We start from the raw sequence: 143742 nt of genomic DNA, 5'->3' as shown, positions 1-143742 counted from the left end.
CACACATGCCCTCCCCCCCCAGAGTTTTGCGTCCATTGTTTATGCTTATATGTATGCATACAAGTCCTTCGTTTGATTTCATAACTCCCCCACCTTTCCCAAACTTTCCCCCTGTAATTTGAAAGTCTGTTTGATGCTTTACTGTCTCTGTATCTATCTTTTTGTTCACCACTTTATAATGTTCTTTACTATCCCTAAATGAGTGAGATCATGTGGTATTTTTCTTTCATTGACTGGCTTATTTCACTTAGCATAATGTTCTCCAATTCCATCCAGGTTGCTGCAAATGATGAGAATTCCTTCTTTTTTATGGCAGCATAGTATTCCATTGTGTAGATGTACCACAGTTTTCCGATCCAGTCATCTGCTGATGGGCACCTAGGCTGTTTCCAAATCTTAGCTATTGTAAATTGTGCTGCTATGAACATAGTGGTGCATATATCCTTTCTGATTGGTGTTTCTAGTTTCTTCGGATATATTCCCAGGAGTGGGATTACTGGGTCAAATGGGAGTTCCATTTTCAGTTTTTTGAGGAAACTCCATACTGTTCTCCACAGTGGCTGCACCAGTCTGCATTCCCACCAGCAGTGCACGAGGGTTCCTTTTTCTCCGCATCCTCGCCAACACTTGTTGTTTGTTGATTTGTTGATGATAGCCATTCTGACAGGTGTGAGATGGTACCTCATTGTTGTTTTGATTTGCATCTCTCGGATGATAAGTGACTTTGAACATGTTTTCATGTGTCTGTTGGCCTTCCTTCTGTCTTCTTTTGAAAATATTCTGTTTAGGTCTGTTGCCCATTTTTTTATTGGATCATTTATCTTCCTCTTATTAAGTTGCATAAGCTGCCTGTAGATGTTGGAGATTAAACCTTTATCAGTGATAGCATTTGCAAATATGTTTTCCCATGCAGTGGGCTTTCTTGTTGTTTTGTTGATGGTTTCTTTTGCTGTAAAAAAGCTTTTTATTTTGATGTAGTCCCATTTGTTAATTTTCTCTTTAGCTTCCATTGCCCTAGGGGCAGTGTCAGTGAAGAAGTTCTTGTGGCATATGTCTGAGATTTTGTTGCCTGTGGATTCCTCTAGTATTTTTATGGTTTCCCGTCTTATGTTTAAGTCCTGTATCCATTTTGAGTTTATTTTTGTGTATGGTGTAAGTTGGTGATCTAGTTTCATTTTTTTGCATGTATCTGTCCAGTTTTCCCAACACCATTTATTGAAGAGACTGTCTTGACTCCATTGTATGTTCATGCCTCCTTTGTCAAATATTAATTGAGCATAGTGGTTTGGGTCGATATCTGGGTTCTCTATTCTGTTCCATTGATCAATATGTCTGTTCTTGTGCCAGTACCAGGCTGTTTTGAGAACAGTGGCTTTGTAATACAGCTTGAAATCTGGTATTGAGATCCCACCTACTTTATTCTTCTTTCTGAGGATTGCTGAGGCTAGTCGGGGTCTTTTTTTATTCCAGATGAATTTTTGGAGAGTTCTTTCTAGGTCTGTGAAATATGCTGTTGGTATTTTGATGGGGAGTGCATTGAATCTGTATATTGCTTTGGGTAGTATGGACATTTTAATGATGTTGATTCTACCAATCCAGGAACATGGTATGTTCTTCCATCTGTTTACGTCTTCCTCTATCTCTTTTTTCAGTGTCCTGTAGTTTTCTGCGTATAGGTCTTTTACCTCCTTAGTTAAGTTTATTCCTAGGTATCTTAATTTTTTTGGTGCGATGGTAAATGGGATTGCTTTTTTAGTCTCTCTTTCTGTAAGTTCATTATTGGTGTATAGAAAAGCCATAGATTTCTTGGCGTTAATTTTGTATCCCGCTACATTGCCGAATTCATTTATTAAGTCTATTAGTTTTTTGATGGAATCTTTTGGGTTTTTTATGTACAATATCATGTCATCTGCAAATAAGGACAGCTTCACTTCTTCTTTTCCAATTTGGATGCCTCTTATTTCTTCTTCTTGCCTAATTGCGATAGCTAATACTTCCAGTACTATGTCAAACAGGAGTGGTGAGAGTGGGCATCCCTGTCTTGTTCCTGTTCTTAGGGGAAATGGTTTTAGTTTTTGCCCATTGAGTATGATGTTTGCTGTGGGTTTATCATAAATAGCTTTTATTATGTTGAGGTATGAGCCTTCTATTCCCACCTTGTTGAGAGTTTTTATCAAGAAAGGGTGTTGGATTTTGTCAAATGCTTTTTCTGCATCTATTGATATGACTATGTGATTTTTATCTCTCAATTTGTTTATGTGATGTATCACGTTTATTGATTTGCGGATATTGTACCATCCTTGCATTCCTGGAATAAATCCTACTTGGTCATGGTGTATGATCTTTCTGATGTACTGCTGGAGCCGATTTGCTAGAATTTTGTTGAGGATTTTGGCATCAATGTTCATGAGGGATATTGGCCTGTAATTCTCTTTCATTGAGTTGTCTTTATCTGGTTTTGGTATTAGGGTGATGCTGGCTTCATAGAAGGAGCCTGGTAGTGTTCCTTCCTCTTGAATTTTTTGGAATAGTCTGAGGAGGATAGGTTTTAGTTCTTCCTTGAAAGTTTGATAAAACTCTCCTGTGAAGCCATCTGGCCCCGGGCTTTTGTTTGCCGGAAGCTTTTTGATGACTGCTTCAATTTCTTCCATAGTTACTGGCATGTTGAGCTGTTTAGAATCTTCCTGATTGAGTTTTGGAAGGTTGTATTTTTCTAGGAATATGTCGATTTCCTCTAGGTTGTCCAGTTTGTTGGAATAGAGTTGTTCATAGTATTTTGTAACAATCCTTTGTATTTCGTCGGGATCTGTTGTTATTTCACCTCTTTCATTTCTGATTTTGTTTATTTGGGTCCTCTCTCTTTGCTTCTTGGTGAGCCTGGCTAGAGGTCCATCAATCTTGTTTATCCTTTCAAAGAACCAGCTCTTGGTTTTGTTGATCTTTTGTATTGTTTCTTTGGTCTCTATGTCGTTTATCTCCGCTCTGATCTTTATTATTTCTTTCCTTCTGCTTACACTGGGCTTATCTTGTTGCTCTCTCTCTAACTCTTTGAGTTGTTGGGTTAGGTAATTTATTACCATTGTTTCTTGTTTTTTGCAGTAGGCTTGTAGAGCTATGAACTTCCCTCTCAGGACTGCTTTCGCTGTGTCCCATAGATTTTGGATTGTTGTGTTTTCATTGTCGTTTGTTGCCATGATGTTTTTTATTTCTTCCTTGATGTCTTTGGTAACCCAGTCATGGTTTAATAGCATGCTGTTTAGTCTCCAAGTGTTTGATTTCTTTGGGTTGTTTTTATTGTAGTTGATTTCCAGTTTTATGCCACTGTGATCTGAGAAGATACTTGATATGATTTCTATCTTCTTGAATTTGGAGAGACTTTGCCTATGTCCTAACATATGGTCTATCTTTGAAAATGACCCATGTGCACTTGAGAAGAATGTATATTCTGTGGCTTTGGGGTGAAATGTTCTGAAGATGTCGATTAATTCCATCTGTTCTAGTGAGTCATTTAGGATTGATGTTTCTTTGCTGATTTTTTGTTTAGAGGATTTGTCCAATGGTGATAGTGGGGTATTGAAGTCTCCTACTATGATTGTATTACTGTCAATCTCTCCTTTGATATCTTCCAGGAGTTTTTTAATGTATCTTGGTGCTCCTGTATTGGGTGCATATATGTTTACCAGAGTTATTTCTTCTTGTTGGATTTCTCCCTTTAGTATTATGAAGTGGCCTTCATTATCTCTTGTTATGTCCTTCACTTTGAGATCTAATTTGTCAGATATAAGTATTGCAACCCCAGCTTTTTTTTCATTTCCATTTGCCTGGAAAACCTTTTTCCATCCCTTTACTCTCAGTCTGTATGCATCCATTTTTTTGAGGTGGGTTTCCTGTAGACAGCAGATATCTGGGTTTTGTTTTCTTATCCAGTCTGTTACCCTGTGTCTTTTGATTGGGGCATTCAATCCATTTACATTTAAAGTTATTATTGATAGGTACTTATTTGACGCCATTTTTATTCTATACCCCTGTGTACCTTCTTTGCTTCCTATTTCTTTCTTTTCTTTTTTTTTTTTTTTTTTTTTTTTTACAGCAGACCCTTTAGCATTTCTTTCATTGCTGGTTTGGTGGTGATAAACTCCCTTAGTCCTTTTTTGTCTGTGAAGCTCCTGATTTCACCTTCAATTTTGATTGATAGCCTTGCTGGGTACAGTATTCTTGGATTTAGACCCTTCCTTTGCATGACTTGGTATATTTCATTCCATTCCCTTCTGGCCTGATGAGTTTCTGTTGAGAAATCAGTTGCTAGTCTGATGGGGGTTCCTTTGTATGTAACTGTCTGTCTCTCTCTGGCCGCTTGTAAGATTCTTACTTTGTCGTTGGTGTTTGCCAACTTAACTATAATGTGCCTTGGCGTCGGTCTTTTGGGGTTCATTTTGCTTGGAACTCTGTGAGCTTCTTGGATTTGTGTGGGTTTTTTCTTCCCTATATCAGGGAAGTTTTCTGTTATTATTTCTTAAAATAGGTTTTCTATTCCTTGCTCAGTTTCCTTTCCTTCTGGCACCCCTATTATCCTGATGTTGTTTTGTTTTGTATTGTCCCGAAGTTCCCTTATGCTCTCCTCAATCTTTCTAATTTTTGTTTCTAGAAGCTGTTGTAATTGGGTATTTTTTTCCATCTTGTCTTCTAGCTCACTTATGCGGTCCTCTGCTTCATCTAGTCTACTCTTGATGCTTTCTATTGAGTTCTTTACAGCAGCGATGTCATTTTTCATTTCTTCTTGGTTCTTCTTCATTTCTTCTTGGTTCTTACTCATATTGTCGAATTTGTCTTCCATCCTTTTCAGCCACTTTATGACCATTTCTCTGAATTCTTTCTCTGATAGGTTGTTTGCCTCTAAGTCGTTTACTTCCTTTTCTGGTGATGCCTGCTTCTCTTTCCTGTGGGGGCTGTTTCTTTGTCTCCTCATGGTCTCTCTTCTCCGGATGTCTGGTTATATAGATTTCTCTCTCTGGCGTTGATTTAAAGGTATAAAATACAACACAACCAGGCACAACAGACAAGGCACTGAACAGAACTGTATTCACGATATTAATAACCTCCAATAAAGGTAACCACCAGAGAAAGACAAATTAGGGAATAGGAGTGGAAGAGGGAGAGTAAAAAGAAAGAACAACAACGAAAAAAGAAAAAGAAAAAAAAAAAAACACAAAGAGTGTGAATCTGAACTTGGGAAAAGAGAAGAAAGAAAGAAAAGAAAAAGAAATAACAGAAAAGAAAAAGAAAAGAAAAAAAAAGTAAGAGAGACAAGAATGATACTAAGAGAGAAAAGGGGAACAAACTATATATATGGGGAGTAAACTCCACTAGAACAACCACTATTCCCAGCAAATTCCAGCAACACGAGCCTGGAGATTAATACAAACTGCAACAGCAGCTAATATCAAGTGAGGCAAGGGAAAACAAAAGTAAAAAACAAACAAAAACAAAGCAAACAAAAGAACCAACCAAACCAACAAAAAGAATAATCAAAACAATCTCATAAAAAAGCATAAAAATTCAATCTAATCAACATTCAAGCAAACAACAACAAAAGGCCCGAGAGAAAAATAATTTTTTTAAGGTAGCGTAGAGAGAGGTTTGTATGGATTTGGAGCAGGGGGTTGGGAATTAGATATATAAGTAGGGTGAAGTTTTAGCAGGGAGTAAACTGAAAAAGTAGGGAAAATCTAAAGCCAGAAAGGGTTAAGATAAACTGGGGACCAAAAGGGGAAAGGTTAGGAGGAGAGTGATGGCATAATGTTAGCTTTGAGATAGGGTAAAGCGATTGTAAGGGAAAGATGCAAATCGAATGTAGGACACTAATCCAAAAATAAAAGAAAGAGAAAATCAAATGACATTAAAAAAAAAAAAAAGTAAAATAATAGTAATAATAGTGCTGATTGAAAATAAAAATGTGATAATTAAAAAGGTGAAAATCGAGTGAGGAAAAAGAAAAAAAATTAGTTTCTTAAGTAAAAGATGCAAAAAATGAAAATAAAAAAATATGAGAATAAAAAATTTAAAAAATTTAAAAAAGAATTGAAAATTAAAAAATAGGAAGACTAAAATGTGCAGTAGCGGCTGTCATTCACTTCCTCTATTATTCTGTTTGGTACGCCTTTTTCCCAGTCTGGGCGGTATTTCAGTTCAGCTTCATTCCAGGGCTCCTCAGTGTTGGAAGCCAGTCCTGCTTTTTAAGCCAGCCGTGTCTTAATTTCTCGTATTTATTTTTTATTACACCAGAGACAATTAGCGTTTCAGCCCCTGGGTGGCAGTGTTTCTGAATTGACTTCCGGGCCTCTCTAGCTCTTTTTTTTTTTTTTTTTTTTTTTTTTTTCCCCCCTCTATGGCACTCACTACAGGTTTGTGGAGGTGTGCGCCTCAGAGCTGCCTCTCTGATGGTCACACGCAGCTCTGGTCCCCAGGTTCCGAAAAAACACCTTCCCCCTGCAGTCTTTCAGGGTTTCCACCTGGGTTTTTCTATGTGTTGGGCTTAGCAATCAGAGTCGGAAAGAGCCCAGGTGTGCGGACCGTGGGTCTGTGTGCCAGACCAAGGAGCCTGCACTCCTTTGAAAACTCCTAGTCTGACCCTCCTCGTCAGATTAAAATGAGTTGCTTTCAAGAGGTCACTTCTGTTAGCAGCTCAGAAGACCCCCCTCCTCATTCACGGATCACGGCAGTTCCAACTGCCGCCGACTTTTCTAGGCATAGACCTCCCGGCTCCTGCAGGTCCTGCGGCTGCCGCGCTTCCCTCACCCAGCGCCTCCCTCACCCACCGCGGGGATTAGAAACCGCAGCTTATTTCAGACGAAATCTGACCTTTCCGTGGTGCAGTGAAGAGTTTCTTTGAATCCGAATGTTTGCCCTGATACAGGACCGGTGGTCTGGTGCTCCCAGCAGCTCAGTGTTTGCAGTTGTCGCAGAAAGTCAGGTTTCCACTAAAATCCTCCTTTCCTTGCAAGATGGCGAGGCGCCCGGCGAGCCCGCAGCTCCAGGAGGGGACCCAGCCCCTGTGGGTGCTGCGCGGTCAGAGGAACACTGCCCAGCACTCCCCCGCCTTCTCCTGGAGTTTAGCTGTCCCTTGGCTTGCCCACATACACTCCCTCTGCGAGCCTCTGCTGCTCCGACTCTCCGCCCCAGGAACAGACTCCAAACCCGACTCTATTCCGTCGCCATTTTCCTGATTCCCCACACTTATAAATTTCTTATTGGCCATTTGTTTTTCATAGAGTTTTCAAATACCCTTTTTAAGACAAACTATGATAATCACAGAAGCCTATTTTCAAGTACTATTACTAAAACCTCAGAAATAATACTTTTTGCAAAATCTGTTTTCTATTTCCTTTCAAACCTGTAGCTGGGTAACAGGAGCATTTGGCTTTAACTCCCAATAGCTTTTCACTATTTAATTGATGGGATGGAAAACTCTCATGGACATCTGAGACTAAGTAACAGAGCCTTTGTTATCTTCTCCTGAATGCTGTTTTCTAGGCAGTCTTCATTGCAGTTCATTGAAAGGCTAAGTTGAATGGACTCTATATTGTCTATTTTACTACTACATATGATTAGGAGCCACCGCTTTCTTCATGAAATAAGACATTGGACATTGAAAGTATTGACTATAATTCATTTTCAAACAAGGCAGTGGGTATATTTATTTTCCCAAGGCTAGTGGGAGGAAGAGTAGGGAATTGTAGGAATTTCAAACAGAAATCATGCTACTTAGAGACCACAAAAATTGCTAGTGACAACCTCTTTGATTGCCCAAATTTCTCTTCTTCTGTGAGCTCTTTTCCCCTCTTCTAACCCCTGAAGTTTACCTAAATTATCACCAACAGATTGGTTCTGCAGTGGACAACTGTCCAAAACTGGGCCATTCCCAGTCCTTGGGAATTGGAAAACTCTCTCACCAGGTGGCTGGACCTGTAGGCTAATAAAAATTTGAGATGTTTTGGAAGCCAGGTTTTCTGCAATATGAAAACAGAGAAAGCTGGTCAGCACATAAAGATGGCAAATGAGAAATTGTACAAACTATTTCCTTGGTTCATTAGGATGCTACAGGCTCTAGTTCCAGTCCACTGCCTTGTATCCCTGTTATATCTTTATAATAATACACTAGAGGCTCAGTGCATGAATTCATGTACCGGTGGGGTCCCTCAGCCTGGCCTGAGGAGATTTGGCTGAAACTGGCTCTCCAACATCCCCCGAGGGGTCCTGGATACCGAGAGGGCGGTTCTCAGGTGACGCACCCTGGAATCAGACTCCCTCCTCTCTGGTTCCAGGTGCATCACCTGAGAACTGCACCTGCCAGGTCACCACAGTTCGGCAGTTCCTGCACTGAGCACCTGCCCCCTGGTGTTCAGTGCATGTCATAGTTACCGGTTGGCCGGTCAAACGGTTGGCCAGTCGCTTAGGCTTTTATATATATATAGATTCTCTCTCTCTCTCTCTCTCTCTCTCCCCCTCGCTATCCCTTTTCCCCTATCTTTATCTCCATCTCTCTTCTTAGTTCAACTAGGGTTGGTGTCTACTGCTTGCAGACAAGAGAATTCTAAATAATATAACCCAAATTTCCTTTCTACCACTCTAACTGAAAATACAGAACATGCTAATTATTTTAAACTGGTGAAGAAAGGATATGTTTTCCCCCTTCTGCCCTTATCCCATCTGCTTGCTTTTGTTTAGTAGAGCAAAATACTTGTAACTTATTAGCACAGTGTTCTTATAAATGTAATCAGTTTAATTGTGAATTTGATCAATTCAATTAGTAGATATAATCAATTTTATTGTAGGGAAGTATTATTGTGTGATTGCCTTGAATATTCCTCTTATTCAAAAGAATTCTAAATCTTCTAAAGGGCATCCCAACTAATTATTTTTCTAGGCACAGTCTTATGAGGAAAAGGAGGCATATTCTCTAAGGCATACTCTTTTTTAAAAATATATATTTTTATTGATTTCGGAGAGGGAGAGAGAGACAGAAACATCAATGATGAAAGAGAATCATTGATCGGCTGCCTCTCACACACCCCACACTGGGGACCAAGCCCACAACCCAGGCATGTGCCCCGACCAGGAATCGAACTATGACCTTCTAGCTTATAGGTCAATGCTCAACCACTGTGCCACCCTGGCCAGGCTCTGAGATATAATGTTGAAAATTTTTCCTATTTAAAGATATTTTCCCATTTAGGATAATGAAAACATTCTGTAAAAATTTGATAGGGGTGATAGTTGTACAACCTTATAAATATATTTTTTAAAACCACTGAATTATACACTTTATTTTTTTTAATTAAAACTTTGTTGTTGAAAGTATTTCATATGTTCCCCTTATTCCCCCATTGACTCCCTTCTAGCCTGCCAACCACCCCCCACACCAGACCTTTACCACCCTATTGTCTGTGTCCATGGGTTATGCATACATGCATGTAAGTTCTTTGGTTGATCTCTTCCACCCACCCACCCTCCTCTGCCTTCCCTCTGAGATTCCACAGTTTGTTCTATGCTTCTATGTCTCTGGATCTATATTATTCATCCGTTTATTTTGTTCATTAGATTCCACATATGAGTGAGATCATGTGAATTATACACTTTAAATAGTGAACTTAATGATATGTGAATTAAATTTCAATTAAAAAAAGCAACAACAACAAGACTAGTCACAGTGAGTAATACATGTTTAATTTAGAACATAATGTAATAAAATTAAATTTCTTGGTACAATACAGGAAAAAACATCTCTCCCCAACTACTATGCCAAAATTCCTCTAATTCCATTATTAGAGAAATTGGTCCTTTAATTATGGCATTGTCACTTCTGGACAACCTTAGTAATAAGAAAATACATATTACAGGGGTATATTAGGAAACCAGTATTGGCCATTCACTACATTAGTGAAGTTAGGCATTGAGTAGCAGGCACTTATCAGGACCTGGTGGAGATATAATATGGTGTAAAAGAATAAGTTATTTTCAGCGTGGACAGTTGATGCGGAAGGAATTGTGGTGAGGAGGTGGGCAATGTTCAAATAATGGACTATGTGATGCTAGATTCTGAGCAACTAGAAGCCAGCATTAGTATTTGGGGTCCTGATAGAATAATGGGGTATCAGATTGAGGAGTAGGTAGAAGGAAGGGGAGGAAAGAGTGGTGTAAAAAAGGACAGAAGTTCTCAGAAGGGCATACAAAAATACTTAAGCCACACTTCACCTCCCTTATAACTGGCCTGGAATGGATCTAGCCTGTTACCCACCTTCCCAGAATTCGGCACTTTCCATGGAAATTGATGTCAAAGAAAAATCTTAGAACAAAACTCAATTATTAATGGCCCCTGTAACAAAATGGACTTTTTATCTCTCTGGCAACACCCTGGTTCTCTTTTGCTTGTTAACAGCTGATCACACAGCTTACATTTCCCTTGGTTCTCCAAGTGGTACAGGGACTTTTTGAATTCTTGCCATATTACAGAAGGACAGGATGGAGTTTCCTAAATGAGGTGTGATGGGTAAGTCTTAGTTACACATGCAGCCCAGCACTGGAAAACACAATAAAAAATAATTTTAAAAATATATATTTTATTGATTTCTCACAGAGAGGAAGGGGGAAGGATAGAGAGCTAGAAACATCGATAAGAGAGAAACACCAACCAGCTGCCTCCCGCACACCCCCGATTGAAGACATGCCCACAACATGGTTAGATACTGAGAATTGTTATAATAATAACAGCTAAAATTTACTAAGTACTTACTGTGCACCAAGGTTTGCTCCAAGCATTTTACACATTCTAACTCATTCAAAGACTTATCACAACCCTGTGAGACAGGACTATTAGTATCTCCATTTACAAAATGAGAAAACTAAGGTTCCAAATTTAAAGTAAAATTCAAGGAAGCAAATAGGTTTGTTTAGTTATCCCTAGAAATTCTCCTTTCAATGTTACTAGTAAAATTTGGAGGTTCTGGGTTTTGTCCCATCATATCAATTCTAAGGCATGTTACCTTAAATGCCTTGTCCAAATGCCCGAGGACCATCATGATTCTGCATGAATTCTGTGGGTATAGATTTAGTCTCCCAGACTAAAGTGAACTCTGATACTTTGCTCTTGTGACATAAATGCCATGGAAAGGGCTTCTGACTTTATTCAGAGTGAGGTGGCAAATCATTTGAACAGAGAGGAGTGTCATGACTTTATTTTTGCTTTTCACAGATCACTCTAGTTAATGTGTAGAAAATAGACTGGGATGAGGACAAGGATTGAAACAGAGAAACCAATTAGAAAGCCATTGAACAGTCCAGGTGAGAAGAAATAATGGTCTAGATTAGGAAGGTGGTAGAGGATGTAATGGGAAACAGATATTTTAAAATATGCCCGGCCAGTGTTGTTCAATGGTTGAGCATAGACCTATGAACCAGAAGGTCATGTTTGATTCCTAATCAGGGCACGTGCCCAGGTTGCCGGATCCATTCCTAATAGGGGGTGTGCATAAGGCAGCCACCAATGATTCTCTCTCATCATTGATGTTTCTATCTCTCCCTTTCTCTTTCTCTCTGAAGTCAATAAAAATATATAATCAATATATATATATATTTCACAACTAGAACCATTAGGTTTTGCTGATGGCTTTATTGTGGGTTATCAGCCAAGTTTCTTGGCCTTTGGGACTGGTTGAAAGGTAGTTTTTTTCATTCAATAATATGGAGAAATACATGAAAAGAAAGGCAGGAAATCAAGTTCTTTCTGTGGATATTTTAAGTTTGACATGCCCTTTAGACATTAAGTGGAAATATGAAGTAGACATTTAAATATATGAGTCAGTAATTTTCAGGAAAAGCAACTTGGTTTTTTCTTCCTCCTCCCACCATGTTCTCAGGCAAAGATTTAACTCATATTGAACTACAAATTATGGTGGCTATTTTATATATCCTCCCACTAGAAATAGATTAACTTCAATAAAGGACAAAATGTTATGCCATTTTCTGGTGGCAAAATTTCAGACATTCACATTACTCCAATGTAGAGTGAATAAAAAGGGCATCTAAGTGCTGCTTGGGTCATACCTCATAAGTAAGTATTTATAGTGCTTTATAGTCAGTCCTCATGATAATCTCAACGTTCAAGAAGTAGACACGCTGCCCTAGCCATTTTGACTCAGTGAATAGAGCATCGGACTGTGGACTGAAGGGTCCCAGGTTCTATTCCGGTCAAAGACAAAAGCCTGGTTTGGGGATCGATCCAGTAGGGGGCATGCAGGAGGCAGTGGATCAATGATTCTCTCTCATCATTGATGTTTCTATCTTTCTTTGCCTCTCCCTTCCTCTCTGAAATCAATAAAAATATATTTAAAAAAAAAGAAGTAGACATCCTTATAGAAATGTCAACGAATACCTTGACATTTACCAGTTTGCGAAGAAATTTCTTGGATTAAATATGTTCTCAGATTAAACAGATAGTTGGTAAAACTCATGCTTAAAATAAACTCACTTCCTTTTGTTCATTGAATGACATTAATTATTCAGCATGGATGAAGGAAAGAGGTAGTTATTATTTTCACAGGCTGAAACTTTATCAGGAAATATATAAAGACACAAAAATCACAGCACCATATCAGAATGTGTGGGAAAAATACAGTAAATAAAAAGTGTTTTTAAGTCAGATTTCTTTACAATGTAAAAATGCCACAAGTTTTCTTTGTAAACTTAAAGTTAAATTTCTGTAATTAGGCTTATAACTAGAAAAAAAGGGAACTTTCTCCAAAATGTTCCAACAGAAAACTGCTAGAAACACTCTCTTTTTAAAAGTGATTCCTTTTTTAAAAAAATGTTTTTATTGATTTTTTTTTTTTTAGAAAAAAGGAAAGGGAGCCCTAGCTGGTTTGGCTCAGTGGATAGAGTGTTGGTCTATGGACTAAAGGGTCCTGGGTTCAATTATGGTCAAGGGCACAATTATGGTCTCTGGCCCAGGTTGCGGTCTTGATCCCCAGTAGGGGGCATGCAGGAGGCAGCAGATCAATGATTCTCTCTCATCATTAATGTTTCTATCTCTCTCTCACTATCTCTAAAATCAATAAAAAATATATATATATTTATATTTTAAAAAAAAAAAGAAGAGGGAGAGAGACTGAAACATTGATCAGTTGCCTCCAATGGGAAACTGAACCTGCAGTCTGGGTACGTCCTCTGAGAATCGACCGGCGACCCTTTGGTGCACAGGACGATGCTCAACCAACTGAGTCACACTGGCCAGGGCTAAAACAACTCTTATTTTATTTTTATGTCATTGTTTATTATTCCCAAATGTCCTTCAAAATAAAAACCTTATTATGTCTTGCACTAAATTTAGTGTCGTGTTTAACATATCTAAGATAATACTTTACAAAATATCCCACACTGTATTTATTTAGTTGGCCTCTACAACAACCTTTTGGAATAAGTGTTATTAATATCCCCATTTGCAAATGAGAAAATTTAAGGCTCAAAAAAGTTAAACAATATACTTAAAATTATATAATCAATTGATGTTTTTAAACTAGTCTAGTTCTTCAGATTCCATATCATGTTGCTTCTCTGCATTTTTCCTCCTCTCAACCCACAACGCCCACTCAAATTTGACCTATTTTTCTCTGGCTTGAAACGTTAACTTTTCTATAAATAGAAGCTTTTTCAAGAACATACTGCCCTACAACTGTGAGAATGGCTATCATCAACAAATCAACAAACGACAAGTGCTGGTGAGGATGAGGAGAAAAAGGAACCCTCTTGCACTGCTGGTGGGAATGCGGACTGGTGCGGCCACTGTGGAGAACAGTATGGAGTTTCCTCAAAAAACTAAAAATGGAACTCCCATTTGACCCAGTGATCCCACTTCTAGGAATATATCCCAAGAAACTAAAAACACCAATCAGAAAGAATATATGCACCCCTATGTTCATAACAGCACAATTCACCATAGCTAAGATTTGGAAACAGCCTAAGTGCCCATCAGCAAATGAGTGGATTAAAAAACTGTGCTACATCAACACAATGGAATACTATGCTGTGTTTAAAAAGAAGAAGAAGAAGAAGAAGAAGAAGAAGAAGAAGAAGAAGAAGAAGAAGAAGAAGAAGAAGAAGGAGAAGAAGAAGAAGAAGAAGAAGAAGAAGAAGAAGAAGAAGAAGAAGAAGAAGAAGAAGAAGAAGAAGAAGAAGAAGAAGAAATTCTTACCATAAGCAACAGCTTGGCTGAACTGGAGAGCATTATGCTAAGTCAGTGGTCAGCAAACTCATTAGTCAACAGAGCCAAATATCAACAGTACAACGATTGAAATTTCTTTTGAGAGCCAAAATTTTTAAACTTAAACTTCTTCTAACGCCACTTCTTCAAAATAGACTCACCCAGGCCATGGTATTTTGTGGGAGAGCCACACTCAAGGGGCCAAAGAGCCATGGTTTGCCGACCACTGTGCTAAGTGAAATAAGCCAGTCAGTGAAAGATAAATATCACACGATCTCACTCATTTGTGGAATATAATGAACAACATAAACTGATGAACAAAGACAGACCCAGAGACATAGAAGCATCGATCAGACCGTCAAACCTCAGAGGGAAGGTAGGGGAGGGTGGGGGTAGGGGGAGAGATCAACCAAAGGACTTGTGTGCATGCATATAATCCTAACCAATGGGCACAGACAACAGGGGGGTGAGGGCATGAGTGTGTGTTGGGGGGGAGCAATGGGAGGATAAGGACACATATTTAGTACCTTCATCAATAAAGAAATTTTTTAAAAAAAGAACATACTGCCCTCGCCAATATATTTATCCTTGACAAGGGTGAAAGGACAACAAAATGCTCTCTGGCAGAGAAAAGGGAAGAACTTGTCTGTATGTCATGTGTCCCTCTTCCTCCCTTATTTTCTTCTGCTACCTACAAATCTTAATCCAGTTCTCTGTTTTGAGCATATTTTCATTTATCTCATTGAACATAGTTATTATAACTGCTTTAAAGTCTTTTTAATTCCAACGTCTGGGTCATCTCAGGGTTAACCTCTGTTGATGGTCTTTCCCTTGGGAATAGCTCTATTTTCCTGTTTTGTTTTGGGTTTTTTTGTTTGTTTGGTTTGGTTATCCTGGACATTGTGGATGTTACATTGTAGAAACTCTGGATTCTATTATATCTCTCTGAAGAATGTTGGCAGTTTTGTTTTAGTGCACAGTCAACTTGATTAAACTCAATGCACACTTTATCTCTCCTGTGGTGGGCGGCAGCTCAAATCTCAGTCCTTTAGTTTTATCGTTAGCTTCACTGCTTGCAGTCTGACACCATGCATACATACATAGTTCACGAGTCAGCTAGCATCTTGGACAAGCTTTACACACTAGATTTTTTGCTCCCGTCTCTATCTTTCCTCTCTGGGATTCCTCTGTCATGCTCTGGCTGCCCCTACTTGTAACCTAGCTTGTTCTTCAGATCAGAAAGATAGCTAGCTTGCTATTGGAGTTTTAGCTTCTCTGTGCCCTGCTGTGACTGTGGTCTGCACTCAGGAAAAGCTGAAAATAATTAGGAAAGTCACCTTGTCATAGTCCCTTCTTCAAAGTTTGAGCTCTTCTCCAGAAACTTACTGCTTTTGTCCAGTCTTCTTGGCCCTCAGGTAGTTGTTTCCTCCCCACCCCCTGCGTCCCCAAGTTTATAATTGTTATCTGCAGGAAGCTAATCTGTTAGCCAAACCTGAGATATAACTGGGTGGTTCTTCTCCATGCATGTTGGATGCTGCCATCTGGAGGCTTGAATGAGACTGAAAATACAAAATAGCTTCACTCCTATGCCTCATACTATTCCTCTCATCCCTCCTCCTCCTTCCATATCTCTCCTTCTAACCTTTTTGATCGTATTTATCCCACTTCCCACCTTCCATTAGTATCTTATTTTTACACATTTAAGTTTGACTGAGTTCAATTTGACCACCATTTGTTGCATGCTCAGTTCTGGGCTGTGTGTGATGGATTACATCTTAGAATGTCTGAGGTTTAGTTGGGGAGGATAACCCATAACCTGGAAACTTCTGAAGCAAAATAGAACATTTGCAATACCTATCTATATTAATAAAAGGGTAATATGCTAATTAGACTGGGAGACCAGACATCTTCCTACTGTCTGACTTCCTTTAGAACAAAGCCACAGTGGTGGTGGCTGAGGCAGAGGCATTTAGGGCAATCAGGCCAGCAGGGGAGGGCAGTTGGGGGCCAGGAGGCTGGCAGGGGAGCAGTTAGGTGGTGGTCAAGCTGGTAGGCAGGCAAGTGGTTAGGAGCCAGCGGTCCCGGATTGTGAGAGGGATGTCCCAGATTGGAGAGGGTGCAGGCCGGGCTGAGAGACACCCCTCCCCCCATGCATGAATTTCATGCACCAGGCCTCTAGTATTCTATATAAACATTGCTTCTGATTGATTTCATCACTCTTATTTAGTTAATGGAGCTAAGTACTTGAAATAGTCACCAAAATTGTTAAGGATGTCTGCAATACCTATCAAATACCCACAAATTCTTAAGGCATCCAGACTTAGCATGAAACAATGGCAGAGAATAAAATATCCTATCCTGATCAGTGTGGATCAGTTCAGTGTCAACCTATGAACCAGGAGGTCAGGTTCGACTCCAATCAGGGTACATGTCTGGTTGCAGGCTTGATCCCCAGTGTGGGGTAAACAGTAGGCAGCAAATCAATGATTCCCTCTCATCATTGATGTTTCTCTCTCCCTCCCTTCATCTCCATTCCTTATTGAAATCAATAAAAATATATATTTTTTAAAAACAGGAGCTGAAACCCCCCAATGTCCTAGGTTTAAAAAATCTATTCTAATAATCATCAGTCAGCTTCTCTTGTAGGAAACAACTTTTGTTCTCTTCTTAAACTTCTCCTTCTTGATAAACTTAAGACAACCTGATGCAGAGATCCAAAAGTAATGATTCCTCTATCCTCATTACACTGCTATGTTAGTATGTAAAGGTCATTTACTCTCTCCCTAGAGAAAAATAAATAAAAAACAAAACACAATGAACCTCCCTAAGATTTACAGAGTCCATTTAAATATGATACCTGCTTGAGAATTAGAAGAATGAACTGGAACTGAAAATCTGCAATGAAACAGTTTTATATGTTTTGCACTTAGTTTAAAATCCTCAATCATCTAAGAATTCTATAAAAGTCATACGGAAGAAAATAGTTTTTAAAAAAGAATTAATGGGCAACATTGATTTCTAGACAACCTCGAAACCTTACTCAAGTTTCCTAATCTTGCAATTTTAAAATAATTTCAGAAAACTGAAAATATTCTCTCCCATCAGAAACATCTTCATTTCCCTTTGTTGTTGTTGTTTTGTGTGTGCGCACATGAGAATCATGAGTCTGGTGTCACATATACTTGAGTTTACACCTTGGTGTGCTGTGCGACTTTGGTCAAGTTATCTGGCTTACCTGAGCCTTGGTTTTCTTTTCTGTAAAATGAACATACTGTCACATACCTCAGAAGATTATGTGATTTAATGAAATAAGTTTACTGTCCATACAGTGGGCACTTAATAAATATTAATCTCCTTTTCCCGCTCTCCTCCTTGAGAAGGGGAAAATAAAGACTCAATGTCTCTTCTCAAACTCACTGTGAAAGAATTTTGGTTGTTATCTGGCTTCACATTCCTGCCACCTGCACAGAGGCGTATTCAGGTAAATAGCGAAAGCTTAATGGAGTACTCAAGAGTCTGACCTTAGCAAGGACAATGATAATTGTGATGATGATGATAACTGAGGCACACATTTTAAGGTTTCACATTTTTAAATTCTGTCTTTAGATATTCAGGTATGTCAACCTCCTAGCATAATGCCTGAGCTATTCAAATCATAGCCCACTTACTTAGTATCCAGGTCACTAATGCTTAGCCAGAAACACTAAATACTTGTCCTTTTTGATGAGAAAGATGATACCTCTGAGTCCAAAGTCTCCATCTTACTGATAGAGGAACAGCACTGCTCAGTGGGCTACATAAGAACTGCACCTCCAAATGCAAGTGTGGTTTGGGGGAACTTAAAACCAATTGTTTAGCTTTTATGAAACAAGTCAGTTCCTTAAAGCTTTGGGATAGCCTGCAGTCCCAAAAGCATTGGGATGGGCACTCCATCTCGCCCAAAACTCATTGCTTGCTCCTAGGGAACAGCAGCCAGTGTGGTGTAGGGGGCGTGGTGTGGATGTGAAATAGGAAGAGGTGATGAGGTGGAGATTTCCTAGGGACATTTCTGAGTTTGTTTGGAAAAAATGCTTTCATAAGCATCTTGGGAAGGAGAGTGAGATATCAGGGCCTGCTCAAGCAACAAAAGATGTAAGCTGAATGGATATGCATGAAGGAAGGAGAAGTTTTTCGTTGTTGTTGTTTTATCCTAAGAAGGAGGGGGAAAAGCAGAGGAGAGGAAAAGGGCTGAGTCAGTAGGGCAACAGAAAGCCTACACTCCCCCCCAAACCTCAGAAAATCCAACAGAATTCACAAACACTTGGTATAAATGGGCTTTTTGTAGAACTCAGTGAAAGGAGAAAGACAAAGAGATCCCAACCAACACCTGAGTTTCTGCTGAAAGCCTCATCTCTATTGCTGGCCCTCTCTTCTTCTGGAGGGGTGGGTGACAATAACAAGTGACAAATCTCTTTTTTAAAAAAACACACATATTTTTATTGATTACAGAGAAGAAAGGAGAGGCAGAGAGATAGAAACACCAACGATGACAGAGAATTATAGGGAGCCGCCTGCATGTCCCTACTGGGGATCAGGCCCAAAACCTGGGCATATGCCCTTGATGGGAATTGAACCCAGAACCTTGCAGTCCACAGGCCGATGTTCTATCCACTGAGCCAAACCAGCTAGGGCACAAGTGGCAAATCTTTTCATCAGTTTCTTTGACTAGCCCCTAGCTTCTCAATCTTTTTGCCTCTCTGTTAGACAACTATGCTACTGACTAAAAAGCAGGCCCTCAAAGTCTAGACATCTGACTGTCCAACGGCATAGGAGCAAAATTGTGAGTTAGGTGTGGGAATCATCATTCCGTCTTTGGGAGAAATGGAGTATCATTATGTGATTTTCCAAAACAACACTCTGAATTTAGCATTGGTGCCATCTGAATTTCTGCCAAGGCAAAACATCTAATCAGGGTGATTGAGCAAAGTGCCTTTCGCCTGCTATGATAATGCTGAACATAATCAAAAAGCAGTTATTAAGTACTTAATTACATGCAGTGCTGTGCTGGATGCTGCATGCCCATGGAGAGAACTCTGTGTACCTGGCCCCTCCTCGCTAGCTGACTACAATGGAGAGAAGGGGGGCGGGGAGGGGACCCACCAAGAAGGAAGCTAAAATTTCACAATTTTATATGAGTTCCTCATGTGTGCCAAGTCCCCTGTAGGGATTCGACGTGTGCTTTAATACTTACGGTCACCTTAGGAGGTATCATTTTATAGGTAAGAATAATGCGGCTCAGCCCTAGCCCATTTGGCTCTGTGGATAGAGCGTCAGCCTGCAGACTGACGTTGCAAGCTTGATCCCTGGCCCTGGTCAGTGTACCTGGGGGAGGCAACCAATCAATGTGTCTCTATCAGCTGTCGGTCTCTCCCTCTCCCTTCCACTCTCTCTAAAAATCAATGGAAAAATATCCTCGGGTGAGGATTAACAAAATAAATAAAGGAATCTTATTTTTTTAAAAAGAAAAAGAATAGTAAGGCTCAGAGGGGTAAGTTGTAGAACTGGAATGTTGGAGCTGAGTTTTCTGACTCCAAGGCTCTTTCCCCTGCACCACCTTGCCTCTGGGAGGCCCGGTGGACAGGGGAAAAGGTTCTTCAAATAAAAGAACTACGTAACAATAAGATGGCTACCATTTGGGGATGGGAGGCAGCGATAAAATAAGTCGGGTAACTTGGGGTCAAAGAAAGAATGTCTTGTAGACATTCTGAAAAAGACTTTTAAATTCTTACCCTACGTTTTTATGTAAAACACTTTGTTTATTGCCCTAACCGGTTTGGCTCAGTGGATAGAGGGTCGGCCTTCGGACTGAAAGGTCCCAGGTTCAATTCCGGTCAAGGGCATGTACCTTGGTTGCAGGCACATCCCCAGTGGGAGGTGTGCAGGAGGCAGCTGATCGATGTTTCTTTCTCATCAACGTTTCTAACTCTCTATCCCTCTCCCTTTCCTCTGTGTAAAAAATCAATAAAATATTTTTTAAAAAAACACCATTTTGCTTATTAGCTTAGGCTTGAAGTGCGCCTTAAAGCAGAGGCCTGAGGAGCAGTTGCCCCTTTCTCCCCCACTTCTTTCCTCATTTGGAGATGCTGCTGAGATGCCCTTGGCCTTTAAAGCTTGTACTTCAGACAATGAATCTGCCCCAGACCCAGGGGCATTCTGGGAGTAAAGCTGCAAGTTTATGGCAGGTTCCACAGCAAACCTACCCAACGAGAAATCTGCTCAAATGAAATGCCCACTGCTGTTAGCGGCCTGGCAGTGTGCTGAGGAGCCAGCTGAGGGTCCTGTCCCCATGTAGCCATTTGCTCGGTGCCTGGGAGAGGTCTGTCTCACTGCCAGCCGGTAATGTTTGTGTGCCTGGTGCCTCCCCTGCCCTGCCTCAGGCACTTTATGTTACTTATCTCCCTGTGCCCCCTACCAGCCCTGTTGGTGTTTCACCTACATCTAATTAATACAAAGCACGTGTGACTGCCTAGTCCAGTGCCCCTCAGCTCCCATACCTTTACAAGGGCTGCATTTCTGTCATCTCTCCTCTTCCTTCCCATCTGTCTCCTTCCACCACATCCTTCTTGCTCTGTTCATCTCACCTCCCACCTTCCATTAGTATTTTATTTTTATACCTTTCCTCTCATTTCTCTTTGACTGGGTTCGATTCAATGACCATTTGCTGCATGTGCACTTCTGGGCTGTGTGTGATGGATTACACCCTAGTGAGTGTCTGAAGTTTAGTTGGGGGAATAAGGAATAACCATGAAACTCTTATTGATGACAGGAAATAATTAGTATTGGGAGTCAATTAGAAAAATGGTGTGAACCAGAATCTAAATAGGTGAGGAAGGCTTTTGTCTCCTTATAACCTTCTAAACTCTGAATACTTGGATTAACCTTTGCTAATTTATCACTTACTAAAGGATAAAGGTCAATTGAATGTGAATTATATGAGAAAAAGAAATCTTTTTTAAATATTCAGGGTTGTTACAGCCTAGGCCAAGTAGCTTAATTGGTTAGAGTGTCGTCCCACTATGCTAAAGTTGCAGTTTGATCCCCAGGCAGGTCACCTACAAAAATCACCCTATGAATGCAGTATATATAAATCCATGCATATGGATCTACCCCTAGGCTTTTAATGTCAACTTCCATTGATACAATATTTTATTTAACTAGTCCCCCATTGACAAATATTTAGGTTATTACTGTTTTTAATAAAGAGGAAGTTTTAGAAATAATGTTGCAACAATATCTTTCTCACATTTTTTTAGTACAACTGCAGAAAAAAAAATCTACAGTCAAAAGATAAATAAGTATTTAAAACCTGGGTAAATGTTTATTAGGTAGGTTTGGCAAATTGTCCTCAAAATGTTGCAGTAATTCACACTGCTTCTAATAATGCATGAATGTTTCCCACACTCTCATTAATACTTTTGTCTTCAGCAATCTGATAGGTAAAATGGCATCTTTTGTTGTTTTATTTTGCATTTTTAAGATTGTGAGATTAAACATATGTTTCTTATTCTGTTTGCCTTTTTATTTCTGTGAACTACTTGCTTTTATCATTTGCTCTTTAAAAAATGTTTTTAAACATTGATTTGAAGTGCTCTTTGCATAATAAAAATTACCTCTTTATCTTGCAAGTTAGAGTTAGGATCATGCTATGATTCACAATTACATGATAAGCAGTTTTGTGTGTATTCCAAATTTTTTAAAAAATTCTGTTTTTATTCTGATAAGATATTTATAACATATTTTCCATGTTGACTATTTTTTGAATCCTCACCCAAGGATATATTTATTGATTTAGAGAGAGAGGAAGGGGGAAAGGGAGAGAGAGAAGGGGAGAGAACATGGATAGGTTGCCTCCCATACACACTGGGACTGGGAATTGAACTACATCCTATTTGGTGTATGGGACAACACTCCAACCAACTGAGTCACCCAGCAAGAGCCATCAAGTATAAGATTCAGTGGCATTAATTGCATTTATAATACTGTGCAATAATCACCACTACTTATTTCCTCCAATTTTCATTAACTCAAACAGAAATCTTTTATTTTTTTAAACAGAAATCTTTACCCATTCAACAATAATCTCTCACTTCCATCTTTCCCAGCCCTTGGTAACATCTATCTACTTCCCATCTCTAAGAACTTGTCTATTCTAGATATTTCATATAAGTGGAATTACATAATATTTCTCCTTTTGTATCTGGTTTATTTCATTTAGCATAATAATTTCAAGGTTTACCTGTGTTGTAGCAAGTATCAGAACTTTGTTCCCTTTTATGACTGGATAGTATATTACATTTTTAAAAATCTATTTGTCTATTGATGGACATGAATTGTTTCCACCTTTTGGCTCTTGTAAACAAGTCTGTAATGGACATTGGCAATACAAGTGTCTGCTTTCAATTCCTTTGAATATATACCTAGGATTGGAATTGCTGGGTCTTATGGTAATTCTATGTTTAGCTTTTTGAAGAATTGCTAAACTCTTTATTAGCTCTAAGACTATTTTTGTGGATTCTTTAAGGTATTCTTTATATGCAACATCATGCCTTTTTTTGAATGATCTTACTTCTTTTTTTAAAATATATTTTATTGATTTTTTACAGAGAGGAAGAGAGAGGGATAGAGAGTTAGAAACATCGATCAGCTGCCTCTTGCACACCCCCCACTGGGGATGTGCCCGCAACCAAGGTACATGCCCTTGACCGGAATCGAACCTGGGACCCTTGAGTCCGCAGGCCGACGCTCTATCCACTGAGCCAAACCGGTTTCGGCTGATCTTACTTCTTTCTTTCCAATTTGATGATAAGCAGTTTTGTGTGTATTCCAAAATTTTTAGCCTAGACGGTGTTGCTCAGTGGTTGAGCTTTGACTTATGAATCAAGAGATCACAGTTCGATTCCCAGTCTGGGCACAAGCCGGGTTTCCAGCTCTCATTGGTGGGCTGCCTCCTGCGTGCCCCCTCCTGGGGAAGGACTCCCTCCTCCTGCCGACTCTATCACTGAGCCAAACCGCCAGGGCACACTTTTTTCTTTTGTTCCTCTGGGTTCCGGGTCATGCATGAATAGTCTTTACTGTAAAACTATGATTTTTTTTCTAGAACCTCTGTCGATTCACTTTTATGTTTAAATCTCTGAACTACAGTATTAGAAATTTACTTTGGCTTAAGGAATGTAGGAGTGAGCCAGCTTTATTTTCTTCCAAATGGCTATTTTCCCCAATACCATTCACTAAATAATCCATCAACTGGGGAATACTTATTTAAAAGAATATACAGCTCAAGTTGACAAAGGGTAAAACTGTTTACTCCTAGAAGTGTTAAGGAAAGACTCAGACTCTCCTGACACAGGGTAAAGTCTGCTCATTCAGAACTGAATCAGAGCCAGAAGAGGGAGCTACTGATGGGCAAAGCCTGTGAGACTGACCTCTAATTTGGTTTCTTTCTTTTTTTTTTTAAAAAATATATTTTATTTATTTTTTACAGAGAGGAAGAGAGAGGGATAGAGAGTTAGAAACATCTATGAGAGAGAAACATCCATCAACTGCCTCCTGCACACCCACTACTGGGGATGTGCCCGCAACCAAGGTACATGCCCCCTTGACCAGAATCGAACCTGGGACCCTTCAGTCCACAGGCTGACGCTCTATCCACTGAGCCAAACCGGGTAGGGCTAATTTGGTTTCTTTACTCATGCCCATTGGGGACATCTGTGAATATGGTCATAGGGATTAGAATCTTGATTCTGTTCGCGCCCCTCTACTGGTGTTTGAGCTAAAAATGGGAACTCTAAAATTCTGCTACTTGTTCTAATTACGCATGGAGCTATGCCTGCAAACAAAAACTAAGAATGAAAAGAGTAAACGTTTGAAAAAGAAGCAAGGAGCGGCCGAAAATATTTAAATTCTTGGTCTTGTAATACATCCTTTAATGCCCAAGCCTCTGGCCAATAGCGGACCTGAGCAGAGGAGGGAATCCCTAGGAACCGAGGTCACGCGGCAGCTGCGGCCCACGGGTCCGGTCTTCGGGGCGGGACACGCCCCTCCCCCTGCCTCGACCAATCGGAAGTGAGGAGGCGGGGCCCCGGGAGGACCGGAGGCGGGGCAGGCGCCCGAGCGGGTGTGTCTGGAGTGGGGGCGGGCAGGTCCCTGAAGGTGGCAATTTCCCGGGCCCACTGCGCCTGTGAACAGGTGGAGGGGCCGGGCTGGCCCGGGCTTCGGCCTCAAGCGTCGGGAAATGGCTGCGGGGGGCAGGCTGGAAGATGTGAGTGCACGAAAGTGGCGGGCGGCTGGCCCCGGAACCCCCTTCTTCCTGTACTGGGCGCGCTGGGCGGAGACAGCGCGGGGAAGCCACCCTCACCCCTGGCGTCCCCGGCGGGAGGCGGTGCTTCCTGCGCGGGGCTGGCCTGGGGCGCGGGGTTCTAGAAGGCGTCAAGGTGGGGTGGGGTCGGCGACCGGCCGGCCGCGGCCTTATTTTCCCGGGTCTCCGCCGGTGGTGGCTGCGCGGGTTCCGGGTCCCTGGCGGGTGCCCAGCCCACGTGCCTGGCGCATCTGTGATCCCGGAACTGAGAGCTTCACCTGACGCGCGCCTGGCCTGACAGCCGTGGCTCCGTGCGGGTCCGGGGCGCCCGGCCGCTGGGCCCCGCTCTATCCCCTGGGGCGCCTGGGGCGAATCTCCCCTCCTTGCGGGCCCCTCCCTTGTCTCTGAAGGGCTGTGGTGTGGACCTGGAGCGGCTGCAACAGGCAGGCCAGCCGCCCGCGTCCCACGGGCAGACCTGTCGCTATCATCAACAGAAAACCGACTTTGGAGAAAAACAATGGGATGTTTTGAATTTAGGCAGGTATGGTAGGAGCGAAAGGACTAATGAGTCTCCTTTAGATGGATCCAAACCAGATTACTAAAAAAAAAAAAAAAAGAAAAATCCCTATTTTACAGTGTATGGAGTGATAGCATAATTGCAAAAAGTATTTTCTGAAGTATATAAAAACATTTTTAGGGGAAACATATTTATGCCCAGAATTAACTGAGTTACCCTATGGGCACAGAATAAAATTATTGACTTTCAAAAATGCAAAGTTGACAGTTACATTAAAGCATTAATTTAGATTAGTAAATTAATAGAAATATTACTGCAATCCTATCACTGAATGAGGTCCATCAGGCAAGACATATGAAACACAGTTCCAGCCCTACAAGAGGTAAGATTCTTTGGTAAATAGTGACCATAGTTGTATTATCTTGACTAAATAATGACCAAACAGTTTCTAGTAAGACTAAAAATTCCTCCTTTTCCCCCAGCAGAGATAATGGAACACTAACTGTAAAACCTGGAAATAGATTTGAGACTCATATATTTAAAGAAAAAATGATTTTTTTCCTAAATTTTTAAGGACGGGATGTATGAACTGACAGTGTGTGAAAATAAAATGAATAAGTAAAATGAGAGACTTAGAAAAATGCATGCAGTAAATGCTTCTTGGCTGATGCTAAGCTACCCAGGGTTCTTGGATCTGTAGCTTTTAGCTTTAGAATGAGTACAATCCTAGAAATCTGTTTCACCAACAATTACATAGCTAGATCACTTTCAATCTGAGCAAGTTGCCTGCTTTGGTATTTTTGTGGATATGAATTCTATTCAGTAAAATGTTAAAAATTATCAGCCATGTCATAGGCTCAGACACTTCAATGCCTTAAAAGAGGGGAAGTTTTTTTTTTTAGTTAAGGTTAATTGATTGCAAACAGTGAAACCAACTCTGGCTAACTTAGGGAAAGTTGGGACTTCTCTGAAATAGGGTAGATGAACACCCGGGCCTCTGAAAGGACCCATATGGTGTGGGCAAAAACAAGAGATATCTTCTCCAGGGAGGAATGTAGTTATCAATAGTGAAAATGAAATTATTTGTATTCAGGAGGCATCTTCCCTCCACCTTTCACTTGCAGATGTGAATTAGAGAATGTTGGGGTGCTATTTGTATGGTTTTACTATATTTCCTGTTGGATCCATTGGACAGTGTATTTGATACAGACATCATGTATTTATTGAACATCAAATGAGACACAGAGTGAATACACTGTAGTGGGCTCCTTCAATGTAGTCAGGGAAAATAATATAAGGCAGCATAAGAAATATTCCAACTAAATATTAAGGGTAGTATGTTTTAAAGTAGAAAGAAAACACTGGTCTGGACAAGTTTTATAGAGAACATAAGTTTTGTTTGGCTGGGATTTTGAAAGATGAGTTGGATTCTGAAAAGAGAAAAGTGTGTATGTATTTGTGGGCATTCCAGAAAGCTCATTCAGGCTAGAGGAGAAGGAGCATGAAATGGAAGATGAATAGAGTACAATAGTTCCTCAGTTAGCATTGATGAGATGTCTTAGGAATTTAACTCTGGTTGATATCAATTAGCCTATGGTAAAATTGGTTTCATTATATTTCATTTTACTTAAAGTTACAAAACTTATCGACGATGTTAGGTGAGGTCTTACTGTAGATTCTTTTTTACAGTTAAGGTCTCAATTCTGGCTTTAGTTTAAGCTCCCAGGCCCCATCTTTCCAAGAAGTTGGGCTATAGTTTATTCATTCCACACACGCTTTAAGCTATATATCTGGTGCTAAAGTTACAAAGAACATAATACAGTACAGAGTTCTGTCCTTATGAAACACACTATTCCAACAACTTTAATGTCTTGTGCTCAGTATCATCTATATTATAAAAGGCCAGTGGCCGGAATGCTGGAACACTGGAACAACCTAATGACCAGTCACTAGGAAGTGCATGGAGCACCTCTCCGCCCCTCCCCCGGCCCGAGAGCCACTCACAGCAGCAGGGCGGGGCTCGTGGCTCTCTCGGCAGGTGGGACACGAGCCACTAGTGGCAGAGAGCTAAGAGCAGAGGAGGGCTACTAGCGGCAGAGGGTGGGGTGCAGGGTGCAAGCTATGCTACAGTCAGCAATCAGCTGAAGCAAGTAGCAGCAAGCTACTCATGTATGGAGTGTGGGTCCCACCAGTGCCGCCAGTCTGGGCCTCGTGTGACTTCAAGCAGGGCCTCTAGTCTATATATATATAAAAATCCAGCGACTGAAATGCCATAACGACCGGTCACTATGATGCCCACTGCAGCCAGCGAACCTCCTGCAGCCCCTCCCCGGAGCCGGCCAACCACCCATGGCTCCTACCCCAGGCCGCTGGTCCCTGATTGGCCCCCGACCCTATTCGGCTGGCCCCACCCACAATCAGCCCGCACCAACCCGATTAGCCTGTAGTCCCTCCCTGCAGCCAGCTCCGCCCCCCCACCCCAACTGGGGGCATAGCCCTCTGGCCAATCGCCCTCAGCCCCTTCCCCCAGCCATCCCGTTCCTGATTGGCTGATCAGGGTGGGCCAGTTGGCCAACCTCCCGCTGTCTCCTCCCGACAGACCCAGCCCCAATCTGCCCTGATTTGGGCTGGGCCAGCTGGACCCCTCCTGTGCACAAATTCATGCACTGGGCCTCTAGTAAGCTATAAAAGAAAGGTGTATAAGTCCATTGAAACTGATCCAGAAATGACATTCTCATGCTAGAAATAACAGACATTAAAAATTATAACTGTTTTCTTTGTGTTGTAAAGGTTTTAAAGACACATGGAAGATATAAAATAGAACCAAGTCAAACTTATAGATATGGAAACTACAATGTCAGGTGTAAAGGGCAGTAGGAACAGTGTTGAGGCATCAGAGAAGACAGCATTTTTGCTGGGACAGGTATTTGAAAGGTGGAGGCACAGCAGCTGGCATCAGGAGGGAGGGAGGAAGGTGGTGAGAGGAAAATCCTGGAAAGTAACTTGGGGATAGATTGTAAAGCACATAGCCAGACAAAGTGTTTGGACTTTGTGGATAATGGGAGGTACCCAAGGTTTGGGGGAGAGAAATGTGAATGTTTGTTTTGGAAGAACTCTGCAGTGAGAGAATTGCTAAGGTCTAGAGATTGGAAGGTATTAGCATAGGTCATGAAAAATGATGAGAGCCTTGACGGAGATATTGAGAATAGAGGAAAGAACCGATTTGGGAGTTAAAATGGTAATGAATATTGTATTATATGGCAATGCATATTATATAATGAATATTATATGGTAATGAATATTACATGGTAATGAATATTATCAATGGAAAAGCAAGAATTAGAGATAATAGTTGCTACATGCATATAAGCATAACCAATAGAGATAATAGTAGCTAATATTTATTGATTGCTTACTATGTATCTATCAGTGTTCTAAGGACTTTTATGTGTAGTTACTTATTTAATCTTCCCAACAAAACTACGAAGCAGGTGCTATAATTATTCTCCTTTTAGAGATCAGGAAACTGAAGCACAGAGGGATGAAGTAGCTTGTCCTTAGCGAGGAAGCAGTAGAACTTACATTTGAACCCAGGTAGTTTGTCTTAGGAGCCTGCCCTTAACCACAGCACTTACTGTTGATGGTCCCTACAGCTCTTGATAATCTCTCCTGATTATGATGATACCATAACTGAGTGAGGGAACACTGCCAGGACAGTTTGGAACGTTCATTCATTCATCATGTATTCCCTGAGTGCCGACCACAGGTACTAGCATTACAAAGACATAGGAAGTGGGGAGAAGTGGGTCTCATAAAGTCTATTGGGAAAGACATAATAGTAAGTAAGAAGACCATCACAGGATAGTATGCTAGAGGAGGTCAGCACCAAAGGTTTGGGAAGACTGGGCGGGGTGGCATGATCCAGATGCTTGGCTGCCGGGGAAGGCTACCCATGGGAATTGTCCCAACTGAGCCTGGAAGGCTACATGGACATTAGCTAAGGAAAGAGCTGTGGAAACTAGAACATCTGCTGACCGAGAAAGAGCCAGAGGCAAAGGAGTCTTGAAAAGAATAGAAGTAATCAGAATTGTACCATGAGTTTTGGCAAACAAAACAGGAAACTATCTAGGCATTGAATTTTAAAAATTGCAGACCAGTGGCGTGGCTGGGTGGCCCAGTTGGTTGGAGTGTGGTCTCATACACCAAAAGGTTATGGGTTCAATTCTCAGCCAGGACACATACTGAGATTGTGGGTTTGATCCCCAGTGGTCCTGGAGAGTTTGAGAGGCAACCATTTGTTTCTTACATTGATGTTTTTCTCTCTCTCTTTCCCTCTTTAAAACTAGTGGAAAGATATCTTGGGTGAGGATTTTAAAAATTGTGGAGCAGCATTGAATGCCTAAGATTGGAAATCAAAGCCCCACATTACTGAATTATCTATCTAATCCTAGTGACGAACATACCATCCTCTACCCCTTCCAAAGTAGAAAGCCCTTATCTTCTGTCTCCTAATTCTATTCTCCAGCTTCCCTTTTGCAAATTAAGACATGTAAACCTAAATTTGTTGCATTATCTGTGCTATTCATTTGCTAATTTATTACCCCCCTATAGTATCCTGTGCACTATATTCTATTGCATGTTGTTTAGTCCTGCATGCCTTTACCCTGGCCTCCCCAATGAAAATGTAATCTCCTTTTGACTGTGTCTTAAGTTTATATAACAATTTTCCCTAAGAATCTTTTTTTAAAATAAATTTTTATTGATTTCGGAGAAGGAGAGGGAGAGATAGAAACATCAATAATGAGAAAGAATAAACGATCGGCTGCCTCCTACGTGCCCCCCATTGGGGATTGAGCCTGCAACCTGGGCCTGTATCCTGACGGAACTGAACTGTGACCTCCTGGTTCATCGATCAGTGCTCAACCACTGGACCACACTGGCTAAGAATCTGACATTGAGAGATTGTTGTATGCATCAGAGACTGGACAGTACTGTTCTGTCAAGATGATACTGTTAAACATGATTAAGTAGGTTTTTAAAGTAGCAGCTGAACTTTTGCCAACTTCTTCAGTGACATTGCAAGTGGTTGTCCTCATTGAGAATCTGACATCTACAAACTGGTCTGTCAGGGTGCTCTGTTTCTGTTAGCACTCTAAAATATTTCTATCATAACTGAAAGTTTGTTCTGAGACCTCTGAATAAAGCCTTCACCTCGAAGTACTGAGGGCTTGAAGAAAATTATTGGCTTTAGTCTCATTATGTATTACCTTGTTTGAAGATAAATGAATTAAGACATCCTCTACCTGTTTTAATGATTGTTGTTTTTACCAATTTGTATACAGAAGTTACAGAGGCTTATGTATATTCAAAATTGGCTTTAGGTAGGGAGTGTGTTTTTTCCCCTCTAACTTGTATAATGCTTTTTAAAGTTTTATAATTCAGTAAATTTGTCTTAGATACATAGTAATCCACACAGTGGTAATTATAGCTTGCTTTCTCTTTCCTACACCCCAGGGTTCCTTGGATCCATCCCAAAGTGTTGAAGATGACCCCCTTTTGGACACCCAGCATCTTTCACATTATCCCTTACATGCTCATTTTAGACCCAGATTCCATCCTCTTCCTACGGTCATTATAGCACATCTTCTCCTGCTAATACATGTAAGTTCGCAGCGAGAAAGCGATCCATCTAGAGGTGATGTTCTTTTTTTTTTTTTCCCTAATTTATCTGTATTGTTGAAAGTATTACAAATGTCCCCTTTTTTCTCCTCATGCCTTCACTGCACTATTGTCTGTGTCCATGGGTTATATGTATATGCATATAAGTTCTTTGGTTAGTCTCTTCCTTCCCCCCCTCCCCCTCAACCCCCTGAAATTTTTCATTCTGTTGCATGCTTCAATGTCTCTGGATCTATTTTGTTTGGCAGCTTATTTTGTGCATTAGATTCCGTAAGTGAGATCATGTGATACTTGTCTTTCTCTGACTGGTTTATTTTGCTTAGTATAATACTCTCCACGTCCCTCCATGCTGTCTCAAAGGGTAAAAGATCCTTCTCCTTTTTTTAAGATCTGGAAACAGCCCAAGTGCCTGTCAATAGATTAGTGCAATGGTAGTCAACAGAGTGGCAAACTGCGTCTCACGAGCCACGTGTGGCTCATGAGCCGAAGTTTGCCGACCACTGGATTAGTGGATTAAAAAGATGTGATACAGCCCCAGTTTGTTTGGCTCTATAATAGCTATAGTGTCGGCCTGTGGACTGAAGGGTCCCAGGTTCGATTTCAGTCAAGAGCACATGCCCAGGTTGCAGGCTTGATCCCCAATGGGGTATGTGCAGGAGGCAGCAGATCAATGATTCTCTCTCATCATTGATATTTCTCTCTCCCTCTCTGAAATCAATAAAAATATATGTATATATATTTTTAAAAAGCATAGGCCTGCGGGACTGAAGGGTCCTTGGTTTGATTCTGGTCAGGTGCACATGCCTGGGTTTCGAGCTCGATCCCCAGTGGGGGCATGCAGTAGGCAGCCGATCAATTATTCTCTCTCATCATTGATATTTGTATCTCTCTCTCTCTCCCTTCCTCTCTGAAATCAATAAAAAAATATTTTTTAAAAGTTTGTAAAAATGCAGTTTTTTTAAACTTATTTTTAAAAATCGGATATCAGAAACAAACTTAGAGGCAGTGAAGGGATTGAGCGGAAAAGAAAATAAAAGAGAGAAATCATGGACTTGGACAACAGTGCAGTAATTGCAGTGGTGGAGGAGCATAGAGGGGCTAAAAGTTGCTGGAAAAATCAAATTAAATTTAAAAACAAAATGTCATAAGCATAAAGAGTATGTGGTGGGATGGTGATAATGTTTCTGAAATCTAAATATTGAATATTAAACCTACTGTTTTCCTTTCCATCAGGTTGTGTTTGTTATTTTAGCATTTTTAACAGGTGTGCTTTGTTCTTACCCTAATCCAAATGAGGACAAGTGCCCAGGAAACTACACCAACCCACTGAAAGTTCAAACAGTCATAATCCTTGGAAAAGTTACTTTGTGGATTCTGCATTTCCTTCTTGAGCGCTACATTCAGTATCACCACAGCAAAGCAAGAAACCGAGGCTATCACATGATCTACCGATCGACAAGGCATCTTAAAAGACTTGCATTAATGATACACTCCACTGGTAAGCCCAATTGTATCTCTCAGCTTGTTTTTGGCTTCACTGAGTAGCAAAAATTACAACAAAAAGAAAATCTGGTCCTAGCTGGTTTGGCTCAATAGATAGAGCGTCGGCCTGCGGACTGAGGGGTCCCAAGTTCGATTCCGGCCAAGGGCACATGCCTGGGTTGCGGGCTCAATCCCCAGTGGGGGGGTGTGCAGGAGGCAGCCAATCAATGATTCTCTCTCATCATTGATGTTTCTATCTCTCTCTCCCTCTCCCTTCCTCTCTAAAATCAATAAAATATATTAAAAAAATAAATGAGTAATCGTTAACATTAGATAATAAAACATTTAAGAAAAAAAGAAAATCTGAAGACTTGATTTTATAATCAAATACAGCAGGTCCTTGAATAATGTCATTTCATTCAAAATCATTTTGTTAAAATGTTGATGGGATGCCATAGGAACTTAACTCTTATTTATATCAATAGCCTATGGTCAGATTGGTTTCTTTATACGCTGTTTTACTTAATGTCACAGAAACCTATTCACAAAGTTAAGTGAGGACTTACTGTAGATTCTCCTTTTTGTGAGACTGATATGTGTTGTGGCCACTAAATTTTGGATCACCTAAATGTTTGAAGCTTTTCTTATAATATATACTAGCTTCATTTTCCTTTGAAATCTGTGTTGGTTATTATAGGGGAGGGAATATCATTTTTCCTCTACTTTTCAGTTAGTTGTCTGAGACCCCCACTGTAATAAAAGACAGATTAACAGGAGAAAAACAAACAAGTTTAATAACATGTATGCCTCCTATATATAGATACTCAGGATACTGTAACACCCCAAAATGGCCCAAGCCACTACCTTAAATACCATCTCCAACTAAAGACAAAAGAAGATACTGGGGTGGCATACATGTTATTAAACTTGTATAACAAGAGGCAGTTATGGGAGGTTACAGGAAAAGCAAAGAAAACAAGAATAAAGATTTTAAGCAGATTTAAGTAGATGCCTTCTCCATTGATAAGAATTTCTTGAGATTTAGAATCATCCTTCTCTTCCTGGTACAGAGAGGGAGACAGTCTTACAAATGGATAATTTCTGTTTTCAGAGCTTTTTCCCTGTGTCTGCTGTTCCTTAAAAATAATCCTTAAAGTGCCGAAACCGGTTTGGCTCAGTGGATAGAGCGTCGGTCTGCGGACTGAAGGGTCCCAGGTTCGATTCCGGTCAAGGGCATGTACCTTGGTTGCGGGCACGTCCCCAGTGGGGGATGTGCAGGAGGCAGCTGGTCGATGTATCTCTCTCATCGATGTTTCTAACTCTCTATCCTTCTCCCTTTCTCTCTGTAAAAAATCAATAAAATATATTAAAAAAAAAAAAAAAAAAAAAAATAATCCTTAAAGTAATCCTTATGCCAAAGAGTTACATTTCAGGTGGCATTTTCTGTTCTCCTTCATTATGAACATGGTATCCATGTATTGCTGTGACCATGTATTTGTATCTCCTTATTCATCTCAAGGAGATAGAAATGCTGCTGTGATTTGATACCTGTAAGATAAGAAGAGGGAATTGTTTTATTTTAAATGAAACTCGGTATTTTCCTTGAAGTAAGAAAGAAACTGTTACATAGTAAGATGCATTATCCAAAACGAAAAAAGAAAAGCAAATTATGCAGGCAATATCAGCATTTGGAATAATGAGTGCCTGCTTTTCTTTACTGTTGTGGACATTGCAAAGGCTTAATGGAATTAAACTGAGCTTCTTTAGGTAGGTAGTTTTGCCTTAATGTTATTATAAAGCTTCTATCATGTTAAAATACCTGTTTGATTGTGAGTCCAGAATAAATCTTTAAACCAGATTAGAAATGAATACTTCTTTGCCAGAAAAAAACAGCATTACATAATTTAATTTTTATTTTTATTCTGTGCTAGTGCATTTACTTAAGGGCAAACTGCAAACTGCAAGTTCATCCACTCGGTGACATTTTTAGTGAAGATGAGGGCCTGCTAGCAGAGAAAGCAGCAATTTATAGAGATGGCTGAATTGTGCTCATCCAGAAGGGGGATGACATTTACTGCTTGCTCCCTGAGGAAGAACTAGATTTTATGTTCGACTTTTGATGTGTAGTGCTCTCTCCTGGCCAGAAGGTGTCACTATCACCTTTGGGTGGAGAGGGCGGTCAAAAAACTTTTCAAAGTGTTTTAATTGATTTTAGAGAGGGAGGGAGGGAGGGAGGGAGAGGGAGAAAGAGAGAGAAATATCCGTCTGTTGCCTCTTGAAGGCACCCCAACAGAGGACTGAACCCAAAACCTGGGCATGTACCTACTGGGAATCAAACCTGCCACTTTTGATGCATGGGACCATGCTCAAAACAACTGACCCGCACTGGCCTGGGCAAAAATCTATTTTTTAATTACTGAAAGACCTTATATGCTCTATAACCAAAATAATGTTCCAACATAAGAGATTTTCTGGAAATAGTTATTTTGAGTCCACCAAAATGACTTTCAAATTATTGTTAAAAATGTGACCCTTAATCATAAAGTTTCTAAATAATTGGACCCTTAGTTTAATCGCAGATGGCATCACTTTTATGTTGCTCATATAAGAATTCAGAATATCAAAAAACCATTTCTTAGTTTTTAAGAAAGTTCATGTATTCACCTTGTTTCTGTTTTTCTTTAAGTATCTTTTTCTTACTTGAAGAAAAAGAGGTAAATCATAGAAGATACAGAAGCTCCAGCTAATCAGAAGAGTATAACCATTTTTAAAATCAGATGTGATAGTATTGTTGGATATATTTTTTAAAATCTTTATTGTTGAAAGGATTACATATGTCCTCTTTTTCCCCCTATTAACTTCTAGGCGCCCCACCCCCACCCCCAACTCCAGGCCTTCACCACCCTATTATCTGGGTGCATGGTTTATGCATATATGCATACAATTTCTTTGGTTGATCTCTTATCACCCACCCGCCCACCTCTGAGTATTGCTGGATATTGATTAGCTTCATCCTGATACCTTTTGTTATTCTCTAGAGAAGAAAATGTATTTATTTTACAAAGATTGGAGAAGGGGCTTTTCTTCTAAATAGGTTGAAAATATTTATCTAATTTATCTGTCCTCATTCCTTAGATTCAAATACATTTTAATGTCCAGCCTGTGTGGCTCAATGGTCGAGCATCACCCCATGAACCAATGGGTCACTTATTTGATTCCTGGTCAGACCACATGCCTGGATTGCTGGTTTGATCCCCAGTAGTGGGTATGCAGGAAGCAGCTGATAAAAGATGTTTATCTCTCATCGATGTTTCTATCTATCTATCTATCTATCTATCTATCTATCTATCTATCTATCATCTATCTCTATCTCCCTCTCACTCTCTCTAAAAATGAATAAAAACATTTTAAAATACATTTTAAACTCAGGGTTGTATGACAAGTATTATTTCCCCAAATTTAAATAGGAGGAGTCCAGGGTCAGAGTAAATTAATGGCTTTAGTTCATAAAAAGAACTAATAGAGCCCAGCTGGGTGGATCAGGGATTGAGTGTCAACCTATGAACCAGGGGTCACAGTTCAATTTCTGGTCAGGGCACATGCCTGGGTTTCAGGCTTGATCCTCCATGGAAGGCATGCATCAAGTAGCCAATCAATGATTTTCTCTCATCACTGATATTTCTCTCTCTCTCTCTCTCTCTTTCTCCCTTCCTCTCTGAAATCCATAAAAGTTTATTTTAAAAACTAATATAAAAGAAATATATCAAAAGAAATTTTTAAAAATGAAAAAGAAGACAGCCAGGCCGGCGTGGTTCAGTGGTTGAGCATTGACCTATGAATTATAAGGTCATAGTTCGATTCCCAGTTTTCGGGCTTGATCCCCAGTGTGGGGCATGCAGGAGGCAGCTGCTCAATGATTTTCTTTCATCATTGATGTTTCTGTCCTTCTCTCCCTCTCCCTCCCTCTCTAAAATAAATAATAAAAATATTTTTAAAAAATGAAAAACATGCCGAAACCGGTTTGGCTCAATGGATAGAGCGTCGGCCTGTGGACTGAAAGGTCCCAGGTTCGATTCTGGTCAAGGGCATGTACATTGGTTGCGGGCACATCCCCAGTAGGGGGTGTGCAGGAGGCAGTTGGTCGATGTTTCTCTCTCATCGATGTTTCTAGCTCTCTATCCCTCTCCCTTCCTCTCTGTAAAAAATCAATAAAATATATTTTTTAAAAAATGAAAAACAACAACAACAATATCACTGTGAGAAAGATAGTTATCCCCATTTTTCAGATGGGAAAGTCAAGGAGCAGAGGAAGTCAGGCATTTCTCCAAGGTTAGCAGTATGTCGGATTTTCATCCAAGTGTCTGGAGCATCGCAATGCTCCTAAAGGCGGTGTAGGTCTGCCATGAGCATAGGTGGTGGCCAGAATGGATACTAGGTTCCTCAAGTACCCATGAATCCGAAAGAACTGGGATAATGCAAATTTCTAAAAACCACAATGCACAAAGGATGACCCAAAGGAATGTCATTGTTAATAATTCTGTGAAGCAAAAAACCATTTCTTAGTTTTTAAGAAAGTTCAGTTTCTTATATATTGGTATTAGGAGACATCATTAACTCTTTGATGTTTCGTTTACCTTTATTCCTCCCTCAAAAGATGAGCAGATTTTTGGTTTTTATCCTCCAACTTCCTTCACTTCTCTGTATAAATGGGGTGTGGGTGTGGGCATGGCCTTGGGGTGTCACCTGGGCTCTGGCTAATACTGTGGTTATTTCCTCCTCCAGGCAACACTGCTCTCCTCCTCACACTGTGCATACAGCATTCCTTCCCAGAGCCCAGCAGGTTGTATCTTGACCTCATTCTGGCCATCCTGGCTCTGGAACTGATCTGTTCCCTGACATGTCTGCTCATCTACACAGGTGAGATCTATAGCTAGGCTGTTCTTACAAAGACCCGCTTGAAGCCCCTCTCATTTGAGAACAAGGAAGTTGTTCTCAAAGCTTTTCTATGTAGCTGAGAACCTGTTGAACACCCGTATCTCTTATTGCTGACATACAGACTTCTCTAATTTCAAATCCACAGGAAGATACCAGTGAGCCTCGTTTTTAGTTGTGTGTCATCCACAAGTTTCTGTCAATTAAAGTGAAGCCTTTCTAGTATAAAACAAAAAATTCCCAGAAGACCACCAATGTTTGATTCCTCAAAGGCAGCTGACATGTAAATCTTGCATTTACAACTAAAAGAAACAAACTACAAAATAAGTACATAAATAATGCATGCAAAATTGCTTAAGGCCAACGTTGCTTTGGGATAAATCATTTAAGAACTTTCTGTCACTTCTCTTTTAAAGCTCTCAGTTTATTGATAACCTTTGTAGGCTTTTTGTCTCACTCTATATGACCATTGCCTTGAATGTCTGACAACGAAACACACACAATAGAGCACTTGTTAACTTAACACTAGATATTTGAAACCTGTGCTAGTGCTCACTGAGTTATTTATAAAAGAAATATTTTTTAAAATACATTTTATTGATTTTTTACAGAGAGGAAGGGAAAGGGATAGAGAGTTAGAAACATCGATGAAAGAGAAACATTGATCAGCTGCCTCTTGCACACCCCCCACTGGGGATGTGCCCGCAACCAAGGTACATGCCCCTGTCCGAAATCGAACCTGGGACCTTTCAGTCCACAGGCCGACGCTCTATCCACTGAGCCAAACCGGCCTCGGCATAAAAGAAATATTTTTAGTTCAAGCTGATATGCAGTGAGTTTTTCTGGGTGGGCTAGTGGTATCCAAGCCCCTACTCTACTAAAAGTGTAATCTTGACTACCTCCTTTCAGACAGGAGATGGAAAATTTAGGACACTGAAATATTACCTTGTAAAATAGCTTGTTGGTTTTTTTGTTGTTGTTCCTAAAGCTATCTTGTTCTGTGTTAAAGCTAATCATCTCAATGTAACTTTTACTAGTATATACTTAATTAAAAAACACACACTCTCACACACATCCTCACTCAATCTTTCCCCTTCTCAGGATCCTAAGTATTTGTTCTGGATCTTTCCCCCCACTCCCCTCCCCCACCCCCCAAAAACCAAAAAAACACCTTCTCCAGTCTTTCGGGTTTCCTTCAAGGCTGAACTCAAGCCCTACCTTCTTCCTCCTCTCTGAACCTCCCCCCACCTGCACATCACTCCTGCTGAGTAAGGGGCTACTTTCCAGGGGTGTCCTAGCCCTGTGCAAGCTCTGCTTTATGGTCCTTTTAATCCTGTTCTGGAATGTATATTTGTATTTTTCTCTGGTTTGGTAGCTCTTATTATAGGATAGTGTCCTCAGTGGAGGCTTCAGAGCTCTGCTTCCCAGACTAGAGCCCTGGCTATTTGTCCAGCTTTCTTGGACTGCACTTGACTTGACTGTAGAAAATAAGGAGTAATAAAAGCACCCACCTAAGGGGGAGGTTCTGAGAACTGAATGAGTTCCAGTAAAATAGTTCTCCTGTGCCTTCTGTGCTTTTAGTCCACAAAGAAATAATCCCGGTTATTATAATCAATAATAGCAATGATCACTGTGTTCTCCCTGCTTAGTACAGGCTTGGCACATGATAAACTTTCAAATGTTTGAATACATCAAAAAAACGAACCTATTGCTTCTCTTTGTAAAGCATTTTTATGATATTACCTGACTTGAAAGCAGCCAATTCATGTAATTTGAATAAATGGAAATAGAAATATTTTTTATAATTAGGTAACCTGACAATAATGACTTTATTATTTTAGTGAAGGTTCGAAAATTTAATAAAGCCAAACCACAGCCTGATATACTTGAAGAAGAAAAAGTCCATGCTTACCCTAGCAATATTACTTCAGAGACTGGATTCAGGTAAGCTTTGAATGGGGAATAAAAGTTGAAAGAGAAATAATTTCCTCCCTCCCACCCCTCACCCCACCAATCTGGAAACCATTCTACTTGGAGATTATGACTCTGCATCTATGCCTTTAGATTAGGTTTGTGGATTTGTTGTTGTTGTTAATCCTCACCCAAGGATATTTTTTTTCATTGATTTTTAGGGAGAGTGGAAGGAAGGAAGGGAGGGAGAGGAAGGGAGAGGAAGGGAGGGAGGAAGAGGGAGAGAGAGAAACATCAATGTGAGAGAGACCCATGGATTGGGTGCCTTCCGCCTGTGCCTTGACCCAGGCCAGGGATGGAACCTGCAACCCAGGTACACAGCCCTTTACTGTGTGGCCTGAAGCTCTATTCACTGAGCAATATGGGCCAGAGCTAGAATTAGGTTTGATGCTACTTCCTTTCAGCTGTGGTGAAGCCCAGTTAAATGAAAAAAATCTCATTTTGGGATATTGCCCTGGCTTACAGTATCTACAAAAGGTAACAAATACAATATGCTGTACTTTCACCAGTTTTCAACTGGTTGGGACCCATTTGCAAAGAGACCAATGAGTATTGGTGAATATGTGTAACCCATTAATATTTTGATTCTTTGTAGGACTATTTCAAGTTTAGAAGAAATTATTGAAAAGCAAGGAGACATAATAGTATACCTGAAGAGACACAATGCACTGTTGAGTAAGCGGTTGTTGGCTTTCACTTCCTCGGACCTAGGCTCTCATTCAAATCGAATGTGAGAATTCAAGGTCAAGACAGCAATTGCAGAAGGATCCAGGCTAATACAAGACTGACCACCTGACAAACTGTCATAGAAAATTGCAGCTTTTGCTGAGTGACATTTTAGCACTCTTGTAGGGTACCTGAATTTGGTTCTCACCTTGTGGCTGTATAATATGTAGAGCTTGTGGATTATGTGATGGTGATTTGTCAAGCCTTGATATCTCATAATGTCTGTCTTACACATTTTGAAATTATTTAACTGCCTGGTTTATCCTAAGACCAAAGGTAGAGTTTAAACATCTCCTGCGCCAACACTTCTTCCACATGACATAATCCTATTGATAATTTGGCTACTTATAGAATTAGACTGGCATGCTAATGTATTTAAAACAGGGATTTGATCAAATGAGTTCTTCCCACTTTTAAACTGATGAGGGAAGACATTTCTTGTGTTAATGATTCCTCCAATGGCGCCTTCTCATATAGTTTATATGCTTGTGTAGTATTGGATGGCAGCTTGGCCCTTGTAGCATTTATAAAGAAGTTTCTCACTGTAGGATCAAATTTTCACTAGGTTATTTACTATGCAAACTCCTAGTTTTCCATTGTTCAGAAATAAGATATTAAGATTACTTGCATCAGTGTTATACTAACCAGTTGTCTGTTAACTCTTAACACCTTCTACTGGCAACACTTTGAACTTTCTATTTTTGCCCTCTTCAGGATGTTGCCATGCATTTCAGTATTGATTGTATAACTTCACTGGATCAGTATGTTCAGTGATAGCAAAGGGATCTTCAGTGGTTTTGTCTAAAAAGAAAGGACACCTCTTTTAGTCTTGGATCATACTTAAAAATAAAATGCCCTATTAACTTCTATACTGATATTAAACTTATGTAATTCTCCAGATAAATTGAGGTATTCTTAGCCTGGCTGGCATAGTTCAATGGTTGAGCGTCAACCTATGAACCAGGAGGTCACGGTTTAATTCCAGGTCAGGGCATGCCCAGGTTGTGGGCTTGATCCCGTGTGGGGGTGTAGGAGGCAACTGACCAATGATTCTCTTTCTCCTTTTCCCTTAAGTCAATAAAAATATTTTTTAAAAATAATGTGAACCATTTTAATGAATAAATGGCATTACTTCAGCAGTTTTCCTCTGTGCTCTTTATCAGTGTGCCCTCAGAGCCTTAACATGCTGCTTAGGAAGACTTAATTGAAAGCTTAACATGAGGGGGAGGGGATATCTGTGATAATGCCTACTAATTTTTTATTTACTCCTAATTTTGGGGGGGTATTTAGTGGAATAATACTTGGTGGGAAAATGCTTAACCTAGACACAAGTATCTGACAGGGGATGTAGTCATGATATCACAGTTATTTATGAAGGGCAAACACCTGTTTCTTTTAGATGCAGCCATTATGGGGGCATTCTAAGAGTTTTCTACTCAGCTAAAAGTGATGGTGTGTCACCTGCAGGCAATACCATTGAATCCCCAAAATGACAAGATCATAAACTAAAAAGCCAAATTTTATTGTGAAAATCCAGGGTGTCTCCAAGTTTTCTGTCCTCCCCTTCATATTCCCCCCCCCCTTTTTAAATATATTTTTATTGATTTCAGAGAGAAAGGGAGAGGGAGATAGTTCAATGTTGAGAAGAAATCATTGATCGGCTGCCTCCTGCACGCCCCCTCCTACTGGGGATTGAACCTGAAACCTGGGCATGTGCCCTTAACCGGAATCGAACCAGGGACCCTTCAGTTGGCAAGCCAAAGCTCTATCCACTGAGCCAAACCAGCTAGGGCTTGTCCTTCCTTTTTAGTATGTCTCAAACCATTGCCTTCTCTGAAAATCTGTCTCTGTTGAAAGAGTCTGTAAACTGCTGCCAGCTGATTTCTTTTTCAAAAGGAAAACACTGATGGTAGAGGGATTCTTATTTATTTTTAAATTCAATTTGGATCTAGTCCGTTTCTAATGTTTGTGGGATGAACTTAGGTTTACAGAGAAAATGTTGTAGTTACTGTTAGGATGCTCAGATTCTAATGTGTCAGCTAGGTGACCAGCAACACTTTTTAAACACAATAATGAACACAACAATAAAAAAAAATGAAACTAAGCACCAGAACTAGAAAAACAGAAAAACCACAAAACAATTTAAATGTTAAGCATGCTATTCAGCAGGCAAATACTGTGCTAGCACCATCTATACAAAAACTACTAAGACCCTGCTTTGTAGCTTACAGAGGACCAGGATTTTTGCCCTCTGGGCTCAGTGAAATAAGGCAGGGAGCCCAAAAGTACCATAGAAGTCCAGGTCAGAGAATACCCTGGAGGGGAAGGGGGATTTAGGAACCCCAGACCAATTCAAGAGTAAAGAAGCTAAGTAGTCAAAACCGGTTTGGCTCAGTGGATAGAGCATCGGACTGAAAGGTCCCAGGTTCGATTCCGGTCAAGGGCTTGTACCTTGGTTGCGGGCACATCCCCAGTGGGAGGTGTGCAGGAGGCAGCTGATCAATGTTTCTAACTCTCTATCCCTCTCTCTTCCTCTCTGTGAAAAATCAATATATATAAAAAGAAGCTAAGTAAACAGCTATAGAAGATCCCAAGCACTGGGTAGAGCTTGAACCAAGAGTGCGTTGGGACCTGGACAATCCTCAGATCTTGTACTGTGCTGTTGAAACAAAATGAAAGTCTCTTCCCGACGTAGGTGTTTAACAGGACCGCCTTTTACCAAATATTTCTCCCTTTCACCTTGCAGTGAAGGGGGATTAGATTTACTCTCATATTAATATGATACCTACTATTGTATTAATTCACACACACCTTGCATTTAAAAAAAATTTTATTAAACTGGTCCAGTCACTTAGAAAGTTTTCATTCAGTCTGTTCCTGTAGAGATCCTAAGAGGTTTTGAGTCAGGACCTACATAGAAATAAGGCCTAAGAGGTCGATTAAAAGTGTCAGTGAAAGTATAGATGTGCGATTTGTCAGTCATGTTATAAAATGAGATCTCCCCCATCTCATAGTCCAGGAAAATGCCGATGCCTGTGGGATTCACTTCAGACAAGAGAGGGATGGTACCAGCTCCCGGGGCATCATAGACATTCCCCTCCCGCCTTATCTGCCAGCATCCCTGACAGGCCGACGGGCTCGTCCTCAACCTGGTGGACAGAAAATCTTTGCAAACCCCTATCTCCCATTTGGGTTTGTCTCCCACTTCTACCTCCCAGAAATGCCTGCCAGAATTAAAGTATGGAAGCCCCAGGACAACTGTGTTGACTGTAAATCTTTTTGGAAAAATAGGAACGTCTTGCATTCTCTTTGTATATTGCACACATTTTTTATCCTCAGAGACAATCAGGTTAGGGTGTGCCGTTTCAGGGTCTAGAATGATATCAGCTCTAAATGTCCTTATAATTTTCTTTAAAGCAGAATACTGTAAAGGAAAACTGCAGCCTTCCGTCCGTAACTGCGCTGAAAACGTTGCTGGGAAGGGCACCTCAGAGTTCTTGTAGAAACTTTTGATTTGTAACAGCAATTCCACATCTGTCAGCACCGTGTACTCTGCTACCTGACTTAGCAGGCCTTGGAATGTGGAATTGTACTTTGAAAATTCGGCTATATTAGCGCCGAGTTCCTTTTCAACAGCCTTTTCTTCATCAGCTAATCTTGAAAGAACTGCTTCTCGATCCCGTTCTAAAAACTGCCTCAAGTGCTCAAATTCAGAGAGTAATTCCAGCCTTTGGGTCTCCACCTTCTCTCTCAGCTCTAAGGGTTTTTTGCTTTGGATGCTTATTGATTTCTGAAGGTCTGCAATCTGCTTCTTCAGGGGCTCAATGTAACTGCTGAGCCTTTGCCTGTGATGAGAGGCAGCCTCCTCCACGGGCCTCACCTGGTGGCCCTGGTGGTCAGGGGGCTGAGTGCACAGGGGACACAACAGCTCTAGGTCCTCCTCACAGAAGAGGGTCAGGGCCTGGTTGTGCTGCTCACACAAGCGCCTCTCTTTCTGCCTCTTCTTCTTGCTCCTGATGGACTGGAGAATCCTGGCCATGTCAACCATCTTTCCCAGCTGGGTGTTGCTCCTCAAGCACCTCTGTTGGCATGGGTGACGGCACACAGGGCAAGGGAACCTGTCCTGTAGATCAGCCCAGGACTGCTGGATGCAGGAGCGACAGAAGTTGTGCCCACATTCGATGGTGACAGGGTCTTGCAGGCTATCCAGACAGATGGGACAGTTGATTTCTGCCGGGAGTCTTGCCAGAGCAGCGTCAATCGCCATTGGGCCCTGAAAGAAGGACGGGACTGAGGTGGGTTTCTTCAAGAGGCTGGGCTCTGCAGTGAGAAATGGATGCACTGGAAATCTCAGTCCTCACTTGGCTGGTGGCCCGTGAGTCCTGCGAGTCCCCTGACCTTTTAATTCCAGCTGCCAAGAGAAGCCCTTCCCCCAGCCTGCAGCCAGTCACAGCTCAGCTGGACACCGCTCCTCCAGATTTGGAAGCTCAGAGAACATGCAGCCAACTAAGCAGCTTTCTTGGTCAGAAGAGCAGTCCTTACCTGAAATCATTAGTTGCTGTGTGAGAGAAGATACCCCTGGGTTTATCTCAAGTGGCCCCACCCACTACCACACTCCAGTCAACAGTCAAACACAGATTTCTGTCTCCTAATCCCAATCTTTCCTTCTCATGCTTTTATCATTAAGCCCATCTATTTCCACCCACCAGGCACCGCCATCCATGAATCCCATCTACTTTCCATTCACCCACCTGGGCTACGGGAAGGGCTCTAGGACAGATGGGAGTAACGCACCCAAATTACACCGCAGCCTTGGCCACCTATCCATGTAACTTGGGAGAATTTATTTGACATCCTGAAGGGGTTCAGAACATGTGACCTCAGAATATGCCATTTTGGATGGGGGTTATTTTGAGCTGATGGCAATCAAAACCCAATAAACTCAGGAAAAGCCCCAAGCTCTTCCTTCACTGCCACCCTCAAAGTATCAAATTCTGCATTTATGGGATAATCAGCAATTATACAGGAAATTTACATCAGAAAAGGGGCCTTTGTAGCTGGAAGAGAACTATTACCAGAGTTACCCTTTTCACCTGAGACTCACCTTTAACTGGACCACCTTTGCTTACCAAACATTTTTTCCTCTCACCTTCTATCGAATTGCCTCCCACAACCCCAGAAGCTCCAGACCCCTAGCCTTTCCTCACCTCCCGATGGTATAGAAGTCTCACTTCTCTGACCACCAGTTGAGTCTCCAATCTTTGTGAAAATCGTGCATATAAAAAATCTTAATTAAAATTTTTTTGTCTTTTTTTAAAATATATTTTATTGATTTTTTTACAGAGAGGAAGAGGGAGGGATAGAGAGTTAGAAACATTGATGAGAGAGAAACATCAATCAGCTGCCTCTTGCACACCCCCTACTGGGGATGTGCCCGCAACCAAGGTACATGCCCTTGACCGGAATCGAACCTGGGACCCTTGAGTCCACAGGCTGATGCTCTATCCACTGAGCCAAACCGGTTTCGGCAAATTTTTGTCTCTTGTTAACCTGTGTTAAACTGACCTCAGTGGAGCCAAGGACCAAGGGCCAGATACAGGTCACCAGGTGGTAAAGCCCAGGTGCCTAGCAAGGAACAATCAATTGTAGGATGGGACCCTTCCCCCAGGGTGACTTTTCCTCACCCAGCATATCCACACAGTTTGGACCCCTGATCTTTCCTCCCCAGGGATAACATGATAACATCTATTCCTCAGTATTATTTCAGCTCCAGGCCCAGATAAGCAATAAAATCAGCCTCAGGACCAGCTGCATTGCATTGAATAATGACCTCTAGCCCTGCTGCCTGCCAATCAATTAGTGGAGACCACAACCCTGAAAGGAAACAACGGGAAAACTGCTGAGTATTCTATTGAGCTCTTCCCCTGGAGCTCCCCTAAAACCTCCATCTCTTTTCCTTCACCCTTCCTCGCCCCCCCTCTCCACCCTCCCCCCAGGGAACTAAGCAGGTTACCATTAGTTTCCTCACTCCAAAACTCCAAGGGCCCTTCCTTTAATTTGTTTCCTAAGCCCATTTCTTCGAGGAATTACTATTTCTACCTCTGTGACTTAGCAAATAAATGTTCTCTTACAGTTTGAGGTCTTGGCTCTGAATTCTTTCCCAGCCAGAACCCAAGTACTGAGGCTGCTGAATCCAGGTTTGGTCTGACCCCACCAGTCAGACATCTGATGCTGTTTACCACCACCTACAACAAATCTATTTTATGTCAATTTAATTCTTAGACCAGCCACAGTACCTACAATGGTAGAAGGTAAATTTGTCCCTCCCATACAATCCCAAACTCTTAGACTCAGGTATATAAGAATAATAATATCACTATAATTTTTTGTCTCATGAGGATATAGAAGTTAAAGAAAGCCCTGGTCTTGAAACAGTATTTATGTCTCCCAATTCACATTTACTAAATTTAGTTTTCTTTTTTTCCCCATCCTTTCTCTTCTACAGTATATCGTATAAGGAAATACAACTGTCCCTCTACCATCTTCGGTATATACCATATTGTATAAGAAAATACAGTTGTCCCTCTACTATCTGAACTGAGACATCCCAGTAATAAAAAGACTAACAAGGGATAAACAAGTTTAATAACATGTACAACTTCTATACACCTGGGAGAGACCCAGGAACCCGGTAACTCCCCTAAAAGGTCTAAGCCATCACCTTAAATATTATCTTCAGGTAAAGATAAAATAAGGATGGTGGGGGTGGGGCAGTTATGGTGGGTACCAAGCAAAGTAGACTGAATAAGGGAAAGATCATTAGGTAGATTTCAATGGGTGGCTTCTCCATTGATAAAACAGTTTCTAGAGCTTCAGAGTCATGCTCTTCTTCCTGATACAGAAACACCCTTACAAATGGAGATTTCCCTTATAAATGTAAATCTCCCTCACAAAAGGGCAACCTCACCATTTCCAGATATTCTGCAGCATCAGCAGCCTTTTAAAAACCATCAGCCCCGCATATTTTAGGGTGGCATATTCTGTTCTCCTTCAACCGCTGTGTATGTGCCAAAAAGCCCCATTTGTGAAATGTGATCCAGGGAGGAACTAACATTTAAAACATGCAAATTGCCCTAGCCGGTTTTGCTCAGTGCTTAAGATGCCATAGAGTGTTGGCCTGCAGACTGAAGGGTCCCAGGTTCGATTCTGGTCAAGGGCACATGCCTGAGTTGCAGGCTCGATCCCAAGTAGGGGTATACAGGAGACAGCCAATCAATGATTCTCTTTCATTGATGTTTCCATCTCTCTCTCCCTCTCCCTTCCTCTCTAAAATCAATCAAAATTTATTAAACAAACAAACATGCAAATTGAGTATAAACACAACCAGGAAAAACATTTTCAGTATTTACTAGTAAAATATCATCTCTAAAGAATACCTACAAGACAAGAAAGTAAAAAACAAATAAACACAAAAACAACAAACATGTAGAAATAGGAGCAACAGTTATGGAAAAATGTAGGACCTTAGCCTATATCAGTGGTCGGCAAACTGTGGCTCGAGAGCCGCAGTTTGCTGCTCTGTTGACTAATGAGTTTGCCGACCATTGTCCTATATAATAAAAACCTAATATGTAAATTGACCCATCGTAGGAACTACAGGTCACTATGCTACGCACTGACCACCAGGGTGCAGACACTCAACACAGGAGCTGCCCCCTGGTGGTCAGTGTTCTCCCACAGGGGGAGTGCCACTCAGCCAGAAGCTGTGGCGTCGCAGGAACCTCTGCCACCTCTGGGGTCCCAGACTGCAAGAGGACACAGGCCGGGCTTGAAGGACCCTCTCCCCACAGTGCACAAATGTCATGCACCGGGCATCTAGTTAATAATATAAAAATTACATGCCTGCCCTGTTTATTATGCTTATTGTATTGGAAAGATTGAACAAATTGATAGTATCCAGTGTTGGCTTTGGGAGGTAGCTATTCCAGTGCTATAGACAGCTGGAGTAGAAACCTTTAAGAAAGCCACGTTGAACTATCCATCAACCATTGAAAAATCTTTGCTTTTCCCTTAAAATTCCCCTAATTCTAAAAAACCTGTTAATCGTCCATGGACACAGACAATGTGGCAGTGAGGGCCTGAGGTAGGGGCCGGGGCAGGCTGGAGAGGGCCAATGAGGATCAAAGGGGGACATATGTACTAATTTCAACAATAAAGAATTATTTAAAAATAAGAATTTAAAAAAAGATTGTTAAGCATTAAAAAACAGACCCAAACCCTGGACAGTGTGGCTCAGTTGGAGTACCGTCCCAGTTAATAAAAGGTGGCAGGTTCAATTCCAGGTCAGGGTACATACCCAGGTTTCGGGTTAGATTCCTGGTCCCAGGGTCAGGTGGTGAGCAGGAAGCAACTGACTGGTCTCTCTCGGTTTCTCTCTCTCTCTCTCCTTCTCTCTAAAACTAATAAAAATAAAAATCCCAAAGAAAGTACTTATGCTAAGCCCTATGCCATCAAACTAAAACTTAATTCAGCTTTCCTAGAAATTGAATCTTAAACCCATCAATCAGGAATCACCTGATCAGCACTACACTAGTTAGGTCAACGCCTGATGAGCCTTTGCTATCCCCAAAGGCAGGCGTCCTCAAATACGGCCCACGGGCCACATGCAGGTGTTTTTGCCATTTTGTTTTTCTACTTCAAAATAAGATATGTGCAGTGTGCATAGGAATTTGTTCATAGTTTTTTTTTAAAACTATAGTCCGGCCCTCCAATGGTCTGAGGGACAGTGAACTGGCCCCCTGTTTAAAAAGTTTGAGGACCTCTGCCCAAAGGAAAGTAAACTTGCAACAACTAACCCTGTTTTTCTGGCTCCCTTCTGCCTATAAAAGCATTTTATTTTGTAGTTTCTCAGAGCTTCTTTCTAGCTGCAAGATTAAATTCTGCCTATTGAGCCATTAAACAAAGCTAGTAAGATCTTTTTAAAATTTACTTAATTTGTGTTGAATATTGTTCTTTAACACACATACAGTTTAATCAAAATAATCAAAAATATGTACAAAAAAGAAGAGTAAAATAGATATATACAAAGATGTTCTCTTCAGCACAGGTTTAAACTTCATAAAAGCAGAAACATTGGAAATACCAAATGTCGGTATTGGCTGAATAAACCACATTACAAACGTGTAAAACACATTCTGTTCAAGAGACTGCAAGCTGATTTTAAAGAAAGATGGCAGTGCCAAATGTACTGATCTAGAAGGAGGCACACTAAACGGTGTAGATTGAAGAAAGCGGGTTAACTTCCCACTCCATTGCAGACCCAGGTGTTGTCTCAGACCACCGACAGCAATAACTGTATACAGAATTTTGTATTTTAGACCATGAATATGCTACGTAGATCATGTACTTTGTAAACATCCACAGAATGATCTGGGGAAACACTTCCTAATTAAACTCAATATATTTACGATAGAATGCACCTGTGTTCAAACCAAATGGGATAATCAAAGACGATCATGTCAGGTGATGTTTTGCCAAATATGTTTTGCACCAAGTTTATAAAAAAATGTGTTTTACAGCCCTAGTCGGTTTGGCTCAGTGGATTGAGCCTCGGCCTGCAGACCAAAGGGTCCCAGGTTCGATCTGGTGGCACGTACCTCTGTTTCAGGCTCCTCCCAACTCAGGCGCTAGTCAGGGCGCTTGCAGTTGGCAACCAATCAGATGTGTTTCTCTCCGATATTTCTTTGTCCTTCCCTCTCTCTCTCTAAAAAAAAAAAGGAAAAATATTCTTGGGTGAGGATTAAAAACAAAAAACCCCACAAACTTTAAAAACAAACTTGTTTTACAGCAGTTTGGGTTCCAGCCTGTGGGCTCTGTAGGATGACCCTGTGACCTGGGACTAGTGTCCACCAGGCCTCTGTTTACATAGATAGAGGCTAGAATGTGCCCCGGTTTCCCCAGATCCTTCTCAAGCTCACAAGGCTCAGGGTCTATCTCTTATCTGGCACCAAACTCACGCTAGGTGAGCTTCAGCCAGGTTTCTTCACTTTCTCCAGGCTGACCTAACTCTGGCTCCAAAGATACTTTTTGAGGGGGGAGTGATTGGAAATTCTTTATTTCAATTGTCCTTAAACATTTCTCTACACACAGTACAAAGTAGGTGTAACTCCCATTTACTGATGCAACCCTGTTCTCTCCAGGCAGCTTGCAAGTACTACCCCCCATTTTTTTGTCGGCCCCACAGAAGGCTTTATTCGTTCCTGGGAGCCGGTATTTACACGGGGTTTTCTTAATTGAGATACAATTGATCCCAGGGCATTTGAATACCAGCAAAGCTTACCGGCTATCAGACTCCTTCCTTAGCTCCTACTCTTCCTTCAGAGTTCACTCACCCCATCCCCAACATCCAATTTCAAGGTTCAGTATCACACACTTTCTATAAAACTTAATCATTGTAGTGATTTTCTTTGAGGTCCAGATCTGTCTTCCCCACTAACCACTAAAACACCAAGAAAGTATCCTTCTTCCTTATAATATCCAGCTCAGGGCCTGGCACCTAATAGGAAGTTGTATATCTATTGCATTGGATTCCTGGTGCTCCCTTATGAGTTCTGTGGCTAAACTACTGAACCTCTCTGAGCCTTAGTCAGCCCTCTATAAGAAGGTTGACTTTTTGGTTAAGGAAGATCAAAGCCACACAGGGCCTGAGGATCAGAGATATGGGCCCCATAGCTCTCATCCCTCCACTCCTCCAGTACACAAACCTCCCCTCACTGACACATTCACACTTGGCCACAGACCAGCACCTCGGCTTAATCACAGATATTGTTCCCCTTTAGGACAGGGTGGGACCTGGGTATCTGTCCTAAAGGGGAACAAATATTTAACAAATATTGCAGGCGATTCTGGACAAGACTCTTTGAGGGACCAGGAACCATAATACACAGGATGTGTTCTGAAATAATCAGAACCTCAGTTTGGATTCCCCGGCGAGGCACGATCTCTCCAGGGAACCAAGTACCTGCACAGCAGGTCAAGCCTCTTACCACACTCCAGCCTCCTGTACCCACATCCTCCCATCTCCCCACTTACCTGGAGCAGGGGGAGCTCAGGAACAGATCCGCTCTCAGTGAAAGAAGCCACAGACAACTAAATTTGAGTACAGCTGGGAGAGTGTGGCTTTGAAGACTCCACCCAGCAAAGACACAGCTGCTCCAGGAAATGGGAGGAGTTGGGGGGAGGGGAAGGGGAGAAAGGATTCGGGTTTCTCCTGTGATTATAGTCAGTGTCCTTGGCCTTGATCTAAGAACTTTGGATCTTCTTCCTCATAACTATGTAGCACTGTTTCTTTTATCATTCATATTTTCTAATTAAGTAAAGTAAGGAACAGAGAAGTTGAGAAAGTAAAAAAGAAATGTCAACCCAGAACCTGCTAGCCAGGTTACTGTAGAATGACCTTCTTTTTTTTTTTTCCTTTATTGATTAATGTATTACATATGTGTCTTTATCCCCAACCTTTCTCCTCCACCCCCCAAAAGAAAGACCTTCTTGACAGAAATTAGCACCGAGGGTGCCCAATGAAACAAGCTGTGGTTCATAGATGCCAACTGATTTTATAAGGAAATTCAAGACATAAATGATGTTCTTTTTATCTGATAATATAGGAACAGAATTCTAAAGTGATGAAGTTGTTATACTAATAATGACTCTGGGAGGTTCATTATCCTCTTATCTCTACTTGGTATATAACCTTTAAGATGTTCTTACCTTTATTGTTGAGATTATTACAGATGGCCCCCCTCCCACTTTTCCCCCTTGCCTCCCACAAACCAGTTCCCACTCTGCCCCAGGCCTTCACCCTAATGTCTGTGCTCTTGCACAGTTTTAATAACACTGTAACAGGACAACCGAGGGGCCCAGGCTGCCTGTCACTACTTCAGTCAATTATGCAGACACAGGGATGAATCATATATGAGTGTTAATTCCAATAATGCCGGCAGCAAGGGAGAGCAGCAGGTCAGCCACAAAAATCGGCTCTGCCTCTCCCCATAAGCCAGCAGCATTATATTGGGTAGAAGGACAAAGATTATGTGGGAAAGTAGGAATTACAGGTATGGGAAAGTAGGCAGCTGATAATCATTCCAGGTTAAAAGTCATTCGGGCTGGAGGGGGGTTGCAGAGGGAGGAAGCTTCCAGGTGCCCCAGGGCCCATTTACCTGTTATAGGAGCTGGGAGCTGTAAAGAGCAGCTGCCTCCAGGACTAGATTGTTTCAGCCAAGAGGTTGTAAATCTTTCCATAATGATAGGCAGTTCTTGGGACAGGAGGATGGATAGCATTCCAAGGTTAGCTCCCATGTCCCAGGGCGTACAACTCTCAGAAAGGTTAGAGTGTGCTTTCTCTAATCAGAACAGAACCATCGTGGTCAACAGAGCATGGTTAATATCTCTTATAATTGTAGCTGGTCCCCAATAGTCTATTTCTGCCCCTAACAACACAATTTAAAAAGATTTAACGGTGGGAGAAAGAAAAGGTTTTGTAGCTGAAAACATTTTTGTGTGCATGTGAATCTAGGTGATGTCTAGTGGAATCCTGTGGGCAATAATACTGGCTATGCCCTGGAGGGAGACATTCCCTTATTATACTGGACAGCAAACGAAGAACCTGCCCTCTTTTGTATGGAGACACCATCTCCATCTTCCAAGGCTGTTCCCACAAAATATTGTTCCTTGCAAATATTGTCTGGAGCACTCAGTTCCTTGCTTCCCTAAACAGCAGAAACTTGAGAGACACAAAACTCTCTCTCCAAAATTGTTTTCTCCCACCTCTGGAATGTGTAAGGTAGCTAAGAAACTGGTAAATGCATAGGGATAGGAAATAGGCAAATGTTCACAAATTTACTGCAGCGGTGAAAGTACAATTTATACACTTTATACGCTTCATACACAATTTATACCGGGAAAACTTGACAGCTAACCTGCACATCTCATAGTTCCCACATCTCTATTGCTATTGAAACAAAATTTAAAAAATGGAAAACAAAATAAGAAAAACATTGTTCATGTATGTCAAATCAAATAAGCATTAACTAATGTTCTTTATCGGTACTAAATTCACTCATAGTTGTACAAAATTCTACCTACTGTCCATAAATCACAGGGAGAAAATGAAGCAAAGTGACAGTTCATCCTTCCTAATCTCCTAAAGCACAGACAGTAAGAGGTTTGGGGTCACATCCGATATAGAAGTAAGGCTTTAGCACTTCAGAAAATGTATCCCTGAAGGAATGGATGTGAGACATGTCATTCAAACTGTAAAAGGAAACCTGCCCCAACTCATAGTCCAGATAGATGCCAATCCCTCTGGGCATTTCCTTCAGCACAAGGGGGACAGGAACAGACCCGCGTGCCACATAGTCACCATCCTGCAGCTGAATCGTCCAACATCTGTTCTCCTGTCTTAGCAGGGGCTGCTTTCTCTCCTTGGAAAGGGAGTCTCTACAGACCCCCACGGCCCACTCAGGCTTGTCGTCCACCTGGACCTCCCAGTAATGTCGGCCACAGTCAAACCCTTCAGTACCCAGGACAACTGGGTCGACCGCAAATCGCTTTGGATTCTGATGAACTCTTTGCTTTTTCCTCACAAATGTCACAGACTTTTTATCTTCAGACACAAGCAGATTAGGATGTGCCCTCTTGGGATCCAGGGTAACTTCTTCTCTAAATCTCTGTATAATTTTCTGCAGGTCCGAACACTGCGGAGGAAGACTGCATTCTTCTCTCCTTAACTGGAACCAATAGACAGCTGGGGGTTTCAGGTTATCACAACGGTGGAGGACACCCTTGATATCCATCAGCATTTTCACATCTGGTGTCACATGCTTCTTCTCTGCCACCTCCTTTTCTAGACCTCTGAGGTTGGAAAGATGGTCTGAAAATGCAGTTGTGTTGGCAATGAGTTTCCGTTGAATGTCCTTCTCTTCTTCAGCTAGCCTTGAGAGAACTGCCTCTTGCTCGCGCTCCATAAATTGAAACAGATGCTCAAATTCAGAGGCTAATTTCTGTTCCTGTTTTTGCACCTTCTCTCTCAGCTCTAAGGGTTTTTTGCTTTGGATGCTTATTGATTTCTGAAGGTCTGCCACCTGCTTCTTCAGGAGCTCAGTGTAACTGTTGAGCCTTTGCCTGTGATGAGAGGCAGCCTCCTCCATGGGCCTCACCTGGTGGCCCTGGTGGTCAGGGGGCTGAGTGCACAGGGGACACAACAGCTCTAGGTCCTCCTCACAGAAGAGGGTCAGGGCCTGGTTGTGCTGCTCACACAAGCGCCTCTCTTCCTGCCTCTTCTTGCTCCTGGTGATCTGGAGGAGCTTGGTGATGTCAACCATCCTTCCCAGCTGGGTGTTGCTCCTCAAGCACCTCTCTTGGCATGGGTGACGGCACACAGGGCAAGGGAACCTGTCCTGTAGATCAGCCCAGGACTGCTGGATGCAGGAGCGACAGAAGTTGTGCCCACATTCGATGGTGACAGGGTCTCGCAGGTCATCCAGGCAGATGGGACATTGATTTCTGCCGGGAGTCCTGCCAGAGCAGCATTAACTGCCATTGGGCCCTGAAAGGAGGACGGGACTGAGGTGGGTTTTTTCAGGAGGCTGAGCTCTGGGGGACCTCTCCACTGAGAAGCAGATGCACCCTCAGATCTCACTGGCCTTGCTGTCCTGAATGGCTCGTTCCTATGAGACCAGTGGCCGCTCGTGTCCAGAGGAGCTCCTGCTGATCATACACCAGTTGAATCCAAGTTCAGAAATTCTTGATCAGAAAGCACACATGGCCGAAACCGGTTTGGCTCAGTGGATAGAGTGTCGGCCTGCGGACTGAAGGGTCCCAGGTTCGATTCCGGTCAAGGGCATGTACCTTGGTTGCGGGCACATCCCCAGTAGGGGGTGTGCAAGAGGCAGCTGATCGATGCTTCTCTCTCATCGATGTTTCTAGCTCTTTATCCCTCTCTCTTCCTCTCTGGAAAAAATCAATAAAATATATTTAAAAAAAAGAAAGAAAGAAAGCAGACATGGTTCTAAAGTGCCTATTCATTCCTGGAGGTGGGAAAAGATTATTGCATGTAAAAAAGGCCACCATTGTTGTCCTGCTCACTGCCACATTTGAAGCAACCACTGATTTGTCTCTTTGGTTTAAACAGTTTATTTGTTATAGTGCTGAATTCATAATATATCAAAGTTTACTTATTTTTCCTTTAAGCTGCTCAGCTCTGTACAGAAAAGTAGATGGGATTTCGACCAGGCAAGATTTCCTTGAGGACCCTCCAACTCAAAAAACTGATTTTCATGTGATGCTCAGAATGAATACAGTTGGAGATCAAGTTTTCAATGTAAAATGAAACAAACACACAAATAATTGTTCTTTGAAGTCATTGTCACTGCTGACCCACCCACTAGTGGCAATGATTTGTGGGGACAAGATACTAAGGAGGTGAAATACAGTTGTTAGATATCAGCATGGTGCTAACATTTGGGGAGGAGAGCCAGGCTAGTGATTGGGAAAAATGTGAGAAAAGCTTGTAGGTGCTGGTAATTATCTATTTCTTCCTTTTTCCTTTTATTTATTTCTTCTCTTTTCTTTCTTTCTTTTTTTTTTTTTTTTTTTACAGCTCAAAGGATAGTTTATGGTTTTGTTGTTTTTTTTTTTTTTTACTTTGAAAAGTAGTACGCAAAAAGAAAAGTAGTAGAAAAATATTTACTTACAAATTCTGATTACAAAGCATTATTTTAATATTTCTATTCCTTTAGCATATGACAAAACCAAATACAGCTAGGAAGACAAAATATTTTATTTTAAAACATTAGAAAAGCATTAAAAGACAAATGTCCATTATATAACCAAGAATGTTAAATATTTGGAAACTGTAAATTTTCTAAAATGTGGTAGGCACTTTCAAAGAGCTACATATTGCAAATTATCCTACCATATTTCTTTCCAAATATCAACAATGTTTGATATGATGAAAAATACCAAGCAGACTCAACTAATTATCCAATCAAAGTCACCATGTCAGGGTTCAATTTAAATACACAACTGAAAGTTCTGTCCCAGGTGATCCTGACACAAGAAGCTTCCAGTGAATTTCAGAAATGTTAACAAAGGTATCTTCCTTGTTTGCCTGTGAATGTTTGAGTATTGCTTATGTCCACTACAGATACTGGTTCTAGGCCAGCCCAAGGGTCTTCAAGCACTGAAGGTTTGAAATAACTTTCCAACTCATTAGACATTCTTTTTTCTCTACCATGCCTTGATCCAAAAGGTGCAGGTGTCCTTGGAGAAGCCTGGGGGTGGGTCTGCTGCTGCCCTGGGGAGTAGCCTACTAGTAATTGTTGCTGAGACCCCGTGGGAGACCTAGAGTAGGAACCAGGGTAGCCGCCAGGGGACTGAGACCCAAATCAGCCCCACGGGAGGCTGAGGCCCTGTCCTGGAGAGTGGCTGCTCCCATAGGGCCTACACCTGGGCCTGTACAACTGCCTGTGATGGGGGCTCTCATACCTGTCCCTAAACGAGGGCAGCCATGAACCGCCTCTGCTCAGGGTACCCCAGTAGCTGCTCCCGCTGCTCCAACCTCCTACACCAGGGCCGGGGTAAGGAGGAATCAGGGGTGGAAAGTTCTGTTGGTGCATATCTGGAGAGCAAGACCTTACTCCTATGTCCTGGAACTGTTCTGAATGATCTCTTTCTTAAATAGGTGGTGGTGTAGGGTTACAGGCCAATGCAATTCTGTTTGCAAGTCTATTAATAGTAAAAATAAAATAATCCATTACAAGAATTATGGTAGAGCCCTAGTTGGTTTGGCTCAGTGGATAGTGTCCGCCTGCAGACTGAAGGGTTCTGGGTTCAATTCTGCTTAAGGGCACATGCCTGGGTTGCCGACTTGATCCCCAGTAGGGGATGTGCAGGAGGCAGCCGGTCGGTCAATGAATCTCATCATTGATGTTGCTGACTCTCTCTTCCTCTCCTTTCTCCTCTGAAATCAATAAAGACATATTTAAAAAATATATATGGTAGAACATTTTCATTCTCTTTGGCTGAGGAAGCCATCTGGTATGATTGAAAATCAGAAAGTTGGTATTAGTTTGTCAAACTATCTAAATAGCTCCTATAGCCCTAGCCGGTTTGGCTCAGTGGAAGAGCATCAGAATGAGCAGATCAAGGGCACCTACCTGGGTTGCAGGCTCCTCCTGGCCAACCCTGGTCAGGGCTCTTGCAGGAGGCAACTAATCCATGTGTTTATCTCACATGGGTATTTCTCTCTGTCTTTCCCTCTCTCTTCCACTCTCCCTAAAAATCAATGGAAAAATATCCTCTGAAAGGATTAACATTTACAAACAAACAAAACGTGTAAAGGGGATTAATCATAGAAACAAATGACCAATCATGAAATCAAAGCAGGTCATTTTGAAAACTACAGAGATATCAGAGTGATCTCTGACCCAAGTTGCCTGGGCTGAGATCCTGGCTCCCCATTTATGGCCAGGTGACCTTTGACAAGTCAGAGAGTATTTTTGGAGAGGAAAATGTGCCTAACAGCCAGCCTGGTACAGAGAAAGTACTCAATGGTAACTAATAACAATACCCGGACTTTCCATACCCATGATGCTATGGTCAAAGAACACGTGCTTTGTGGTCACCACTCCTACCCTTGACAAAGCTACCTCTAGCTGCCAGAACTCCCCTCTCGCTGTCAAGTCCCTCAGCATCTACTGGGGCCTCCTCCCATCTGCCCTTTATCCCCTAGAGGCCCATGTTCTCATTCAAGACCACAATCCTTCCCTCAGATCCAGCTTCTGCCAGCACCAAGCTATCTGCACCTCTCACCTTCCTTCCCTTTCCTAACAGGTTCAGCTCCCTCTGATCCCAGCACCTGTACAAGCAGACCCCCTATTTGTCTCCAGTGCTGAGGCCAGCTCCCCGTGCATTGTCACTTCTTTCTCATCCCAGCTTCCCCTGACTCCATGATGGCTCACTTCCCCTAACACAGGGTTAGAATGGTAAGGACAGAATCAAGGATTCCCCTTTGACTGCTGCAAACTCATTCAGGTTTGAGATCTGCATTCCCCACAGATCTGTGAAAAAAGTGCCTGCAAGCAAGCAGATGGTTAGATTAAGGGAGATCAAAGGATTGAAGTACTAGTATATCAGGGCCTCAAGGCTGTAATCTGTCCACTCCCATCTATACACAAACCAGCCCTCACTGAGACATCCTGGAAGGGATTCCACAGGCAGCTTCAGACCAGCACCTTTTGGCTTTGTCACACACAGTTATTGGTCACCCTTAGGTCAGGTTGGGATTCTGGTATTTTTAGCAAGCATTTGGATGACTTTAGGACAAGGCTCAGCCAAACCACAATAAAACGTGTTATCCATGAACACGGGCAATAGGGTAGTGAAGACCTGGGAGGTGGGTGGGGGCTGGGAGCAGGGGAGTAAAGGGAGATATCTGTAATACTATTAACAATAAAAAATATATTAAAAATAAAGGCTGGGAGTTTAAGGAAGGTCTTAGGGGTGGATCAACAGAAAAACAAACGTGTTATAAAAAATAAGCAAAAAAGGGGACAAATGTAATACTTTCAACAATAAAGATGAAGAAAAAATAAAGTATATGAAACAGCAAAAACAAACAAACAAACTTGAATAGAAGTTAGGATTCCCTTGGGAAATGGGATCAGGCCTGCAGGAGCATGGGCTCAGGAAACCAAGGCTCCTACCTCCTGTACCCACATCATCCCCTCGCCGGGCTCACCTCCGACCCACTGCTAGGAGGCGGGTCTCTGAGGACACTCGCCATCACTTTCTCACACACAGATATTCCCATTTCCAACCCCTCACAGGTTAGATCTGGGTATCCATATTTTTAGCAAGCAGATAGAAACATCAATGATGAGAGAGAATCATTGATTGGCTGCCTCCTGCATGCTCCACACTGAGGATTGAGCCCACAACCCGGGCATGTGCCCTGACCAGGAATTGAACCATGGCCTCCTGGTTCATAGGTCGGGGCTCAACCACTAAGCCACACTGGTTGGGCAAACCTCATGTCTTTTAAAGTAAGTCAAATCCGGCCCTGGCTGCGTAGTACAGTTTGTTTATAGAGCATGCTGATAGCCAAGGTAGTGGGTTCAATTCCCAGTCAGGGTATATACAAGAATCAACCAATGAATGCATAAATAAGTGTAACAACCTCTTTCCCTTCCTCTCTCTTTCTCAAGTCAATATATAAAATTAATTAATTAATAAAGTCAAACCCCACAGGGAATATAGTAAATAATGGTATAATAACCATGTATGGTGTTGTGGCACTATATTTATGGGGGAGTCACTTCATAAGGTATATAGAAATGTCTAACCACTACCCTGTACACATGAAACTAATATAATGTCAACTGTAATTGAAAAATTTAAATAAATAAATCAAACCAAATTCAAGTTTGGATTCCCTTTCAAGGTGCGATGCCTCAGCCTGTCTCGGCTGGGTGCTCAGGAAGCCCTGGGTCTTACCTGCCACAGCCACGTGGTTCCACCTCCAGACTCATCTGAGCAGCCGGTCTTGGGACCATCTGTAACTCTGCTCACTGAGACCTTTCTCCCAGAAGGGCCTAGAAGCCAGTCTCTCACCAGATCATATGCTCTGTCATGAGATCTGGACCTGAATTTATATAAGAGGGTGGGGCTATTATGACCCCCCCCACCCCCACGCCCAGCAAAGAAGGGTGGCTCCTCCTCTCTGAGGAAGGGGAGGGCCAGGGTGGAGGTGAAGGATGTTCAGAGATGCTGGTTGGTGGGGAGAGGGATCTGTGTGATTCAGTCAGGCCAGACAAAGTCATAGGCAGAATCTCATTTGCACATTTTTGATCCTCCCAAGACACGTAATCCCATCTTTCTTGCTGAGGAAACTGAAATCTGAAAGGCTGAGGCCTGTTGCTTTCGTCACCCAGGAATGTAGAACTCTGAGCCCCAGTGTCACCCCCTCTTCAGGATGTGCAGTCTCAGCGCCTACAGTGAAAGGAATGGGGGACTTTACCCTTCAGTTTCAAAGGTCTGGGTCGAGTCCATCCCTTGCTCCCTGCATCCTCACAATAAGCTGTAACCTGTTCCCCTGACGGCACAATCCCCCTTCCCAGACACATTTTACAGACACAACTCTGAACCTGCCTGTCACACAGGAAGAGAAACTGTGAAGTCCCAGCCAAGGAGACAGCTGTGCAGCTGCTGATGGATGGTTCCAGTTATTTTGTTTCAGTTTTCCTGGAACAATGTTGTCTTTGACCTGTGGTTTTAAAAGAGTTCCTTCTTACCCTAACTGGTTTGGCTCAGTGGATAGAGCGTTGGCCTGCAGACTGAAAGGTCTCAGGTTCGATTCCAGTCAAGGGCATGTACCTTGGTTGTGGGCACATCCCCAGGAGGGAGTGTGCAGGAGGCAGCTGATGGATGTTTCTAACTCTATCCCTCTCCCTTCCTCTCTGTAAAAAGTCAATAAAATATATCTTTTAAAAAAAGGAAGAGTTCCTTCTCTTTTCCTAGCAAACTCTCAAATTGTTGCAATTCAGTGTGTAATTCCCCCATTTGCTTCTCCACCCTCAAAAGCAATTCAAATGATTTTGAAACTTATTTCTAACCCTTTTGCAGCATCTTCAACCTGCTCCCTCAGGGGCTCAGTGTGGCCTTTGAGCATCCTCCTGTGACTAGCTGCACTTGCTCAGGGGCCCTCAGGGCTGTGCCTGGTAGTGGGAGGAGGAGACCCTGCAGGTCCAAGTCCTTCTCACAGAATAGGGCCACAACCTCATTGTAATGCCCAGTGTTCAGAATCCCCCAAAACCCCCCAGGAAGGAGCCAAGACCCGCTGTAACTGCAAGAGAACCTTTATTCGTGCTAGCACGAGCTCTCATCTCCAGCGCTCACCGGGGACAAAGAGAGCTTCTCTCGCCAACACAAAGGCTTTAAAGGGGTTTCAAGTAGTGGGCAGGGAGAGTGTTTATGACTCCCATGATTGGTCAGGGGTAGGGTGAGGGGTCTAGTTACACAGGGGCACACTGGGCAGCTTGCCTAAAGTGGACTGAGTCCATCTCTCTACATTCCTATTGGCAGGTTCATGCAATTGTTACATTATCGCGGTTTTCTAAGAAAAAAGAGTCATATACATAGTTATACAGGGTGGAGGGTACAGTACATTTTGTGCTGTCCTGCTCTGCCCTTTCACTCATGGTGCTTCATACACAGGGGTTCCTCTTCTTGCTTTTTCCTCTGGCTCCTCTTGGATAGAAGTTGCTTAACAGTGTCAGTCATGTGGCATACTTGGGGTTCCTCTGGAAGTGCCTGTACCCTCTCCCCACCCCACCCCACTACACACACACACACACACACACACACACACACACACACACACTGCATCCAGGTCACCCCACTCCCAGCCCTGGGCCATGGCTGTGGTCAACCTGCACAAGGTTCTATGGTTCTGGCTCTTTCCAGAGTCCTGCTCACCAAGGCTGTGAGGCACAATCCTGGCCTGGGTGCTGCTGCCAGGACCACCCACCTGGGACCCACAGCACCTCCCTCCCTGTGGAACCCCTTGGAGGTTCATCCGGAAGGTCAGAACCTGGCCTGGTTCCCCTTAAATTCCGGTAGGGAGTCTTTTCCTGGCGCTTTTATAGAGGTCAGGGGAAAGGGGAGGCTGTGGCAGGGCACAGGAGGGAGAAGTGTGTAAAAGCTGAATTGTTTAGAGTTAATTTGAAAATTGGATTTTTGGAAGCAAGGTGTATAATTTTCAAAATATTCTAATGTACTGAAGAATCCTGGGTAATTTGAAACACAAAGTACTCTTTTCAGCTAACACCTAAGTAGAAAAGCTGCTAAAACTTGAACTTCATTCCTGTGTTTTGCCTGCATCTTCTTATAGATCCAATCATCTCCTTATCAGTTCATTCACTGAGCCCTCCATTGCACAAACTTTACATGCTCACTTAAAACTTAATCATTAGAATCCTGGCCACAGAGACAATAGTCAGTGTCCATCCAGGGAGAAGAGACATAAAAGAGCAATGCAGATTTTGCCCTGTTTTCATGTGGATGACCATTTATTCAGGAGAGAGAATTCGGCTTTTCTTCAGGATCACAAATTCCTGTTCTCCAGACCTGTGCCTGAATAGTGTCTAGCACCATCTTCTGGAAAACTTTTGAACAGAGGGACATACAGTATACTGTATGGTGACAACCAAAGAGACAAATGTGGGTACAATCAGCCCGACCAGTTTGGCTCAGTGGTTGAGGGTCAATTTATGAACCAGGAGGTCACATACCTGGATTTGGGGCTCGATTCCAAGCGGCGGGTGGGGAGGTTGAGGGGTGAAGGAGGCCGCAGACTAATGTTTCTCACTCACATCAATGTTTCACTCTGTCTGCCTCTCCTTTCTATTCTCACTAAAATAAAATAAAAATATATTGAAAAAAAAAAAGACAATGTGCTGATACAGGATGGAAGTATGTGAAACACAGGCAGTTGTAGGATATGTAGATGGCTCTCATTTGAAGATATACACGAAGAATGTTCTCTATACAAACATATAAATTAAGTCACACCCATGTTTGCCCAAGCGGGCACTGGCCTTTCTTTCCCAGCCCCGGGCACGCGAACCTCGAACCTCGGGCCTGTTACAGCCCCTCCTCACCTTGTCCGCACCCACAGGGCCGTCGTCTCCCCAGGGAGCAGGGAAAGGGGAAATGCTGCTGCTGGGAGCTTGTCTGCTGCGTGGGAACCTGTGGAGGTTGAGAACCACAGGATGACTTTGTGAACCAGAAAACAGAGACAAGGGCAGGTGTGGAAACTCCTCCTTCAAGGGCAGGAGCTATTAAAAAAATAGATAGATAGATAGATAGATAGATAGATAGATAGATAGATAGATAGATTTCAGAGAGGGAGGGATAGAAACGTCAATGATGAGAATCATTGACTGCCTCCTGCACGCCCCCTACAGAGGGAGATGGGGCCGCAATGGGACATGTGCCCTTGGCAGAATGGAACTTGGGATCCTTGAGTCGCCCGACAACTCGATGCACTGAGCCAAACCGGGCAGGGCAGAAGCTATGAGACAACCTCTAAAGACACATGCTGAGACTTTCAGGCAATTTCTTTCTTTGTTTTTTAAAACCTTTATTGAGGAAAGTATTACATATTTGTCCTTTTCCCTCCCATTGACCACTTAGGGCCCACCCCTGAGCTGTTCATATTCTCTTCAGCAGAGTGAAAGGAAACGGGGTGGGGGGTGGGGGAGGGGGGGCAGGAAGAGCAGGTAGCACCCTTTGACCCGGATGTGGAAGAGCCTGGCTTTCCGGGCGGAAGGAGCGCACAGCGCCCCCTAGGCCTCGAGTACGCGGCTCAGCGCTGAGCAGAGACCCAGCGGAGTGGGTAGGTGAGCGGGTCCCAGGCCGCGGGTGGGTGGGACTCAGGAAGGACCAGATGCGGGCGAGGCTGCGGGAGGCCGGGGTGGGGGTGCGGCCCGGCGACCGGCGCTGGCGCCCCCTCGTGGGGGGTGAAGGCGGCCATGGCCGAAATGGCCGTCAGCGCGCGCTGTGAGGGCTTGGGGGGCGGGGCGGGGCGGGGGGGGGGGGGGGGGCCCAGGGGGAGGTTCTCACTGAGTGTTTGGAACAGGTTCTCTGGCCGCTGAGTGGGCCCTCCCGTAGGTTCAGAGGAGGAGGCCGAGGGGAGGGGTGGTTTCAGCGGTGTCTGCGGAGGGAATCCGACTTCTGTCCCCCCCACCCCTCCGCTTCTCCCCCCACCAACCCTCTCCAGGCCACAGCCCAGGGAGCTGCGGCAAAGTCACAGGCTCCTGGTGAGGACCTGCTGGGTGCCAGGCCCTTGGCTCGTGGCTGTGCCATTTTCTTTCTCCATGTACTTCCTATTTAAGGTGTTGTTTTTAAATATATATTTTTATTCATTTCAGAGAGGAAGGGAGAGAGAATCATTGATCGGCTTCCGCCCGCAGGCCTCACACTGGGGATTGAGCCGAAATGGCATGGGCCCTGACCTTCTGGTTCATAGGCGGAAGCTCAACCACTGAGCCACACTGGCTGGGCTCTAAGGTTTTACACGTGTGTGTAATTACTTAATTGAAGGTGAAATATTTACTGATATTTTAATAGCTTCATATGTTCCCTTTTTACTTTGCAACAAACTGTGGAATTTGTTTTGGTGACATCATGAGGTATTTGGTTTTCCAAGGACTTCAAAGTGAATTTGTACATTAAATGCATTTTGTCAGTGTTGAGAAAAATCAGCAGACCTACAATTAAATCATCCAAATAAGGATGATGCACCTCCAAGCAATTCTCCAAAAAGCAGCAGGCACTGGCAGGGTGAATTTGAAACTAGCTAGCTAGAGATAGAGTCAGACCCCGATAGAGTCAGACCCCACAGCATCAGATCCCCATTGCAGAAGCCAGTCCAAAGTCCAGGTTGTCACTTGTACTTCTGGTCCAATAGCTTAAATCAGAGGTCACCACATCGCCCTTTTTGTGGTTCATTAATTTGCTAGTGGGGCTCACAGAACTCAAGCTTTTACTTGGGTTTACCACCTTTATTATAAAGGATACAGATGACAAGGCAGATGAAGAGGTACAAAGGGAGAGATCTGGAAATATATGGAGGGCAGGCGCTTCTATCCCTGTGGAACTGGAGTGTGCCACCCTCCTGGCATTTGCACATGCTTCTCAACACAGACACTCTTCAAATCTCCAACAGTTTGCACTGTTTTCACAGAAGTTAATCTCTAGCCCCCACCTGACCTCCCAGAATTCGGTGGGTGGGGCCCAAAGGTCTAATCTCATCAATTGGTCTTTTTGGTGACCAAGCTACTGGGTGTCCATCTTGCCTCATGCTGTCTCATCATTAAGGTAAGTTCAGATGTGCTCAACAGGGGCTGCTAATAACTACTAAAATATACCCCTATCTATCACTCAGGAAATTTCAAGGGTTTTATGAGCTCTGTGCCAGAAATTAAGGTCAAAGACTAAGTATATTTCTAGTTATACCACAAAAGAAAAATGAAAATACTATGCAGAAATTCTTAAGTTCTGTGTCTCACTCTTATTGTTTAAAACCACAGGTTTCAAGAGGTTTATTTATGTTTATGCTGACACAAAACTGACAGGGAAGCTGAGTGTTACTTTCCTTGTTCCATGTGTTCCTGAAAGAAAAGGAGATTAAAGAACCGATCCTAATGACACAGGTAGTCTGAGATCAGATTTAGAATCTGACCATATAACATAGAAGCAGATGGAATTTTAATGCCTTCCTTGTCTTTTCTCAGTCTCAATTTATATTATTTGGGGAGATTTGAGTGTGGATGGGAAGTGGGAACACAGAACATGATGGATTTGGAGTGGAGGAGAAAGGGGACCAGTTTGAAACAACTGTGAGGAAGAAAAGAGATGGAATAGATCTGAGAGCTTTTTTTTTTTTTTTTTTTTAATATATTATATTGATTTTTTTACAGAGAGGAAGGGAGAGAGACAGAGAGTCAGAAACATCGATGAGAGAGAAACATCGATCAGCCGCCTCCCGCACACCCCCTACTGGGGATGTGCCCGCAACCAAGGTACATGCCCTTGACCGGAATCGAACCCGGGACCCTTCAGTCCGCAGGCCGACGCTCTATCCACTGAGCCAAACCGGTTTCGGCAGATCTGAGAGCTTTGAGATGAATGGAAAGAGGTGAAGTTTAAAGAAAGGAGTAGGAGAACTACCTAGAACAGAACAGAGAATCAAGAAATAGAATATTTTGCCGAAACCGGTTTGGCTCAGTGGATAGAGCGTCGGCCTGCGGACTCAAGGGTCCCAGGTTCGATTCCGGTCAAGGGCATGTACATTGGTTGCGGGCACATCCCCGGTAGGGGGTGTGCAGGAGGCAGCTGGTCGATGTTTCTAGCTTTCTGTCCCTCTCCTTTCCTCTCTGTAAAAAATCAATAAAATATATTTAAAAAAAAAAAAAAAACAAGAAATAGAATATTTTGAGGGAGGAACCAAGATGGCGGCACAGTTAAACAACTAATCTGCTGCCTCACACAACAATTTCAAAAATACAACTAAAAGACAAAAACGTCTACCACCCAGAACCACGGGAAAGCTGGCTGAGTAGAAGATTTACAACTAAGAAGAGAAAGAAGCACAATCGCTGAAAAGCTGAGGTACGGAGGCACGCGAATCGGGCCAGCGGCGGGCGGCTGGGTGCGCAGCTTTTCTTCAACCCGCAGGGAGACAAGCTCCCGATCACTCTGAAATCCAGTTTCTGGGGACACTCGGGGGACCCAGGCACCTACGGGGAGAAGCTGGACTCTCGGCCATCGGGTTGGAAAGTGAGTGACTTTTGCAGTGGTGTGCCCAGCAATCATTGTTTACTGTGCTGGAGCGCAGGGCGCAGGGACTTGGAAACGTGGAAAGGCAGAGACGGCTGACGGCAGCCATCACCGTTGGCCACGCCCCAGCCTAGTGACGCCCTGAGACCCCACCCAGCCCTGAGGCCCCGCCCTGAGGCCCCGCCCCGCACATTCTACAAACCCGCCCCGGCTCCACACAGCGGCTTTTGCATATAAATGGCCTGTTCTGGAGCAGCTTAACCAACTGCAGCTCCAGTCAGACTGCTCCAAAACCGCCCAAGCAAAGGAGGAGAAAACTAGCCCTTGCTGTAGCTCCTGCTGGGGGACACACAGTACACAAGGGTACACCAAGAGTGTCCACCTCAAGAAACTGGGAGGCTGACCCGTTGAACCAATAGGACACCTAGTACACAAAACTACCCTACCAACTTAGGGAAGCAGAGAATATGAGAAGGCAAGGAAACAGATCACAAACCAAAGAAATGGAGGAGAACAAGCGACTGGACATAGAGTTCAAAACCACGGTTATAAGGTTTTTCAAGAATTTCATGGAAAAGGCCGATAAATTCTATGAGGACCAACTAGAAATTAAACATACACTGACTGAGATAAAAAATATTATACAGAGACCCAAAAGCAGACTAGAGGAACGCAAGAGTCAAGTCAAAGATTTGGAATACAAAGAGGCCAAGGACACTCTTCCAGAGAAGCATGAAGAGAAGAGAATTCAGAAAGTTGAAGATAGTGTAAGAAGCCTCTGGGACAACTTCAAGCGAACCAACATCAGAATTATGGGGGTACCAGAAGAAGAGAGAGAGCAAGATGCTGAAAACCTATTTGAAGAAATAATGAACGAAAACTTCCCCCACCTGATGAAAGAAATAGACTTACAAGTCCAGGAAGCACACAGAACCCCAAACAAAAGGAATCCAAAGAGGACCACACCAAGACACATCATAATTAAAATGCCAAGAGCAAAAGACAAAGAGAGAATCTTACAAGCAGCAAGAGAAAAACAGTTAGTTACCTACAAGGGAGCTCCCATACGATTATCAGCTAATTTCTCAACAGAAACCATGCAGGCCAGACGGGAGTGGCAAGAAATATTCAAAGTGATGAATAGCAGGAACCTACAACCAAGACTATTCTACCCAGCAAAGTTATCATTCAGAATTGAAGGGCAGATAAAGAGCTTCACAGATAAGAAAAAGCTAAAGGAGTTCATCACCACCAAACCAGCATTATATGAAATGCTGAAAGGTATTCTTTAAAAAGAGGAAAAAGAAGAAGAAAGATAAAAATTATGAACAACAAATACATATCTATCAACAAGTGAATCTAAAAGTCAAGTGAATTAAAAATCTGAGGAACAGAATAAACTGGTGAACTTAATAGAATCAGGCATAGAATGGGAGTGGATTGATAATTCTCAGGGGGAAAGGGGTGTCTGTGTGGGGAGTATGGGAAGAGACTGGACAAAAATCATACACCTATGGATAAGGACAGCGGCGGGGGGGAGGTAAGGGAAGAGGGGGGGTAGGAACTGGGTGGTGGGGAGATATGTGGGGAAAAAGGAGAAACAATTGTAATCTGAACAATAAAGATTCATTAAAAATAAATAAATAAATAAATAAATAAATAAATAAAATAAAAAAGAAATAAGTAAAAAAAAAAAAAAAAAAAAGAAATAGAATATTTTTTTAAAACTTTTTCAAAACCAAGGGATATTTTAGGTACACATAAAAGGAGAGTGAATATTGTGAACCCAAGTATGAAGAACCCAGGTTTTATAATTATGAACTTTTTTCCACTCCTTTCCTATAGTTCTAAATTCTTTTTTTTTTATAATGTATTTTACTAGAGGTCTGGTGCACGAAATTTGTGCACAGGGAAGGGGTGTCCCTCAGCCCAGCCTGCACCCTCTCCAATCTGGGACCCCTCAAGGGATGTCCAACTGCCCATTTAGGCCCGATCCCGGTGGGTTTAGGCCCAATCCAGGACTGCTGGCTCCCAACTCCTTGCCTGCCTGCCTTCCTGATTGCCTTAACTGCTTCTGCCTGCCAGCCTAATCACCCCCTAACCACTCCCCCGCCAGCCTGATTGATGCCTAATTGCTTCCCTGCCAGCCTGTTTGCCCCTAACTGCCCTCCCCTGCAGGCCTGGTTACCCCTAACTGCCCTCCCCTGCAGGCCTGGTCCCCCGCAACTGCTCTCCCCTGCAGGCCTGGGTCACCCCCAACTGCCCTTCCCTGCAGGCCCGGTCACCCCCACTTCCCTCCTCCGCCGGCCTGGTCACCCCTAACTGCCCTCCCCTGTTTGCCTGATCGCCCACAACTGCCCTCCCTTGCACACCTGGTCCCTCCCAACTGCCCTCCCCACTTGGCCATCTTGTGGTGGCCATCTTGTGTCCACATGGGGGCATGATCTTTGACCACATGGGGCAGCCATCTTGTGTGTTGGAATGATGGTCAATATGCATATTACTCTTTTATTAGATAGGATAGAGTCCTGGTGCATGAGTGGGGGCCAGCTGGTTTGCCCTGAAGGGTGTCCCAGATCAGGGTGGGGTTCCCTTGGGGCTTGTGGTGGTTTGCAGGCTGGCCACACCCCCTGATGACCCAAGCAGAGGCCCTGGTATCTGGGATTTATTTATCTTCTACAATTGAAACTTTGTAGCCTGGAGCAGAGCCAAGCCTCCTGCTCGCTCGCTCCATAGCAGCAGCTATTTCTGTTGGAATTTATTTATCTTCTATAATTGAAACTTTGTAGCCTTGAGTGGAGACCAAGGCAGGCCAGGGGTGCAGAAACTTGGCTTCCTCCATCACCAGGGGCAACCCTAGCCTCTTGCTCTCTCCAGCTCCGTGGCTGCCGCCATTTTTGTTGGGATTTATTTATCTTCTATAGTTGAAACTTTGTAGCCTTTAGTGGAGGCCTGGGCCTGCCAGCATGTGTGGAAAGCTTGGCTTCCTCCATCGCCAGGGAAACCCAAGCCTCCCTTCTGGTCGCTCTGTGGCCACAGCCATCTTGGTTGGGGTTAATTTACATATTTGCTCCTGATTGGCTGGTGGGCATGGCTTGTATATGGGGAGTGATGGTTAATTTGCATATCACTCTTTTATTAGATAGGATTGATTTTTTACAGAGCAGAAGAGAGAGGAATAGAGAGTTAGAAACATCGATGAGAGAGAAACATAGATCAGCTGCCTCCTGCACACCTCCTGTTGGGGATGTGCCCACAGCCAAGGTACATGCCCCTGACCAGAATTGAACCTGGGACCTTTCAGTCCACAGGCCGACACTCTATCCACTGAGCCAAACCAGTTAGGGCTAGTTCTCCTAAATTCTTGCCATTTTTATTAAACAAATCCAAAGATATCACAGGATTACACTCATAAATTTTTTTATTATATATTTCTAAAAGAGACTTTACTTACAAACTTCTAATGCCATTCATTATCTCAACCTAACATAATCATCATTAATTTTTGTTTACCTACAGATATCCAACCTCCAACTTAAATTTTGGCTAAGTATTTCAAGCTGAAAGGAAATTAAGTTTATACATTGTACTTGGTTATTATGATCTTTACATGTACTTTAATTTCTGTAGTTTTCCTTCATAGGTTTTTTTATTTTCTTTTTACATTTGTGTCTAAAAACATGGTCGACTTTTCAGTAGTTTATCAATCTGGATTTCACTAATTACTCAGTATATTAATAAAGGTTTACCAGAGAAACAGAGCCAATAGTATGAATCTAGAAAGACATTTATTAAAAAGTATTGCCTCACAAGGCTGTGGAGCCTGAGATGTCCTATGATCTGTATTCTTCAAACAGGAGACCCAGGAAAGACAGTGGTGTAGTTGGAAGACCTGAGGGTCTGAGAACAGATTGTACCGATTCCAGTGGGGGGTATACAGGACTGAAAACTAGGAGCACCCAGAATAGGAGGTAGATGTGCTAGGCTAGCTTATTTAGTCCAGCAGAGAGTGAATTCAGACTTTCCTCAGTTTTTGGTCTCTGTAGGCCCTCAGTGGGTTGGATGATGCCCACTGACATTGGGGAGGGCTATCTGCTTAGCTCATACATGGATTCAAATACTAATCTCTCCCAGAAATCTCCTCCCATCACACCCAGAACAAGTTTTTCACCTGCTATGTGCATCTTCTGTGGCCCAATCAAGTTTAACATGATTATCCTTCACTGGTTTCTCCATCCCTCATATTTCCTATAAATAGGTGTTTTGGAACTCTGTAGAGATTTAGGTTCATTTTTCTGTCAAAACTTCTTCGCAAATAGTGTTATGTAGTCCCCTCAACAATTCTATGATATGTGTTTTGTCACTCTTTTTTTTAAATCTATTTTTATTGATTTCAGAGAGGAAGGGAGAGAGAAGGAGATAGAAACATCAATGATGAGAGAGAATCATTGATCGGCTGCCTCTGCATGCCCCACACAGGGGATCCAGCCCACAACCTGGGCATATGCCCTGACCGGGAATAGAACCCTGATCTCCTGGTTCATAGGTCGATGCTCAACCACTGAGCCATACCAGCGAGGGCATCTTTTTCTGATAGTTGAGGCCAATGATAAATTTCCCTAGAACAGTTAATTCATTTAGAGTTGCAAAATAGATGACAGTCTTCATTGCTAACTCCTTCTTAAATATTGTTTTGGTAAATAATTTGGTTTACCAGAGATACTTTTTTATATAGGAATGTAAGGATTAATTGCTGATTGAACTGTTCTTTAAATGGCAATATTGTTCTGTCCACAGAAACCACATATGACTTAGATTGTGCTGAGTTATTGACCACAAGGACTCCACAGCCCATGTTCATTTGGGGGAAAAGGCATTAAATACAGGCAAGAGTGGCAGGAAGTCTAGGCATTGCCTGAAAAGTAGGACTCTTTTTGGACTCTCCTACTGCATTGCACACAGAGCAGACTTCACCTTCTCACTTTCCTCACTCCTGGAGGATCACACTGCTGAAGAGAGTGTCTTGGGTCAGATAACTTTACTGCACAATGGAGTCTGCAGCCTCCCTGGCTGAGCTCCAGGCAGAGGCCAACTGCCCCATCTGCCTGGATTACCTGAGAGACCCAGTGACCATTGAATGTGGGCACACCTTCTGTCACTCCTGCATCCACCAGCGCTGGGAAGATCTACCGGGCACCTTTCCCTGTCCTGTCTGCCTCCATCATTGCCCTGACAGGAAGTTGAAGAGGAACACCCTATTATGTCAGATGATTGAAATTATTAAGCAGATCCCCACCTCAGGGAGCCAGAGGAAATTACAGGAAGAAAAACCCCTGTGTGGGAAGCACAATGAAGTTGTAACACTTTTTTGTGACAAGGCCCAAGAGATGTTGTGTCCTCTTTGCAGGGCCCAGGAGATGTGTCCTCATTGCAGGGCCCAGGAGATGTTGTGTCCTCATTGCAAGGTCCCCTTAGAGCACCAGGATCAGTCCCTGATACCCATTGAGGAAGCTGCTGCTAGTTACAGAAGAAAGCTCAAAAGATATATTGGGGCGCTGATGGTGGAGGTTGAAGATGCTGAAACGGAATATGAAAAACAAATTGCAAAAGAATTTGAAGTGCAGAAAAAGGTGGAAAGTTGGAGGAAAGAATTGCAGTATGAATGTAAAGAACTGAAGTGTTCCTTACAAATAGAGCACGATGTATTTAATGCTGGTTTACTTATAGAAGAGAAGGATGTTGAAGAAAAACTAACTGAAAACAGAAGACAAATTTCAAACCATATGTTCATGCTAAACAGTCTTTTAAGTGAAATAGCAGAGAAGTATTTGCAGGCAGATGTGGATTTACTTACAGGTATTGAAGATATCCACAATAGGTATGAAAAGCTAGAGACCCCAGCAGTCTTTTCATATAAATTGAAGAAGGAGAGTTGCAATCTTCCCCCTCATTATTTGGGTCTATATAAAATGATCAGCACATTTCAGGTAGATTTGACACTGGATCCTGAAACTGCCCATCCAAGTCTCGTTATCTCAAGAGATAGAAAAAGTGTTACATACAGGACACCAGATGGTCTTCCTAATTTCCAGGCACTTACTTCTTACCCAGCTGTCCTGAGTTGTGAAGGATTTGATGCTGGCAGGCATTTTTGGCAGGTAGAAGTAAGAGGCACAGGTGAATGGTCCTTAGGTGTGTGTAAAGAATCTTGCCTCATAAATAGTCTGATATCACCATCCCCAAGCAATAGCTGCAGGCACATTGATCTTTGTGCTAGTATATGTGGAACATGCCCTAGAGGACATATCATGCGGGTTGGTATTTTTCTGGACTATGAGTTGGGAGATGTTTCATTTTATAATTTGAATAATGGGTCATACTTGTATGGGTTCACTGGTAAGTTTAGGGAAAAACTTATGCCTTATTTCTCTACTGCACCTTCATCAAAATCTCTTACGTTTATTATCAGAGATGAATGATGAACAACTTGGAGGAAATTTTGTATGTGGTTATTTTCTTCCCTTGTTATTGAAAGGAATGCTTGTATAAAGATTCTGATTCCAGTTTTGATGTTTCTTGAAAGTATTTAGTATTCACCCTTCTCTTCTCCCTTTACCTCATGCCTGGGCAAACTAATGAGAAAGCCTTTGGTGCAGGTGGGAAGTTGCAGTGAAGCAAGCTCCTGTAGTGCCAGTGTGTTCTCACCAACAGCACCCAGTAACCACCATAAACAACAAACGAGTCCCTTTTCCCTGTGCTCTCATTTTGGGACCTCCTCTGAGACCCACTTTACTCTCCCCCAAAACCTCATCATGTGAGTAATAAACTTTTCCATACTCTTCTGGTATGTGGTGAGTCATCATCAGTCTGAATAGTTGAAACCAATTTTGGATGGCTTCCACCCTGACCATGAAATCTGGTCACCACCATTGGCACTGTGAGCAGGATTTTACAGATATGCAGCACCCCCACCATGCTTCCTCCTCTGGCTTTGTGTTGTAACACACTCTGGTTCCCTAGGCAGAGGTGTCCTTTCAGCTTTGTTCTGCATTTGCTGAGTTCTATGGAGGCTGTGTTATAGATTTAATTGACCTAAGTCAGAAGTTTCTATAAGAAACATATTCTACTTACTTTTTATTATTTTCCATATAATTTTTTGGGGAATTCTTGTTGTCTTGCTTTTGTCTCCTGTTTTATAAACGTTTTATGTACAGGGATGAGCAAAACCAGGTTGACGGTAGTGTTACAAATAATACAGTAATTAATTTAAAAATATCAGAATAAACTTTTGTGTACTAACTGTAAACATACTTTTGTTTAAATATCCTCACCTGATGATATATTTATTGATAAATATAGAGAGGAATGGAGAGAGAGAGAGAGACATTGATGTGAGAGAGAAACAGCCATCGGTTGCTTCCCATAGGCGCCACAACCAGGGATTGAACATGAAACCTATGTGCCATGACTGGGAATTGAACCTGCATCATTTTGGTGTATGAGACACCATTTCAATAAACTGAGCCACCTGGCCAGGGCTATAAACCTACCTTTGAACATCCTGTGTGACCTGTGTTACATGGAAACCCCTGGTTGGGCTTGGGCTGCCGGTCGCTGTGTCCAATAATGGAGGCAGGGTTGAATCATCATATTAGGTGTTTATTGAGAAGGCTAGACAGCCAAGAAGACAAGTTGCTTACAAGCATCAAATCCTGCCTTTCAGCAAGATTCAGGGGGACAGGATTATAAAGGGGGAGGGGCTGGAGTGAGGAATACAGCTACATGCTGGCCTGGGGTCTGCAGACATCAGCTATTGTAATTAGTCATCAGGCCAGGAGATGATGTTGATGAGATGAAGTTTTGACTCCTGGTGGGTTGGCTTGACCATGCTGGTGGGTTCTGCTTGCTGGGTTCACAGCTGAGTCACCTCCCCAATCCCTTCATACAGGCCTTGAAAAGGAAACTTTAAGAAAAACTTAACCCCTATTCATATGTAAGAAATTTAATCCCCTATTTACATAAGTATATGTGTTCTAAGAATTAAAATAATAAGGTTATTTTTCAGATTGATTCAGGTGCTCGATCTATGAAGTTATAGGTTCCCCCTGTCACCTGCAAATGTCATATACTCATTTTTTACATTATGTGAAATTGCCAGCCTTTTAGAACATGCTTCTGTTTGGATGCCTGTATGTGTATTGTTTAAAATGCTTGAAAATAAAGCTTTACTTTGCATATCTCTGTACTATTTGTCTCTCCATAACTTGAAAAGATGCTCAGCAAAGTTTTCATTGAGGTACAAGGGACCACTTCACTGACCAGAGTAGCCATGTTATGCTGTGGTAATCTCAGTTGCTTAGCAAGACAACCTAGTACTTATTCTTGTAAAGTGCAATATGGGTTGGCAGGGCGCTGCTCCATTTCCCACTCAGGAATCAAATGCCCTCAGTCATGTGTTGTCACAGCACTGGGTCAGAACAGCTAGAGAAAGAGGGAGCATTAAGGGCCACACTGAACCTTGAAGGCCAACACCAGAAAGAGACACACACTTTTCTCCTTTTCCATTTTTATTTTTTTAAAATATATTTTATTGATTTTTTACAGAGAGGAAGAGAGAGGGATAGAGAGTTAGAAACATCGATGAGAGAGAAACATCCATCAGCTGCCTCTTGCACACCCCCTACTGGGGATGTGCCCTCAACCAAGGTACATGCCCTTGACCGGAATCAAACCTGGGGTCCTTGAGTCCCCAGGCCAACGCTCTATCCACTGAGCCAAACCGGTTTCGGCTCCATTTTTTAAAAATTATTTCAAGGTCCTACTTATCTGCAGACCGTGAAGAAGAATGCATGTATTGTGAGGTGAAAAGCTAATATTTGCCACAGTTCCTGAATCCAATTAGACATTAGTGAAATGTACATTAAAGATTAGTCCTAAAATGAAACATCTTTCATTATAACTTATAAATAGATTAACATATACATTTACAATAGTTTCACTTAATCCTATAGCAGTTGTTTAATAATTTCCCCCAATAAAGAAGATATTTCTTTTAACTAAAGAAAGCCTTGAAACATTCTGTATTTGGTAGAAATATAAAACACTACTAATTTGAAATTTGTTGATTTATTAGAAAATGAATCCTTGAGACTAATGTGTAAATATAATGAGATAAAAAACATAAATGGAGAGACTTCTGTGGATAAGTAACCTAGAAGATACCTTTTTTAAAAATTTTATTTTAGCCCTAGCCAGATTGGCTCAGTGGATAGATCATTGGCCTGAGGACTGAAAGGTCCCGGGTTTGATTCCAGTCGAGAGCGTGGATTTCAGATGCAGATCCCCTGGCCCTGTTCAGGGCTTGTGTGGGAGGCAACCAATTGATGATGTATCTCTCTCACATCGATGTTTCTCACTCTGTCACTCCCCTCCCTCCCACTCTCTGAAAATCAATGGAAGCCCTAGCCGGTTTGGCTCAGCGGATAGAGCGTCAACATGCGGACTGAAGGGTCCCAGGTTCGATTCTGGTCAAGGGCATGTACCTTGGTTTCGGGCACATTCCCAGTAGGGAGTGTGCAAGAGGCAGCTGAATCGGTATTTCTCTCTCATCGATGTTTCTGGCTCTCTATTCCTCTCCTTTCCTCTCTGTAAAAAATCAATAAAATATATTTTAAAACAATAAAATAAAAATCAATGAAAAAATATTCTCAGATGAGGATTTACAAAAAGAAAAAAAAATTAATATATTTTTATTGATTTCAGAGAGGAAGAGAGAGGGAGAGAAAGATAGAAATATCAATGATGAGAGAGAATCATTGATTGCCTCTATTGGGGATGGAGTCCACAACCAGGGCATGTGCCCTTGACTGGAATCAAACCCAGGACCCTTCAGCCAGCAAGCCAACACTCTATCCACAGAGCCAAACCATCTTGGGCAGGAACTACCTTTTTTTAAAAAAATAATTCTTAGGATCATTTTGTTAAAAAATATGTTTTTATTGTTTTTAGAAAGAAAGGGACAGGGGGAGAGAGAAAGAGAAACATTAATTGGTTGCCTCCCATACATGCCCTGGCCTGGAATTGAAACTGCAACCTGGGCAGGTGCCCTGACAAGGAATCAAACTGGCCACCTTTCAGGCCATGGGGCAACACTCAGCCACCTGAGCCACCGTGACCAGGGCCCTAGTAGTTACTCAAATGACGGGTATGACATTGTGAAAACCAGTGGTGGCATTAGGTATGTTTATAGCACAAACTCGGAAAGGCAATTCACATGTAACAATATTTCAACCAGCAGAAAATTCAGTTGCTATGGTTACTTAACCCAAGTACATCACTGGTTTAAATTTCAGTTAAACATGGTTTGTGAACTATAATTCTTTTTTAAAAAAATATATTTTATTGATTTTTTTACAGAGAGGAAGGGAGAGGGATAGAGAGCTAGAAACATCGATGAGAGAGAAACATCAACAAGCTGCCTCCTACACACCCCCTACCGGGGATGTGCCCGCAACCAATGTACATGCCCTTGACTGGAATCAAACCTGGGACCTTTCAGTCCACAGACCGATGCTCTATACACGGAGCCAAACCGGTTTCGGCGTGAACTGTAATTCTTAAAGTAGGAATAATATGGACCCCAGAGGATGTAGTCTCCACCCCCAGAGGATTACTCTCCTCAGCAGTTCATCACTTACCAAGTCTGCCTTCTGCACAAAGGTACCACACAACTAAGCTATGTTTTCTGTCACTATACAACAATCACCTTTTCTTCAGTGTCATACAACATATTCCTCGTTTTCCTCTGAATTGTCACCAAAGGATGTTTTACATTCATTTTTCTACTGACATTTTCCGGAAAATGTATGTCTTCTCCAGGGCTAATTTATCTTATTTGTAAAAGCCTCACTGTTGGGCTGGTAAATCCTATTTCTGTGTGTAGTAAGGCTTAGAAGACAGAAATACTTAGTGGGGAGGGATAGAATCCCAATGGAATTGTTCCTTTAGGATAGGAAATTTCAAAAATTTATGTCCCGGTCTCTTCTTGACACTGTAACAAAAAGCAGCCTTATACCTGAGCTTACAACTCGATTGAAACAGGTTTTAGTAATTTCATTAGTCATCTTACAGCTAAGTCCCTTGAATACTATTTCTATATTATTTATGTCTCTTGCTTAAAGACTTTCTTCTTGGCAATAGAATTGAAACGAGTCAACTGTTTCTGCACTAGTTTTTTTGCTTCATAGGAATCACTCTTTTATAGATTGGTAGCATATAATAAATATTTGAATTTTTGTTAAAATATATTTTATTGATTTCAGAGAGGAAGGGAAGGGAGAGATAGATAAAAACATCAAGGAGGAGAGAGAATCATGGAAAGGCTGCCTCCTGCATGCCCCCATCGAGATCAAATCAGAAACCCAGGCATGTGCCGTCACCCGGAAATGTACTTCGACCTCCAGGTTCATAGGTCCATGCTCAGTGACTGAGGCACGCCAACTCAGCAAATGTTTAATTTTTAAAGAATGAAGATGGTGTCAACCTAATTGAAAATAAATTTTAAAAAAGAAACTCGGTAAATTTTTGGCAGTCAATGTAAAAACCAAATTCCATAATAAGCAATATGACCCAAATTAATTGATAAAGAATTTTAGAGCTCAAAGAAGCCTCTCAATGAAGGTAGCAATTAGGCTGGGACTTGAAGGAAGAATGCCAGTGCAAGGGGTAAACAGTGTATAAGGGGCAAGGGGCTGCCACGGACCAACCTGCCTGTGCAAAGTGCTGTGGCAGAGGGTGCCATGCCCTGAGTGTGGGGAGAGAGGGCAGGACTGCAGAGTGCTGGGATGACGGGGTGAAACTGGTGGGCTTCTCACATTCCAAGGTGAGAAAAGAAATGGGCCTCCCTTAGCCTTCAGGTGTCTACTTCTTAATGAGCAAAGATGGGATTAAAGGGTGCTGAGAAGGTGAGCCGGGAATCCCAAAAGTCCAGATAAGATCCTGAAAATGAACAGCTTCAAGCCTCTGCTGAGCTGATTATCTCAAGAAGATCCACCCCCTCCCATCAACCAGCAACTCTGAACAGCTGCTAAGCCACCTTACCCTCCTCCAGGGCAGAGTCACCAGTCTGAGGAAAGTCCTCATAGCTCCACCCTCCTAGCAGTGTATATAAATGCCAGGGTCACAGCACTAACTTCACAACTGGTACAAGAGGCATCCCAGACCATTCCTGGAGACTCAGTCCACAGACTGGCCCACAGAAAGCTGGCACCAGGTGAGCTGGGGATCCTGGGGATGTGCTCAAAGGAAGTGTGAGTCTGTGAGAGCCTTGGGTTCCTATGCTGCTGCTCTAGCAGGACGTGGACCTTAATTGGCAAGCCAATCCTAGCTTGGATTCAGGTAAATATAAGACACAGGCCTTTATTATTGTGGGAGTTTTTAGAGCCGGAAGTAAATCCTGTAAGTACTTGGTAAAACACAGTTACTGTGACCCCCATCTGATATAAGAGGTGACTAATATGGGTGTGTGATAAAGTGCTCAGAGGTGCTGGTCAGAAGCCTCTGTGGAACCGCTTTCCGGAATGTCAGGTGTGTCTAATGATCAATTCTTATTTTTTAAAACCAGAGGTTCCAAGAGGTTTACCTAAATTGAAGTATGCTGACACCAACCTGACAGGGAAGCTGAGTGTTATTTTCCTGTTTCATTTGTCTCTGAAAGAATAGGTGATCAAAAACCCATCCCTAGGACACAGGAATTCAGTTCAGACCTGAAATTCAGCCCACGTAACCTACAAGCAGATGGAACTCTAATGCCAGCCTTGGTGTGTCCTTAATCTCAATTTATCTCCATAGAAGAGATTTGTTGGGTAGGAAGGAAGTGAGAGCAGGGAAGAAGATTATTAATTTGAAGTGGAGGAAAAAGGGGACTAGTTTGAAACAACTGTGAGGAAGGAAGGAGATGGAACGGATCTGAGAACTCTGAGATGAGGTAACATGGATGAAGCTTAAGAAAAGGAGTAGGAGAAAAAATTTTGGCTAGAAGAGAGCAGAGAAACACTGAAATATAATTCAGAAGGCCAATTTAAAAAATTAAGTTACAGAATAGTCTAGGTAATCAGAATTGGAGAGAAAATACTATGAACTCATGCATGAAGAAACTATATGCTATAACTAATCTTTTTACCTATAGTTGTACCAACCTTTCCCCATTTCTGTGCAGGTCATACCTATGATTGTACTTTCTAAATTTTTATTATATATTTCTAAAAGTGACTCTTAATTTACATAGCTCTATGTTAAAATATTTTTTAAATTACTTTGCTTAAAAATTTTTTTATAGGGATAGGAAGGCGTAAAGACAGAGTAAGAGAGAAAGGGAGACACACACACGGGGGCGGGGGAGAGAGAGAGAGAGAGAGAGAGAGAGAGAGAGAGAGAGAGAGTAAGAGGAAGTTACATTGATCTGTTGTTCCATTCAGTCATGCTTTCATTGTTTGCTACTTCTAAGCGCCCTGACCTGGGATCTAACCTCATCATATTGGGACCAAGGGAGCTACCGAGCAGGGCAATTTATATACTTCTAATGCCATTCAATATATCAATGGCACATAATTATCAGTCAAGGTTTTTTTTCTAATCCTCAAATATCCAACTTCCAATTGAATTATGATCAAACTAGCTTTCCCGTTGCAGGAAAATTCCTGCAATGGGATTTCCTGCTGCACTCTACCCCGCCTCCGTTCCTCCCTTGCCGCCCGCCTCGCCTTCTCCTCCAGCCCGCCCGAGTTTCCCTTCACCCCAGGCCCCGCCTCCGCCCCACCCTTGCCGCCCGCCTCTCCTTCTCCTCCAGCCCGCCCGCGTTTCCCTTCGCCTACGGCCCTGACTTCGCTCCTCCCTTCTCCTCCCCCCGCCGCCCTGGCTTGCTTGCTTCTTCGAAGCTTTACTCCCCTTCTGCAGCTCTTGGCTTCTTTGGACACTGTCTTGATATGCAAATTAGCTGCCATCTTTGTTGGGGCAATTTGCATACTCGTCCTGATTGGTTGGTGGGCATGGCTTGGCTGGTGGGCGTGGCTTAGGTGTAGCGAAGGTGCGGTCAATTTGCATATTTGTCTATTATTAGATTAGATATTCCAAAATGAAATGGGATTAGATTTATACATAAATGAGTAGTGTGGCTTTGAAATCTGTTTTAATTTCTACAACCTCCTTCCCTGTGTTTTTAAAAAATATTTTTTTATTGATTTCAGAGACGAAGGGAAAGGAAGAGAGTGATAGAAATATCAATGATGAGAAAAAATCATAAATCGTCTGCCTTCTGCACGCCCCACACTGGGGATGGAGCATGTGCCCTGACTGAGAATTGAATTGCAACCTCCTGTTGTTGTTTTTTTTCTCTTTTTACAACCTCCTGTTTCATAACTGGATGCTCAACCACTGAGCCACACCAGCTGGGCTCTTCCTATGTTTTTGTTTTCTCTCTTTATATTTGTGTTGAAGCAATATGATAAAATTTTCAAGCGTCTATTATAGTTCGGAATTTACTGGTTACTTAGTGTATTATTCAAGGTTTACCAGAGAAACAGAACCAGTAATATGAATCTAAAAAGACATTTATTAAAAAGCAGTGGCTCAATTAAAAAAAAAAAAAAAAAAGCAGTGGCCCACAAGGTTTTGGGGCCTGAGATGTCCCATGGTCTGCCGTCTGCCAGCAGGAGACCCAGGAAAGACTGGTGTAGATGGAAGGCCTGAGAGTCTGAGAGCAGATGGTACAGATTCCAGTGGGATCTGAGGGGTTGAGAACCAGCAGCACCCAGGACAGGGGGTGGGGGTGCTGGCTTATTCAGTCCAGCAGAGAGTGAATTTAGCCTTGCCCAGTTTTTGTTCTCTTCAGGCCCTCAGTGGAGTGGATGATCCCACTGACATTGGGCTGAACCATCTGCTTTGCTCATCCACTCATTAAAATACTAAGGTCTCCCAGAAATCTCCTCACAGTCACACCAGAACTAGTGTTTACCTGGCTATCCAGTGGACCAATCAAGTTGACATGTTAGAATTGAAACATGTGAAGGTAATTCTTCACATGTTTCTCCACTCCTCATATTTTCTGTAAATAAGTGGTTTGGAACATGTTTGATGAGATTTAGGTTCATTTTTCTGGAAAAACTTCTTCACAAATAATGTTGTCATCCCTTCAACAGTTCTCTGATATCTGTTTGTCACTCTTTCTGTGATAGTTGATAATGATAATTTTCCCTAAATCAATTAATTCCTTTAGAGTTGCAAAATAGATCTTAGTTTTCATTGCAAACATCTCCTTAGATATTGTCATGATAAATGATTTTGTTTACCTGATGTTAAAGATGGTTGAACTGTCCTTTAAATGGCAATATCATTTGTCCACAGAAACCACATATGACTTGGATTGAGCTTGGTTTTTGACCTGGAGCACTCTACATCCCTTGTGCAATGTGGTGTTAAATACAGGAGAGGGCGGAAAGAAGACTGGAGTCAGCTGGTGGCTGGAACTCTTCTTGGAAACTCCTAGTGCCTTCCACAGAGAGGGAGGCCTGAGCAGACCTCAGCTTCTCACTTTTCCTCCCTCCTGGAGGATCACACTGACTGAACAGACGGTCTTGGGACAGACAACCTCACTGCACAATGTCCTTTGCAGCTGCCCTGGCCAAGCTCCAAGCAGAGGCCAGCTGCCCCATCTGCCCGGACCACCTGAGAGACCCAGTGACCACTGAGTGTGGGCACAACTTTTGTCACTCCTGCATCCATCAGCGCTGGGAAGGTCTACAGGGCACCTTTCCCTGTCCTGTCTGCCTCCACCACTGCCCTGACAGGAGCTTGAAGAGGAACACCCAATTATGTCGCATGACTGAGATTGTTCAGCAGATCCCCACCATGAGGGGAAAGAGGAAAAGGCAAGAGGAACCCCTGTGTAAGAAGCACCGTGAGGCCGAAACCGGTTTGGCTCAGTGGGTAGAGCGTTGGCCTGGGGACTGAAAGGTCCCAGGTTCGATTCCGGTCAAGGGCATGTACCTTGGTTGCGGGCACATCCCCAGTAGGGGGTGTGCAAGAGGCAGCTGATTGATGTTTCTCTATCATCGATGTTTCTGACTCTCTATCCCTCTCTCTTCCTCTCTGTAATAAAATCAATAAAATATATTAAAAAAAAAAAAAAAAAAGAAGCACCGTGAGGTTCTGGCCCTGTTCTGTGAGAAGGACCTGGAGCTGCTGTGTGCCCAGTGCAGGGTCTCCTCTGATCACAGGGATCACCCCCTGATGCCCATTGAGGAAGCTGCAGCTAGTCACAGGGGGGTGCTCAAAAGGTACATTGAGTTCCTGACTAATCACCTTGAAGATACTAAAATGGAATGTGAAAACCAAGTTGCAAAAACTTTCAAAGTAAAGAGAAAGATGGATAAGTTCAGGGAGGAATTATATTATGAATGTAAAGAACTTAAGTATTCCTTTGAAATAGGGATAATGTTAATATCAGTCTACTTATAGAAGAGAAGGATATTGAAGAAAAACTACCTGAAAATGGAAGACAAATTTCATACCACATGTTCAGGCTAAACACTCTGTTAAGTGAAATAAAAGAGAAGTGTTTGCAGACAGACCAGGATTTACTCATAGGTATTGAAAAGATCCCCAACAGGCATGGAAACCTAGAGAACCCAGCAGTCTTTTCATGTGAATTAAAGAAGGAGAACTGCTCTCTCTCCCCCCCACATTATTTGGGCCTGCATAAAATGATTTGCACGTTTCAGGTATATTTGACACTGGATCCTGAAACTGCCCATCCAAGTCTCATTATCTCAAGACATAGAAAAAATGTGATCTATAGGACATCAGTTGGTCTTCGTAATCCCCAGGCACTTACTGCTTCCCCAGCTGTCCTGAGTTCTGAGGGATTTGATGCTGGAAGGCATTTTTGGGAGGTAAACATAGGAGGCACAGGTGACTGTTTCATATGTGTCTGTAAGGAATCTTTCCTCAGAAATAGTCACATATCACCATCCCCAAGCAATGGCTGCTGGCGATATCAGCAGTGGACTGGTATATTCAGCCTTTTCCCCAGAGGACAACGTAAGATTGGCATGTTTCTGGACTATGAGTTGGGAGAGGTTTCATTTTATAATTTGAATAAGAGGTCATACATATATGGATTCACAAATGCATTTTCAGAAAAACTTATGCCTTATTTCTCCATTGCATCTTCTTCAGAATCTCTTACAATCAGTATCATATGAGTGAAGTGATGAACAATTTTGGGGAAATTTTCTATTGCTTATTCTCTTCCATTTTTACTGAAACAAATACTTATAATCAAGATCATGATTCCTGTTTTGATATTTGAATGTTGAAAGGTTTAAGGACTCTCCATTCTCTCCCCCCTGACCTTACACCTGGGAAACTGACGAGAAAGCCCAGGTGCTCCATCCTTGGGTGCAGGTGGGAAGTTCCAATCAAGCAAGTTTCCATCCGTGTGGGCAGGCTCCCACCAATAGCACCCAGCAACCAACATGAACACCACAAGCTAGTCCCTTTTCCCTGTGCTCCCAGTCCTTCTGGTATCTATTCTAATATCCACCCTTCTCTCCCCCAAAACCTCATCATGTGAGTAATAAACTTATTCATACTCTCCTGGTATGTGGTAAGTCATCATCAGTGTGAACATTGGAAACAAATTTTAGATGGCTCCACCCTGACTATGCAAGCTGGTCACCACCGTTGACATTGTGAGCAGAATTTTCCAAATATGAAGCACACCCACCAGAGCTTCTTCCTCTGGCTTTATGTGGTAACACACCCTGGCTCCTTGCAGTTTGGGCTGCATTTTCCGAGTTCTATGGTGTCTGTGTTGTAGATTTAACTTTCCTTGGTCAAGTTTCTATAAGAAAAACATTATATTTACTATTTATTATCCCCCATGTACTTTTTGGGGAATTCTAGTTGTCTTGATTTTGTCTCATGTTTTACAAAAATTTAATGTAAGGGCTGAGCTAAAGCTGGTTGATAGTAGTGTTACAAATATGTACAGTAATTAGTAACAAGTAATACAAAGATAAACTTTTGCCTGCTAACAACTGTAAACATATTTATTTTTTTAAATTCTCACCTGATGATGTTTATTGATATATATAGAGAGAAAGGGAGAGAGACAGAGACAGAGAGAGAGAGAAATATCCATGTGAGAGAGAAGCATCCATCAGTTGCTTCCCATACTTACCTTGACTGGGGATTGAACCTGAAATCTTTGTATCCTGACTGGAATCAAATTTGCAAACTTTTTGGTGAATGACAAGACATTTCAATGAACTGAGTCCCCTATCCAGGGCTGTAAACCTGCCTTTGACAACTATTGTATGACCTCCAAAGGTCACATACTTATTTTTGACATTATCTGAAATTGTCAACCTTTGAAACATGCTTCTGTATGAATGTCTGTATGGTATTGTTTACAATGTTTGGAAATAAAGTTGTAGTTTGCATATTTCTATTTGTCTGTCTCCATAACTTAAAAAGATGCTCGCTCAGCAGGGCTTTCATTGAGGTACAAGGGACCACTGCACTGATCAGAGTCGCCCTGCTATGCTTTGGTGATCTTGGGTGCTTATTCTTGTAAAGTGCAGTGTAAGCCAGCAGGGCGCTGCTCCATTACCCACCCAGGGATCTAACTCCCTCAGTCATGTGTTGTCACAGCATGGGTCACTACAACTAGAGAAAGAGGGAGCACTGAAGGGCCACCCTGAGCATTGAAAGCCAACACCAGGAAGAGACACACGTTTTTCTCTTTTTCCATTTTCTAAAAGTCATTGCAAGGCCCTACTTCTCTGCAGTGGGTGAAGAAGAATGCATGTGTTGGGAGGTAAAAAGCTACTGTTTGCCACAATTCCTAATTCCAATTAGACATTAGTGAAATGTACCTTAATGATGAGTGCTAGAATGAAAAGTCTTTCAGTAGAACTGGTAAAAATATTACCATAGGAATTTACAGTAGTTTGACTTAATCCTATAGCAGTTGTTCAATAAGTCACGAATAAAGAAGATATTTCTTTTAATATATATATTATTGATTTTTTACAGAGAGGAAGAGAGAGGGATAGAGAGTTAGAAACATCGATGAGAGAGAAACATCCATCAGCTGCCTCTTGCACACCCCCTACTGGGGATGTGCCCGCAACCAAGGTACATGCCCTTGACCGGAATCAAACCTGGGACCCTTGAGTCTGCAGGCTGACGCTCTATCCACTGAGCCAAACCGGTTTCAGCTCTTTTAAGTAAAGTCTTAAGACCCTATTTATTAGGTAGTTATATAAAGCACTATTATTTTGAAATTTTGGTGATTCATTAGAAAATGAATCATTGAGTAATTCTATACACAATGGGATAAAAAGCATAATTGGGAGAGACTACTGTGGACAAGTAGACTCAGACTGAGAGCTACCTTTTTTATTTTTTTAGAGCTTCCTTTTTTAAAAATATATTTTTATTGATTTCAGAGAGGAAGTGAGAAGGAGAGAGAAAGATAGAAACATCAATGTTGAGAGAGAATCATTCATTCCCTGCCCCTGCACAACCTCCACTGGGAATGGAGCCCACAACCTAAGTATGTGCTCCTGATCAGAATTGAACCTGGGACCCTTCAGTGAGCAGGCTGAAGCTCTACCCAATGAGCCAAACCAGATGGCGCTCAGAGCTACCTTTAAAAAACACACAATACTTCTTTATTTAAAAAAATAACCCTAAATAAATAAATAGTTCTTAGGACTTGTTTGTTTAAAAAAAAATGCTTTTACTGATTTTAGAGTGAGAGGAATGGAGACAGAGAGAGAGAAAAACATCAATTGGTTGCCTCCTATACATGCTACAACCTGGAATTAAAACTGCAACCTAGGCATGTACCCTGACTGGGAATCAAACTGGCCACCTTTTGGGCCATGGGACAATGCTCAGCCACCTGAGCCAACTGGCCAGGGCCCAGGAGTTAGTCAACTGATGGGTGTGACATTGTGACATCCAGTGATGACAATAGGGTATGTTTACAGTAGACACACATTCAATTCACATGTAACAATGTTTCAACGGGCACAAATTCATTGTTGCTATGGTTACTTAAACAACCCAAGTACATCACGGGTTTAGATTTCAGTTAAACATGGCATGTGAACTGTAATCCTTAAAGTAAGAATAATATGGACCCAGAGGGTGGGGTCTCCAGCCCCAGAGTATTACTCTCCTCCGCAGTTCATCACTTACAAAGTCTGCCTTCCACACAACAGTACCACACAACTAAGCTGTTTTCTGCCACTATACAACAATAGTCAACTTTTCTTCAGTGTCATATAACCCTTTCCTCATTTTCCTCTGAGTTGTCATCAAAGGACCTTTCACATTCATTTTTCTACCAACATTTTCCAGAAAAAAAATATGTCTTCTCCAGGACTATTTGTAAAGGCATCGCTATTGGTATGGTAAATCCCATTTTTGTGGGTAGAAAGGGATAGAATACAGAAATACTTTGCCTGATGGAATTGACTTAAGGAGACAATTGTTCTACATGGATGATATCCTTTAGAACAGGAAATTTAACATATTTATATCCTAGTCTCCTCTTCACACTGTAACCAAAAGCAGTCTTTTTTTTTTTTTTTCAAAAGCAGCCTTATACCTGAGCTTACAACTTGATTGAAACAGTTTTTAGTGATTTCATTAGTCATCTTACAGCTAAGTCCCTTGAATACTATTTAGTCTTCAGGTCACTTTGCTTAATGACTCTGTTCTTGGCATTGAGATTGACCAGAATCAACTGTGATTCTGTACTAGTGTTTTGCTTTGTAGGAATCACTGTTTCACAGATTGGTAGCATATAATGTTTTAACTTTTTTGTTTTTTGTTTTTTTTACAGAGAGGAATGGAGAGGGATAGAGAGTTAGAAACATCAGTGAGAGAAAAACATCGATCAGCTGCCTCCTGCACACCTCCTACTCAGGATGTGCCCGCAACCAAAGTCCATGCCCTTGACCAGAATCAAACCTGGGACCTTTCAGTCCACAGGCTCATGCTGTTTTAACTTTTTGTTAAAATATATTTTATTGATTTCAGAAAGGAAGGGAGAAGGAAAGAATGATAGAAACATCAATGATGAGAGAGAATCATTGATCAGCTCCTCCTGCATGCCCCCCTCTGAGGATTAAGCCCACAACCCTAGTATGTGGCCTTGTCTGGAATCAAATCTGGAACCCTTCACTTGCAGGCTGATGCTCTATCCTCTGATTCAAATCAGCCAGTAAAAGATTTTACTTTTGATTTCCGTTTACTCCTTAGCAAAATGGGATTAAAGCTTGTAGGGCACTTCAAGGGATGATTACAAAGGTGCAAATTAGATAATGAATATTAACAAGGTTAGTCCCCTCTAGCCTGCAGGAATAAGAGTAGATCCCATCAACCAGACTTCTGAACATTCTCATACCCCCACTTTGGCCCACATGTCCCACCTCCAGGGAGGAGCCGTGGTGGGTGAGGTCTTAAAGAGATTCACCCTTCTTATGGTATATATAGGCCAGGGTTACATTATTAACCACTTAACTGTTAGGAGCCTGGCTTCCGAGACTCTTCTTGGAGACACACTTCAGGGACTCACTCAAAGGAGCAGGCTCCAGGTAAGCTGGGAGTCGGGATGATACTGGTGCAGGAGGTGGGACCAAACTGGGAGCCATGGAGGTATTGCTCCCCACTCTTGGCTTTCTGGTTGGCTATTCTAGCAGGGCCTTGACATTACCTCACAAGCCAATCATGTCATGTAATATTTCAAAAGGAGAGGGCAATATGAAGGAGGCTGAGGCTTGATCACCCAAATTCAGCACAATGAAATCAAACAATAATGAATAATGGGCACTAGAATTCAAATTACCAGAGGTTTTCAAGAGTCTGCAGGGGGTGTCACTTTTGCATTTCATTTGGAACACCACATTACAAAAGAATTATTTTTAACAATAAGAAAGGATTGAGGGGGGGAAAAAGGAATATCTAAATCATTGAATGACCCCCTGTTGTTCCTGATAAACTTCACTCACATCTTCTTCCTCCATTGCCAGTTCTCTTGGAGTATGATTCTCTTACCTTCCAAGAGAAACGTGAGCGAATTCATTGGAACTCCCATCTTAGACAGCATGATTCTTTAGGTTTCTTGAGGTGTGTTGTCATTTTCACTTTAAAATGAATCTCACTGCTGTCCTGTCCAATGACTTTGAGTTGAATGCATTCTCCTTCCTTCTTATTCCCCAAGTCCTCAGTTGAGGGTTGTTGTGTTTTTTTTTAAAATATATTTTTATTGATTTCAGAGAGGAAGGAAAAGGGAGAGAGAGATAGAAGAATGAATGATGAGCAAGAATCGTTGATTGGCTGCCTCTTGCACACCCCCTACTGGGGATGGAGCCCACAAGCCAGGCATGTACCCTTGACTGGAATAGAATATGGACCCTTCAGTCTGCAGACTGATGCTCTATCCAACGAATGAAACTGGCTAGGGCCTCAGTTGAGTGTTTTGCCTCCTGGCCAGACAGTATGATAGTGCTTCAACTGGGGTCTCCACACAGAAGCAGCCTCAAATAGGCAGGACCTCACTCCTGGGTTTACAAATTCTTCTCTCTTCCTCACAGCACAAGACAATTTTGTGATGGTTGAGGAAATGATAAATTTGCCTAGATTGTCTAATTCCTTTTTAAGTTGCAAAATAGATAGACTTTACTTCTAACTCCTTCTTAAATATTGTGATGATAAATGAATTGGTCTATGTGACATACTGTTCATATAGCGTGGGAAAGATGAATGCTGATTGTACTTTTAAATGTTGATCTCTTTTTGTCCAAAGAAATGATTTACCACTTGGGTGGTGCTTGGATTTTGACTAGAGTCCACAGCTGATTTTCACTTGGGGAACCTGACATTAAATACAGAAGGAGTAGGTGACAGAAGATTGGGCATCAACTCTTCTTGGAAGCTCCTACTGACTTCCGAAGAGAGGAAGGCCTGAGAAGACTTCAGCTGATAGACACCTTCACTACCAATGGCCTTTGCAGCTTCCCTGGCCAAGCTCCAAGCAGAGGCCAGCTGCCCCATCTGCCTGGATCATCTGAGAGACCCAGGGACCACTGAGTGTGGGCACAACTTCTGTGTCTCCTGCATCCACCAGCGCTGGGAAGGTCTACAGGGCACCTTTCCCTGTCCTGTCTGCCTCCACCACTGCCCTGACAGGAGCTTGAAGAGGAACACCCAATTATGTCGCATGACTGAGATTGTTCAGCAGATCCCCACCATGAGGGGAAAGAGGAAAAGGCAAGAGGAACCCCTGTGTAAGAAGCACCGTGAGGTTCTGGCCCTGTTCTGTGAGAAGGACCTGGAGCTGCTGTGTGCCCAGTGCAGGGTTGTGTCCCACCACCAGAATCACTCCCTGATCCCCATTGGGGAAGCTGCAGCTAGTTACAGGAGGAAACTCAAAAGGCACATTGGGGCCCTCACTAATCACCTTGAAGTTGCTGGAACTGTATATAAAAAACAAGTTGCTAATACTTGGGAAATGAAGAGAAAGATGGAAAAATGGAGGGAGGAATTGGACTTTGAATGTGAAGAACTTAAGTGTTTCTTGGAAAAAGAGCGAGATGAAATTGATAAAGATCTACTTATAGAAGAGAAGGATGTTGAAGAAAAACTAATTGAAAATGGAAGGCAAATTTCATACCATATGTCCAGGCTAAGCAATCTGTTAAGTGAAATAGAAGAGGAGTGTTTGCAGACAGACCTGGATTTACTCACTGGCATCGAAAGGATCCAGAATAGGTATGGAAACCTAGAGACCCCAGCAGTCTTTTCATGTGAATTACAGAAGGAGTTTTTCACTCTCCCCCCACATTATTTGGGCCTGCATAAAATGATCCGCATGTTTCAGGTAGAGTTGAAACTGGATCCTAAAACTGCCCATCCAGACCTCATTATGTCAAGTGATAGAAGAAGTGTGACATATACAACATCAGATCGTTTTCCTAAACCCCAAGATCTTACTTCTTACCCAGCTATCCTGAGTTCTGAGGGAATGGAAGCTGGCAGGCATTTTTGGGCGGTAAAAATAACAGGCCTAGGTGAATATTTCTTAGGTGTGTGTAAAGAATCTTTCCTCAGAAATACTCTCATATCACCATCAGCAAATAATGGATACTGGCAATATCAGCTCTTGACTCGGACATGTGGCTCTGTCCCTATAGGACAACGGATGATTGGCATTTTTCTGGACTATGAGTTGGGAGAGGTTTCATTTTATAATTTGAATAACAGGTCATACATGTATGGAATCGCTGATACATTTACAGAAAAAATTATGCCTTATTTCTCCATTGCATCTTCTTCAGAATCTCTTACAATCAGCATCATCAGAGTCTAGTGATGACAATTTGGATGAAATTTTGTATGTGCTTATTTCCTCCCATGTTAGTGAAAGGAAAAACATAATCAAGATCCTGATTCCAGTTTTGATGTTTGAATGTTGGAAGCTTTAAGGACTCACCCTTCTCTCCCCTCTGACCTTACACCTGGGAAACTGACGAGAAAGCCCAGGTGCTCCATCCTTGGGTGCAGGTGGGAAGTTCCAATCAAGCAAGTTTCCATCCGTGTGGGCAGGCTCCCACCAAGCACCCAGCAACCACCAAGAACCCCACAAGCTAGTCCCTTTTCCCTGTGCTCCCAGTCCTTCTGGTATCTATTCTAATATCCACCCTTCTCTCCCCCAAAACCTCATCATGTGAGCAATAAATTTTTCATGCTCTCCTGGTATGTGGTGAGTCATCAGTGTGAACAGTTGAAACCAATTTTGGATGGCTCCACCCTGACTATGCAAACTGGTCACCACCAGTGACATTGTGAGCAGGATTATCCAGATATGAAGTCCCCGCCCCCATGGCTTCCTCATCTGGCTTTGTGTGGTCAAGTCCTTGGTTTCCTGTATGGGTGTCCTTGCAGTTTGTGCTGCATTTGCTGAGTTTTATTGAGTCTGTGTTGTAGATTTGACTGACCTAAGCCAGAAGTTTTGGTAAATACATTTTAGCCCTGGACTGTTTGTCCCAGTGGATAGAGCATAGGCTTTCAGACGGAAGGGTCCCAGATTCAATTCCAGTTAAGGGCACGTGCCCTGGTTGCAGGCTTGATCCTCCGTAGGGGGCATGCAGGAAGCATCTGATCAATCATTCTCTCTCATCATTGAGGTTTCTATCTCTCCCTCTCCCTTCCTCTCTGAAATCAATAAAAAATATTTTAAAAAATACAGTTGTTGTTTCATCTTAAAGGGTGTTTGCTGGTTTCTTTCTGAAAGAACTGCATTTAATACCAGTCTTTGCAGGTGACATCATGATCTTCCCTACTCAAATTGATGATCACTGCACCTGGGTGGGAATAATAATTCAGAAAGTATATCCAAGTAAAATCTGCAGATGTTCATGATTATTTCTGGTATTATGTTTCTCATCATTCATAACCTGATGGCCATTTATGACAGATGTTGGGAGTCATAAGATGTCACCATGATCCAACTAGAATTACCAAGGTGTCTCATTAACAAGGATCAAATTGATGCCTCACAAAAGGAGAAACGGAAGGACACTGAGTCTGGATGATCTTAAATTAAACCTGAATGTCTTTGGGCTTTGGGGCCTTTTTAAAGTCTTGAGCATTTTTAAATAGAAATAAATTTCTGCTTCACAAACTTGGTCTGCTTTTGGATGCTCTTATTTGTTCCTTATTGCCTCTGTCATATGGCCCTGGCAGGGTAGTGAGTTGGCAACATAGTCTTGCTACAACAAGGTTAGAGATTTAATCCCCAACCAGGGCACAGATGAGTGGAACAACAAATCCATGTTTCTTTCTCTCCCCTCCCTATGTAAAAATAATAATAATAATACATTTTCGCCCAGCCAGTATAACTCATTAATTGATAATTGAACTATGAACCAGGATTCAAGGTTAGATTCCCAGTAGGGCCCATGTGGGAGCCAGCCAATGGATGATTGTCTCTCATCATTGATGTTTGCATCTCTTTACCTCTTCCTTCCTTTCTGAAATCAATAATATATATTTTTTTAAAAAAGAAACTAATTTTATTTACTTGGTATTATTTTTCATATAATTATTTTGGAATCCTAATTGTCTTGCTTTTGTCTCATGTTTTATAAAATGTTCATGTACAGCACTGAGCAAAATCAGGTTGACAGTAGTGATACAAATATGTACAGTAATTAATAACAAATAATACAAGAATAAACTTTTGCATATTAACAACTGTAAACATACTTTTTTCTTTTTAATCCTCATCTGAGCCCTAGCCACTTTTGCTAAGTGGATAGAGAATTGGCCTGCAGACTGAAAGGTCCTAGGTTCAATTCCAGTCAAGGGCACATGCTTCTGGTCAAGGGCACATGCCGGGGTTGGGAGCTCAATCCCCCAATAGGAGGCATGCAGGAGGCAGCCGATCAATGACTCTCTTATCCTTGATATTTCTATCTCTCCCTCTCCCTTACTCTCTGAAATCAATAAAAATATTAAAAAAAAATAAGACATATGTTTCTTATTTTTTAATACTCACCTGAGGATATGCTTATTGATTTTAGAAAGGCAGAGAGAGAAAAACATTGATGTGAGAGAAACATTAATTGGTTGCTTCCCATACACACCACCACTGGGGTTGGAATAGAAAATTATAGGCATTTACCCTGACATGAGATCAAACCAAGTACCTTTTGGTGTATGGGACGATTCTCTAACCAACTGACCCACACTGGTCAGGACAAGACCAAAGCTATTTAACCAGATTATTTGGGTTTGAATCTACCACTTAAAATGTAATTGAGCACAGGGCTCCATGGGAGATGGCTATGTTATGCTATGAACATTACTGAGTTAATACACCAGTTCTGTTTTGAAAATGTTTTGCCCTTGCCAGGTAACTCCATTCATTGCTTGAACCATCAACCCATTATGGATTCAATTCCTGGTCAGGCATACATGCAGGTTGTGGGTTCCATCCCCAGTCAGGGCATGTCTCTCTGTCTCTCTCTCTCCCCTTCTCTCCTGTCTCCTCTCCATCTCCCCTCTCCTCTCCTCTTCTTCTCCTTCTCTCTTGCTCTCCCCTCCCTCTCCTCTCTCTCCTCTTCAGCCTATGCCTCCCAGGAAGAACAGGGTCTGGGAGGTTGAGATGGTACTGAATTGATATTCTAACTGCACTGATATCCTACCAAGCAGGCTGGGGCAGCAGCCATCCAGGCTTCCCTAGGGGCTTAATAGCAAACACTTGGTTTTGGTTTGGATGGAAACTCTCATATGCTGTGCTCTGCCCATTGCTCCTGATAAAAATCATCCGCAAGGGAGGTTGAAAACAATCAGATCTTGGCATATTTCACAGACCTAGAATGAACTTTCCAAAAATTTATCTGAAATAAAAAAAGACCCTGAATAGCCACAGCAATCCTGAGAAAGAAGAACAAAGTAGGTGGGATCTCAATACCAGATATCAAGCTGTATTACAAAGCCACTGTTCTAAAAACAGCCTGGTATTGGCACAAGAACAGACATGTAGACCAATGGAATAGAATAGAGAACCCAGAAATCGACCCAAAACACTATGCTCAATTAATATTTGACAAAGGAGGCATGAACACACAATGGAGACAAGACAGCCTCTTCAATAAATGGTGTTGGGAAAATTGGACAAATACATGCAAAAAAATGAAACTAGACCACCAACTTACACCATAAACAAAAATAAATAAACTCAAAATGGATAAAGGACTTAAACATAAGACTGGAAATCATAAAAATACTGGAGGAATACATAGGCAGCAAAATCTCAGATGTATGCTGAAGCAATTTCTTCACTGACACTGCTCCTAGGGCAATGGGAACTAAAGAGAAAATAAACAAATGGGACTACATCAAAATAAAAAGCTTTTGCACAGCAAACGAAACCATCAACATAACTACAGGAAAGCCCGCAGCATGGGAGTACATATTTGCCAATCTTATCACTGATAAGGGTTTAATCTCCAATATTTACAGGGAACTCATACAACTTATCAAAAGGAAGATAAACAACCCAATCAAAAAATGGGCAACGGACCTAAATACTTTTTGGAAGAAGACAGAAGGAAGGTCAGAGACATATGAAAACCTGCTCAAAGTCACTAATTATCCGAGAGATGCAAACCAAAAGTACAATGCGGTACCATCTCACACCTGTCTGAATGGCTATCAACAAATCAACAAAGGACAAGTGCTGGTGAGGATTCAGAGAAAAAGGAATCCTCGTGCCCTGCTGGTGGGAATGCAGGCTGGTGCAGCCCCTGTGGAGAACAGTATGGAGTTTCCTCAAAAAACTAAAAATGGAACTCTCATTTGACCCAGTGATCCCACTTCTAGGACTATATCCCAAGAAACTAGAAACACAAATTAGAAAGGATATATGCACCCCAATGTTCATAGCAGCACAATTTACAATAGCCAAGATTTGGAAACAGCCTAAGTGCCCATCAGTAGATGAGTGGATTAAAAAACTGTGGTCCATCTACACAATGGAATACTATACTGCAGTAAAAAAGGAGTTCTTACCATTTGCAACAGCATGGATGGAACTGCAGAGCATTATGCTAAGTGAAATAAGCCAGTCAGGGAAAGATAAATATCACATGATCTCACTCATTTGTGGATTATAATGAACAATATAAACTGATGCACAAAAACAGATCCAGAGACAGAGAAACATCAATCAGACTGTCAAATCTCAGAGAAAAGTAGGGGAGGGTGGGGGTAAGGGAGAGAGATCAACTAAAGGACTTGTATGTAGGCATATAAGCCTAACCAGGGGGGTGAGAGCATAAGTGGGGGGGGGGTGAGGGTAATAGGGGATAAGGACACATATGTAATAACTTAATAAATAAAGAAATTAAGAAACAACAACAAAAAGAAAACAATCAGATCTGCATTTCTAACGCAGGTCTGTCTGATCTCATCAATCCCAGTTAGACATCTCATTGAATTATGCATCCAGCAAACTTTTTTCCACTGATTTTCAGAGAGAGTGGAAGGGAGGGGGAGAGACAGAGAAAGATAAACATCATGTCAGAGGGACACATCCATTGGTTGCCTTCTCCTTGAGCCATGACCAGAGCCTGGGGCAGAGCCTGCAACCAAGGTATGTGCCTTTGAGCAGAATCTAACCACAGACCCTTCAGCTTGAGGCCAAAGCTCTATCCACTGAGCCAAACCAGCTAGGGCCATCCAGCAAACTATTTTTTTAAAAATATATTTTATTGATTTTTTACAGAGAGGAAGGGAAAGGGATAGAGAGTCAGAAACATTGATGAGAGAGAAACATCGATCAGCTGCCTCCTGCACACCTCCCACTGGGGATGTGCCCGAAACCAAGGTACATGCCCTTGACCGGAATTGAACCTGGGACCCTTCAGTCTGCAGGCCGACGCTCTATCCACTGAGCCAAACCGGTTTCAGCAATCCAGCAAGAGTTTTATGAGCTCTCAGTAGGTGTGTGGCACTGAGCCAGAAGCCTGGATGCACAGATCACCTGAGTCCCCACTATAAGTGAACTGACCCTCCAGACAGCAGAGATAATGTGACGTGAGGATTTCCTCCACAGGAATGGCTGTGTGCAAACAGGGAATAGGATAGAGGTTTCCCTTAGTGAGTAAAACTAACACCTGAAAAAAAAAAAAAAACTAACACCTGGATTGTAGCAATTTTCCAATGAATATCATTTCGGGTTATTTCTTGGGAAGCATTTTAAAAATTAGAACAATATAGATAAATTTAGTAAAAATCACTTGTTAAGTAGAACACACTGAAAAGCAAATTGCTCTCTCACCTTGGAAAGAGTCACCCAACCTCCTTATACCTTTCCTGCCTGACCATCCTTAAGTGTCTTCTGTATCCATCCGAAAACATCCTAATCATATACACTACGCAAGCATGGACACTCATTATATTTTAATTATTTAATAATGTAATATGAGACTATTATGCGCTCGCTGTGTTCTACACTTTCTTTAAAAAAAAAAATAGTTTATTTGACCCCAAACTGATAACAATTTCTGGGAAGCAAGATCACAAGTGCTCCCTACAATTTGCTTTTTACAAAAAAATATATCTAGAGGTTTTTGGGGGTTTTTCACACCCGCATGCATAGATATATTTCATGGATTGCTTTAATGTTCATTGCCACTTCACTGTAAAGCCAAATGGGATTATATTTGTCATATTTCTATCTTTTTTGTTTTTTCAATCCTCACTCGAGGATATTTTTCCATTAATTTTTAGATATAGTGGAAGAGAGAGGGAAAGATAGAGAGAAATATTGAGAAAAATGTTCATTGGTTGCTTCATGCCCTGACCAGACCTTGACCAGACCTGGGGCTTGGGAGGAGCCTGCAACCAAGGTATGTGCCCTTGACTGAAATTGAACCCAGGAGTCCTCTGTCCAAGGCGAATGCTCTACCCACTGCACCAAACCGGCTAGGGCCAGATTTCCTTCAAGAAACAGTAAGTACCGGTTTGGCTCAGTGGATAGAGCATCGGCCTGTGGACTCAAGGGTCCCAGGTTCGATTCCGGTCAAGGGCATGTACCCTGGTTGCGGGCACATCCCCAGTGGGGGGTGTGCAGGAGGTAGCTGATCGATGTTTCTAACTCTCTATCCCTCTCTCTTCCTCTCTGTAAAAAATCAATAAAATATATTTTAAAAAAAAAGAAACAGTAAGTACAGTACTCCTACCTTTCTTTGTAAAGATTTTACTTTTATTTGCAGTTTTATCTGTTTATTTGACAGTCAGCAGTTAGTTCTCATCCACATTAACTGTTGGTAGATTTTTAAAAGTGGTGACAAGTACATAGGTAGCCGATGCATAGAGCTTGTTTGATGAATCTTCATCCTCATTACATTTTCCGGACAACTGCATCCAGCTACGGTATGGGACATTCCTTATTCTTTTGGTCTTGACAGCTTTGAACCTGGCATCAAGTCATACAGCTGGAGTTCCCATCTCCTTCAGGACAAGTTTCTGGATCTCTTTGAGTGCCAGAGCAGAAAGCTTCTTGAAACCCACTCCATAGATGCACTTATGGATGTTGATGGTGTGTTCTCTGGTCACTACCTCATGGATGGCACAAAACCCCTTCTTCTCTCCACCCTTCTTTGCCGGAGCCATTATGCTAGGCCCAAGTTGGAAAGGAAGCAAAGATTTTAGTTTTATTAGTATTATTATTTAAATATATTTGTATTGATTTTAGAGAGGAAAGGAGAGGGAGATAGAAACATCAGTGATGAGAGAGAATCATTGATCAGCTGCCTCTTGCACACCACCCATTGGGGATTGAGCCTGAAACCCGGGCATGTGTCCTTGACTGGAATTGAACCTGGGAACACTTCAGTCCACAGGCCAATGCTCTATCTACTGAGCCAAACCAGTTAGGACAAGATTTTACTTTTAATTTCAGTTTCTTCCTCAGCAAAATGGTTAAAGAGTGTTGAGAAGTTCAGGGGAGGATTACAAAGGAGCAAAATAGATTATGCATATTAACAAGGTTAGTCCCTCCTTAGCTTGCAGGAATAAGAGGAGACTTTTGAACATTCTCCTACCCCACCCTGGCCCACATGTTCCACCTCTAGGGAGGAGGCTTTGGGGAGGGAGGTCTTTAAGAGATTCACCCTTCTAACTGGTAGAACACTGGCTTTGGAGACTCTTCTTGGAGACACACTTCAAGGACTCACTCAAGGGAGCAGGCTCCAGGTAAGCTGGGAGTCGGGATGATACTGGTGCAGGAGGTGGGACCAAGCTGAGAGTCATGGAGGGATTGCTCCCCACCCTTGGCTTTCTGGGTGGCTACTCTAGCAGGGCCTTGACTTTACCTCAGAAGCAAAGAATAACTTGGATTCAGGTTATTTTAAGACACATGCTTTCATTATTGCTGGTGTCCCTCAGCCTTGCCCTACATCATCAAAATGCTTGCTAAAAATACAGATACCAGGATCTCAATCTGACCTAAGGGGTGACGAATGCTCATGCAAAGTGCCCTGAAGTGCTGATTTGAAGCTGCCTGTGGGAATTCTCTTCTAGAATGTCTCAGTGTCTGGTGACAAATTCTTTTTGTTTAAAACCAGAACTTCTGCTCTAGCTGGTTTAGCTCAGAGGACTGAAGAGTCCCAGGATTGATTCTGGTCAAGGGCACATGCCAGGGTTAGGGGCTCAATCCCCAGTGTGGGGTATGCAGAAGGCAACCAATGAATGATTCTCTTTCTTTCTCATCGCTGTTTCTATCTCTCTCCCACTCTCTCTTCCTCACTGAAATCAATAAAAAATAATATTTAAATATCTGGGGGAAAAAAAAAACCACAACAGGTTCCAAGTGGTTTACCTAAGTTGATGTGTATGCTGACACCAAACTGAAAGGGAAGCTGAGTGCTATTTTCCTGGTTCCATGTGTCTCAGGAGGAACAAATGATCAAAAATCCCAACCCTAATTACTCAGGCAGACTGATATCAGACCTGAAATCCATCCCACATAATATAAAAGCAGATGGAACTTTAATGCCAGCCTTGGTCTTTCTCTAATCTCAATTTATCTAAAAATTGATATTTGTATGGGGGGATGGGATGTGGGAACAGGGAAGAAGATTATGGATTTGGAGTGGAGAAAGGGAACCAGTTTGAAACAACTATGAGAAAGAAAGGAGATGGAATGGATCTGAGAGCTCTGAGATGAAGGGACATGGATGAAGCTTAAAAATGGAAGGGGAGCCCTAACTGGTTTGGCTCAGTGGATAGAGCGTCGGCCTGCGGACTGAAAGGTCCCAGGTTCGATTCCGGTCAGGGGCATGTACCTTGGTTGCGGGCACATCCCCATTAGGGGTTGTGCAGGAGGCAGCTGATCGATGTTTCTCTCTCATTGATGTTTCTAACTCTCTATCCCTCTCCCTTCCTCTCTGTAAAAAAATCAATTAAAAAAAAAAAAATGGAAGGGGAGACACCTTCTTGGCTAAAGAGAGTGGAGTAACACTGAAATAGAATTAAAATGGTACATTTTTAAGAAAGTAAATTATAGAATATTCTAGGTATCCAGAATAAGAGAGAAAATTTTATTAACTCATGTATGAAGAACCCATATTCTATAACTAACCTTTTTTTTAATATATATATTTTATTATCACCAACCAGTTGTTTCCTAAAACCTATGTGCTCTGAGTGGGAATCAAATCTGCAACTTTTTTGGTGTAGGAGACCACATTCCAACAAACTGAGCCACCTGGCTAAGGCTGCAAATGTACCTTTGACAATCCCAGTATGACCTCTAAAGGTCACATACTCATTTTTTACATTATGTGAAATTTACAACCTTTAGAACATACTTCTGTTTATATGCCTGTATATGTATTGTTAACAATGTTTGGAAATAAAGTTTTAGTTTGCATATCTCTGACTATTTGTCTGTCTTCATAACTTGAAAAGATACTCAGCAGAGAGAAGCATCGATCAGACCGTCAAACATCAGAGGGGAGGTAAGGGAGGGTGGGGGTAAGGGGGAGACATCAACCAAAGTACTTGTATGCATGCATATAAGCCTAACCAATGGACACAGACACCAGGGGGTTGAGGGCATGAGTGTGGGGGGGAGATTGGGGGAGGCAATGGGGGATAAGGACATATATGTAATAACTTAATCCAGTGGTTCTCAATCTTTCTAATGTCATGATTCTTTAATACAGTTCCTCATGTTGTGACTCCCCAACCATAAAATTATTTTTGTTGCTACTTCATAACTGTAATTTTGCTACTGTTAATGAATCGTAATGTAAATATCTGTGTTTTCCGATGGTCTTATGCTCTACAAACATTTGGTGCTGACCTCCTCTAGCATACTATCCTGTGATGGTCTTGTTTATGCTTCCCCAATAGGCTTTATGAGACCCACTGTCTCCTCACTTTCTATGTGTTTGTAATGCTAGTACCCATGGTTGGCGCTCAGCGAACACGTGATGAATGAATGAACATTCCAAACCAGTCCTTGCAGTGTTCCCTCACTCAGTTATGGTATCATCATAGTCAAGAGAGATTATCAAGAGCTGTAGGGCCGAAACCGGTTTGGCTCAGTGGATAGAGCGTCGGCCTGCGGACTCAAAAGGTCCCGGGTTCGATTCCGGTCAAGGGCATGTACCTTGGTTGCGAGCACATCCCCAGTAGTGAGTGTGCAGGAGGCAGCTGGTCGATGTTTCTCTCTCATCGATGTTTCTAACTCTCTATCCCTCTCTCTTCCTCTCTGTAAAAAATCAATAAAATATATAAATAAATTTAAAAAAAAAATAGAGCTGTAGGGACCATTAACAGTAAGTGCTGTGGTTAAGGGCAGACTCCTAAAACAAACTGCCTGAGTTCAAATGTAAGTTCTACTGCTTCCTCACTATGGACAAGCTACTTCATCCCTCTGTGCCTCAGTTTCCTCATGTTTAAAAGGAAAATAAGTAGCCCTAACCGGTTTGGCTCAGTGGATAGAGCGTCAGCCTGTGGACTCAAGGGTCCCAGGTTTGATTCCGGTCAAGGGCATGTACCTTGGTTGCAGGCACATACCCAGTAGGGAGTGAGCAGGAGGCAGCTGATGGATATTTCTCTCTCATCGATGTTTCTACCTCTCTATCCTTCTCTGTAAATAAATAAATAAATAAATAAATAAAATATATTTAAAAAATAAAAGGAGAATAATTATAGCACCTGCTTCGTAGTTTTGTTCAGAAGATTAAATAAGTAACTACACATAAAAGTCCTTAGAACACTGCTAGGTACAGAGTAAGCAATCAATAAATATTATCCAATATTGTCACTAATCTATCACTAATAGATTTCATGTAACCCACCTACATACCTTTCCTTTGATTGCCATGTATAAATACAGATTTAACCCGCCTTTCTCAGGAGCATTATCTCAATTTGTTGAGGTTCTGCTTCCCAGCATATGTTGACAGTTTGGCTCAAATAAACTCACAAAAATTCTTTACAGGTTTCAATGGTTTTTTTACATTCACCCCCAGCCTTCCCTCATAGGTTGGACAGTATATTCGATGCTTCTATGAGTCTGGTTCTAGAATTTATTTGTTTGTTTATTTTTAGTTAATCCTCACCCGAGGATATTTTTCCATTGATTTTTAGGGAGGGTAGAAGTGGGAAAAACAGAAACATCCATGTGAGAGAAACACATTAATTGGTTGCCTCACACACAAGCCACAGCCAAGACCCTGCAAGGGAGTATTCTGCAATCAAGGTACATGCCCTTGACACCAGGATCCTTTGGTCTGCAGGCCAACCCTCTTTCCACTGATCCACACTGGCTATGACTTGGGTGAGGATTTAATGAAATAATTTTTAAAATTGTGGAGCAGCATTGAATGCCTGAGATTGAAAATCAAGGAGCCCACCCCAGATCTGGATCATGCCCCAGATTACTGATTTATCTATATAATCCTATGGCCCTACCACCACACTCCACCCTTTCCAAAGTAAAAAGGCCTTATCTTCTGTCTCCTAATACTATTCTTGGGCTTCCCTTTTGCCAAGTACTAGTAAGGATTCATTTCCCTCTCATTCTAGTATACCTAGTTAATCTAAATTTTTTTTGCATTATCTGTTATTCATTTGCTAATTTATTATTACCTCTCTTTAGTATCCAGTGCACTATAGTCTATTATATCCTGTTTAGTTCTGCATGCCTTTATCCCTAACCTTTATCCCTAACCTCCCCAATGAAAATGTAATCTCCTTTTGGACTTCATCGTAAATTCTTTTGTCTTGGGCAAGTGCCTAAAATATAACAGTTTTCCCTAAGAATCTTGTTTTTAAATAGATTTTTTATTAATTTCAGAGAGGAAGGGAGAGATAGAAACATCAATGATAAGAAAGAATTCTCCTGCACAAACCCACACTGGGAATCCTGACCTCCTGGTTCACAATCCTGACCTCCTGACAACCACTGAGCCACACTGGCTGGGCTTCCCTAAGAATCTGAGACTGAGAGATTGTTGTATGCACCTGAGCCTGGGAAGTACTGTCCTGTGAAAATAATACCATTAAAAATGACTCAGTAGATTTTTAAGTAGTAGCTGAACTATTTTTTAAAAATATATTTTATTGATTTTTTACAGAGAAAAAGGGAGAGGGATAGAGAGCTAGAAACATCAATGAGAGAGAAACATCGACCAGCTGCCTTCTGCACACCCCCTACTGGGGATGTGCCCGCAACCAATGTACATGCCCTTGACCGGAATCGAACCTGGGACCTTTCAGTCTGCAGACCAACACTCTATCCACCGAGCCAAACCGGTTTCGGCAGTAGTTGAACTTTTGCCAACTACTTCAGTGCCATTGAAATAGTTGTTTTCATTGAGAATCTGACATCTACACTAAGTCTCCTCAAAGGTCTGTCAGGGTGCTCTTTCTTACAGTGCTCTAAAATATTTCTATCGTAACTGAAAGTTTGTTTTAAGACCTTTTAATAAAGCCTCCACCACCTCTCCAGAATGTTATGGAGCACAGAGAAATAGTTGAAGAATTGCAACCATATGCAATTATTTCATCCATAATATCAATATTGTTAAATAAATAAATCAATATCTAAGTTTTGAGGGCTTAAAAAAGTATTTGCTTTAGTCTCATTTTGCATTACCTTGTTTGAAGATAAATGAATTAAGACATCTTCTACCTGTTTTAATGATTGTTTTCACCAATTTCTATACAGAAGTTTTCTAAAGGCCTATGGTTTATTGACAAAATTGGCTTTAGGTAGGGAGTATGTTTTTTTGTCTCTCACTTGCATAATGCTGTCTAAAGTTTTATAGTTTAGTAAATTGTTCTTAGAAACATAATCCAGAAAGTGGTCATCATAACTTGTTTCCTTTTTTCTACACCCCAGAATTCCTGGAATCCATCCCAAAGAGCTAAAGATGACCCTCCTCTAGACACCCAGCATCTTTCACATTACTCCTTACATGCTCATTTTATTTTATTTTATTTTATAATTCTTTATTGTTGAAAGTATTATATATGTCCCCTTTTCCATCCCAATAACCTCCTCCAGCCCTCCCCACTCCCACCCCAGGCTTTCACCACACCACTGTCTGTGTCCATGGCTTATGTGTGTACCCAATAAGTTCTTAGGTTAGTCTCTTCCTGTCACTCACCCTGTGAAGTTTGTCAGCCTGTTACATGCTTCAGTGTCTCTGGATCTATTTTGTTTCTCAGCTTATTTTGTGCATTAGATTCCACATATAAGTGAGATCATGTGATACTTGTCTTTCTCTCACTGGCTTATTTCACTTAGCATAATATTCTCCAGGTCCTTCCATGCTGTCTCAAAGGATAAAAGTTCCATCTTTTTTTTTTTTTCTAGATCTTGGAACAGCCCAAGAGCCCTTAAGTAGATGAGTGGATAAAAAAAGATGGGGTACATTTACATAATGGAATATTATGCAGCTGTAAAAAAGAAAGGTGTCTTTGAGACAGCATAGAAGTGATTTTTAAAAAAATATATAACCTTACCCAACCTGTGTGGCTCATTGTCTCAGCATAGACTCATGAACTCATGGTCCCCAGTAGGGGTTGTGCAAGAGGCAGCCGATCAATGATTCTCTCTCATCATTGATGTTTCTCTCTCTGCTTCTCCGTTCTCTCTCTGAAATCAATAAAAATATATTTAAGCTCAACCGGTGTTGCTCAGTGTTTTGAGTATCAGCCTATGAACCAGGGGGTCATGGTATGATTCCCAATCAGAGCACATACCCAGGTTGTGGGCTCAATCTCCAGTGGAGGGAATGTAGGAGGTAGCCAATCAATAATTCTCTCATCATTGATGTTTCTATCTTTCTCTGCCTCCCTTTCTGAAATCAATAAAAGTATATATATATACATACATATATATATATATATATATATATATATATATATATATATATACTGAGTGAACAGATTATTATGATCTCTGAACACATAATAATCTGGCCACTCAGTGTACTTCTCTTGAGTACCTCATTTATTTGATATCAAAGATACTATAAATTGTGCACCTGATCAGTTTTCCCCTTTGCACTGGCTGATAGAAAGCTCAGGGAAAATAGGTGGTTGATCTCCAGCAAAAGTCTAGAATACTTTTGATACCAATACTTTTGATACCCATTATATATATATATATATATATATATATATATATATATATATATATATACTTTTTTTTAATTACTCCTTAAAAACAAAGAGAGAGACTCCCACTAATGATACACTCCACTGGTAAGCCCAGTTGTATCTCTCAGCTTGTCTGTGTCATGGTTGAGTAGCAAAAGTGACAGCAGAAAGAAAAGCTGAAGACTGACTTTATAATCAAATACAGCAGGTCCATGAATAATGTCATTTCATTCAACGTCATTTTGTTAAAATGTTGATGGGATATCATAGGAACTTAACTCTTTTTTATATCAATAGCCTATGGGCAGGTTGGTTTCTTGGTTTATTTTTTTTAAATATATTTTTATTGATTTCAGTGAGGGAGAGAGAGAAACATCAATGATGAGAGATAATCATTGATCTACTGCCTCTTGCATACCACCCATTGGGAATTGAGCACACAACCTGGGCAAGTGCCCTGATTGGGAATCGAACTCTGAGCTCCTGGTTCATAGGTTGACACTCAACCACTGAACCATTCTGGCTGGGCTAGAAACCGTTTTTTTTAAGAAAGCCACAGTGATCTATCCATCAACAATTGAAAAATATTTGCTTTGCCCTAATTCTAAAAAACATATTAAGCACAAGAAAACAGGTCCTAATCCAGGGCAGTGTGGCTCAGTGCCAAAGGTGGCAGGTTCAATTCGTGTACCTCAATGAAAGCCCTGCTGAGCATCTTTTCAAGTTATAGAGATAGACAGATAGTACAGAGATATGCAAAATCAAACTTTATTTTCAAACATTGTAAACAATACACATGCAGGCATCCAAATGGAAGGATATTCTGAAAGTTTGGCAAATAAACAATGTCAAAAACGAGTATGTGACCTTTGGAGGTCATATAGGGATTGCTAAAGGTAGGTTTACAGTTGGTTCGGTTCCAAGGAAGGTCACCTCCTACATCAAAAAGGTTGCAGATTGGATTCCCATTCAGGGCACATAGATTTCAGGTTCAATCCCGTCAAGTCACATTGGGGAAGCAATAGATCGATGCTCCTCTCTCACAAACCTGATTTTTACTTTCTCTATATATCAATTAGAGATATTCTTCTCTCTATATATCAATACACGTATCATCAGGTGAGGATTTTAAAAGAAAAGTATGTTTACAGTTGTTAGTATGCAAATTTTTTTTCTTTTATTAATTTTTATTAAGTACTATATTATTTGTATCACTACTGTCAACCTGCTTTTGCTCACCCCTGTATGTGAAAATTTTATAAAACATGAAACAAAGGCAGGACAAAAAGAATTTCTAAAATATTATATGGAAAATAATAAAGTAAACAGAATTTGTTTCTTATCAAAAATTCTGACTTGACTGTTAAATCTACAACACAGCCTCCATAGAACACAGCAAATGCAGCACAAACTATAAGAACACCTTGCCTAGGGAACAAGGGTGTGTTACCACACAGTCAGGTTGAGGGTGGTGGGCCTTCATATCTGGAAAATCCTGCTCACAATGCCAATGGTGGTGACCAGCTTGCATAGTCAGGGTGGAGCCATCCAAAATTGGTTTCAAATATCCATACTGATGACTCGCCACATACCAGGAGAGTATGAAGTTTATTACTCACATGATGAGGTTTTGTGGTGTCAGTGGACCTTAGAATAGGAACCAAAATGACTGAGAGCACAGGGAAATGGGACTAGCTTGTGGTGTTCATGGCAGTTACTGGGTGCTGTTGGTGGAAGTTTGTTTGATTGGAACTTTGCCCCTGCACCCAAGGATTTTTTTTTTTAAGAGTGGCCAGTGTGGCTCAGTTGGTTGGAGTGTTGTCCCATGCATCACAAGGTCACAAGTTCCACCCCTGGTTGGGGTACTAACAGAGGTGACTAATCAAGGTATCTCTCTCACACTGATAGTTCTCTGGCTCTTTCTCTCTCTATCTTCCTCCCTCTCTAAAAAAAATAAAATAGTAACAATAACAAAAAGATATCATAGAACTGTTGGAGGGACTATACCATTATTTGTGAAGAAGTTTTATAAGTAAAATGAACCTAACAAACAGAGTTCCAAATTACCCATGTTCAAGAAATATAAGGGATGGAGAAAGATGTGAAGGATGAACTGGTAAATTTTACATGCCAACTTCATTCAGCCACTAGATGCCCAGATAGCAGGTGAAACACTAGTTCTGGATGTGACTGTGAGATTTCTGGGAGAGATTAGTATTTGAATTGGATGAGCAAAGCAGATCGCCCTCCCCAATGTCAGTGGGCATCATCAAATCCTGAATAGAACAAAAACAGGGAGAAGGCTGAATTCACTCTCCGTTGGACTGTATAAGCTAGCACACCCGCCTCCTGTCCTGGGTGCTGCTGGTTCTCAGCCCCTCAGACCACACTGGAATCTATACCATCTAGTCTCAGACTCTCAGGCCTTCTAACTACACCACTGTTTTTTCCTGGGTCTCCTGCTTGCAAAATGCAAATCACATTATCACTGCTGTGTTGTTGAAACAAAATAAAACGTTCTTCTCGGCTTACAAGTTTAACTGGACCACCTTTGCTTACCAAACATTTCTTCCTCTCACCTTCCAGTGAATTGCCTCCCACAACCTCAGAAGCTCCAGACCCCTAGCCTGTTCCTCACCTCAAGATGGTATAGAAGTCTCACTTCTCAAATCTTAGTGAAATTCCTACATATAAAAGAATGTAATTTAAAATATTTTCTCTTGTTAATCTGTTGTATGCAGTTAGGTAAGAGCAGAGAAAGATTAAGGGCCAGGTACAGAAGGTCATCAGGGTGGAAAGCCCCAGGTCCACAGCAAGATACAATCAATTGTAGGGTGGAACCCTGGCCCCCAGGGTGACTTTTCCTTACCTAGTGCAATGCTGATTAAGCAGTTTGGACCCTGTGACCTTTCCTCCCAACAGATAACATTTAATCCTTTAGGACAGAGGGCCCTCCTGAGAGCACCCCCAGGTCTTTCCCCTTCTCCTCCTTTCCCCGCTGGCATGTTACCATTAGCTTCCTCACTCCCAAGCTCCAAGGGCTCTTCCTTTACCTCCATAATTTGTTTCCTAATCCCATTTGTTCTAGGAATTACTACTGTTATTTCTGTGATTTACCAAATAAATGTTCTCTTACAGTTTGGGGTCTTGGCTCTGAATTCTTCCCCAGCCAGAAACCAAGTACCAAGGTTGCTAAACCCAGGTTTGGGAGGACCCCACCAGTCAGACAGCTGGTGCTGTTTCCAGCCACCTACAACAAATCTATTTTATGTCAATTTAATTATTTGACCAGCCACAGAACCTAGAATGGTAGAAGGGAAATTGTTTTTTCTCTCCTACAATCCTAAACTCCTAGAATTGGGTATATAAAAATAATAATATCACTATATATTTTTTTTTACTTATGAGGAGATAGATGTTAAAGAAAGCCCCAGACTTAAAACACAGTATTTATGATGTCTCCAAATTCACATTTACTAAATTTAGTTTGCTTTTATTCATCCTTACCCTTCTACAGTATGTTGTATAGGGAAATGCAACTGTCCTCTACCATCTTAGGTATACACCATGTAGATATCCTACCTAATAAAAGAGTAATATGCAAATTAACCTCAACCAAGATGGCTGCAGCCATGGAGCGAGTAGGAGGCTTGGGTTTCCCAGGCGATGGAGAAAGTCAAGCTTTCCGCACACCCTGGCCATCCCAGGCCTCCACTCAAGGCTACAAAGTTTCAATTATAGAAGATATAAATCCCAACAAAAATGGCAGCAGCCATGGAGCTGGAGAGAGCAGGAGGCTAGGGTTGTCCCTGGCGATGGAGGAAGCCAAACTTCTGCAGCCCTGGCTTGTCTTGGCCTCCCCTTAAGGCTACAAAGTTTCAATTATAGAAGATAAATAAATCCCAACAGAAATGGCTGCCACCAGGTAGCAAGCAGGAGGCTTGGCTCCGCTCTAGGTTACAAAGTTTCAATTGTAGAAGATAAATAAATCCCAGATACCAGGGCCTCTGCTTGGGTCGCCAGGGGGTGTGGACAGCCTGCAAACCACCACAGACCCCTAGCTCAGGCCGCCCCATGCCCCAAGGGAACCCCCACCCTGATCTGGGACACCCTTCAGGACAAACCAGCTGCCCCCCACCCATGTACCAGGCCTCTACCCTATCTAATAAAAGAGTAATATGCAGATTGACCATCACTCCAACACACAAGATGGCTTCCCCTCTGTGGACACAAGATGGCCACCACAAGATGGTCAGCAAGGAAGGGCAGTTGGGAGGGACCAGGCCTGCAAGGGAGGGCAGTTGTGGGTGATCAGACCAGCAGGGGAGGGCAGTTAGGAATGACCAGGCCAGCAGAGGAGGGAGTTGGGGGTGACCGGGCATGCAGGGAAGGGCAGTTGGGGGGGGGGGGAAGGCCTGCAGAGGAGAGCATTTGGGGGGGACTAGGCCTCAAGGGAGGGCAGTTAGGGGTGACCAGGCCTGCAGGGGAGGGCAGTTAGGGGCAAACAGACTGACAGGGGAACAGTTAGGCATCAATCAGGCTGGCAGGGGAGTGATTAGGGGGTGATCAGGCTGGCAGTAAAAAGTGAAACTGAGGTAGGTGACTGGTTTGGGACAACTGGGTTTTATGAGGAGATGCATGGTGGCCCTGGCTGGGCAGCGAGTTAGAATGAGAAAAGAGTGAATGGGGGAATTTAATAAGATGCAGTGTAGATGTGAGGTGGCTAATGGCTGTGAGACTAATCTGTCAACCCCCATTATAGAGATTGAGGACTGGACAAGGGTCCCAGTGAATTTGGAGAGGGCAGAATAAGTGGCCCTAGTGTCGAATAAAAAGGAGATCAGCTTACCTGCCACCACAATCCCTACCCAAGGCTCTGTCCTGTTGATGTAAGTGTGTGGGGCCCTGTCAGGGCCTGGGCAGCTTCTTCGGTGGCTAGTCCCAGGAGGTTTGCAAGCTCCAAACTGGATCCAGAGGGCAACCATGCTGGACTGGCTGAGTCCTGAACCGGAGGGGCCAGACTACAGTCTGATTTCAGTGGCCTTCCCTTCCACACCTTGGGAAGGGCCCAGGTGGGGGTTTTGGGTTTGAGCAGGACTTGGCTCAGTGTCTTTTCTTGCTGCATTTGAAGCATGGGACCAGAGGAGGCTTAGCCCCTGACTTACCCGCAGTTGGAGGACAGGCACTTCGTTTGGGGTTAGAAAGCGGTGGCTAGAGCTGGAAGGCCTCCTAATGGGCCTCAGCCTTGGCCTGATCTCGCCTTTGATTTTGGATTTGGATCTTCTTGTCTCTATTATTAAAGACCTTAAAGGTCAGGTTAACGAGGTCTTTTTGAGGGGTTTGTGGACCTGTATCTATTTTTTTGAAGTTTGCGGCATATGTCGGGGAGTAAAGGTGGTCAGGTCAGTGGAAAAAGAAATCTGAGATGCCTCTCAACCTGTGAGACTGGACATAGAGAATGGGACATGGACTCAGACTATGCCCTCAGTTCTGCTGCCTCCCTCAGGGGTAGAATGGACGTGGGAATAGAAGATGCTGTTGTGGAAGGCAGTCTTTGGGTGGCCTAAGAATGAGTGTTAGATGGGAAAGGCTGTTTTGGAGCTCACATTCTCAGGATTTAGGCTCTCAGGAAGATCAGAAAGTGAGAAGGAAATGGCCAGCCACCTGTGAATTATGTTGCTGGCAGTCAGGGGAGCGGAGATTTGGCAGAGAGCGCACAGAGGAAGAAAGGATGTTATAGTTCTCAGAGGTGGAGCGTGGGGTGCGGATTCTGCGGCAGGTTTGTAAGGGGGCAGCGGGGATGGGCAAGGTAGAGAGGAGTGATTGGCTGGGTAGAAAGAGTCAGAAGACAGAGAAAGGGGCTGAGGACCAGTTTGAGAGGGTGAAGAGGACTTTGTGAGGAGGATCTGAGGTGGAACATGAGGAGCAAAGTGAGGGGTGAGAGCAGGGCGGGGGAGGTGAGGAGGGAAAGCCTGTTCGTAAGGATGTCTGAGGCCTCCCTGTCTGGTGGCAAAAATTATCTAGGTCTTGGAGGATATTGGAATCAAAAGTGCCGTTTTCAGGCCACAGAGAGACATTGTCGAGTTTATATTGTGGCCAGGTAGAGCTTCTTTGGTTTGATGTAGCCAGAAAGACCAAGGGTCGAGAGATTGGCGAGGAGACACCCTAAGAGTGTGTAGAGGGTGTTTGGACTGAGAGGTCCCCATGACCGGAGGGAAGGGTCACTGGGAAATTAGGGAGGGAACAAGAAGCATCCTCCTTTTCCCTTAGCCAACTTGTAGAGAGAGAGAGACGAGAAAAGGTTCCAAGGTCGTCAGCCCGAGACCTTTCCCATGGAGTAGAGCAGAGTTTCCCGGGCAGGCGCTTGGGCTTTCAGAGAAGGTAGAACGTGTAGCCCAGTAGACGGGAAATTCTGAGGCCCTTTCAGGTCAAGGGAACAATGTGGGGCAGGAGGTGGGGGGAAGTCCCTGAAGACTACCGATGAGAAATAGACGAGATCCCCACGTGTCCTGGTACCACAGGGTTCAAGAGGTGTCCAGAGTAGGCCAATCAACTCAGAACCATGCCGCCATGCAGAGCCAGAACAGGAGTCAAAAGCTCAGGGCTGTGAATTAAGCCAGTACGATTTTTAAAATTTACTTAGTTGAGTATTGTCCTTTAACATACATACAACTTGACCAAATAATAAAAAATGTACAAAAAAAAAAAGAAAGAAAAAACAAAATAGATATCTACAAAGACGTTCTCTTTAGCACAGGTTTAAACTTCAAAAAAATGTGGAAACATTGGAAATATTAATGGTTGGTGTTGGCTGAATAAACTACATTACAAACGTGTTAAACACATTCTGTTCAAAAGACTACAAGCTGATTTTAAAGAAAGATGGCAGTGCCTATTGTAGAAAGAGGCACACAAAACATTGTAGATTGAAGAAAGCAGGAAATTCCCACTTCGCTCCAATTCAAGCTGTTGTCTCTTCCCCAGACCACTGGACCACATAACTGTACTGAGAATTTTGTATTTTAGAACATGAATATACTACATAGACATGTATTATGTAAATGTCCACAGAATGATCTGGGAAAACACTTTCTTATTAAACACAATACTAATTATGGCCCAGATGCACCTGTGCTCAAAACAAATGTGATAATGCACACTTAGCCACAGACCAGCACCTCAGCTTAACCACACATAGATATTGTTCCCCTTTAGGACAGGGTGGGACCTGGGTATCTGTCCTAAAGGGGAACAAATATTTAACAAATATTGTAGACTATTCTGGACAAGACTCGTTGAGAGACCAGGAACCATAATACACGGGATGTGTTCTGAAATAATCAGAACCTGAGTTTATATTCCCTGGTGAGACACGATCTCTCCAGGGAACCAAGTACCTGCACAGGAGATCAAGCCTCTTACCACACTCCAGCCTCCTGCACCCACATCCTCCCATCTCCCCACTTACCTGGAGCAGGGTGGCTCTGGGACAGATCCTATCTCAGTGCAAGAAGCCACAGACAACCTAAACTGGAGTACAGGTGCGAGGGTGTGGCTGTGAGGACTCCACCCAGCAAAGACACAGCTGCTCCAGGAAATGGGAGGGGGTGGGGAGAGGGGAAGGGGAGAAAGAATGGGGTTTCTTCTGTGATTTGTCAGTGTCCTTGGCCTGGATCTAAAAACTTTGGCTCTTCCTCATAACTATGTAGCACTGTTTCTGTTATTATTTACATTTTTTTATTTTTAAAAATATATATTTTATTGATTTTTTACAGAGAGGAAGAGAGAGGGATAGAGAGTTAGAAACATCGATCAGCTGCCTCTTGTACACCCCCTACTGGGGATGTGCCCACAACCAAGGTACATGCCCTTGACCGGAATCGAACCTGGGACCCTTGAGTCCGCAGGCCGACACTCTATCCACTGAGCCAAACCAGTTTCAGCTATTTACATTTTTTAAATGAGTAAAATAAGAAACAGAACAAGTGAAGAAAGTAAAAAATCGATTTCAACCCAGAACCTGCCAGCCAGGTTACTATAGAATGATCTTTTTGACAGAAAGTTAGCACTGAGGGTGCCCAATGAAACCAGCTGTGGTTTATAGATGCCAACTGATTTTATAAGAAAATTTGAGACACAAACTATATTCTTTATTTTTTAAAGATATTTTATTTTTTTTGTTAATCCTCACCTGAGGATATTTTCCCATTGATTTTTAGAAAGAGTGGAAGGGAGGGGGGAGAGACAGAGAGAGAAACATCTATGTGAGAGAGACACATCCATTGGTTGCCTCCAGCATGCCCCTCATCAGGGCTGGATATCTATCTAGCCTGTAGCCTTGGTACATACCCTTGACCATAATAGAACCTGAGACCCTTCAGTTTGAGGGCTGATGCTCTATCCACTGAGCCAAATCAACTAGAGCAAACTATAGTCTTTTTATCTGATACATATAGGAACAGAATTCTAAAGTTGCTTAATTGGATTGGCCTGGAGAGAGAATGACTCTGGGAGGTTCATTACCCTATTATCTCTACTTTGTATAACCTTTTAATGTTTTTTATCTTTATTGTTGAGATTATTACTGAAGTCCCCTGCATTTCTCCCCTTGCCCCCAACACCCAGTTCCCACTCTGCCCCAGGCCTTCACCCTATTGTCTGTGCGCTTGTACAATTTCAGTAACACTCTAACCAAGGGGCCCGGGGCTGCCTGTCACTATTTCAGTCAATTAAGCAGACAGGGATGAATCCTATATGAGTGTTAATTCCAATAATGCTGGCAGTATGGGAGAGCAGCAGGTCATCCACAAAAATTTGCTTTGCCGCTCCCCATAAACCAGCTGCTTATATTGGGTAGAAGGACAAAGATTACGTGGGAAAGTAGGAAGTACAGGTATGGGAAAGTAGGCATGGGATAATCATTCCAGATTACTAGTCATGCTGGCTGGAGCGGGAGCTGCAGAGGGTGCGAGCCTCCCGGTGCCCAGGAGTAGTTTACAGGTAATAGGGCGGGGAGTGGTAAAGAGCACAGGACTAGATTATTTCAGCCACGAGGTTGTAAATCTTTCCTATGAACTTGAGTTTCTTTTTATGCAAAATAAATGTAAAAACTCCAAGCCTGCAAAGAATTTATTTTTCTTTGTAAATAATTTTTATGAGTTTATTTGAGGCAAACTGAGGACATAAGCTTGGGAGCAGAAACTCAAACACTCCACAGAAGAAGAATTTTGCAGTTTCATTTATACTTTTGGGGGTGCCCGGCTAGCTCAGTCGGTAGAGCATGAGACTCTTATACTTTTGAAATTAAGGAGAGAAGGTAGGAAAATTACATGACGGTGTGTTAGCCTAGATCAGTGATGGCGAACCTATGACACGCGTGTCAGCACTGACACGCGTAGCCATTTCTGATGACACGTGGCTGCATGCCGAGGATGAAACATTTGCTGCTCCTGAGGATGAAACATTTGTGACTAGAGTCTTGGAGTTAGTTTTTTCCTCAAAGTAACACACTGCCTGAGTTATACTCAGTTTTTTGGCGAAGTTTGACACACCAAGCTCAAAAGGTTGCCCATCACTGGCCTAGATGCACAGAAACAAAGATTGGGCTTGCTTAAGGAAAAGATAAGCCTTTTAGTAAAGAAGTTACATGCATAGCCCTGGCCAGGTGGCTCAGTTGGTTGGGGCATCATCCGGTGCACCAAAAAGGTTGCAGGTTCCATCCCCTTGTAGGTAAGGGAGGCAATCAATGGATGGTTCTTTCCCTTCCTCTCTAAAATCAATAAAAACATATTATCGGGTGAGAATTCACATATATACATTATATGCTTGGGACCTGACTACCCACCATGACCTGCCCTGTTAGGAATTTATGACCAAAATCATCCTGTGAGGTTACTATCCATAGAACCCTCTTACCCTCTTTTTCCCTTTGACAAAAGTCATAGTGATGGTGTTTATAATGTAAGAGGATATACACTATCTTAGTAACAGACATAAAATAGCTATTCCATAAATGATACCAGCATTAGGTCAGTGCCCATGACAAACAAATCAGTAAGGAATTAATAGATTTTTTAAAAAATTGCCTGGCTGGTGTGTCTTAGTGGTTGAGCGTGGACCCATGGACCAGGAGGTTACTGGTTGATTCCTGGTCAGGGGACATGCCCAGGTTGTGGGCTTGATCCTCTTTAAGGGGTGTGCAGGAGGCAGCTGATTGATGTTTCCTTCTTATTGATGTTTCTATCTCTCTATCCCTCTCCCTTCCTTTCTCTCTATAATCAATTTAAAAAAATTAAAAAAACAAAACAAAACACAAACACCTCAGAGTACAAAGAGACTTCAGGAGTTATTCATTCCAAAACCTTATTTCTAGTGTTTTCTTTAAAAAAGCATATGTTATCCTTGATAGACTGATGGAAGTGCATAGAATGTATGCACATTTTTACTGGATGTGCTGACAAATATACAGAGTAAAAGCTTTTCCAGCATTCTGGATTTTATAGAAGGAAGGGGCCAGCATCCACAACTCCCTCCCCGCTCCTTTCCCTTAACAATAAAAGATGCCTGGATTCCAAACTCTCTTCAAATGGATTTGAGAATTAGTTCTCCCATCTCCTACATCAATAAATCTATCCTTGCTCCAAACTCTGATCTGTTGAATATTGGCCTTTTTAAAAAATACTAGTATATAAAGCTTCACGAATTTTCATATCATCCTTGCACAGGGGCCATGCCAATCTTCTCCGTATGGCTCGAATTTTAGTATATGCGCTGCCCAAGCGAGCCCTGGCCTTTCTTTCCCAGCACCGGGCAAGCGAACCTCGGGCCTGTTACAGCCCCTCCTCACCTTGTCCGCACCCACAGGGCCTATATATTGATTTCAGAGAGGGATGGATAGAAACGTCAATGATGAGAATCATTGACTGCCTCCTGCACGCCCCCTACAGAGGGAGATGGGGCCGCAATGGGACATGTGCCCTTGGCAGAATGGAACTTGGGATCCTTTAGTCGCCAGACACTTGATCCACTGAGCCAAACCGGGCAGGGCAGAAGCTATTAAGAGAACCTCTAAAGAAACAGGCTGAGACTTTTAGGCAATTAAAAAAAAATCTTTATTGCATGTGTCCCCCCCCCCACCCCCGCCCCCATTTTCCCCTATTGCCCATCCCCGTCCCCCTCCGCCCCCTTGGCCTTCACCACCCTATAGTCTGTGTCCATGGATTGCGCATATATGCATACACGTTCTCCTGTTGATCTCTTCCCACCCTCCCACCCTAGGCAATTTCATTTGAGAAAAACAAAATGGGGGCTTTTCAAGATATTCAAGAATGGATTCAACCAGACACTGATGGAACTGGAGGGGGGATGAACCGCCACAGTAAACAGAGGTGGAAAGACAGAGAGGAAGATGGAGAAGGTCGTAGGGGGCCAGTCACCTCCCGGGCGCTGCCGACAGACTGAACTGTACAGCCCACCAGTTCAAATTCCGTTCACCACCGTGGACAGGAAACTGGGCCGGTGTCGTGCCCTTTGACCCGGATGTGGAAGAGCCTGGCTTTACGGGGGGGCCGGAGAGGAGCGCACAGCGCCCCCTAGGCCTTGAGGACACAGCTCCGCTCCGCCCTCAGCGCTGAGCCGAGACCGAGCGGAGTGGGCAGGTGAGCGGGTCCCAGGCCGCGGGTGGGCGGGACTCAAGGAAGAACCAGATGCGGGCGAGGCCGCGGGGACAGGCAGGTGGGGGTGCGGCCTGGCGACCCGCGCTGCCGCATCTGGTGGTGAGGCCGTGGCGGAAATGGCTGTCAGCGCGCCGTCGCGGGGGGGGGGGGGGGGGGGGGGGGGGGGGGGCGGCGGCAGGAGGTTCTCATTGGGTAGTTGGTTTGTCTGTCTGTTTGTTTCTTTGTTTTCTTCTGTTTTTATTTTGTTTTATTTCACTGGATATTTTGGAGCAGGTTCTCTGGCGGCAGAGTGGATACTTGAGTGTTTAACATGTGAAACTGCCGACAATTTTAGAACATGCTTCTGTTTGGAAGTCTGTATGTGTATTGTTTACGGTGTTGGGAAATAGAGCTTTACTTTGCATATCTCTGTACGGTGTCTCTATCTCCATATCTTAAAAAGATGCTCAGCAGGACTTTCATTGAGGTACGAGGAACCCCTGCACTGACCAGAGTCGGCCCTGCTACGCTGTGGTGATCTCAGGGGCTCACTCTTGTAAAGTGCAGTGTAGGTCATCAGGGCGCTGCTCCATTACCCACCCAGGGATCTAACTCCCTCAGTCATGGGTTATCTAAGCAAAGGGTCACTGTAACTAAAAAAAGAGGGAGCACACTGAGACTTGAAGGCCAACACTATGAATTGACATGCATTTTCTTTTTCTTTTTTATATATTTTTATTGACACGCCTTTTCTTGTATTCCATTTTCTAAAACTGATTGTAAAGTCCCACTTACCTGCAAGGGCCACGTAAAAATACATGCATACAAAAATTCAAGAATACATGAGTGAAAAGCTTCTGTTTGCCATAATTTCTGAATCCAATTAAACGTTTGTGAAATTTATATTAATGATGAGTGCCAGAATTAAAACTCTCCACTTAGAACTTGTAAATAAATTAACAGAAATTTACATTATTTTGGCTTAATTGTATGGCAGTTGTTCAGTAACTTTCCTCAACATTGGAGATATTTCTTTTAAGTAAAATAAGGGGCCAGGATGGAGCCTACAACCAAGGTACATGCCCTTGACAGGAATCGAACCCAGGAGCCTTAGGTCCACAGTGAAGCCTCAGTACTCTAACATCCTGCATTTGTAATATTCATTAGAGAAGGAATCATTCTGAGTAAAATCTAAATATAATGGAATGAATTGGGGGGCAGGGAGCTCAACTGGTAAAGATTTCTGTGGATATGTTGCCTAGGAGCTGTTGGAAGGGACAGGGAGAGACAGAGAGAGAGACACATCAATTGGTTGCCTCCAGCACAGGCCTGATCAAGGCCAGGGTGGAGCCTGCAACCAAGGTGACGTCCCTTTGATCAGAATGTAACCCAGGACCCTTCAGTCCCAGGACTAACACTCTATCCACGGAGCCAAACTGGCTAGCACTGTACTACTTTTTTGCTTTATAGGATTCACTGTTTTACAGTTTGATAGCATATAATAAATGTTTGAATTTTTTTAATGTAGGTGATGTCAACTATAATTGAAAAATAAAGAAAAGTATGTGGGTAATTTTTTAGTAATCTATATGAATACCAATTTGCCTGGTAAGTAATCTGCCAAAAATAAATTGTGAGGCTGAATTTTAAAGCTCAAAAATATTTTTTCAAAGAAAGTAACAATTAGGCTGGGATCTGAAGAAAAATGCCAGTACAAAGGGAGTAAACAGTGTGTAAGGGGCAAGGAGCTGCCATGGACAAAACCTGCTTGTGCAAAGTTCTGTGGTAGGGGATACCATAACCTGAGTATGGAGAGAGAGGGCAGGATTGCACAGAGAGAGTGAAACTGGAGAGTTCCAGAGTTGTATGTTCCTGGGTGAGAAAAAGGGCAGGTCTCAGTCTTTCAGATTTATTCTTCTTCAGCAAAGATGGCATTAAAGGTGTTGAGAGGCTGGAAGAGGTTAATGGGGGTGGGGGGGGGTGGGGGGGAGGAGGACCTATGAAATACTTTCAACAATAAAGAATTATTATTATTTTGTTTAATCCTCACCAGAGGATATTTTTCCATTGATTTTAGAGAGAGTGGAAGAGAGAGGAAAAGACAGAGAAACATCTATGTGAGAGAAACACATCGATTGGTTACCTCTTGCACACAGTCTGACCAGGCCCCAAGCAGGGGAGGAGACTGCAACCCAAGTACAAGCCCTTGACCTGTATCAAACCTGGGACCCTTAGATCCGAAAAGCCCACACTCTATCCATTGAGCTAAACAGGATAGGGCTCACTAATTGTGCCTTACCAACTTCAAAGGCTAGTGTGTGTATGTGTGTGTGTGTGTGTGTGTGTGTGTATGTTTCCCAGCTTTTCCTAATTTAGAATTTCTGATCTTGAATTGCATGCTATGAATGTGATAAATCAGCTTTCCAACGTGGGGAGGTGTTCAGAGTAAATCAAATCTGGTCCAGTTCCCACCTACTTAGGTACAGAGTTGGATATACCCTGCATTTGAGAAGTGTAAATGAAAAAAGCAAGTAAATCTTTTTTTTTAAGTAAATCTTGATATATAGTGAAGCCTTGGTACTCTAACTTAATTCATTCTGGAAGGATGTTCAAAAAGAGATTTTTTTTAAAGAGATTTTTTCAAAAAATGAATCATTTTCTCATTAGAAATAATGTAAATGGATTTAAAATACCATGGCCTGGGAGAGTCTATTTTGAAGAAGTGGCATTAGAAGAAGTTTAAAAAATTTGGCTCTCAAAAGAAATTTCAATTGTTGTATTGTTGTATTTGGCTCTGTTGACTAATGAGTTTGCCGACCACTGCCCTAGATAATAGGTGACTAAACCTGAAACCTAGCCCACAGACAGAGAATCTAATAGGAAACATTCTCACACCTTTTGCAGTTCCATGCAGACCCACAGTTATTAATGTGGGTGTAGGCGACCTGTGGGGCTGGGGAAAAGAAATCAATTGTTCCCTCAAAGGTGGCAGTTAACAGGGTAGGGCCACAAGACAAATAGTAAGTAGTTCTTTCATTCTTCCTTCCTTCCTTCCTTCCTTCCTTCCTTCCTTCCTTCCTTCCTTCCTTCCTTCCTTCCTTCCTTCCTCTCTCTCACCCTCCCTCCTTCTCTTTCTCTCTCTCTCTTTCTTTCTTTCTTTCTTTTTTTTTTTCATCAAACTTTATTTTCTCATCCCTAGGAACAAATTGGTAACTAAGAGTCATGATTTCTTTCTGACCAAGAGAATTGCTGAACTTGGATTCATATCCTCTGAGCTGCCAAGGACAGTAGTCATCCAACTACGTTGATTGGCTGCAGGTGGGCAGGGGAGCTCCTCTGGGCACCTTCCTCTGCAGCTAAGGACCTCACAGGACACCAAGGGCTGCCCTTAATTGATAGAGAGAATTTACACAGGAAGGCCAGTGAGATCTGAAGGTGCATCTGCTTCTCAGTGGAGAGGTTTCACAGAGCTCAACCTCCTGAAGAAACACACCTCAGTCCCATCCTTCACTCAGGGCGCAATGGCAATTGAAGCAGCTCTGGCAGTACTCCAGACAGAAATCATCTGTCCCATCTGTCTGGATGACTTGAGAGACCCTGTCACCATCGAATGTGGGCACAACTTCTGTCGCTCCTGCATCCAGCAGTCCTGGGCTGATATGCAGGACAGGTTCCCTTGTCCTGTGTGTCGTCACCCATGCAAAGAGAGGTACATGAGGAGCAACACCCAGCTGGGAAGGATGGTAGACATCACCAAGCTCCTCCAGATCACCAGGGGTAAGATGAAGCAACAGGAAGAGAGGCGCTTGTGTGAGAAGCACAACCAGGCCCTGACCCTCTTCTGTGAGGAGGACTTAGAGCTATTGTGTCCCCTGTGCACTCAGCCTCCTGACCACCAGGGCCACCAGGTAAGGCCCATGGAGGAGGCTGCCTCTCATCACAGGCAAAGGCTCAGCAGTTACATTGGGCCCCTGAAGAAGCAGGTCGCAGACATTCAGAAACTAGTAGCCACCCAAGACAGGAAACTATCAGAACTGAGAGAAAAGGTGGAAAACCGGAGATCAAAATTAGCCTCTGAATTTGAGAATCTGATACAATCTGTAGAGCATGAGCAAGAGGCAGTTCTCTCAAGGCTAGCTGCAGAAGAGAAGCACATTCAACAGAATCTCAATGCAAACAAAACTGCATTTTCAGACCACATTTCCAAACTTAAAGTTCAACTAAAGGAGGTGGCAGAGAAGAGTGTGATGTCAGATGTGAAATTGCTGATGAACATCAAAGGTGTCTTCCACCGTTGTCAAAAGATTGAACCTCCAGGTGTCCATTGCTGCCAGTTTAGGAGAGAAGAATTCAGTCTTCCTCCGCAGTGTTCAGCCCTGCAGAAAATTATACAGAGATTTAGAGAAGAAGTTACCCTGGATCCTGAAACCGCACATCCTAATCTGCTTGTGTCTGAGGATAAAAAGTCTGTGACATTTGTGAGGAAAAAGCAAAGAGTTCATCAGAATCCACAGGGATTTGAAGTGGACCCAGTTGTCCTGGGTACTGAAGGATTTGACTGTGGCCGACATTACTGGGAGGTCCAGGTGGATGACAAGCCTGAGTGGGCCGTGGGGGTCTGTAGAGACTCCCTTTCCAAGGAGAGAAAGCAGCCCCTGCTAAGACAGGAGAACAGATGTTGGACGATTCAGCTGCAGGATGGTGACTATGTGGCACGCGGGTCTGTTCCTGTCCCCCTTGTGCTGAAGGAAATGCCCAGAGGGATTGGCATCTATCTGGACTATGAGTTGGGTCAGATTTCCTTTTATAATTTGAATGACATGTCTCACATCCATTCCTTCAGGGATACATTTTCTGAAGTGCTAAAGCCTTACTTCTATATTGGATGTGATCCCAAACCTCTTACTATCTGTGCATTAAAAGATTAGGAAGGATGAACTGTCACTTTGTTTCATTTTCTTTCTGTGATTTACAGACAGTAGGTAGAATTTTTTTTTTTAGTCAAATTTTATTTTACTTTTGAATGTATTTTTATTGATTTCAGAGAGGACGGGAGAGGGAGAGAGAGATAGAAACATCAGTGATGAGAGAGAATCATCGATCAGCTGCCTCCTAAATGCCCCCTACTGTGGATCCAGCCCCAACCCAGGCATGTGCTCTTGACCAAATCTTGTACCTGGAACCCTTCTGTCCACAGGCTGAAGCTCTGTCCACTGAGCAAAACCAGTTGGACCTTATTTTTACTATATATATATATATATAGTAAAAAAAAAAATATATATATATGTATATACACACACACAGACGCACACATACACACACACACACACACATATATATATATATACACGCACACATATATATTACACACACACATACATATATATATATACACACACACACACTACAGGCCCAGTGCACAAAATTCGTGCACAGGGTGGGGGTCCCTCAGCCTAGCCTGCACCCTCCAGTCTGGGATCCGTCAGGTGGGATTGAGCCTAAACTGGCAGTTGGACATCCCTCTTGCAATCCAGGACCACTGGCTCCTAACCACTCATCTGCCTGCTTGCCTGATTGCCCCTAACCCCTCTGCCTGCCTGCCTTATTGCCCCTAAGTGCCCTCCCCTGCCGGCCCGATCGCCCCTAACTGCCTCTGTCTCAGGCCCACCACAGTGGCTTTGCGTGGAAGGAGGACTGGATGACCAGAAGATGTCCAGTTGACCTGGTCTAATTAGCATATTACCCTTTTATTAGTATAGATATATTTTAATCTATATTGTTAAAAGTAGTACATAGGTCTTTGGGTAGAATTTTGTATGACTATCAGTGATTTAGCACCAAATTTTTTTCAGTTGATTTTTAGAGAGGAAGAGAGAGAAATGTCAGTGTGAGAGGGGATCATTGATTGGTTGCCTCCAGATTGCACTCAGACTGAGGATATATGCCCTGCCTGAACTGGATCAAACCTGTCCACCCTTTGGTACATAGAAGGATGCTCCAACTAACTGAGCTCACTGGCCTAGGCTAGCAGCAAAATTTTGTAAAAAGCACTTCTATGACCTGAACACTTGGGATGTCTCTCTCTTTTTCCGCTCATTTATTTTTTTTTAAGAGCAAGGTGTGTGGAAACAAATGAAAGTGTGAAATATTTGGAATATTGATTGATCAATTCTTTCTAAAGTGTTTCTGAAATTTTAGGATTAGAATGTATTCATTGTTAAGTCACAGCTTCAATAAAGTTTTTGTATATTTACATCTATTTCAAATTTTGTCTATGTTTCAGGATGTGGCTTTTATGCATAAGTACATTACATATTCCATGTGGGAGAGAAGATAGAATGGCAGAACTCTTAAGTGGGTTTCTAATATTTTTGCATGTGTTGAGAATAAGGAACTGATTACTTCCAACTATTTTTAAAATATATTTATTGATTTCAGAGAGGAAGGGAGAGGGGGAAAGAGATGGAAAAATCAATAATGAGAGAAAATCATTGATCATCAGTCCAAAACCCGGCATGTGCCCTAGACCAGAATGAAACTCAGACCCTTTAGTCCAAAGCGCCATGCTCTATCCACTGAGCAAAACCAGCTGGAGCTTCCAACCATTATTAAGGATATTTTTATTTTATTATTTATTTATTTTTGTTAATTTTCACATGAGGCTATTTTTCCATTGATTTTTAGGAAGAGTGGTAGAGAGAGGGAAAGACAAAGAGAAACATGGATGTGAGAGAAACACATCGATTAACCAATGCACAAGCCTGACCAGGGGCCTGCCCTTGCTCTGAATCGAACCCTAGAACCTATGGTTTGCAGGCACAGGCTCTATCCACTGAGCCAAAACGGTTAGGGCTCAATCTAAATAAATAAATAAATAAATAAATAAATAAATAAATAAAAAATAAATAAATAAATAGTGCTGAGAGGATCAAGGGAGAATAACCAGGGTGCAAATTAGATCATGCATATTAACAGAGATAATCCTTTCTGGCCTGATTAAAGCATTGAAAATCCTCTGACTCTAGCTTATCCCTCCCCCAAGGAGAAGGAGCAACTGGACTTTGGCAGGCATTGTGTTAATAGGTAGGTCCACCTAATGGTGTATATACATCAGGGTCAGGTCATGCATGGCTCATGCAGTCCTGTGCCAGACTGTGTAGAAAGATCCTTGTGGGAGATTTGCCTTTTCTTTTAGCATTATAGATCTGACCTCAGCTGTCTGCTCTTGGTAAGTTGGGATATGGGACCAAGTGGGTGCAGGAGGCTGGGGTGAAGTAAGACCACTGGGTTCCTGAGTGCCTGCTCTGTGCCCTGCTGAGAGATTCCTCCAAAGGGAATTCAAACTTAATTAGCTTATTTTAAAACACATGAAATTAATTATGTTATCCTGGTCCCTGTCAGAACATTAAGTCACCTAAATGCCCTTTAAAATTTTAGATATCCAGATCTGACCCCTCAGGAGTCAGGAATGGGAACATTTGTATGGCAAAGTTAGTCAAACACTCGCTGCACATTGTTGACCAGAGCTGTGGACGGTAAAAACGGCTTTCGGTGCAGCTGCCCTGGAAGGGCCCAGTCCGCACTACCAGAGGGAATTCTAATTCCGATTCAGGTTATTTTAGGACACGTGCTTTCATTATGGGGAGTCTTGTACTAAGTCATAGAATGCTTGCTAAAATTTCTGAAACCAGGATCCCAACCCGAACTAATGGGGTGACAAACGTCTCATGAAGCTGGTTTGGAGCTGCATGTAGACTTCCTTCCATTATGTCTCCTCTCAGGCTGGGTTTATGTACAGGTGGAGATAGGTGGGAGTGTTTGTATACAGAAGGGCAGGGGAGAGGTTAGAGCCATGGGCCTGAATCCCAGATACTCAGAACCGGTATTGATTTGATCTTCCTTAATTGGCCTGGAGAGAGCCTCCCACAGTATAAGCAGGTGGCCCAAAGTCTCTCAGTCCCTAGAGGAGACCCAGAGACCTGGCAAATATTTTCATTATTCAACAGCTTTAATCAAGGACTTAGGAGATAATTGGAGATATAGCCATGGCAAGGACCACAGAGAGAAAAATTCATGATACTACATTTACTGTTCCTCAACACTATGGCAACCAGAAGACCCAACATGGAGGTCACTGCAGCCTCTTCTTGGTCTCTACTTAGATCAGTGCTGATTATAGGGAAAGCTCAATTGTCTTGACTAGTTATAGCTCACCAACTTCAAAGGTTAATGTGTGTGTGTGTGTGTGTGTGTGTGTGTGTGTGTGTCTGCTTTCTAGCTTTTTCTCACATTGAATTTCTATTCCTGAATTGCATTCTATGCAGGTGATAAATCAGTTTTCCTAGATGGGTTGGTGTTCAGAGTAAATCTACTCTGGTCCAAATCCCACCAACTTAGGTACACAGTTGGATATACCCTGCATTTAAGAAGTGTAAATGAAAAGCAAATAATTTTTGATATGTAGTGGAGCCTGGCTTCTCTAACCTAATTCATCCTGGTAGGCTGTTGGAAAAGCCTACTTGTTTAAAAACTGAATCATATTTCTCCCATCTACACTAATAAAAGAGAAACATGCAAAGTTTTGCCGCCCCTCCACTATGCCCACCAGCCAATCAGGAGGGAGTATGCAAATTAACCCAACACACATGGCGGCGGCCACGGAGCTGGAGCAAGAGGCATGGGTTGCCCCTGGTGATGGAGGAAGTCAAGCTTCCCGCCCACCGTGGCCACCGCTCAAGGAGTGGCTGGGGCCTGGGTTGCGGCCAGCCTGAAAATGGCCCTCAGCCACTTACCCAGGCTGGCCACACCCCCATGGAGTAAGAGTCCCTGCTGGGGGCTTGGCCAGCCTGCAAACAGCCATCAGCCACTCACCCAGGCTGGCCACGCCCCCCAGTGGGGACCCTCACCCCATGGGGCGTGGCCAGCCTGAAAACCACCACAGGCCCCTCTCCCAGGCCATACCACACCCCAAGGGAACCCCCACCCTGATCTGGGACACACTTCAGGGCAAACCAGCCAGCCCCCACCAATGCACCAGGCCTCTAACTATACTAATAAAAGGGTAATATGCTAATTAGACTGGGAGACTTTCCAGGAGACCTTCTGGACATTCTTCTAGACAAAATCATGGTGGCGGGGCCAAGGTAGAGGCAGTTAGAGGCCAAGGGGTGAGGGCAGTTGTGGGTGATCAGGCCAGTGAGGGGGGCCATTGTGGGTGATCAGGCCGGCAGGGGGTGCAGTTGGGGGTGAGCAGGCCATTAGTGGGGGTCAGTTGGAGGTGATCAGGACAGTGGGGGGGGAGTTTGGAGTGAACAGGCCAGCAGGGGGGTAGTTGGGGGGAGTGGAGGTGGGAGTGAGCAGGCCAGCAGGGGGGCAGTTGGAGAGCACACTGGCACGGGGGGCAGTTGGGGGTGATCAGGCTGGCGGGGGGGCAATTGGGGGCAAGCAGGCCAGCAGCGGGGGGCAGTTGGGGGCGAGCAGGCCCGCAGGCAGAGTGGTTAGGGGCAATCACACAGGCAGGCAGGTGAGCAGTTAGGAGCCAGCAGTCCTGGACTGTGAGAGGGATGTCTGGCTTCCAGTTTAGGCCTGATCCCTGTAAACTGGCAGTAGAACATCCTTCGAGGGGTCCCAGATTGGAGAGGGTGCAGGCTGGGCTGACGGACCCCCCCCCCCCCCCATGCACGAATTTCGTGCACCGGGCCACTAGTTAGAAATAATGTAAATTGAATTAATACCTTTCAGACTCTCAAATGATTCTCTGTTCTAACGTCTCTTGTATACACAGTATATGTCTCTTGTAGTATTTAATCTATAATTAAACACTTCTTAAATTGATCCAATCACGCCTACTATCCTGAAAGGTTTTTTATATAAAGCTGTCTTGGAAATGCTATCACTGGCTTTTGTTGATCTAATTAACCAGTTTTTCTACCTTTTCAATTGCCTGTGATTGTTGTTTTGTGAGCACTTTCACACTCTTAGCAACACTAGCACTCTTTTTTTTTTTTAATTTCTTTATTGATTAAGGTGTCACATATTTGTCCTCATCCCCCCATTCCCATCCCACACCCCTCCCCACGGATGCCCCAATCCCCTGTTGAACTTAACTGTTGGATAGGCTCATATGCATGCACACAAGTCCTTTGGTTGATCTCTCCCCCCTCCCACCAACCTCCCCTATCCTCCCTCTGAGGCCCAATAGTCCGATCGATGCCTCCTTGTTTCTGGTTCTGTTCTTGTTCATCAGTCTATGTTGTTCATCATTTCCCCTAGATGAGCGAGATCATGTGTCACTACAGATATACTTATAAGAACTGAATGTGAGACGAGCAATAATAGTTATGCTGACAGGCAGATGAATCAGTCTGTAGTGAGTTTCTTTCTGGACCAACAGTTCTTTAGAGACCCAATTTCAATGTCTACCAGTTCCTTATGTGTACATGTCAGCACTGACCCCTCAGCTCTGGATGGTGGACAAATGGTGGTAACGGAGGTCCGACTCCCTCTGGTTTGGTCTCGGCTGGACCCAGGGGCACGTGGCATCACCTGGACCTAGGTACGAGAGGCCTCACCCGGACCCGGGACCCAGCCTCACTCGGATCCAGGGACACATGGCCTCACCCGGACCCAGGGGCGTGTGGCCTCACCCGGACCTAGGTGCGCGAGGCCTCACCCGGACCCGGGATCCAGCCTCACCCGGATCCAGGGACACATGGCCTCACCCGGACCCAGGGGTGCGTGGCCTCTCCCAGACCCAGGGGCACGTGGCCTCACCCGGACCTAGGTGCGCAAGGCCTCACCCGGACCCGGGACCCAGCCTCACCCAGACCCAGGGGCGCGTGGCCTCACCCGGACCCAGAATCTAGCTTCACCTAGACCCAGGGGCACATGGCCTCACCCGGACCCAGGGGCGCGTGACCTCTCCCAGACCCCTGGTCACGTGTCTCACCCGGATCCAGGGGCGTACAGCCTCACCCGGACCCGGGATCCAGCCTTACCCAGATCCAGGGGCACACAGCCTCACCCGGACCCAGGATTCAGTTTCACCCGGACCCAGGGGCGCATGGCCTCACCTGAACCTGGAATCCGGCTTCTCCTGGCCCCAGGGGTGCGTGGCCTCACCCAGACCCAGGGGCGTGAGGCCTCACCTAGACCCAAGGGCGTATGACCACAGCTGAGCCCAGAGGCTCGCAGCCTTGCCTGGACCCGGTTCTCAGCGGGGTTTCGTGTTCTTGATCCCAATTCCTGTTGGTCAATTCCCTCTCAGCAATTCCTTCGGTCATTTTCTCAGAGCTCCAGGGCGGCTGCCACAGAATTCGTTGGGCGGTGGGCTCGGCGAAGCTCTGGTGTGCCCGGTGCGCGGCGGCGGGCTGGTCCGGTGTCGCTGCGTCGGCCCTTGGGTCTGCAGCGGTGGCTGGTCGCCGAGAGTGCGCACCTGACCGCTTCCAGGGCGTTGAGATTCTTGAAGGACTCGGAGGTCAGCAAGTGCGGAGTCTCCCACCCCATGTCTCCCAGGGGCTTTTCTGTCCGTGCTCGGCAGCAAGTGGAGCCGTCCCCTCAGCCAGAAACCGCTGGGGGAACTGCGCCGAGCACGTTCCAGGCCGCCATTGTGTCGCCTGAGCCGTAGTTCTTAAAGTGTGGACTTTGGGTCACCGGTGTCAGCATCATCCACGTACCCCTCTCTTTTATTCTAGTTGTAGGGCATCTGCTCAGCCAGCCCTCTGGTGGTTCTGGATGGTGTCTGCTCTGCTCTCCTGTCGTAGTCTCAAAATTGTTGAGGTAGGCAACGATCAGGCTTCTGCCCTATGCCTCCATCTTGGTCCTCCTTTGTATAGTTAAGTCTTGATTGTTGTTGGTGTCACTGGGAGGAATTGTCCTCCAGGCCAATTGGCCGAGAGGACCCTCTTTGTCTATATAGGAAGAGTTGCTGTGCAGGAGACATGTTTATGGGCCGGGTCTTGATGTAGCAATGCTTTGGCACTCACTGAGTCTGACTAGCACTCTTTATTACTTTTTTTTTTTTTACTCCTCACCCCGAGGATATTTTCTCATTGCTTTTTAGAGAGAGTGGAGGAGAGAAGAACAGAGAGATAAACCTGGATTTGAGAGAAACACATTGATTGGTTGCCTCCTGCATACACCAACACCAGGGCCAAGGCAGGGGAGGACCCTTGAACCAAGGTAGGTGCCCTTAAACAGAATGGAGTCTGACCAAACCTTAGGTCTGCAGGCCAATGCTCTACCCACAGAGCCAAACTGGATAGGGCTCAACAATAAAGATTTTTCTTAAAAAAGTGAATATGATCCTAGATGGTTTGGCTCAGTGGATAGAGCAGACTGAAGGGTCCCAGGTTCAATTCTGGTCAAGGTCACACCAGAGGCAGCTGATCAATGTTTATCTTTCATCCATGTTTCTAATTCTCTATCCCTCTCCCTTCTTCTCTGTAAAAAATCAATAAAAGATATTTCAGGATACTTGTAAAAAAAAAAAAAAAGTGAGCACCTAAGTAGGTAAATATCTGGTGTTGAGAGGATCCAGAGAGAATAGCCAAGGGTCAAATTAGATCAAGCATATTAACAGCTTTAATCCTTTTTGGCCTCAGAAAAACACAGAAAATCCCCTTACCCTGGTTCATCCCTCCCTGTGGGGGACCAGCCAATAGACTTCGGTGGGTGTGGTTAATAGCTGGAGCCTTCTATTGGAGTATATATACCAGGGTCAGATCAGGGCTCCTGTGCCACACGGTGTATGATGCTCCTAATGGGGGATTCCTTTCCCTTTTGGTGTTTCAGAAAGGAGAAGAGCCATCTGCTCCCGGTGAGTCCGGAGTTGGGACCAAGAGGGTGCGGGAGGCCAGAGTGAGGAAGACCCGTGGGTTCCTGAAGGCCTGCTGTTTGCCCCGCTGAGAGACATATACCTCCAAAGGGAATTCAAACTCGGGACTGGCTTGTTTTAAACACAAGTGGTTATATTTTCCTGTCCCCCGTTGGATCCTTAAGTCACCTAAATGCCCTATAAAATTTTAGATATCCAGATGTGACGCCCCAGGAGTCAGGAATGGGAACATTTGTGTGGGGTAAAGCCAAGGCAAAGGTCCTCAAACACCCGCTGCACATTGTCGCCCAGAGCTGTGGGCGGGAAAAACTGCTTTCTGTGCAGCTGCCCTGGAAGGGCCCAGTCCCCACGACCAGAGGGAATTCTAATTCGGATTCAGGTTGTTTTAGGGCACATGCTTTCATTATGGGGAGTCTTGGACTAAGTCCTAGAATGCTTGCTAAAATTTCTGAAACCAGGATCCCAACCTGAACTAAGGGGGTGACAAATGTCTCATGGAGCTGGACTGGAGCTGCATGTGAACTTCCTTCCATTATGTCTCCTCTCAGTGAGGCCGGGTTTGTGTACAGGCGGAGACAGGTGGGAGTGTTTGTGTACAGGAGGGCAGGGGAGAGGTTAGAGGGCAGGGGAGAGGTAGGAGTCAAGGGCCTGAATCCCAGATACTCAGAACCGGTGTTGATTTGATCTCCCTTAATTGGCCTGGAGAGAACCTCTCACAGTATAACCAGGTGGTCCAAGTCTCTCAGTCCCTGAAGGGACCCCAACTCCAGGCCAGTTTTTTCATTATTCAACAGTTTTAGCCAGGGACTGGGGATACATGGTGAGATTCACAGGGAGATTATAGTACTGGAGAATGGAAATCTTCCAAATGTGTGTTAATTTGTAAGGAGTTGAAAAAAATTCATGATACTGCTTTTAATGCTTCTGGACATCGTGGCAATCTAGGAGACCCATTGTGAAGGTCTTTTTAGCCACGTGGTTTCTGCTAAGATCAGTGCCTTAAAATTCTTTAAAATATAAAACTGCCTTGGAAATGCTATCTTTGGTTAACCACTATTCCTTTATCCAATCTACAACAGTTTTGTTTACCTTTTCAATTGCTTGTGGGTGTAGTTTGTGAGCACTTCACATCCCCAGCACAGTTAGCACTCTATTTTTTTTTTCCAATTCTCGCCCGAGGCTGTTATCTCATAGCTTTTTAGAGAGACTGGAAGTAGAAGAGAGAGGGAAAGACCTAGAGAAACCAGGATGTGATAGAAACACACCCATTGGATGCCTCTGCACAGCTGTGTCCAATGACCAGGAAGGGGAGGAGTCTGCAACCAAGCCAGGTGCCCTTGAGTGGAATGGAATCCAAACTCTTAGGTCTGCAGGCTGAGGTTCTATCCACTGACTGAAGCAAACTGAATAGGGCTCAACACTGGAGATTTATAAGAAAATAAATAAATTCCTGGCCCGTGTGCCTCAATGGCTGAGTATAGACCTATGAACCAAGAGGTCACTGGTTGGTTTCTGGTCAAGGCCAACATCAGGGTTGTGGGCTCCATCCCCAATGTTGGGTATGCAGGAGGCAGCCAAGCAATGATTCTCTCTAATCATTGATGTTCCTATGTCTTTTACCCTCTCCCTTCCTCTCTGAAATAAATAAACATGTATTTTTAAAAAATAAGTAAATAAACGATGTTGACAAGATCAGGAAAGACTAGCCTGAGGGCAAATTAGATATAACAGAGTTAATCCTCTCTGCTTCTGGAAAGCACTGAAAATCCTCTTACTCTGGTTCCTCCCTCCCCCTTGAGCCACTGGACTTTGGTGGGCGTGGTTAATAACTCTGTCCTACCAATGTTGTGTATAAACCAGGGTCAGGTCAAGGGCTCTGCAGTCCTGTGCCAGACTATCTAGAGACATCTTTGTGGGAGGTTCTTCTTTCCCTGTCAACACTACAGATGGGACAAGAACCCTGTGCTCCTGGTGAGTCCAGATATGGGACCAAGTGGGTGCGGAAGGCAAGATGAGGTAAGACCTGTGTGTTCTGAGGGCCTGCTCTGTGCCCCACAGAGAGATATACCTCCAAAGGGAATCCAAACTGGGTTTGGCTTATTTAAAACACATGTGGTTACTTATGTTTTCCTGGTCCCTGCTTGAAACTTAAGTCACTTAAATGCCCTATCCAAATTTTTGGATTCATATCCTCTGAGCTGCCAAGGACAGTAGTCCTCCAACTACGTTGATTGGCTGCAGGTGGGCAGGGGAGCTCCTCTGGGCACCTTCCTCTGCAGCAAAGGACCTCACAGGACACCAAGGGCTGCCCTTAATTGATAGAGAGAATTTACACAGGAAGGCCAGTGAGATCTGAAGGTGCCTCTGCTTCTCAGTGGAGAGGTTTCACAGAGCTCAACCTCCTGAAGAAACACACCTCAGTCCCATCCTTCATTCAGGGCCCAATGGCAGGTGAAGGAGCTGTGGCAAAACTCCAGACAGAAATCAACTGTCCCATCTGCCTGGGTACCCTGAGGGACCCTGTCACCATCGAATGTGGGCACAACTTCTGTCGCTCCTGCATCCAGCAGTCCTGGGCGGGTCTGCAGGGCAGTTTCCCATGTGCTGTGTGCCGTCACCCATGCCAAGAGAAGCACCTGAGGAGCAACACCCAGCTGGGAAGGATGGTAGACATGGCCAAGCTCCTCCAGATCACCCGGGACAAGATGAAGCAACAGGAAGAGAGGCGCTTGTGTGAGCAGCACAACCAGGCCCTGACCCTCTTCTGTGAGGAGGACCTAGAGCTGTTGTGTCCCCTGTGCACTCAGCCCCCTGACCACCAGGGCCACCAGGTGAGGCCCGTGGAGGAGGCTGCCTCTCATCACAGGCAAAGGCTCCGCAGTTACATTGAGCCCCTGAAGAAGCAGATGGCAGACACTCAGAAACTACTAGACACCCAAGACAGGAGACTATCAGAACTGAGAGAAAAGGTGAAAAACCGGAGAGCAAAGTTAGCCGCTGAATTTAAGCAGCTGATGGAATCTGTGGAGTGTTAGCAAAAGGCAACTCGCTCAAGGCTAGCTGCAGAAGAGAAGCACGTTAAACGGAAACTCCGTGCAAACAAAGCTGCAATTTCAGACTACATTTCCAATCTTAAAGTTCAACTAAAGGAGATGGCAGAGAAGAGTGTGATGTCAGATGTGGAAATGATGATGAATATCAAAGGTGTCCTCCAATGTTGTGAAGAACTAAAACCCCCAAGTCTTTATCCTTTCCAGTTAAGGAGAGAAGAATTCAGTCTTCCTCCGCAGTGTGAAGCCCTGCAGAAAATTATACAGAGATTTAGAGAAGAAGTTACCCTGGATCCTGAAACCGCACATCCTAATCTGCTTGTGTCTGAGGATAAAAAGTCTGTGACCTTTGTGACGAAGAAGCAAAGAGTTCATCAGAATCCAAAGCGATTTGCGGTCGACCCAGTTGTCCTGGGTACTGAAGGGTTTGACTGTGGCCGACATTACTGGGAGGTCCAGGTGGACGACAAGCCTGAGTGGGCCGTGGGGGTCTGTAGAGACTCCCTTTCCAAGGAGAGAAAGCAGCCCCTGCTAAGACAGGAGAACAGATGTTGGACGATTCAGCTGCAGGATGGTGACTATGTGGCACGCGGGTCTGTTCCTGTCCCCCTTGTGCTGAAGGAAATGCCCAGAGGGATTGGCATCTATCTGGACTATGAGTTGGGGCAGGTTTCCTTTTATAATTTGAATGACATGTCTCACATCCATTCCTTCAGGGATACCTTTTCTGAAGTGCTAAAGCCTTACTTCTATATCGGATGTGACCCCAAACCTCTTACTGTCTGTGCTTTAAGAGATTAGGAAGGATGAACTGTCACTTTGGTTCATTTTCTTCCTGTGATTTACAGGCAGTAGGTAGCATTTTTTAAATCATAATTTTATTGTTATTTTTATTTTAAAATATAATTTTATAGATGCCGGAGGGAAGGGAGAGAGATAGAAACATCAGTGTGAGAGGGTACCATTGATTAGTTGCCTCCAGAATGCACCCAGATTGTGGCTTGAACACCAATCTGAGAATGTGCCCTGACCCGGAATCAAACCTGCCCACCCTTTGATGCATGGGAGAATCCTCCCAACTAACTGAGCAACACTGGCCAAGGTTTGTACCAATATTTTGTAAAAAACCCTTCTGTGATTTGAATACTTGTTTTTCTCTCCCACCACCCCCTCCTCCAGTCCCCGTTTTTCTTAAGAGCAAGGTGTATGGAAACAAATGTAGTTGTGGAGTATTTGGAATATTGATTGATGAGTTCCTTCTGAAGTGCTTCTGAAAACTTGGATTTGAATGTTCATTATAAGGCACAGTTCAATAAAGTTTTTGTATATTTACATGAATTGCAAATTTTGTCTATGTTTCAGGATGTGGCTCTGTGCATAAGTACCTTCTGTATTCCAGGTGGGAGAAATGGCAGATTCGTAGGGGGCCTTTCCGTGGTTTCCTATTATTTTTTTGTGTGTAGAGAGTAAGTTACTGATTGCTTCCAACTATTTTTTAAAATATCTTTTGTTGATTTCTGAGAAGGAGAGGAGAGAGACAGAATAATCAATGTGAGAGAAAATCATTGATTGGCTGCTTCCTCAAGGGGATTCAGCCCACAACCCCGGCATGTGCCCTAGACCAGAATGGAACACACACGCTTCTGACCACAGGCCCATGCTCTATCCTCGGAATGAAAATAGCTCAGGCTTGCAACTATTTTTAAGGATATTTTTATTTCATTCCTTTATTTGTTTGTTTTTAATCCTCACATGAGGATGTTTTTCCATTGAATTTTGGGGAGAGTAGAAGGAGAGAAAGACAGAGAAACATGGATGTGAGAGAAACACATCAATTGGTTTCCTCCTGCACATGCCCTGACCTGGGACCTGGGCTAGGAGGAACCTGGAAAGAAGGTACATGCCCTTGATCTGAATGGAACCCAAGAACCTTTGGTTATCGGACCTCTGAGCCACCAAATCAGCCAGGGCTCAAGAACAAAGATTTTAAATGAATAAATAAATAAATAAACAAACACAAACAAACAAATGGTATTGAGAGGATCAAGAGAGACTAGCAAGGCTCTAACTGGTTTATTCAATGGTTAGCGCATCAGACTACAAGACTGTAGGGTCCCAGGTTTGATTCTGGTCAAGGGCATGTACCTTGGTTGCAGGCACATCCCCAGTAGTGCGTGTGCAGGAGGCAGCTGATGGATGTTTCTCTCTCATCGATGTTTCTAACTCTATCTCTCTTCCTCTCTGTAAAAAATCAATAAAATATTTTTTTAAATACCTGGCTGTTAAAGTCAAGTTACTTTGAGAGAGAGAGAGAGACTAGCCAGGGTGCAAATAAGATCCTGCAAATTAGTAGAGTTAATCCATTCTGGCCTGATGAAAACACTAAAAATCCTCTTGCACTAACCAACCCCTCCCCCTGGGGGAGGAGCCCCTGGTTTGTGGTGGGTGTGGTTCTAATAGCTAGGTCCTCCTAATGGTGTATTCACACCGGGGTCAGGTCAGGGCTCATGCAGTCCTGTTGCAGAAGGTCAAGAAAGATCCCAGTGGGAGATTCACCTTTTCTTTTGGTGTTACAGACCCTAACTCATCCTTCTGCTCCTGGTAAGTCAGGAAATTAGACCAAGTGGATGGGGGAGGCCAGAGTGTGATAAAACTGATGGGTTCCTGCTTCCTGCAAGGGGATTCAGCCTGCAACCCTGGCTTGTGTCCTAGACCAGAATGGAACATATACCTTTCAGTCCACAGGCCCATGCTCTAGCCACAGAGCCAAACTAGCTCAGGTTTCCAACTATTTTTAAGGGAATTTTTTCCTTTATTTATTTTTAATCCTCACAAGAGGATGTTTTTCCATTGACTTTTGGGGAGAGGAGAGAGAGAGAAAGACAGAGAAACATGGATGTGAGAGAAACACATCAATTGGTTTCCACTTGCACATGCCCTGACCTGGGACCTGGGCTAGGAGGAACCTGGAAAGAAGCTGCATGCCCTTGATCTGAATGGAACCCAAGAACCTTTGGTTATCGGACCCAGTCTCCACCTCTGAGCCGAATTGGCCAGGGCTCTACATTAAAGATTTTAAATGAACCCTATCTAATAAAAGAGTACTATGCAAATTGACCTTTACTCGAACACACAACATGGCTGCCCCCTTGTGAACACAAGATGGCCAGCAGGGGAGAGCAGTTGTGGGTGACCAGGCCGGTAGAGGAGGGAAGTTGGGGGTGACTGGGCCGGCAGAGTAGGGCCGTTGGGGAGACCAGGCCAGCAAGGGAGGGCAGTGGGGGGGATCAGTCCTGTAGGGGAGGGCAGTTGGGAGGGACCAGGACTTCAGGAGAGGGAAAATGGGGAGACCAGGCCTGCAGGAAAGGGCAGTTAGGGGTGACCAGGCCATCAGGGGAGGGCAGTTGGGGAGGACCAGGTCTACAGGGAAGGACGATGGGACCAAGCCTACACGGGAGGACAGCTGTGGGGAACCCAGGCCAACAGGGGTGGACAGTTGGGGGTGACTGGGCGGGCAGGGGAGGTGATTTGGGGGCAACCATGCCTGCAGGAGAGGGCAGTTGGGGGCTATCAGGACAGCAGTGGAGGGCAGTTGGGAATGATCAGGCCTGCAGGGGAGGGCATTGGGAGCTATCAGGCTGTCAAGTGAGGGCAGTTAGGGGTTACTAGACCATCAGGGGAGGGAAGTTGGAGGCTCACCAGGCCTGTAAGGGAGACCAGTTAGGGGTGACCAGGCTGGCAGAGGAGGGCAATTAGGGGCAATTGGGCCAGCAGGGGAGCAGTTAGGCGTCCATCAGTCTGGCAAGCTGAATCAGATATAAGCAATCAGGCAGGCAGGCAGGTGAGCAGTTGGGAGCCAGCAGTCCTGGATTGTGAGAGGGATGTCCGACTGCCCTCAAGGCATCCCAGAATGGAGAGGGTGCAGAATGGGCTCACACATACACACACACACACACACACACACACACACACCCTCCCCCTGTGCATGAATTTTGTGCACCGGGCCTCTAGTACATAAGTAAGTAAGTAAATAAATAAATAAATAAATGGTGTTGAGAGGGATCAAGAGAGACTAGCCAGGACCTAACCAGTTTAGCTCAGTGGTTAGAACATTGGCCTACAAACTGAAGGGTCCCAGGTTGATTATGGTCAAGAGCATGTACCATGGTTGCAGGCACATCCCCATAGGGTGTGTGCAGGAGGCAGCTGATGGTTGTTTCTCTGTCATTGATGTTTCTAACTCTATGTTCCTTCTTCTCTGTAAAAAATCAATACATCATTTTAAAAAATATTTGGCTCTTAAAGTCAAGGTAGTTCTTTGAGAGAGAGAGAGACTAGCCAGGATGCAAATTAGATCCTGCAAATTGGCAGACTTAATCCATTCTGGCCTGATGAAAACACTAAAAATCCTCTTGCACTAACCAACCCCTCCCCCTGTGGGAGGAGCCCCTGGGTTGTGGTGGGTGTGGTTCTAATACCTAGGTCCTCCTAATGGTGTATATACACCGGGGTCAGGTCAGGACTCATGCAGTCCTGTTGCAGAAGGTCAAGAAAGATCCCAGTGGGAGATTCACCTTTTCTTTTGGTGTTACAGACCCTACCTCATCCTTCTGCTCCTGGTAAGTCAGGAAATTAGACCAAGTGGATGGGGGAGGCCAGAGTGTGATAAAACTGATGGGTTCCTGAGCACCTGCTCTGTGCCCCACTGAGAGACACACATCTCTAAGGAATACTTGGCTGTTGTAAAAAAGAAAGCACTCTTACCATTTGCAACATCATGGATGGACACGGAGAGTATTATGCTAAGAGAAATATGCCAGTCAGGGAAAGATAAGTATCACAAGATCTCATTCATTTGTGGAATATAACAACATAAACTGATGAACAAACATAGATCCAGAGACATAGCAACATCAAACAGATCATCAAATCTCAGTGGGAAAGCAGGGGAGGGTGGGGAGCTTTGGAGAAGAGATCAACTGAAGGACCTGTGTGCATGCATATAAACATAAGCAATGGACGGAGACAGTAGGGGGGTGAGGGTGTGTCCTGGGGGTTGGGAGCAGCAGGGGAGGGGTCAATGGGGGAGGGAGAAGGAGACATATACAATACATTAAATAAAGAATTTTTAAAATTAAAAAAATGTTACATTTAAAAGTTAAAAAAAAAAATAAAGGGTTCCACACTGGATTTTATTTTATTTATTTATTTATTTATTTAATATTTTTTTATTGAGGTATTATATGTGTACATATCTTACCATTACCCCCCCACCCCACACCCACACATGCCCTCCCCCACACTGGATTTTAAAACACATGCAGTTCATTATGTTTTCCTGGTCCCTGGCAAAACCTCAGGCACCTAAATGCCCTTTAACACTTTAGATATCCAGATCTGACGCTTCGGGGTCGGCAATGGGAACGTCTGCATGTGGTAAAGCTAAGGCGAAGGTCCTCAAACACCTGCTGCACAGGGCTGCCCAGACCCATGGGCGGTAAAAACCTTGGTTTCTGTTTGAAGGGCCTGGTTTGCCCTTCACAAAGGAATGCTCATTGGAATTCAAGGTTTTTTAGGACACATGCTTTTATTATGGTTGGGGCTTTCCCAAGTGATGGAATGCTTGCTAAAAATAGAGAAAGCAGGATCCCAACCGAAACTAAGGGGGTGACAAAGCGCCTCATGGTGTAGGTCAGGAGCTGCATGTGGACTGCCTTCCATTGTGTCTCAGGGAGGCCGGGTTCGTGTACAGGCGGAGACAGGTGGGAGTGTTTGTGTCCAGGAGGGCAGGGGAGAGGTTAGAGCCATGGTTCTGTATCTCAGATACTCAGACATGGTATGGACTTGATCTTTGTATTTTTATTTTAGGTATATTTTTCTTGATTTCAGAGAGGAAGGGAGAGGGAGAGAGAGATAGAAACATCAATGATGACAATCATTGATCACTGCTTCCTGCATGCCCCCCCTCCGCCCAGGGGGAATGGCGCCCTCAATCCAGGCATATGTCCTGAGGGGGAATCCAAGGTGACATTCAACCACTGAGCCCTGCTGGCCCGGCCGACTTTATCTTTCTTAATTGGCCTGCAGACAGACACTCGGAGTACAAGCAAGTGGCCCAATGTCCTTTTAGTCCCTAAACGAGACCCCGAGACCTGGCCAGTATTTTAGACATTCGACAGATGAAGCCATGGACTGAGGAGACATTGCGAGGATCACATGGAGATGACCGTAATGTGAAACTGAGGTCTTCCAAATGTGTGTTGATCTGCAACATGAGTTGAAAAATTTCATGGTCCTGTCTTCACTGGTCCTTGACACTGTGCCTCTTCTTGGTCTCCGCCAGGATGAGTGACTGGTTGTAAGGGAGAAAGCTCAACTGTCTTCTCAAAGAAGCTTGAGGAGTTGTAGCTTGCCAACTTCAAAGGCTAGAGTGTGTGGTGTCCCCAGCTTTTTCTCACATTTTTAAATTTCTGTCCCTGAATTGCATTCTGTGCATGTGATAAATCAGTTTTCCTGCCTGGGGAGTATTCAGAATAAATCTATTCTGGTCCAAATCCCATCTCCTTAGGTACACAGTGGATATATCCTGCATTTCAGAAATGTAAATATGAAAGCAAGTAAATCGTGATATACATTTGAGCCTCGGCTCTATAAGTTAATTCATTCTTGATGCTGTTCAAAAACTGTATCATATTTCTCCCATTAGACATCATGTAAATTGCATTAATATTTTCCAGACCCCCAAATGATTCCCTGTTTTAACATTTCTTATATATTTAGTACATGTCTCATGTAATGCTTAATCTATAAATCAAGCATGTCAAACTCAAAGGCTAACACCAGCCTAATAACTTTATGTGTTCCACAAAAAAACCAAAACCTTCAATTTTTATGGAAGGGTAGGTTTATTTTTATAGAGATATGCTGAATACAAAGGCTGAACTAAATGAGTAATCATTAACATAAAATAATAGAACATTTTAATAAAAATTAATATTTTTCTTGAACATTAACTTACCAGACATGGAATAACTGTACAAATTGATAAGTGTAATGTAAATAAACCTATTTTTTTTATTCTCTGAAAGCAAAATATTTCCTATTTGTCACATGAAACAAGTCAATACAAGACTAATGACATGGCAGTCGGCTGCTAAAGTATTTGCTGCTAGTATTAGTGGAAAGAAATGGTGAGCTTGTAGGTCACAGGTGTTAGGGAAATGAATGCAACAGGATTATAGTAATCAGTCCTAAGGGACATTGTAGTTTTTGTTATTAATAATTATGTATAATGGGATATTGTAAAAATTAAGTTATGACATTTTAAAAAATATTTTTTTTATTGATTTCAGAGAGAAACTGATAGGGAGAGAGAGGTAGAAATACCATTGATGAGAGATTCATTGATCAGGTGCCTCCTGCACATGCCCTACTGGGGATCAAGTCTGCAACCCAGGCATGTGCCCTTGCTTGGAATCTAACCTGGGAACCTTCAGTCCGAAGGCCAACTCTCTGTCCACTGAGCCAAACTGGACAGGGCTAAGTTATGACATTTTTATTAAAACGTTTCTTATATACCATTATATTTGCTGTGCGAAAAAAATATTCTCAGGTTGCGAGTTTGAGATGCTTGCTATAAATAAAGAATTAAATTGATCCAATCACCCCTTACTAGCCTGAAAGAATTTTTATATAAAACTGCCTCCGAAATCCTATCAGTGGCTAATAGCTTTTCGTTTATGCAATCAACAACAGATTTTTCTACCTTGTCAATGGCTGTAATTGTTACTTTGTTATTTTGTGAGCACTTTCACACCCTTAAGAACATTAGCACACTTTTTTATTTTAATCCTCAACAGAAGATATTTTCCCAATGATTGTTATTGTTGTTAACTTTTTTCTTTTTTCTTTTTTTTGGATGTTCCAAATAATAGGGTTAATGTTTATATATATATTTTTTTAAGTATTGCCAATGTCTCATTTTTCTCTGATTGATACGTGCCCCCCCTTCCACTCCCACCCCCGAAGGCAAGCCCCCACCGCCACAGTGTAAGTGTCTATTGGTTATGCCAGTGATGGGCAACCTTTTGAGCTTGGTGTGTCAAACTTGGCCAAAAACTGAGCATAACTTGGGTAGTGTGTCATTTTGAGGAAAAAACATTATTTCGCAAATGTTTCATCCTCAGGAGCAGCAAATGTTTCATCCTTGGCATGCGGCCGCCTCAGCGGCCGCGTGTCATCAGAAATGGCTACGCGTGTCAGTGCTGACATGCGTGTCATAGGTTTGCCATCACTGGGTTATGCTAATATGCATGCACACAAGTCCTTTGGTTGATCTCTACCCCCCTCCCCTGCCCCTTGTCTTTTGATGTATTTTTGTTCATCAGTTCATGTTGTTCATTATATTCCACATATGAGTGAGATCATGTGATATTTATCATTTTCTAACTCGCTTATTTTGCCTAGCATAATTTTCTCCAGTTCCATCCATGCTGTTGCAAATGGTAAAAGTCCCTTCTTTTTTACAGCAGCATAGTACTCCATTGTGTAGTTGTGCCACTGTTTTTTAATCCACTCATCTGCTGATGGGATTTAGGCTTTTTCCAAATCGTAGCTATGGTGAATTGTGCTCCTATGAACATAGGGGTGCATATACTCTTTCTGATTGGTGTTTCTGGTTCCTTGGGATATAGTCCTAGAGTGCGATTACTGGGACAAATGGGCGTTCCATTTTTAACTTTTTGAGGAAACTCCATATGCTTTTCCACATTGATTTTTACGAGACAGTGGAAGAGAGAGGGAAGACAGAGAAATATCCGTGTGAGGGAAACACTTCAATTGGTTGCCTCCTGCACATGCCTTGACCAGGTTCATTGTGGAAGAGGTGCCTGCAATCAAGAAAGGTGCCCTTGAACCAAGTTAAACCTGGGACCTGGCATCCGCAAGCAAAGCCCTATCCGCTGAGAAAAACGAGCTAGGGCTCAACAATAAACATTTAAATACGTCCTAGCTGGTTTGACACAGTGGGTAGAGCGGTGGTTTCTAGACTAGTCTCCCCCTTCAATACCAGTCCAGGGCACATGGTTGGGTTGTTGGCTCTATCCCCAGTAGCGGTGTGCAGGAGGCAGCAATCAATGGTTCACTCTCATTAATAATGTGTCCCTCTCTCTCTTTCTCTCTCTCTGAAGTCAATAAAAAATGTGTGTGTATATATTTTACACATTAAGTAAAGAAAAAATATTTAAATAAATAAGTAAATAAATAAATAAAATGGTGTAGAGAAGATCAAGGGAGAATAGCCAGGATGCAAATTAGATCATGCATATAAACAGCGTTAATCCTTTCAACCTGATGAAAACACAGAAAATCCCCTTATCCTGGTTCATCTCTCCCCGTGGGGGACGAGCCAATAGACTTCGGTGGGCGTGGTTAATAGCTGGAGCCTTCTACTGGAGTATATATACCAGGGTCAGATCAGGGCTCCTGTGCCACTCGGTGTAGGAAGTTCCTAGTGGGAGATTCCTCTCCCTTTTGGTGTTTCAGAAAGGAGAAGAGCCGTGTGCTCCTGGTGAGTCCGGAGTTGGGACCAAGTGGGTGCGGGAGGCCAGAGTGAGGAAGACCCGTGGGTTCCTGAAGGCCTGCTGTTTGCCCCGCTGAGAGACATATACCTCCAAAGGGAATTCAGACTTGGGACTGGCTTGTTTTAAACACAAGTGGTTATATTTTCCTGCCCCCCGTCGGATACTTAAGTCACCTAAATGCCCTATGAAATTTTAGATATCCAGATGTGACGCCCCAGGAGTCAGGAATGGGAACATTTGTGTGGGGTAAAGCCAAGGCAAAGGTCCTCAGATGCCCGCTGCACATTGTCGCCCAGAGCTGTGGGCGGGAAAAACTGCTTTCTGTGCAGCTGCCCTGGAAGGGCCCAGTCCCCACGACCAGAGGGAATTCTAATTCGGATTCAGGTTGTTTTAGGGCACGTGCTTTCATTATGGGGAGTTTTGGACTAAGTCCTAGAATGCTTGCTAAAATTTCTGAAACCAGGATCCCAACCCGAACTAAGGGGGTGACAAACGTCTCCTGGAGCTGGTCTGGAGCTGCATGTGGACTTCCTTCCGTTATGTCTCCTCTCAGTGAGGCCGGGTTTGTGTACAGGCGGAGACAGGTGGGAGTGTTTGTGTACAGGAGGGCAGGGGAGAGCTTAGAGGGCAGGGGAGAGGTTAGTGCCAAGGGCCTGAATCCCAGATACTCAGAACCGGTGTTGATTTGATCTCCCTTAATTGGCCTGGAGAGAGCCTCTCACAGTATAAGCAGGTGGCCCAAAGTCTCTCAGTCCCTGAAGGGACCCCAACTCCAGGCCAGTTTTTTCGTTATTCAACAGCTTTAGCCAGGGACTGGGGATTCATGGTGAGATTCACAGGGAGATTATAGTACTGGAGAATGGAAATCTTCCAAATGTGTGTTAATTTGTAAGGAGTTGAAAAAAATTCATGATACTGCTTTTAATGTTTCTTGACATTGTGGCAACCTAGGAAACCTATTGTGAAGGTCTTTTTAGCCACGTGGTTTCTGCTAAGATCAGTGCCTTAAAGAATATTTAAATATAAACTGCCTTGGAAATGCTATCTTTGGTTAACCACTATTCCTTTATCCAATCTACAACAGTTTTGTTTACCTTTTCAATTGCTTGTGGGTGTAGTTTGTGAGCACTTCACATCCCCAGCACAATTAGCACTCTATTTTTTTTTTTCAATTCTCGCCCGAGGCTGTTATCTCATAGCTTTTTAGAGAGACTGGAAGTGGAAGAGAGAGGGAAAGACCTAGAGAAACCAGGATGTGATAGAAACACACCCATTGGATGCCTCTGCACAGCTGTGTCCAATGACCAGGAAGGGGAGGAGTCTGCAACCAAGCCAGGTGCCCTTGAGTAGAATGGAACCCGAACTCTTAGGTCTGCAGGCTGAGGTTCTATCCACTGACTGAACCAAACTGAATAGGGCTCAGCACTGGAGATTTATAAGAAAATAAATAAATTCCTGGCCCATATGCCTCAATGGCTGAGTATAGACCTATGAACCAAGAGGTCACTGGTTGGTTTCCGGTCAAGGCCAACATCAGGGTTGTGGGCTCCATCCCCAATGTTGGGTATGCAGGAGGCAGCCAACCAATGATTCTCTCTAATCATTGATGTTCCTATGTCTTTTACCCTCTCCCTTCCTTTCTGAAATCAATAAAAACTGTATATTTTAAAAAGATAAGTAAATAAATGGTGTTGACAGGATCAAGAGAGAATAGCCTGGGGGCAAATTAGATAATGCTTGTTAACAGAGTTAATCCTCTCTGCTTCTGGAAAGCACTGAAAATCCTCTTACTCTGGTTCCTCCCTCCCCCTTGAGCCACTGGACTTTGGTGGGCGTGGTTAATAACTCTGTCCTACCAATGGTGTGTATAAACCAGGGTCAGGTCAAGGGCTCTGCAGTCCTGTGCCAGACTATCTAGAGACATCTTTGTGGGAGGTTCTTCTTTCCCTGTCAACACTACAGATGGGACAAGAGCCCTGTGCTCCTGGTGAGTCCAGATATGGGATTTTGTGGGTGCGGGAGGCCAGAGTGAGGTAAGACCTGTGTGTTCTGAGGGCCTGCTC

At 43.1% G+C, this 143742-nt stretch overlaps 8 protein-coding genes, 1 non-coding gene and 2 pseudogenes across 11 annotated transcripts; 6 read left to right on the top strand and 5 right to left on the bottom strand.

The window, feature by feature from the left end:
- The first annotated feature begins 24397 nt into the window (after positions 1-24397).
- On the top strand, positions 24398-82267 carry TMEM192 (transmembrane protein 192). Of its 3 annotated transcripts, XR_008556350.1 has the most exons (7): positions 24398-24548; positions 30616-30762; positions 32014-32278; positions 37045-37179; positions 39036-39138; positions 39761-40523; positions 82246-82267. XR_008556350.1 is itself a non-coding variant. In XM_008144336.3 (6 exons), exons 1-6 carry the CDS (start codon positions 24522-24524, stop codon positions 39897-39899), a joined length of 816 nt encoding a protein of 271 aa, XP_008142558.2. In that variant the 5' UTR covers positions 24398-24521; the 3' UTR covers positions 39900-41027. The 3 variants fall into 3 exon arrangements, 2 of the variants coding, with proteins under 2 accessions (XP_008142558.2, XP_028007937.2); XM_008144336.3 differs by lacking the exon at positions 82246-82267 and having other exon boundaries at positions 39761-41027; XM_028152136.2 differs by lacking the exons at positions 37045-37179; positions 82246-82267 and having other exon boundaries at positions 39761-41027.
- Positions 42704-44158, bottom strand: LOC103290644 (tripartite motif-containing protein 75-like). The gene has a single exon (XM_008146573.3). The coding sequence runs from the start codon at positions 44156-44158 to the stop codon at positions 42758-42760; it is 1401 nt and encodes a 466-aa protein (XP_008144795.2). The 3' UTR covers positions 42704-42757.
- Positions 53082-54531, bottom strand: LOC103290655 (tripartite motif-containing protein 75-like). The gene is given in 2 exon segments (XM_008146584.3): positions 53082-54445; positions 54448-54531. Coding segments are annotated over 2 exon segments (1404 nt in total). The 5' UTR covers positions 54488-54531.
- Positions 56031-56642, bottom strand: LOC103290666 (M-phase-specific PLK1-interacting protein-like; annotated as a pseudogene).
- LOC103290677 (tripartite motif-containing protein 75-like) lies at positions 71299-72767 on the top strand. Its single transcript, XM_054717666.1, has 2 exons — positions 71299-71696; positions 71754-72767. The coding sequence occupies exons 1-2, from the start codon at positions 71337-71339 to the stop codon at positions 72765-72767; spliced, it is 1374 nt and encodes a 457-aa protein (XP_054573641.1). The 5' UTR covers positions 71299-71336.
- On the top strand, positions 81943-83546 carry LOC103290688 (tripartite motif-containing protein 60-like). The gene is given in 3 exon segments (XM_054717667.1): positions 81943-82245; positions 82489-82768; positions 82771-83546. Coding segments are annotated over 3 exon segments (1359 nt in total).
- A 5819-nt stretch (positions 83547-89365) lies between these two features.
- On the top strand, positions 89366-90733 carry LOC103290698 (tripartite motif-containing protein 60-like). Its single transcript, XM_008146617.3, has one exon. The coding sequence runs from the start codon at positions 89366-89368 to the stop codon at positions 90731-90733; it is 1368 nt and encodes a 455-aa protein (XP_008144839.2).
- A 6443-nt stretch (positions 90734-97176) lies between these two features.
- Positions 97177-97548, bottom strand: LOC103288587 (60S ribosomal protein L31-like; annotated as a pseudogene).
- A 17690-nt stretch (positions 97549-115238) lies between these two features.
- Positions 115239-115341, bottom strand: LOC114233507 (U6 spliceosomal RNA). Its single transcript, XR_003619653.1, has one exon. It is a non-coding gene; the product is annotated as a U6 spliceosomal RNA (small nuclear RNA).
- Positions 115342-119703: 4362 nt separating this feature from the next.
- LOC103290705 (tripartite motif-containing protein 75-like) lies at positions 119704-121309 on the top strand. The gene has a single exon (XM_008146628.3). The coding sequence runs from the start codon at positions 119735-119737 to the stop codon at positions 121139-121141; it is 1407 nt and encodes a 468-aa protein (XP_008144850.2). The 5' UTR covers positions 119704-119734; the 3' UTR covers positions 121142-121309.
- A 10183-nt stretch (positions 121310-131492) lies between these two features.
- LOC129149325 (tripartite motif-containing protein 75-like) lies at positions 131493-132899 on the top strand. The gene is given in 1 exon segment (XM_054716961.1): positions 131493-132899. A coding segment is annotated over 1 exon segment (1407 nt).
- Positions 132900-143742: the final 10843 nt, after the last annotated feature.

The sequence above is a fragment of the Eptesicus fuscus genome, chromosome 6 (assembly GCF_027574615.1).
Source record: "Eptesicus fuscus isolate TK198812 chromosome 6, DD_ASM_mEF_20220401, whole genome shotgun sequence".
NCBI classification, from domain to species: Eukaryota; Metazoa; Chordata; class Mammalia; order Chiroptera; family Vespertilionidae; genus Eptesicus; species Eptesicus fuscus.
Note: the sequence above shows the minus strand (reverse complement) of the source record. Positions and strands in the feature narration are given on the sequence as shown.

Coding starts and splice junctions, on each gene's coding strand:
- TMEM192 (XM_008144336.3), top strand. CDS start 24,522: ATGGCTGCGGGGGGCAGGCTGGAAGAT. Junction 30,763..32,013: donor ATCTTCTCCTGCTAATACAT/GTAAGTTCGCAG, acceptor CCTTTCCATCAG/GTTGTGTTTGTTATTTTAGC. Junction 32,279..37,044: donor ATTAATGATACACTCCACTG/GTAAGCCCAATT, acceptor TTCCTCCTCCAG/GCAACACTGCTCTCCTCCTC.
- LOC103290644 (XM_008146573.3), bottom strand. CDS start 44,158: ATGGCGATTGACGCTGCTCTGGCAAGACTCCCGGCAGAAATCAACTGT.
- LOC103290677 (XM_054717666.1), top strand. CDS start 71,337: ATGGAGTCTGCAGCCTCCCTGGCTGAGCTCCAGGCAGAGGCCAACTGC. Junction 71,697..71,753: donor TGTTGTGTCCTCTTTGCAGG/GCCCAGGAGATG, acceptor CCTCATTGCAAG/GTCCCCTTAGAGCACCAGGA.
- LOC103290698 (XM_008146617.3), top strand. CDS start 89,366: ATGGCCTTTGCAGCTTCCCTGGCCAAGCTCCAAGCAGAGGCCAGCTGC.
- LOC103290705 (XM_008146628.3), top strand. CDS start 119,735: ATGGCAATTGAAGCAGCTCTGGCAGTACTCCAGACAGAAATCATCTGT.